The sequence below is a fragment of the Nannobrachium achirus genome (assembly GCF_963921795.1).
Source record: "Nannobrachium achirus genome assembly, chromosome: 7".
Taxonomy (NCBI): Eukaryota; Metazoa; Chordata; class Actinopteri; order Myctophiformes; family Myctophidae; genus Nannobrachium; species Nannobrachium achirus.
Genome location: NC_137816.1, coordinates 49,617,534 through 49,761,712, shown reverse-complemented (window position 1 = coordinate 49,761,712; position 144,179 = coordinate 49,617,534). Strand labels below are relative to the sequence as shown.

The window sequence follows — 144,179 nt, the reverse complement described above, 5'->3', positions numbered from 1 at the left end:
GCATAAGAAAATGTACATGATATTACAGTTTACTGTTACAAGGTCAACTAAAAGGATAAAGACCACAAGAAAGCTTTTAGGCTTGTTTAAATTGGGGTCCCTTTGTATTCATTTCATTCATCATTAAATGACAGACAAATAAAACACAATACAATGAAAAAATATCATCATAGACAGTCTGAAAACAAAATTGTATTTACAGTAAAAAGGTCTGGAGGAAATAGGGGACATATCCAGTTAAAGTGTCCATTTGTGTCATTTGCTCTATTTTTTCTCTATCAGTGGTTGGTCCGGCGCTACCTCCTGGTTACAAAAGGGGAGAACCTTCCAGTGATTCAGAAGACAGCGAGCGGGAGGTGATCTTCAAGAGATCCAAGACAACACACAGAGAGAGAGAGTAGGTTCACTTTAGCAACACACACACACACACACACACACACACACACACACACACACACACACACACACACACACACACTATGGTTCCCTTAAACTCATACAATGCACAGAGAGTGTGTAGAACAGAAAAAGCTAAACAAATATTGAACTCTGTGATAGAACCAATTTCCCTCTACAGTATGGTTGTGAGATCTCGGGACCACTTGCCCACCAAGATTTAAAAATGGAATAAACACCAAATTGAGACCCTGCACTCGGAATTCTGCAAATCCATTCTCCAGATCCAGGGGAAAAACATTAAATAATGTATGCAAGGCAGAATTGGCGGACGATACCCACTCATAATAATAAAAAATGGGAGCATCTACATTTTATAACCACCTAAAAGAAACTGACACTGGAAAGAAGCAATCCAAAAGCAGAGCAAACTCTATTAGCCCTAAACAGAATACACATTGAGACTAAATGCACAGGTGACTGTATCATGTAATCAATTCCTACCAATCCCCAAACCTGTTGTTTTGGGGAGCGCTGGTTTCATTGGCTAACTTTGGCACTGACCCTGCGCACGCATCTATTTCTTATCAGTGTAACGTGGACCAGAAACCCGTCAATACCTGAGCACTAGATACAGTGAGCACACCCACTGCACACGAAATGAGTTGGAAACTGAGCTACACTTAAGTCCTTGCCCACTGTATCAAGACATCAGAGCCCAATGCCATACTGTGAGCTTGCATAGCTGCTATTTTTGAATTTTTTGAAAAATCTTGAAAGTGTGAGATATACTACTACTATTTAGAAGGCATTTGTAGTATCGGCCTCAGGTTATAATGGGTTAACATAAACATAGAGTAGGTTCATCAATGAGCAATACTCCTTACAATTCAGGCATTTAGCAGATTTTGAAACTGTAAAGTGTTTTAAAGCTGCAGGGCTTTACATTTATCAATGGAAGAGTGAGGAGACCAGGTCAAAATAAAGTTTTATTGATTTAAAAAGTTGTGGATTGCAGCTTTGATGGATGATGATCATTTTCATGTCACTGACAAAGTGAATGTTAACACTGGACCTGTCTGGAATAAAACAAAAATAAAAATGTATACCTATAAAAACCAAACATTGTTTGTCCAGCTTGGAAGAGACGGCAAAGCCAAAAGATGATGATGATGATGACAACAACGAAGACGACTTCTTTGGACCAGCTCTACCTCCGGGGTTCAAGAAGCAACAGAGTTCACCAGAGAGGTGAGCAAGAGAACTCAAGATAAGTGTAGACAAGAGTTTATACTTATTACCCATTATTTTTATTACATTTTATGATTAACAAATGTTCTATTGTTTATCTCAGGCCACCAGTACTGGGTCCAGCCTTGCCTCCAGGCTTTCGCAGAGCAGCAGATAATGATGATGGTGATGATGATGATGATGATGATGATGATAGCTTCCCAGGGCCCGCACTACCCCCAGGCTACAAAGCTGAGACCTCTAGCAGTGAAGGCGAGGATGAGGAAGTAATCGGACCCATGCCTGCCAAAGAAGTGGTTCAGGATTCTGTGGCTCTGGACATTGAGCGCAGGGCACAAAAGATGAAGGAGAAGCTGACAGGAGATGTGAGTGTTGAGATTTAACCACTTAAAGACACTGCGAAATGTGTTTTTTCTCACACTTTTAGAGCATACTTCCTGTCAAACGAAAGCGTGTGGGTGATGACATAGACTCTGATAAATAAATGTGAATATTGATTTAATTCACCTGTGTGATTCCCATAGCTGCACGTTCCTCAAAAGACACCTGTTTTTAATTACAGAACAACTGCTTTTTAAATTATCATGAAATTGTCCTACATCATACTAGGAATTCGCTTTTTTTGCACTGCAAATTCAGTACCACTTAAAACCTCTTTACTTCATAAAACTGACCTATAAAGAGCACAATCGGAATGCTCTTGTTTCACTCTATACAAATCGATTCGCCCCAAAAAAGCAGATCTACAAGCTCACAACACATTGCAACGCTTTGTGAGCTTGTAGATCCGTTATTTTTGGCAAACGTTCCCCACAGAAAAGGGATGCTGGGCGTTCAAGGGGTTAACAAAAGAGCCATTTAATTTTTTAAGTATATTTTGATTATTGTGATAATCGTTAATCGCTATTATTTTTTCGACAATAATCGTGACATGTCATTTTCATATTGTCCCATCCCTACTTTTCTCCAGTTTGCACAGTACACCATTAGGGATGGGACGATAAGCAATATTATTGTTTATCGTGATAGAAAACACTCACGATGCCAAGCTGCATATCCAGTACCATTTAAACCCTCTATTGGTAAAAGGTACTTATAATATACCTACTTGATACAGTCTTTTTCTCACTCTCTATCAAATGTCTTAGCCAAAAAATAGCCGATCTACAAGCTCACAACGCGTTGTGTGAGCTTGTAGATCTGCTATTTTTTGGCAAATCATGTTCTGCCCTAGGATAATGAATTTTGATTATCGCGATAATATCGTAAATCGTGATTTCTTTTGTCACAATAATCGTGATATGAAATGTTCATATCGTCCCATCCCTATAGACCACGCATCCCTCCTCTTTATCCAGAGCCAACTGGAAGCTTTTTCAGCAGCTTCCCAGATATTCTTGATGGCTCTTCCCTTGTGCAGTCCACAAATCCCTAAGAGTCTCAGGACCCGATGTAGAGGCCCCTGTAGCCCACTTCAACAGGCTCGCAACGAGCCTTTAGACCATTCCTCTGACATTCAGCTACCAGATCTGCACAGTGCATACTTGGCCCTTTTCCTTTCTTGAGTCTCCTCCATTCGGTCTTCCCAGTCTTTACCATGTCTAGCCGGAGTGTGCGATATGCGATGATGTCCAGGAATCGCAACTGTCTCCCTAGGTCATCTAGGAGCTGTCAGTCCCTTGTTGCGAGCTGGACCGCCTCCGGCCTATTTTTGGGGCTTCTGATAATCATCAACAACAATGATCTGAAGTGCACACGTACAGGAACAGTACAATGTCTAAAAAAAACACACACATGGGGGCACCTGATGGCCTAATGGTCCAGGCGCATACCACATAGGCATTGCCATTTCGGCATCAATGCCTGTCGGCGTCGCCGGTTCGATTCCCGATCCGGACGACCTTTGCCGCATGTCACTCCCTGTCTCTCCCCCATTTCCTGTCAGTCTACTGTACTATCCAATAAAGGCATGAAAAAAGCCCAAAAAACGAATCTTTAAAAAGAATATATATACAGTAAATATATATATATATATATATATATATATATATATATATATAGGGCTGGGATGCGATTAAAAATTTTAATCTAATTAATTACAGGCTCTGTGATTAATTATCGCAATTAATCACATTTTAATCGCACATCGATATTTGACCTGAGAAGCATTTTTTTTTCAAGTAAACACATTTTGTTGTACGAGTGAATCAACGAGTGAGTTTTTTAAATCTAAATTCCGCATCCACTGGGCCAAAAAAAGCGCTCTGATCGGCTACTTCTCCCTTTGCATTTGTTGTCTCTTCTTGGTTGGTGCATCGCTATGATCGGTTTGCCCGAAACTGAAGGTTCTGTGGTGCAAAAACTATGTGCGATTAAAATGCGTTAATTTTTTTAATCGCGTTAATTTTCTGTAATTAATTAATCGCAATTAATCAGTTAAAGTCCCAGCCCTAATATATATATATACAGTATATATATATATATATATATATATATATATATATATATATATATATATAATGCCAATCTTTTACAGGGTGGTACAATTATCTACCCATTTCCCCTTTTTCCCTAAGGAAAGGAATACTGTTAAAGTTTGTTTTGCGTGTGTGTGTGTGTGTGTGTGTGTGTGTGTGTGTGTGTGTGTGTGTGTGTGTGTGTGTGTGTGTGTGTGTGTGTGTGTGTGTGTGTGTGTGTGTGTGTGTGTGTGTGTGTGTGTGTGTGTGTGTGTGTAAAAGGATGGTCCTGAGGTCATCGCTAGAGAAACATGGATGACAGAGCTCCCCCCCGTACTGCAACATATTGGCTTGGGTGCCCGCACTTTCAAGAAGAAGTCGGGTCCAAAGGACAAAGACCGTTCAATGTGGACAGATACTCCTGCAGACAGGGAGCGCAAGATTAGGGTAAGCACTGCAGCTCATCAGTTTCATTAAAATAGATTTATCTTTATATAACATGAGTTTAACATTGCCTGACTATCGTGATTATTCTTAACAGGAGCGCCTTGAGGGAAAGAAGGAAGCTGAGAAAGACGACACCCCACAATTGTCCCAAAAGGAGATCCAACTGGCTGCTAAAGTGTCCAAATATAATGTAAGTTGCACTACTGATGTCAATTTGAATACAACTGAAGCTGCTGAGCAAGATTTTTTTTTTTTTTTGTTAATTCATTTTAGTTCATGATTAATTTGTCACTATACAAACGCATCTGCATCTGAACGAAGTGGATGTGCGAATATTTCCTTTGCAAAGTTGCACTGCGGTAGGCTACTCTAAAATACAAAGTTTCGATTGGAATGTTTGTTACTCCTTATTTTTTCCTCTTTATCTGTACATTATGAATTAAGAAGTTGCCAGGCATGAGCATTGTTTCCCATTGTTTCTTCATGGCAGGAGACCAAGCGTGGTGAATCCTTGATAAGTTTGCACACAAAGAAGATGAAGAAGAAAGCGGCAGAGACGCCCAGCGCTCCAGTAGAGCGGCGGGCATTTGATCGGGAAAGTGACCTGCAGGTTAACCGCTTTGATGAGGCCCAGAAGCAGCGACTTCTAAAGAAGTCTCAGGAACTGAACACACGGTTCTCCCACAGTCAGGACAAGATGTTCCTTTAAAGTAAATGAGTTGTGGGCTGCAGACTGCTCACAGTAAAATCCTCAGTGTTCATTTAATTCTGGGACTGTAGAAATTGACCTGAAAGGGACATTCTTACACTTGTAGAGTTAAACATTTTACTGTGGTAGGTTTTTGCAGACTTCCAACGTGTGTCATTTATATTCAGGTTTAAACTTAAAAGAAAATTAAGTATGTTTCGATTAGGGATGGGACGATACGCGATATTATCGTTTATCATGATAAAACACACTCACGATAATCGTATCTTGGAGATTTAATTTATCGTGATATCGTCCTCCTCATTTGCTGAGCTGCATATCCGGTACCACTTAAACCCTCTTGAATTGTTAAAAGGTACTTATAATTTACGTACTTCTTTTTTTTTTTCACTCTCTATCAACTGTCTTTGCCAAAAAATAGCAGATCTACAAGCTCACAGCGCATCGCGACACGTTGTGAGCTTGTAGATCTGCTATTTTTTTGGCAAATGATCCACCCAAGGATATAATGGATTTTGATTATCGCGATAATATCGTAAATCGTGATTTATTTTGTCACAATAATCGTGATATGACATTTTCATAACGTCCCATCCCTAGTTTCGATGGACTTTTTTTTGATAGACAAAGAAATATTGCCTGACAAATTGGACTACATAAGCTCTGGCTCATTACACACGTAAAACCATGGTAAACAGTAGCTCCTTTCGGAACCCCTCACTCCACTGGTACGCAGCTCCGAGATGGGGTTCCTACTGGTAGCATGCCGGAATCCTGCGGCTGGATCGCCGATCCGCCGTTAGGGAACACTTCTTACCTTTGGTGAACACTCTATCCAAAAAGTGACCGGTCTCTATTCATCTATAATCGTTTTACTTCTTTAAGGTGGAAGAAACTCGAAGCACTGGCGTGAAATAAAGTTTTTATATCGCTCAAAAGATCAGCCGGTTCTGTGTTTTTAGACATTCCGGAAGTTGTGGCCGCATAGGGAAACATTACTGCCTCCCCTGGTCACGTGGTATATACACAAGTTACACAACGGGGAAAACACAGAACCGGCTGACCTTCTAATAATATAAAAACTTTATTTCACCCCAGTGCTTCGAGTTTCTTCCACCTTAAAGAAGTAAAACGATTATAGATGAATAGAGACCGGTCACTTTTTGGATAGAGTGTTCACCAAAGGTAAGAAGTGTTCCCTAACGGCGGATCGGCGATCCAGCCGCAGGATTCCGGCATGCTACCAGTAGGAACCCCATCTCAGAGCTGCGTAGCAGTGGAGTGAGGGGTTCCGAAAGGAGCTAGGTAAACAGCTCGACATGCACTATCCCTTCTGCAAACAGTCAGGACACATTTCTTTTCTAAAGAAAACTGCTATTGTATCTCTTACATTGTCTAATGAGGTGGAGGAAACTGTTTGTCTTTTGAATTTAAAATGTGCATTAATGAAATTTCTAGTCTAAAGATAACCTGTCAATGTTTGTTCAAAGTTCAGTACAAACATATAGTATCAAACTGAGATGAGTAGTAATTAATGATTTCAAGGAAAGTTACCTCAGACTGCCATCCGAGCCCACCCTTAAGACACACTTGTACATGTTGCTTTTTTATCCAGTTCTATGATTTCCATAAAGCTCTTTGAATATTTGTGGTTTTTATTGTTTTGTTGTAAGCCTTGACAAGAATGTATTCTATTTTCTTATATATTTCTTACATTCTCATGGGATTTCATATTTAGAAAATGATTTTGGTTTCCCTTAGACAATGTTAGTGTATTATTATGTACCGTATTTCACAGTATTTTGAAAGATTCGACTGAAATGCCATCTAACCAACATTTTATATTAATGCCTTTAAGGTGCACCGGCCATTATGGTTCAGCATAATAAAATATAAGCGTGTATGTGTAGGAATTTGAAAGAAATCAATGGAGGCCATGCTTGGATAAGGGTAGGGTGAAGGCCAGACTGGTGGTCCTTAATCAGCTTGAACTCAAACGCAACAGGAAACTTGGATAAGGATAGATCGAATGATGGCTAAACTGGTGCTCCTAGTCCCCTAAATGAGATTAACTCAAACGCAACAGGAGACATTTTCTACAAACTATCAGCACACTGTATATCTGAAGTACGCCTTCACTACGGCGTTTGGCACAGTGGTCACTCGGGAGAGTGTTTTCAGCAGGTGATTCAGTCCGAGTGTATCAAAGGGTGCGTTCGGAAATGCGCACCGGGTGTGGTTGGGGTTAGGTTTAGGCATAGTTTTACTGAGGTTAGGGTTAGGTTTAGGCATAGTTTTACTGAGGTTAGGATTAGGGTTAGGTTTAGGCACTCACTACACTGAGCACACACCCGGTGCGCATTTCCAAACGCACACCCTTTGATACACTCGGACTGAATCACCTGCAGAAAACACTCTCCCGTGGTCACTCCCTCCAGAATGGGCGCCTCCGTGGTTTGATGTGGAAGGATTTTGTTCCGCTCTCCCTCTGATTGCCTGTGCCTTGGCCTCCTTGCCCCCAAGTGTTCCATCATCCAGGGTTGTCATATGTCTTAAGGCCAGGGGGTCTGGAAAAAGTCAGCTAATATTTTTAACTTTGATCCCTTTTTAAATAGGACCTCTATGGTTTAACCTTGTGTACGCGTTGGTAAATCTTCCTTCTACTGGAAGGAATGGGTGGGAAAAGGGTGTAGCAGTGCTTGGTGACCTCTACAGAGACCAGGATCTTAAATATTTGAATTACTTACAGGCTGAATTTATAAACAACACTGGCATTATGTACAAAGAATTGCTCTCCTCAAAATATGGAGACCCCTTCTTTTATTATTATTTCATTTGCAGGTTATGGTAAGGGTCACGAGGCATCGCTCTACTACTAAGTGCTGCTGCAGAAATACAGCACCACCAGTGCCCTGAAAACTGTATGAGAAAAAGACATTGGAATTACATTCACAGAACAAGAATGGGTCATCTTACTACACTGTTTAAAGCGCATGTCACGATATATTCGTCTAGGGCAGGGTTCCCCAATTGGTTTTCCCCAAGGGCCAAATTATGTCTAGGGTACCAAGCCGAGGGCCACAACATTGAGAAGGAGAGCTCCCATGAAAACTGTAAATCTTAATTGTGTTCATCTGTGCACCCACCTGACCGGTGGCTCAGGAAGTAGTAGAGTAAAGTTTCCCCCCAGATAAGTGAGGTGTCCTTGAGCAAAGACACTGAACCTCTAAACTGCCTCCAGTCTGTTGGTGGTCATTATTCATGTAATCCTGGACTGGTAGGCTATTAATTGGGGTATTGAAACTTTAAGATCTACTTGATACAATTTGTGGGAGCTATTCAGTTTGTCATTTATTTGCTATATTATTTGATTCCTATGTTATTTTGTTTTGTTTAATTCAGTTTACGTATTATTTTAGTTAATTTTTGAGTTACAGCTAAATACTCTTATTTTGAAGTTCATGGGCAATATGCAGACAATTTTACATCTTTTGTACTGTGATCCAGAGCTGAAATAAAACACCACAAAATGCACTTTCTGGCTTGGACATTGGACTCATTCCCTGTGTAAGATGTACCTGGTGCCTCATAGTGTGGGGATTTAAGGGGAGCAAATGCTAATTTCGTGCAAATTTGTCTTAAAGCGCAACATTTTGCACAGATGTAGCCCAGGGCTTGCTCCAATGATTTAGCTAGGGCGCCCGAGCCGACGACCTTCGGGGTCGCCACAGCGGCCAAATCAAGTTGGGCTCCCATTGACATTCTATACAGGAGGAAAATACCCAGAAAAACTTTTTTTTCTGGGTATTTAAGTAGGATCTGAGGGGTCTAACTTGGGGTTTGTCATGATGCTGAATCCATTCACGCGTTTCTGGTCCACGTTACACTGATAAGAACTAGATGCGTGCGCAGGTCGGTTCCAAAATTAGCCAATGAAACCAGCGCTCCCCAAAACAACAGGTTTGGGGATAGGACGGAATTGATTACATGATACAGTCACCTGTGCATTTAGTCTCAATGTTTGTAAACAAGAAACCCGTCTATTGCAGGCATTTCTTTTGCACAAAAAACATTCCTTGGGCTAGAAATGGCCTCAGAAAACAAGGCCTTAGGGTTTTTTTTTCTCGTGCTAATCAGTCTAAAAGTGCAACGTTTTGCACAGATGTAGCTCAGGGCATGCTCTAATGATTTAGCTAGGGCGCCCAAGTCGGCGACCTTCGGGGTCACCACAGCTCCAGAAAAAACCCACAAAACTCTGAAAAGTGATGATTCATCACTTTTCATCACTAAACCATCGTTTTCTGGGGCCATTTGTAGCCCACGGAATGTTTTTTGTGCAAAACAAATGCCTGCAATGGATTCAGCATCATGACAGACCCCTCACATCCTACTTAAATACCCAGAAAAAAAAAAGTTTTTCTGGGTATTTTCCTCCTGTATAGAAAGTCAATGGGAGCCCAACTTGATTTGGCCGCTGTGGCGACCCCGAAGGTCGTCGGCTCCGGCGCCCTAGCTAAATCATTAGAGCAAGCCCTGGGCTACATCTGTGCAAAATTTTGCGCTTTAAGACAAATTTGCACGAAATTAGCATTTGCTCCCCTTAAATCTCCACACTATCAGTGGCCTTTTGAAATGGTCTGTTAACTCTGTTTGGAGGACAAATAGCCACTACACATTGGAATGCTCTTTGTCTCTCTGTGTCTCTCTCTCTCTCTCTCTCTCTCTGTGTGTGTGTGTGTGTGTGTGTGTGTGTGTGTGTGTGTGTGTGTGTGTGTGTGTGTGTGTGTTTCATGACAGCACAAATCACTGGTACAAGGTCAACTAAAAGGAGATCCTAGTAAGCATTACGGCTTACACAGTAACCACTTTATGTATCTCATAATATTGAAAGACAGACAGATAGAACAGAGTACTTTACATAACATCAATTACAAAAGCAGAACATAAAAAGAATAAAAATAACAGACGGGGCTTAGGCCTACTCATTTACAAGTCACGAGTAGCAGCAGCCATCTGAACATTATGGATGTCTCATGTCTGCAACATAATTCATGGAAGTAGTGCATTGCAAGATAGAGGGCGCCAGATCCCTTTTAGTCACACCCTACCACTACTTCCTGTTCATCCACAGAGCATTGATTCTAGTTGTTTTCTCCATTAGATTTCTTTTCACCTTTTTCAACTTTTATTACTTGGGATGGTAAAAAGATGAGGCAGACAAATAAAATGTATTTTGACGAGTAATAAAAGTTGAAAAAAGTGAAAATAAAGCACTTTAATCTAATGGAGAAAACAAATAGAATCAATGCTCTGTGGATGAACAGGAAGTAGTGGTAGGGTGTGACTAAAAGGGATCTGGCGCCCTCTATCTTGCAATGCACTACTTTGTGAAAAAGTGTGGCATAGAACATCAGTTCTATCTATGCCATTGCCAGTCAGACTATGCAATGCCACCCCAGTTGCTACCAGTTGCCACCCGGTTTCATTTAGGGATCAGCATGGATGGGATCAGCGCAGGAGTTCACTTACTCCAGAAGGTGGCAGTAATGCAACACAAAGTGCAATTTACAACCATGTGTACGCTGTATAACCCCAAAGAAGAAGAAACACCGTTCAAGAGATGGGATTTATGGCTCTATGAAGTGAGCTGGATCTCTGGGATCCGTTCCTTTCAAAGAGCCGTTCAAAAGACTCGTTTAAGATTAGAATTACAAATCAATTCAACCCTATCCATCTGTTTCCGCAAGACTTTACTGTAGCATTATCTGCGGGACACTTTTTGATTGATTGATTGAAGACTTTATTAGAAGTTTGCATAGGAAAAGGTACAGTTTCATGACGGTACAGTTCACTGGTACAAGGTCTACTAAAAGGAGATCCATGAAAAGACTAAGCTTATTTCCACTGGAAACCATTCCGGTTAACAGCAGACAAGGGACGCTCACATGTGTCGCATTGCTACGCATTGTGAGCTTGTAGATCTACTATTTTCAAAAGATTTTTTTAAATTGTATTCATTGGAAAACCTGTGAAACGCGACATTCTGCACAATGAATACTTTCCACTCTTTTGGTACTTTAAGTACATTTTTGATACCAATACTTTTGTACTTTTACTGAAGTAGCCTACATTTTAATTCCGAACTTCAACTTAATTGTGGCAGAGTATTTCTACATTGCAGCATTGATGCTTTTTTACTTACGTAAAGAATACGAATTTGAGTACTTCCCAGTCCCACCACATGTTCATTAGAAAGGAACGGCTCCCTACTGCGAACCGGATCCCATCGTTCATTTTAAAGAGCCGATCAAAATACTCGATTCGTTCGCGAACGTCCCAGAGCACATTCAGCTAGACGCTGCTGTGCTCTGTGCTGTTGTAGCCTCTGTGTCCTGTAGAATCTCATTTATCCTTTATTATTAACTTTAAAACATGTCTGAGAGAGAGAAAGGAGACGTCGATTTAACTGGTGCTAAACAGAACACTGGTGTATGGCTCGTAAAGGTAGAGGGGGGATTCTTTCTGATAATTTTACAGGATAAAGTTTCTTCTGCTAAATGTTAATAATCGTTAGCATAACGTTAGCCGTTAGCGGCACTTTATGAACAATCAGTGTGAGTTGTTTCCGTTATTTTTCGTGTTTATCCTAACTAGACATAACGTTCATTGTTAGCCTTATGTCCATTCCAGACTATTATACATGATGTATTCTCGAGTTTGAGTTGATCCAAGGCTAGTTCATTGTGTTAAAGTACTAACTACTACGCAGTTCAGAGACCACTTGTAATGAAGACAACTGGCATAGGCATGGCTGGTGTTTTTAAAGTGATCAGCACAAAACCTTAACAGCTGCTGTCCATCATCTGATTGCATTGGTAACATATCTGTATTCTGATGTCTGTTGTGCAGGTGCCCAAATATTTGGCTCAACAATGGGCAAAGGCGCCTGGGAGAGGCGAGGTGGGGAAAATAAGAATTGGCAAGTAAGTGAACTGAAGCAGCTAGAGCTATGATAGTTACATGAACATACATGACTGACTGATGTATGTACTACTGCTGTCTTGAAAATTGGTGTTATGTTATTATTAGTTTGCAATGTTAGTTTGCAAAGGTATTTCTTATTACACCTTAAATAAAAAGCCTTGGATTTTGAATTGAATTATGCTGTTTCTTTCAGGAACCAGGGGAAAGCAGAGGTATGTGATTGTCAATTTTGTTTTAATGTGGATACACCAATTCTCTAATCGTTTTTTCTTTTTTTGCCAGGCTTCAACCTGTCTGTCTGTGTGTTCACAGCAAATTGTGTTTGAGCACTGTACCAATTGGCACCAAACCTATTGTTGTGTATGATGCTCGTCTACAGGTGTCTTTCACTTTGAATGAAGAGCTGACAGTGATCGACTGCTCCGGAGGCAGCACTGTGTCTGCACCTCGTGAGCATCCGTTCACCATGCAGACAGTGGGAGGTCAGACATTGGCTGTCTTCACTGAGACCTCCTCAGGTGAGCCTGTTGACCTAATAGTAAGCTGCCTGTTGCAGAAACCGTTCAGTAGTTGGGATGCAAGAATAAAACACCTGTGTTACTGCCTTTTGTTTCAAGGTGGTAGCAATAGAAAACGAAACTCAAGACGTGATATTGATATTGGAAGATAATAGACGAGAAAGAGTGTCACCCTCTACTGCGTCCGTTATATACAGTACTAGTAAGATGCCTGAGGGCGACAAGCGGCGAGGTAGCGCCATGTCTTGGCCGTCTGTCCAGTGATGTATATCGGACCAGTTACCCATATATGGAGATCCATGTACTGTATATGGATATATGCTGTGAGACCCCAAACATGCTTACTCAGTTATTCCTTATGTGAAAATCCTATGACGTCTATCACATCTGACATCATACTGTACAATCCCTTTTATGCCCATACATGGAGATCCAGCCACACAGATATGGGCTGTCTTCCTCCATATATGGGCATTCCCATATGAAGTCCTGTTGGATATGGGCTTAATATTGATGATCAGGGATCTCCATATATGGGCATAGAAGGGATTCTGTTAGAGTGGTTCCCATGACATCACAACATACACCAGCCACACCACTGTGATGTCACCTTGTATGCCCATATATGGAGATCCCTGCTCTGAGTATCTGACATCACTGTGATGTCACAGTGATGTGCTAGGGGAACCACAGTATCAGGTGTTTTCCCTGCTCTGAACCTGTGATGTCACATTGATGTGTCAGGGGAACCACAGTGTCAGGCGTTAGCGGACAAGTTGTGCCGGTTACCAAAAAAACGGCTACCAAAAGCTGTGTTGTCTTGGTAACCATTCTTTGTCCAAACAGCCTAATACAATACATTTATTACTGTTTTTATAGATACAGTTTAATCTATGATACGCATTCATTTAGTGACAAAACCTTTGACCAGGACTATGTTTGACATGAGATGTCCTGGTACACAGCATTTATGGACACCTGCAATCTCGGAAATTTGTATTATCTGTGGCCATGGTATAACATTAATTAAAGCTACAATCCGTAGGTTGTATGTCTTCTTCAAATTACCTTATTGACATTGTCAGCCACTACTTGTCCATTTCTCAGTGGTAGGGAGACGACCTCCAATGACTGCTGATGTGTTATGTTTTATGAACCTACTCTACAATACAGAGAAGTTAAAATAAAGTTTGATTCATTAAAATTAGTCCCGGATTGTAGCTTTAGTGGTTAACTGTGTTTTCTATTCATAAAACAGCTAAGGGGTAAGTTCTATTTGTGCCAAAGTGGAAGAACTCATTCCACTCTGCTTCTTCATGTGCATCTGGCTCTAATACACACCTTTTCCAATGTTCTGCTTGTCTGTATAGCCTAATCTTTCTTAGCTTTTCCCCTTTGTGTGTCATTGTCTACTATAAATTTGAATCATAAGTAATATACTGTATGTAATGGATAAGTAAACATTGAAGGGAAAAGAGAAGAGAATTTTATGTTGTTTCCCCTGTCCTGCTCCTCCATGTATGAAACGCTTGTTTACGTTCCTTTTTCAGTTGCCTTATTATGTATAAATTACTGCTCAGATGTGAATGTATACCTGATTTCTATTTAATCTTAGTGCTACTAGCCTACTTTTTTTCTCTCTCTCTCTCTCTCTCTCTCTCTCCCTCTCTCTCTTTTGAGGTTTTCAGTTCATTGCCAATATATGATCACAGACCATTTTGCAAGCTGCCTTTTGAAAAGTTGGGATCTTTTGTGTGTGATTTGGACCTTGTTAACATATACCTGTCAATCAACACAAATCTGTCTCAATCTTTGTAGAGTTTCTTTAATGTGTGTGCATGGAGGTCTTTGATTGAATGTGCCGCAAGCACTCTTGTCCTTGGATTATAATGAATTCTATTATTATTATTTTTTACGATGGACGCTACTTGAGCTTGTGCTGTTCCTGTTTGTATTGTGTGCCTAGTTGCACACTTGAGTGTCGTGTGCGCTGGTGTGTATGCGTTTAAATGTTGGTGGAGTGTCTTTGTGCTCGCTTGTGTGTGAGCGCATGCTTGCTTGCTCATGTGCACGATCGTGCTCATAAGTTTGTGGATAGTATACACGGAGAAGCAGCTCTGTGTATCATCAATCGTCTCATCTGCGATTGACGGGTGACTAAACCCTTGGGTGAGGTTCTTATTGTTCGCCCCCCCTTCCTTCCGTCTTCCATCTCTCTGCTGTCATTTCACCATCCCTCCCTCCCTTCCTGTAGGCCAATCAGAAGAGAGCTCAGGTTCGGGGGCAGGTCCAGGTGAGTTCCTCCGTCTCAATCCCCAGAGGGTCTCAGAGGCTGCAGCGATGGGAAACATGCAGGATGTGGGTTTTGTTTTCTTTTTTGGAATGTGGTTCCTTTTGGCATCAAATATTGGTTTTGAATGGTTTGTCCCTTGGGATTAGAATTATCCACTCTGGTCCACTTATGGAGCAACGTGTCTGTAGAGGATTAGTGTCAGACGATTGGAGATCTCCGCCTACTGATAAGTCTAGGGACTTTTAAATGCCAAGGTAGTAACGGGAACACCGGCCCGGTGCGAAGAGCTGTTAACAAAGCTATGCCTACTGATTTGGAAACAAATCATGTCGCTGCACCAATATGAATATGAATGTCTCTAGATGTCTCTAGAGAAGTGTTAGAGACTGACTTGTGAGTCTAGAGCAGAGGTTAGAAAGGCTGTGGTCAAAAAAGGGTCAAGGCATTTCAGAGTAAAGCTTGCTGATGTTAGCTTGGATGCCATTTGTTGGTAAGAGGCTGTTGTGGTGCAGTGTTGGTTAAAGGAATGTTCACATGTAGATCTGATTTCAATTGATTGAAATTCAAGAAATAAAGAACAGGTGCACCCCAGCATTGATTGAATTGGACTGGATTCATATGCTGTAAACAGCAGAAATGAACTCTGCTTTCAAGTGGAAGGTTTGTGAAAGTATCTTGAGTTGTTACCATAGGTTCTACTCACAACTTCACACAGAGACACACACACACACCCTTTCCTGTTAATAAGATATGGATTGAAAATGAATGGGAACAACACGCACACATTTGCAGTGTGGATTAAAGTTTTGATTAAATCTCATCTGTTGTAGATAAAATAGCTTTGGAGGGAGTGGTGGTGCAGAGAGCAGAATGCAGACCAGCTGTCAGTGAAAGCTACATGAAGTTGAAGAGGTAAGTATGCTATGGAAGCGCACACACAACCGATAAATCTCACATTATTCGTCATTCACAAAACTCTGTCTACTACTATACTGTTCCTAAAACTGACGTTGGATTATTTTTTTCTCTCTCTCCTTTTTGTTTTCCTTCACAGTTTTGTTTATTCAGGATTCAGGGCATACATTAAATAATGGCGTACTTACATTTTATGTGAAACACCCACATAGGAAAAAGCGATGCACAGTCATATAAATGCCATACTATCATTGTACTACAGGGTAAGAAGAACAACATACAAAAACATGCAGGATTAGTATGCAAGACAAGTAGGCTATCAAAAATATAAAAGAAATTGCGTAATCCTACTCCAGCAAGGAGTGGACAATTATAGATTTCATACCCTGAAGTTATTCAGACAAAACAAAGACACACAGGCAGATAGAAAAAATAAATGAATACTAATTATGATACACACAAAGCAAAACATGGCTTGATCACCCCACAAAGCAATACATTGAACATAACCCACACCCACACATAGTTCCTCATAGACATACTAGAACCTGACGTCGGATTCATGAAACGTTTGCACAGCCATGATTAGTGTGTAGGTGTATAAAACAAGAGTAGGAGCAGGAGCAGTGTCCAAAAATTGTTTATTTAAAAGGATGTATACCCTATCAGCTTCCATGTGCACACATTGTAATAGGTCTCTAATGTCACTGGCACAGATTCATTTTGTGAACGGAAGTGATTGTGATTGTCATTTGACAGGATACAAATTGAAGAGTCCACCAAGCCTGTCAGGTTGTCTCAGCAGTTGGACAAAGCTGTCACCAACAACTACAAACCTGTAGCTAACCATGCTTACAATGTAAGAAAAATGGCTCCTATGCCTTGTACATCCAAACTGTCTTGTTTCACAAGTTACTTACTACACTGACATACTTGGTATATATGTGAGAAATACATTTCTTACCTTAACTGTTATGATTTATTTGCTAAAGCGTGAATATGACAAGAAGAAGAAGGAGGAGGGCAAGCGGGCCAGGGCTGACAAGCAGCAAGTGTTGGACATGTTGTTCTCTGCCTTTGAAAAGCACCAATACTACAACATCAAAGACCTGGTGGACATCACCAAGCAGCCTGTGGTAAGGATAATGACATCAGCTCTTAATGTCATTGGCTCTGAAAACCTTAGGTTCAAAGTTATGTTTTGACACGCAGCAGGTAGCAACATGGCAGACATTGAAATGAAATGTTCAGATCTCTGCCCAAATTCAGTGAATGTGCTAAAACTAATCAGATGGAAACAATTTGGAAATTAAAACGTTACAGCTTCGCAAAACCAAGGCAAAGACTTTAGGCTGGTCCGTCATATGGGACAGTATCAGAATTCATATTTAAAGCAGTGGACATTGTTCCAAGACCATTTATTACATTTAGATTCCCCCAGATGTATCAGTAAGCAGAGTTTGTCTGGCTACGTGAAACTATTTTTCAAGTTACCTTAAAGTTACCTTAAAGGGATATTTCACTCCAAAGAAATTGAGTTATAAGTTACAATGGGTTTGTATAGGAAGGGGCCATGTATGATATAATGAATATCAAATATCTAAATTCTGAATCAAGCAACTTAAAAACTAAGCCTGAGTAGACGACAAAATTACCCAAAAAATATTACGTGAAATATCCCTTTAATGCATGAAGCGCTCCTAAACGCTCATTGTGTAGCCTAAAATGGATTGGACAAAACAAGCAACATTAGTTGACCCTCCTCCTCACTAGCTGATATTTCTTCTTCCAGAATTACTTGAAGGAAATCCTGCATGACATAGGCATCTACAATGTGAAGGGAACTCACAAAAACACATGGGAACTCAGGCCAGAGTACAGACATTACCAAGGCGATGAGAAGATGGATGAATAGCTTTGTCTTCAACACCTTTAGGGATAGAATTTCCTTCAATATGTTTTAATGTACAATTTGTTCATATTTTGGAGTCTTTTTCTTCCATGTTTTATGAGGGTCTGTATATTGTGTTTGCTTGAACCTTTAGGGATGGCAATTCCATCAAGATGTTTTAACACAAGATTTGTTTATTTCCTGTTAATACATTTTTATGAGGTTCTGTATGACGTTCTGTATGTTATGTTGCTGCACTCTTGACTCAGCTGATGAACAGGATGTGAAATGTATTTTCATTAGTATCAGTGGTCTCTGCATAAGGCATCCTTGCAGCAACCTTCTTATTGTGTTATACTTAGAATTTAATTGTTTTCAATAAATAAATGTTGAATAAAATTGTTTACATACTGAATGAAGACACTAGTTTGCTTTGTTACTAAAGCAGTTTAGAGAATTATGGAAATGATTCGATTGCCTATACCTAGTTACAGTAGTTTGAATTAAATGAAATGGATTGTTCTGCTTGAGTTTGACCGATAAATGCATTTCTTTTCTTTTTTTGAAGCGGTGAAAACCGCTTCCTATGAGTGGCTTTGTGTGTATCACGCCCATATATGGTCATTTTAGTCCAGAATGAACAGGCTTTTTCAAAAACAGAATGTCCGTTTAATTACCATATATGGTGATCTCAGTCCAGAATGAACAGGGTTTTTCAAAAGCACAATGTATGTCACCTCATGTCCATATATGGTCACTCCAGGCCAGAATGAACAGGTTTTTCCTGTCCTGTACGTGCAAAATATCAGTCCAGAATGAATAGGCTTTTTCAAAAAGCAAAATGTGTGTCCCATGTCCATATATGGTCATTTCAGTTCAGAATGAATAGGCTTTATCTGTCCTGTACGTCCAGAATATGTGTGCGGTGTCCCTCCCGGTCAGATGAATGGATACTTTGAGGATTGGTCAAGCTTCACATGATAATTTGGCCTTCAGGTTTTATCTGTCTTGTACATGCAATAGGTCTCACCTATTGCAGCAATGACAAATAGCCGCATAAGAGCAAAAGCAAAGGCAAAATAAGAATATACAGATGCTAACAGAATGGTAAAAAGGAGCATTAAGGCAGACAAGAGTAAATACATTGAAAATCTAGCAGAAGTTGAAAAATTTAGTAGGCCACAAAGATAACAGAAACTGAAATAATTATAGAGGGATGCAGTTGACAAACAAGAGACAAGCAGGACTTTTTATATATTTTTTTAAAACCTATTATTATACTGGCTGTCATACCGGCTCTCCAGACAATTCTATACTAAGATTCACCGCTTCACTTCGAACCGAGGTTTGATTTTTTATTAGACAGTTGCTTTGTTTCCCCTGCCAAATAAACCCCCTTGAATTAAATTATTAAATGTAGATTAGAACATACTATAGGGCACTGTAGACTACTGTGTCAAAAACATCTCTAAACATAGTGAATCCCTAATGAGCTTTCACACTAAAATGAAACAAGCAGAAGAGATGCCTGCATGCACAGCCATTACAATTATATACTTATTATTAAGGCTACTTATAGATACAGATGTATACATTTGCTGGATCCTTATGTTACCAGGAAATCCTGGTGACACAAGGTAACAAAATATTACCTAAAGTCTTCAGCCCAAGGAAATGCATTCATTTGACGGATTAAGTGGAATAATATATATTTGTTTTAAGTGCATCTGAGTTCCCTGAAATTGCTTTATAGATGGAATATTATTAGCACCTTAATTGATCGAAATGTTTTCTTCTGCTTGTTTCCAAAATCTGTGAAAAAGTAAAACAAAATGAACATACTTGAGCCAAATTCCATACGTAAAGAAATGGAAGGTGTTTTGCAAGAGATCACATAGGAATGAATATAATAAACACAATTATAGACATCACACAGCCCAATGTTAGTCCAAACTGGCCCACAAAATCATTTGGGGGGATGGTATAAAGCAGGGGTGGGCAACTTTGATGATGGCGAGGGCCACTATATTTCCACCTTCACTCCAGAGGGCCACATTGCATATTGCTATGTCCTACTTTGTCATTCTAGTATCTCATACAAAAGAAGCAAAAAATAGCAGATCTACAAGCTCTTTTGAGCTTGTAGATCGGCTATTTTGTGCTTCTTTGAATTGGAATCCTGAATAATTTTGTTGTTATTTTTTAATTGGAATCCTGAATAATTTTGTTATTTTTTAATTGGAATCCTGAAATGTACCATTTTGATTTATGTTAACTTTATGAACCTAAATACAAATACATTCGACATAAAAAAAAAATACATTTTAATACTACTATACTAGACAATAAGCTACTAATATAGACTGACGGAATTAAAGCAGGTCATGTTTGGAATTATAACAGCTGAAATCAATAATATATCAGTATTCCGATATGAACCTGTGGGCCGCATGTGGCCCCCGGGCCGCCAGTTGCCCATGTATGGTATAAAGAGTGAAGAAAAAAATAATTATAGTTAAAATGTTCATGTCCAATTATCTAGGCCTATTTGTGTGTGGTAGCCCTACTCTCCCCTGCCATGCCTGCCATGCTTTTTTTCTTTTACATTTTTATCCCACAATTTTGTAACCCACTTTTCACCCGGTGTCAATTATCTAATGTATGTAATTCTGGGCTCTACACTCCCTCTGCCAACATGGGTAGAGCAACGGACTGACCTCATGCTCCCTTCTATGCATCAGGAGTCAAAGTCGCTTCTTTTCACCTGATGGGGGAGTTTCCCCAGTTGGACGTAGCGCGTGGAAGGAACACGTTATTCCAACCAGTTACTTTCGGTTACACCCCGCCATTCCGAAACACCGCCATTCCGAACATTGACTTCTAACCCTAACCCTAACCCTAACCCTTACCCTAACCCTTACCCTAACCCTAACCCTACCCCTAACCCTACCCCTAACCCTAACCCAAACCCTAACCCTAACCCTGTTTCGGAATGGAGGTGTTTCGGAATGGCGGTCTGACACCGTTCCTTTCCCCTCCATCAGGCGCCCCGGCTGGCCAAGGGGAGGCAGTATAGATACCAGGATTAATGCATGTTATTTGTGAGGTTACCTACCCTCACAAATAACTACACAGAAAGGCCCTTTTGCCAAATCCCACCTAGGGTATGGGCACTGATGACGTGGAGGAGAGAACACGCCCCCAGGGCCCACGGCAGGAATCGAACCCAGGACCTTCTAGCTGTGAGGCGACAGCACTACCGACTGCACCCCTGTGCCCCCGCCATGCTGATGACGCCTGTTGAGTGTACATTGAAACAATGAAGACGGGAGGTAACCAGCCGCTACTGTGTAACTTTCAACTTTCTAAAGGGATGTAACATTTGGCATTGTCTAGCCTCGGTACCCAGGCTTTTATTTAGGCATTGTCAAAGGTTCTGAAAAGTAAAACTATATTCAAAATATGTGAAAGATATTCAGGGATTTACTGTGTTTCAGCAAGTTCTCCAGAGGTTTGACAGGCTGGAAAGACGTGGTCAAAATCTTTATGTGCAGAGTGCAGAGGAAATTGATAGTCATGTTATAGTGTGCAGCCTGGGCACCGGAGGAAACTTGGTCACTGTACATTTCTGCAAGTCACAATACGTAGAATGTAGACGTTTTCTAAATATAGTAGGCCTACAGTACATGAGAACATATTAAATGCAATTTGAATGGTGCTGAGTCAGCAGCAGCAGGCTTCGTACCACTCAGCGCAGGCAAGTCGCTCGGCTATCTCTCTTAGGCACACCTCTTGTGGCTTCAGTCTGCTGCTGATGGAGCGCCTACCATGAAACATCGAGATGTTATAGATCTGTTTTGCAGAAAGCAACAAGGGCAATGTTTCTCTGTTGATTGGGTTGGTATAATGTTAATATTAAATGTTCATCTGCAATTTGGTAACGATACTGTAACTCCATAAAAATACACCCAACACGCACCTTTTTATTCTCAAAGAAATCTAGAAATCGGAATATGTTTGTCGGCCAACGGTCTTGGGATTTAGGAATCTCTCCTGAGTTTGTTCAGTCGCTCCTCCAGGTCAGCGTCAGCGTCTGCCAGAGCAGGTTGGGGTTCAGCCTTCTTATCTCCTTCCTCCGAAAGGCTTCCTCCGGTGGCCGGTATGCTGGATAACTGATCCGTCAGACTGAGACCCAGTTCATCCAACACCTGGGACACGATGGCTTCACTGTTTTCTTCGTCTTCCGAATCACCCATAGCACCATCCATTGCCTCGTTCATCAGGTCCTCCTTCATGTCCATGATTTCACTCTGCCGTTCAAACTCCATCATAATCTTTTGAATCTGAGGCATGTTGAGCTGTCTGTTCATGCTGGTCATAGCTTTGGTGATGCCTTTCATTGCCTGTGTCATGCTGTTGTTGGACTTTAGAGTCTGAATCTTGAGACTGACCGCTTGGATATTTGCTCTCAAAATGTATAATTTCTTGATGTAGCGCCTTGTGCGAACCAGGTCCATGGCCATGATCTTGACTACATCCATTTGTCCCTGTTTAGACGTTTTCTTAATATCAACAATGATTTTCTTCTCCTGCTGCTCAAGTCTTTGTCGTTCTCTGTCCAGATCTCTCATGGCTTGATTGAGTGCACGCTGGTTCTGTTTAAGTATCTTCTCTGGGGTCTTTCTCTTCCCAAAAAGGTACTCCATCTTGTAAGTGAGTCTGTCAGGAGGTGATGGCAGTAAAACAGGTATCTATCTTCTAAGATCACTCCTTATTGATTTAAACTGCACTAAAATCACCATCTAAAATGTCAAAGCAAAAGGATTGGAAAAATATCTAATGGCGGCTACTAGATATATTACGCTTAGAAATGACATTGTGACGTCAATACATGATGACGTCAATACATAATGACGTGAAACTTAGGACCGGGCCTGAGTCAAGACCCGCTGGGATGGTGGCCAAGTAGGAATGAAACCGAGATGCCCCTTGGCAGTTGACTGAGAAGCAGAATCAATGGGATCTGTGTTGATACTACGTCTAAAGGTAGTTGCAGTCTCTGGTAGATGAACTGCACTAAGTGAGAGGTTTCTTTGCCTTATGTCGTTGGCTACGGTGCTGGTGTCATCACGATGATGTCACTATGTCATATACCGTATATGGAGCCCTGATGTCGGTCATGCCCAAGGATGTCAGGCTTGAAATCATGTTTGTGACCTTAAGCCATTATAGGTACCTATTGGATAACCAGAAGGGGGTCTCTGATGCCAGTTATCTCCATATATAGACCGGATGGGCGACCAGATATAACTCATTGGCTAAGCGATCACCCTCCTTGCAAGTGCAAATCTGGACAGTTCTTGCCCAAAGAATGACATCCACGCACCTAAGAGTGGCAAGCCTGAGTAGCAATTGCCTGGATACTGCAGTTACAGAATGGGTCCATTAATACGCTGTGACAGGGTGGGAGTGTGCATGCCATCGGGTTTTAGCTAAAACCGGACACACATGCTCCTGTGATAATAACTTATATTCCCGTCTTCTTGAGTGACTAAACGTATGCCAGAAAATATTCTTGATATTTTACATATTTCAATAGGAAATTCAAGCTCTGCTAATCAGTTAAGCCGATGGGGCTGGTTATCCAATCAGGTACCTATACTGGCTTCAGGGTACAAACATGATTTCAAGCGTGTCTGTCTGTCTGTCCCTACTGTCAACTGCTGTTTAGGATCACTGGGATCTTCTTTTTACCAGCTTGCAAAGCTGGTCTACAGTTAATCAGCCAATGACATCATCCAGTATGCCCTGATTTTTTACCAAATATGATAAAAAAGCATGAGAACAAACAAGTATGAATGTATACATATACAGTATTTATTAGTGTAGTCCTGGGGAAACTTTATTTCCACCACTAGATAAACGTTTTTGTGAATCAGATGCCATTGGAAATTGTTGGAAATCAGATGCAATTGGAAATTGAAGGAAAAACATTTGAGGAGTGGTGCTAGCTTGAGTATTGGTTGAGCTTCACATGACAGTTAACTTTCTGCAGAATATAGTCACAGCAACCATACTTGCAATTTCCAATTGCATCTTTCTAGTTATATCTTATCGTATTACTTGCGCAAGCAGAGCATGCAAGTACTGTAATCGGCTGGGTATGTATGTATGTCGGCGTCTCCTCTTGTTGAAGACCGTAGCCCAATCAGGGACCATCATGAACAGCCAATGAGGGACAATGAGCATTCCTGGTGATGCCACTGGTAATGTCAGCAGAGTTCGATATATAAGAGCATTCCTGGTAATGTCTTCATTAACAGCCAGCAGAGTAGGCCATGTATGGCCTACTTGTGCACAAGGCGTCGGCAGAGTGCAGTTCTAGTTGGGGCGAGCACACATATGTTATCTTCATTATTTATCTATCAGTCAAGTTCTCCTCGACAGTACAAAGGCAAGGCCCTTAGCCAATGAGGTGCAGCCAAAGGGTAGATCTTTGTGCCCATACATGGTGTTACATGCGAACCCACACTGTTTCCTTTGAACAGTATTTCTAGTTTATATTATTATTAATAAAATATATAAGTGGTAAGACGGAATTCAGTTCCCAGTGGATTCCACAAGGCCACTAAACTACCCAACAAGGCTAGTCCACAGCTCATAAAAGGACTGTGTCATTTCTTGTTAATGTTAATGTTCAATTCTGAGATAGCGATCTCAACCCCATATTGCTTTTTTTATTTTTGTGCTCAAGCGAGAGGACAACACAATCACAGAAGTTATCGTTGTCAGGATGTTCCAAGATCGAACCCTGGGGGACCCCAAAGTGTAAGGGGGTGAGGGAAGAAACAATCTCTCCAATGCTGACCGAAAACTGTCACAGATGGGATTCAAACCATTGGAGGGCAACACCAGAGAATATGCCTGTACCAACATAAGGTTGTTAGGAACAAGGCAAAGGTTTACAAGCCCAAAGCATGATTGTCTTGAAAATGGGAAAGGTAATTGGATTTCAAGGAAATGTGCTTCTTTTGTTGCCTGTTCCATTTTAAGTCATATAGTTCAAAGTGTGTCATCTTGCTATGATGTGGTCATCTGCTGCCAGCGGTGACCTCAGGAAGCTCCAGGTTGTCCAAAACAGGACAGCACTGTTGGTCCTGGGTTGCTCACTGGGATCTAATGTGAGCCGTATGCATGTCTTTTTCTCCTGGCTTACAGTATAGAGAATATGTTGTCTTGCAATACACGTACTGTTCAAGTCAGTCATGAGCAGTTCAACTCCTGTTTTTATACATAAACAAATTGTTTGTAGTAATACATATGATCATAACACTTAAGGTTCAGTACTGGGGAGCTTGTATTACCTCCTCCAACAAATGTTTTAATGAGATATCTTATTTATAGTATTACGCTATGGCCAAAACGCATCTGTTTTGTCCTGTGACTGCTTCTGCAGCATATAAAATAAAAATATATAATAATAAAAAAAACTGAACAGACGTTCAACTTATGTGGTTCATCTTTTGAAGATCTTTTATTTATAGGTCATTATATCTTTGGAATAACCTCGGCAGCATCTACAGTAAATTACTACAATTATTACGCTAAAGTATTTTCTTGTCTCCTCCCCCCCTTTCCTCCTCTTTCTTTCTCTCACATGTAATATTATTTGTTAGTTTCAATGTAATTAATCACTTTTCATATTTATGATCATTTTTCATTATTATTATTATTACTAATATTTTTTCCTTTATGTTTATAATGTATTGAGTTCTAGCATTTAATAACTTTACATTTGCAACTACCGTATATTTGTATGTTTTTTATGTGGACACCAGGAAGACTAACTGGTTTCTATGGCACCAGCTAATGGGGCTCCTTAATACAATAAAAAATCAAATAAGTACTATTTTTATAATGCATTATAGACATGGGATGCATAGGAAGTTTTCAACAGGGAAACACCTTTTGGGATTTTCTCCACACACACCCATTGTAACTTCAGACTCCATTTTAACCATGATAGATTCATTAAAAACACCAATTATTTTTTCTGGTGACTTATATTACCCTCCTAATACGTGAGCAAGCTGTGTTTTTTCGATAACCTTTTTTATTTATTTGTAATAATTATTTGGGAAAATGAAAAAAATTAAATACAAAAACATAATTATAAAAAATAAATGAAAAAAGTTATCGAAAAAACACGGCCTGCTCACGTATTAGGAGGGTAATATGAGTCACCAGAAAAAATAATGGGTGTTTTTAATGAATCTATCATGGTTAAAATGAAGTTTGAAGTTACATTGGGTGTGTGTGGGGAGAGGCCCTGGTAACATTTACATCAAATATCTAAATATTGAATCAAGCAAATTAAAAACTGTTCAGGGTGTTCATAAAAGCCTGATTAGACGATAACATTACCAAAAGTTTTTTTGAAAGTGAAATATCCCTTTAAAGACCTTTAAAACCGTTACATGCTTTGGCCATAGTAACCAGCCAGTGATGGCTGATAACACTAGCCTAGAAAAGATGTTACATTACTATGTAAGACAGTGCCATGAAAACAAAAGGCAAGAAAACACAATCCGCTTGCAACAAGATCAAACTTGTCATTATTATGCATGTACACCATGATATACTACTTGTACTAACTGCATATATATCCTACTTCCCCTAAAGTCTATTAAAATATAACTATTTTAATTAAAAGGAAAACAGTCCTTGCCTGTGATCTAAAAAAAAGTGTAAAGGTTGGTGTCGACAAAGGACAATCCACTTTTCTTTTGTAAATCCTCAATACTGGCACATCCTCAATTGAGTGCTTATGACCCCCTTTCTTCTTTCTGACAGCTTTGCATTTAATTTAGCCTCCCATATTTTTGTGGTAAATATTCTTTATTTACAATGTGCCTTAATAACTCTACTAATTGGACATTAAAAAGGGTAACGTTTGTCAGGAGGAATAGTATGGATTAGGGAGACAATTACCTTTTGTTTAACTTGGTATGTATACAACTGATTGACTGAATATAATTGAACAGGTTAAGTGCCTGTAAACTGACTAAGCTTGTTCTGTAAACATCATCACTGCTTTTAGAGTTTCTATTAAACTCTGTAAAGGCCTAACAGATGACAGATTTAAAAAAAAAAGTTTCACAGACACTAAATGTTGATGGTGCTTTTTAATTTCTTCTTTCCTTAATTTTAGACAACACAACTGTGAATTTGACACATGGTCCATACAAATTCACCTCTGGGAATATTGTCCACAGGGCACACACTGATGTAAAAACAAAGCAAACTTCAGTGAAAATCTTCTTCTAGAGACTTGAAAGCCAGGTCAAGGGTCTGTCCAGTAGACAAAGAATGTCTTGACTTGTTCCTGCAAGGAGATGGAACATGGTTCAGATCACTCTACACAGGGATGGGCAACCCAGCATGCAATTCATCAAATTACATTCTATTAACTAAATAATTATAGTAATAATAGTGCATTTTGTACACATTTCTAGCATGTGCTATATGTACAACTTCACCAACATGGGAATGATTGTCTCTGTTCATTTTGTAGTTTATAACCTTGTATTTAAGTCACTTCGACTCTTTAACAATGATCTTCCTGCCCCGCATAAGTGCTGTATGAATCCAGTCCACCAGAGATGTGGGGAGATGTTTTAACGGTGACGGATCACCCAGAATAAAAAGACCAAGCCTAAAAGGAATATCCTGGCCTGTTATTTGCCTTATATTCTCATGAATAGCACACCATTGTCTTTACTCTAGTCTGGGGCATCCCCACAATACTAGAGATGGGACGTTCACGAACTAATCGAGTCTTTCGAATGGCTCTTTGAAATGAACGATGGGATCCGGTTCGCAGTAGCTGGGAGCCGTTCCTTTCTAACGAACAGTGGTGTAAAAAGTACTCAAATTCTTTACTTAAGTAAAAGTATCAATACTGCAATGTTGAAATACTCTGCCACTAGTAGCAGTTTGGAATTCAAAATGTAAAGTAGGCTACACAAGTATTGGTATCAAAATGTACTTAAAGTACCAATAGGCCTAGTAGAAAGTAGCCTACTCATTATACAGAATCCCATTTCACAAGTTTTCCAATGAATAAAATGTAGAAAAATCATTAGAAAATAGAAGATCTACAAGCTCACAATGCGTCGCAATGCATTATATGCCTGTATTCCTCAAATTAATCTGACCTGCCATGCTATGCGAGCGACAGTCAGAAAGTATAAGGAATGTTCAATTTAGTATCATTATGCAAACCTAAAGGTAAGGTAGTCGGCTTCAGGTTTATCAGTGGATACAGATTAACAATTGTATGAATGTATCTGTAGGCTACAGATACTGATAATGTTACCTGTAAATGCAGTGAATTATGTCCATGAACATCTCTCTGCCACACATGTTGTAAACGCCTCCTGGTTTCTCCTACATCTCAACCTTGAGCCTGAAAACAGGGTGATCCCACACTGTTCAAAAGACAGCCCATATGTCAGGAAACAGTAACAGTTAATGTGTAAACACAAAAACACATTCCACTTCAACCAACAACGAAGGATTTTTATTTCATTTTTTTAAAATAATAATATTGTCCCTTATTCAATCCGAAAACCCAAGGTAAGTTGGTCAGCAGAAAGCGCAGGGACATTAATTTTGCATCTCAAATAATAAAATCTGGGTTTCCCACAAAAGAGGGTCCAGACTGTCAAGGATGCGGCATGTTTGTATATCTTAAGGACTACATTCAGTCAACTTATATCTGAGGAGTTAACTTACAAACTTGTACCATGTTTCTGTCCTTACTCATTCATGTAGACCAGATATACCTCTCCATGTTGGAGAGGTTTCTGCAGTACTTAAGTTGTATCATCAGGTTTCCCATCTGGGCTGATGCTGATTCATCATCCATCTGTCTGAAAGCCTGGAACAAAAGAAGGAAATGTGATGTCTGCAGAAGTTGGCTATACACAACTACACTATGATTATGATTTTGACCGGTAGACATTTTAAAGCGTTCTTTAAAGTTTCATCACTTTGTCCCCCAGTTCATCCTCAGCCGGAATTTGATCAAATACAATTCAAACAAATAATTTTGTATTTGAATTGAAAAATACAAACGGGACTAAACATGCACTCCATAAAGATCATAACATTTCACAGATTTTATGTTTTCATATGGTGCAGTGTAGCCATAAACATGCAAAAACAACAGTGAAAATCATTTGCTTTTGTTTCTGTTTTTATTTTTATTTTTCTTGGTCACATTCAGTCCTGTCTGTTTAAATTAATGTTACATGAAAGTAAAAACTAATCGTGATATGTTTAATAATGCTATAACTAATCATTGTTTCTTTGTAGCCATGTCTCACCAATATTTTTTTTAAAGAAGAAAAAATAAAATAATATTGAATACAACAGAAAATCATTATGTATGGGAATTGCCAATAAACTAATAAAGATGAAAATCTAAAGACAAGATTCTTTATTAGCCTAACAATTCAGGTAGTGAAAACAGGCCACAGGTCATCCTCAGCGGAATTTGATAGAAATTTGACAATTCGTCAAATAATTTCATATTTGGATTTTAAAAAATACTATGGGAGTCTTGGGACTAAACATTAACATGCCATAAAGATTTTAATATTTCACGGATTTTATGTTTTTATAAGGTAGTGTGTAGCTAAGCTAGCCACATAACATGCAAAAACAGCAGTGAAAATCCTATGTCTGGAAATTGAATAAACTAAACCTCGCGTTCCCAGGCTTTCCATTCTATTTTTAACCATTGCCATCCTTCTTATTATAAACTCTATGATCTGCACACATATCGTTTCGGTATCCGCTCAGTCTCTCTAGACCGGATACGCAAACTGCAAAAGCAAATTTGCTAGCAACCATATGCATAAATCCTGTGATGTAGGCTACATTTATTTAGTCTACTCTAGATCGAAGAAGAACCGTCAGTCAGATCATAACCGCAGGGCCCCCGTACTTACAGGTGATTGTGTTCACGAAACTGGCCATGGTTTTGGATCTTTCCCTGCACAGATTGCTCCTCGTCCCCAGGCAGGCAGCGTAGGAAAAGGACGTGAACATGGCGCCCTCTCAATATAAAGCCCCCCGATTCTTCGTCGTATAACAGTGCCGTGCGCCGAAAATAGCAGATCTACCAGCTCACAGTGCGTCTGCCAAAAGTGCCAAGTGTTGTGACCAGTTGGTATTTAGATCTACTAGTTACAGTTAGTTGTTAGACCGGCTGAGCCTGTTTTCGGCGAGCGACACCGTCATACATAAATTAGGCATAACGCGCCTGTCTTTCAGGGAGCTCACAACAGTTAAGAAGAAGATAAGATAATAATAAGAAGATAAGATAAAGATATGACAAGATAAGTAGCCTACTTTATTGATCCCGTTGGAGAAATTCAGCCACCAAGAGACAGTTGGCGCAGAAGTTAAAAAACAGATTAGCCTACTGTAAAGGCAAGGGGAAGATAGGCTACTGTAGTTTTTTTGGTGTCAGGCATAATCGCCTATAACATTTTCGCCAGGTCTTTTCGCGGGGCACTTTTGCCGTGGAGGAGAGTCTTTTCACCTAGGCCTACCTGTCTGAGCCATTTCGCCCATACCCTCAATTCTGCTGTCAGACTGTCCATGTTTTCATATTATCTCTTTGTCTTTTAAATATTATAGTGACTGTGACAGTGGTGTTACATGTCAAACCTATACACGGCTATCCTATGCACTCCATAGTAATCACATAAATACAGAGCTATTGGAATCAGGTGCGCCCAAATAATTAATTAATCCATGTCCCGATACTATACATTCTTTGGTGCAGTATTGAACAGTATTGTAAAATGAACAGTGTTGTAGGTCTATTATTGTTTTAACATTAGGCTATACAAAATATATATGTAGGCTATTAGCCTATATAGGTCTATATAAGATATGCTACACCTAAATAGCCTATAGAATCAACCTTGCCTGTCAACAGGCATAAAAAAACTATTTTGCATTTTTTTAGGAATAAAATGTGATGTAAATAATAAATGTCAAGTAAACTGTTAGATTCACTTGACACCACTGTCACAGTCACTATAATATTTAAATGACAAACAGATAATTTGCAAACATGGACAGTCTGACAGCAGAATTGAGGGTAGGCGAAATGCAGTGTTGTAGTGCTAAATTTGGAAGTGTGGGCACGCACCGACGCACGCGCGTGCACGCACATTCATGCACGCGCGCCAATGCGCGTGCACGGCACGCGCGCCAATGTGCACGCGCATCGCGTGACGTTTTAAAACGGTTCTGTAATGTGATGCGCTGCCGCCAGGCACGTGCGCACATACAGCAAAGGGGGCTGGAGCCCTTAACTTTATCAACAGAATTGTCCACCAAAAGGCCCTTCAGCCCATGCCTCTCTAACATTCTGTGCACTCCCTGTCTGTCGCCTAACAAAACGGCCGCAGCGAGATGCTCGCATGTAGAGCAATAACTTTCAATCGAATGACTTTAAACTTAAAATAGTACAGTGTCCAAATCAAAAGTGACCATAGCAGTCAATGCTAGTTAGTGCAACAAGTTGATATAGACCAGTGGTTCTCATTCTCAACCAATAATTTGATGACCAGATCATCAGCTAAACCATGCAAAATAGCTGCACAACTGATATTTCCAATTCATTAATCCATTCTCAAATATTCTATTACCATCTGCTGTGTCAATCATGCTCATTTCAGCACGGCAGGCGAGCCTATTTCAACCAATTGCTGGGTCAGAACGACCTGTAATATAATATCAATATTTCCTAAAGACTTTTCACAAGAGATATTTCACAATTCACATGGTTAATGCACGGCGGCATAACAGAACCGTTTTAGGCTTAATATAATAGTTAATATAGGCATTATGTCTTACCTAACCAGCCCTCCAATAAGAATAAGACATGTTTATTTACTCACGTGTAGCACCACGTTGCCGTTGTACAGACAGTGCTGGTAAAATACTTGGGTAGATAATCCATTAAGGTAACAAAAATTCACAACAAACAAACAAACTGCTGCAGGCTATGAACCGCTTAACGTTTGAAGAAGTAAACACAGACACATAGTTGGTTGGTTGGTTGGTCAGTGAGTCTTATCCCATAGCCCGAAGGGGCAGTCAGCTTGCTGGTTGGTTGGTTGTTGCCTTGTTGGTTGTCATGGCAATATTACAACCAATCGGTGGACGATCTGCTCTGTACTTGCCTGGCTTCTGCACTCTGTCTGCGGTACTGTAGGTACTTGATGACAGACCAGCAGCCAGCCTGCCGGCACGCGCATCACTTGTGCACGCGCGTCAATGCGCGTGCACGCGACGTGAGAGAAGTGTGGGCACGCCGTGCCCACGCGTGCCCCCCCCACTACAACACTGGCGAAATGGCTCAGACAGGTAGGTGAAAAGACTCTCCTCCAAGGCGAAAATGCCAGGCGAAAGGACCAAATGCGTGTAGGCGAATATGTTATAGGCGAAAGTGCTGGTGACCGTTTTTTTAACAGCTGCAGCCTGCAGCATGATGGACATGGACAGCTGATGTCTCTCGCTCTCCATGCTGTTAGGAACAGTCTGGAACACTGACAGTTTTAACCCCCGTTCATTAGAAAAGAGAATGTGTCAAAACTCAAAATTGCGACTTTCTTGCAAAAAAGAACAAAACTAAAATGGGCCAACAGCGACAGACGCGGCACTTCTTGACTTCAATCAATCCCACGACAGATTCTAAATTCAGATTCTATTATGGCGCCATCTGGTGGTTAGGTTTCAATCTCATTGAGAAAAGAAAATATTAGATTTATCTGTGGTGGGAACTTCGTGGTGATTGAAAAACAATTCTGTAACGTTCTAAATAATAACTATATATTTGTTTACTGGTAGCCAGGCCTAGTTAGCCGAAGACTGCTGAAGACGACACTGTTAGTGTTATCATTAGGCTAAATTCACGGCACTATGTCTAATAAACCCATTAGACATAGTGCTAATGCTCTTTGAAAGTGCCCACTGCCCATATTTTATAGGCTAAACCATCCATGTGGTTCCCAAACTGTTTTAGTTTCCGACCCAGTGTTTGGGAACCCAACTGGTATGCAGTAGGCTATGTGCGCGCGCGCATCCATGTGCGTGCTTTAGCCGACGCGCGGACCCGGCCTGCTTCTGTCAAACCAAACAGGATTGTGACGAGCAGCTCAAAGATCATCTTTACAGTTACAGAGGAGGCTGCAAGATTTACAAACTTTTTTTTGACATAAATCGATACTTCCCTTGGATGCGTGACAATGTTGCCGACAAAGAGCACTTGAAAGTAGGTATCTGGCTTCATTTCAGTCGGACCGACTCTTGTTTCTGTCATAATTCTGGTCATTTTGTGTAGCTTATAATAATTAATTAGACTATTTCTTTGTTGTAAGTGAGATTGAAATAGAAACTAGTTGAGCATCATGGTCTTGGCCTATATGTGCAGTCATACAGTAGCAATAACATAAAATGTACTAATTTGAAGTCATTTTCTCTTTCCATTGCAACTAAAGCAATTTGGGTCATCTTTCACAGGAGGGAAAAGTGAAAAACTAAAGAAAACAACATTATGTTCAGATTTGGTCGTAAAAAGGGTAGAGGAAAGGACGAAGGAAAAAACGGTAAACATAATTCAGGTAAGACCATTCAAGACCATGCATTTGAAACCCAACTATAAGTATAACATCTGTCATCTCTCCCTGAGACAGTCCCCTGTAATCCACTTAGTGTTTCATCATATTTTCACATGTTTTCATGTCACTGATTTCAAAAACCTAACCTATGCAGTTGTTGCATTGGTTAGGCTAGGCCTATTGATTAATTGATTGAATATAGGTACTTTTATTAGAAGTTTGCATAGGAAAACGTAAGGACAGTACAGTTCACTGATACAAGTCAACTAAAAGGATAAAGACCACAATAAGAAAGCTTAAATTGGGGTCCCTTTTTTCTCAATTCATACACTGTTAGATAGACATACAGTATAGGCCTTCTGTTTGTTAGTACACACATTTTGATTGCAGGTTGTTCGGACAGATGCTAAATAGTTTTTCTTTGCACCATAGCTTGGCCATGCATTTGTTTGTAGGTTCATGGCATTTGCCATTTACTCTGATCTTGCACTTGTCAAGTGGATGAGAGCATAAGCCACTGCCAAAACTGATAATTATAAGAGGCCTAATAATAGCCTATACTAGTAGTTATAATAAGTATAATAATAACAACAATATTTTGGAAGACAATTTACAAATCCTTTTGTCGTATCACTCGTATGTCGTATTATGCGATGACTTGTATTATTTGAAGACACATTTCATATTCTCTTCTCTGGGGTGATTTAAGTGGAACCAATTCAATTAGCCTAATTCATCAGTTTGTTCCTGTCCTTCACACAGTGTGTCAGCCCTTCATTTAAGTGTGTCAGGAGAAGTTAGAGTAGGTTAGGCAAACATGTGACCTACAAAGAGCATATACTGAAGCATGCTGAATTAAAAACCAAAAATGAAGGCTCAGAGATGCTAGCACATGAAATGTAATCAACACATTTCACATGTAGCCTACATGCTTTATGTTATGCAAATTATTAATTGACCCATCATCCCACCCCTCCTCATTTGTAATCTTTGTTTGCCACCACCACAAATTGTGTTTTGAAGGATGGGGAATGTATTATGACTTACAGTACATACAGTACATATACTGATCTGTATGGAATGATGATATGCAATTTGTAATCTCTTGTGCTCATCTGCAGAAAAGAAGAGAAGAGAAGAGAATTTAAGGGGTAATTCAGACCGCTGTGTATTTTCTACAACATAGAAACGTTTAATGTCATTGTGAATCCTTGATCTGAAGGCTTTAAGGGCCACATCAAAAATTTTACAACCCAAGTTCCAATTTAATGAAGTTGAGAACATAATAGAAATGATGTTGGAGTGTGTTTTGTGTTTTTACATGTTGTTTTTGAGCGGTGGTCTCGCCGCTCCTATACGTGGCCGTGTGTGTATCCGTCTATGTATGTGGGTCCGTATGTAGCCTAAGTACCCCTGGTGACCAGAGAGGTGCTGTTGAGTCTAGTCTGCCCTGAGCATCAACTGCAATACCAGTGGTGGCCTGAGTGACATGGATGGATGGATGGCTCTCTCTCTCACACGCAAGCAAGCTTGTTAAGACAGTCAGGGAAGAGAGATAGTGTGTTAAAGTTTAACATTTGTGTTAATAGTTTGATTTATAAGTCATTTGCCTTGTGCCTTCAAATATTAGTGCTGTTAGATTGTGTTTACTTAAATACCAGAACGCTTGCACCAAAACACGGTCACCTTGGGCATCTATCCAGCGGAATGGTAGAACGGTCTCTGCCTGGTATTCCTAAACGTAACCTCGGTAAACTATGTCTAAATGGTTAAACCTAACCTAACCTTAACCTCAGTAAAACGGTGCCAAAACCTAACCCTAGTCTTAATCTTAACCTCAGTAAAACTATGACCAACAACTTATTTCTAACTTTATCCTCAGTGAAACAAATACAAGAGAATACAAGAACAGCCCCACCGAGCGGTCGGCGTGAGGCCGGCGGAAAACAAACGAGGGCGAGCGTGTTTTGGGGCGAGCATTCCGGTTATTACCGTTTACTCATCTTCTGAGAGTGTCATGGTGCCCTTCACTGTGGAGGGGCTGGTAGACAAGGTAATTGACACCTAGAGCATTCTTAACAAGGTGGTTGACATTAGCTGGAGGGGCCGGTCTGGTTAGAACTACAGGGCTGTAGTCCATTGTAGTCCCGGAAGAACTGATATGTACACCTCTGTGATGTCACACGGGGAAGGAATACATGATCAAACACATGTGCATATCTCCTTGTATGGGCCTCTCTGTCCTTGATGTTAGCTATCTCCATACGTGGAGTTCCATGCTCATTCGGACACTCATACGACACTCATACATAGGGACCTACGCACAAAGCCAGACATAGGACTAGGAGCGGTTAGCACCGCTCAAAAATTAAATTAAATAAAAACACAGAAAAAAAACCTAATACAAAACACAGTCATACATCATGTTTATTATGTCCTCAACTTCATTAAAACAGGATTTGGGGGAAGTTCCCCTCAGTCGATATACTGTGTAGCAGGACATAGCGTCCAGTACTAGGGTGAACATGCTGCTCATTAATATTTTATAATTTGCTGCTCTTGTTGGCAAAAGCAGTGAGAACAGGAGAGAAATGTGTCAGGCTCATTAAAATTGGAAGTTTAAAGTACATGACCATGTATGGATATGGACCTTTGAATAATAGAGAGATATTACAGTACAAACTTTGAGACATTGTGCTTGTTGCTCCAGGCACAGTCAGTGTGCTAATTTTCCAAAATGATCAGTCATCTGAGGACTTATTTAAGTATGCTAAACATGGATTTGATTGCTAATGTAATCAGTGACAACTAAGGCTTTTATAATTATAATCATAGAGTGTGTTGTCCTCCTTATGACGATTTCACCCCACATTATCTCTCAAGGCAGATTTACTATTTGCATAAAGTTTAATCAAATGAATTCCCTCGTGGCATTAGCAACTTTCCATGCTCTTATTCAGTCATATTGTTGCTGCCGGGTGGAAACCTTGTACCGGTATGTCCAAAACTGTTCCTTTTTTTATTATTCTAAAAACGAGTTAAAGTAATGAAAATAGCCGATCTACAAGCACACAACGCCTTGCGATGCGAGCTGTTGTGTGCTTGTAGATCAGCTATTTTCACTACTTTTGTGTGACACTTTTGTATGATGAAGTAGGGCTTTAATTTACGAAAAAACATACACATTTTTAACTTGGAGATACGAGGTTTCTGCCGAACAGTGACGATATCTACTGCAATTATTGTTTTCGTGGCAGGCTTCTGATTGGCTGAAACGGGGGTAGGGTAGCACACAGTGTTAATTGTTGAGTGTTAATTCAACTCTGAGTGAACAAATGGTCCTGTGGTCCATTAGGTTCCATGTTGTATACACACTCAGCCTTAAAGAGGTGGTGCCATGATTCCCCCCCCCCCCCCCCCCCCCCCCCCCCTATAAAACATGATTATCAGGTATTATGATTATACTAGGAGGAAGATTTTTTTCCAAAAAAGTATACAGAAAGAGTTAGAATTGGGTTTTTATGTGGCCACACCCCCAGTCCATTAAGTATGCATGGATGGCAATCATGGCATGGTGGGTGGTGACCCAGCTGATATAGCCACACCCCACAGTGTAGGGGAGGAGTTGATACTGTGACATACTTAGTATCTGTGTTTTTTAACTGACACTTTTCACCACAAGGTGGCAGCCTCCAAGAGAAAACAAACAAATACTAAGAGAATACATCATTTCTAAAAAAAAACACATAAGGGGGTCTAATGAAGTACTTTCAACCTCCTAGACACATGAAAAACAGAAAAAGTACAAAACTATGGCACCACCTCTTTAAATTAACTTAAAAGTGTACCTACCATTCTCCCCCCCTCTCTCTCTCTCTCTCTCTCTCTCTCTCTCTCTCTCTCTCTCTCTCTCTCTCTCTCTCTCTCTCTCTCTCTCTCTCTCTCTCTCTCTCTCTCTCGCGTTCATTCCCACTCTTCTCTCCCGTCCATGTACTGTAGGTCCTCATGGTGCCTTGCAGAGTGCCAGTGGCAGGATTGTCACACACCTCCAGGATGTAGGCAGTGGCAGGACTGGCAAAAGGACGAGGTTGACCAAGGGTGTGTCCATATCCTTGCCTTCCTCCCCTCAGCTTCTTCACCAGTCTTACATTTTACCCTCACACTCCTGCGCCAAGTCCCCAGGTAATTTGATTTTCCCTCTCAAAGACAGTTACTTGCGCCAGCAGAGCGCACAAGTATTGCGTTCGGCTGCCTAGGTAGGTAGGTAGGTAGCTGTGTGTGTTTAAGCCCGTAGCCCTATCAGGGACCAGCATTTCTGGCAACATCATTAACAGCCAATGAGGAACCAGCATTCCTGGTGATGCCAGTGGTGATGTCACTGGCACTGCCAGTGTTGATGCCAGTGGTGAGCGCACCTCATGGCGCCATACATGGCCTACTTGTGCACAATGCGCAAGTTGGCACCTCGACAGAGTGCAGTTCTAGTTGATACTGTATACAATAAGACAGTGGTTCTCAAAGTGGATTTCAGGGATTCTCTATAGGTTCCTTTATGGGGGTCTAAATTCACCCATACAAGTCCGTAACTCTGACAGTATACAAATGGACCCGTTAGGGTTCCATTTTTATACTGTCAGAGTTAAGGAGAGACCTTGCAATTTGCAAGTTTGAGAACCACTGCAATAAGATAAAGCATCATCTTATAAGATGCATTTATTTTATATTCATCTATATTAGTAAGATGGTGCATTTTCAGGGACGGATCGCACAGATTGTGTGCACATCTAGCACCTGTGTTTAGGCCAGGTGCAAGTCATCAAGGCAAGAATAAAATAGAAGGTTTAAACATCTGCACACTGGTTTAAAGCTCCCAAACAATTGCATTAATGCCATGTTTCAACCCTATAGGTCATCCTCAGGCAAATACTATGGGGCCATCAATACAACTACTGTACACACACCCCAAGGCCCAAGTACATATGGCAGATTCTTAGATTAAATTATTAATAAAGTCAATCATTAGAAAAACTGTTTGTGAACACTAGGGGGCAATATGCAGCAATGAGTAAAACCAGCCATTCAAACCAGCTCAATGATTCAAACTAGTATGTATTCCAAAGCTTGCATGACAACTGCAAGTAACATGCCCGATTTCAGTAGTGCCATATTTATTGAAATCTCACACCTCTGAACTGATCTTTTATTTATTTGTTATGAATATGATGGATAAAAATCATCAAACTGCCACTTAGAGTGTAGACGCACGCGAATGCCATCTATATTTTGAATTACGCATGCAGCTTTCACAGTGCGAATGAGGTGTGGTCCAGTTAAAGTCGGCACGTTTCAGTATTCTGAGCATGTAATTCTCCCGAATGACCTGAATGGCAACAGGGATGATGCCCTATATGTCCTTAAATGCCTCACAAACACAATCCATAGATTAAATATAAAACACATCACGCACTGCAGGCGCATCCCTGTTCCTCCCCTCAGACGGACACATTAACTTTACTCAAGGCAATAGAAATAAAACACACACAGTGGATTGAACTGTGTGGGCTTCTGCATGTGTGCATCAAATTCAGGGCACACGCTTTACTCCTGGGACACACAATTCAAATTCTGCACCGCAGATCTCATCTGAGGAAGGCTTAATCTCTCTCTCTCTCTCTCTCTCTCGCACTCTCTCTCTCTCTCTCTCTCTCTCTCTCTCTCTCTCTTTCTCTCTCTCTTTCATATTCCTCCCTATCTCCACCCTCAATCCCTCCCTCCCTCCTACCACCACCTCTCTGGCTCTCCCCTCTCTCCCTCTTCTTTTGCGCTGACTAAAGGACTGATAAGGAAGCTGGAGCATGTGGACAGCTCTTCTTACCCCAGAGAAGCTCTTGTCTTTGCCTCGTGTCGTGGCAAGGCAGCCCACAGAGGTGAGAGAAGGACCGCGAGAGAGGATGATTGCTTATCTTCATAGATCTGTTTTACAGGGACTTATCAGAGGCTGAATAAGCATGAATGTTTGAGATAAGAAGAGGGGGGGATATGAAAGGCAAGAGGAAGCTAGAGAGAGAGAGAGAGAGAGAGAGAGAGAGAGAGAGAGAGAGAGAGAGAGAGAGAGAGTGTCTGTGTGTGTGTGGGGGGGGGATTGGATTTAGTTTCCCATATTGAAATATAATCGTCATAGAAAGATCATCAGGCATGTATTTAATCCTCACTGTGTTTTCCATGTTCATTGTGTGTGTGTGTGTGTGTGTGTGTGTGTGTGTGTGTGTGTGTGTGCGTGCGTGCGTGCGTGCGTGCGTGCGTGCGTGCGTGCGTGCGTGCGTGCGTGCGTGCGTGCGTGTGTGTGACAGTGTGTAAGTTTTTAATGGTTTTAGTTATATTAGTGATGATGGTTTAAATGCCCTGTCCCGTGCAGCATTTTATGTACTGTGTGTTGACACCAGAGGGCTGCCCTGAGGCTGTACAGTTTGTATGAAGCATCTTTCATTCTAGTTGCCAGGCACCTCTCAGCTTCCTGTTTCCAATGGCAACTACTAGGCTGGTTTGATGGATAGCGCTGGACATTCAGTTTATCATCTGTCTCCATATTACTCCAGATTGGGTCTTACGGCTCTGCTGACTGAATGCCAAAGTTTTCTCCCCCCCCCCCCCCCCCCCCCCCCTTTCTGGTTTACATCCACCCATTTACCAAAAAATGACATCAAAATCAGTTTATTGTCACATCACAGGTCTAGGTGTAAGACAAATTTTTGTTATTTCTATAAGACAGTTAGTGGTTCTTAAAGCAGGGCCTGGGGACCCCCAGGGGTCCTTGAGGGAGTTCCAGGGGGGTTACCAGTTAAATGATGGATATAGTTATAGGAACCAAATGGACCCTTATGGGTCTGTAACTCAGAGAGCGTACAAATGGAACCAAATGGAAATGGGCCCTATTTGGTTCCATTGTACACTCTCAGAGTTGATTTTACAATATAGAAAGAGATAGAAATGCCATTGAATGGGGATCCATAGCCTAATGAATATCAAACTGGGGGTGCTAGAGCTGTACAAATCTTCTCTTATGGGGGTCCCTGGTGTATCTTCTCAAATGGGGGTCCGCAGGCTAATAGGTGTCAATTTGGGGGCCCTTGGCATGACACAGTTTGTGAAGCACTGCTATAAGAGAAAGGGAAGAAGAAGAAGAAGAAGAGGGGGGCTAGGGGAAGAGAGGGAGAAAGATCAATGTACAAAATACAAAATATCAGAATATTTACACATACAGTAGTACAGTATATCTATTTACACATACGGTATGTACCTGAGGTAAGACATACTGTAAGACATTGTCGTTGTCGGGTGGAAACCTTGTAGGTCCAAAACTGTTTGTTTTGTGTTTATCATTTTTAAAATGATTTAAACTGGTGAAAACAGCCGATCTACAAGCACTGTGCTTGTAGATCGGCTGTTTTCACTACTTTTGTGCAATGGCCTTGTATGATGAAGCAGTGCTTTACTTTGCGAAAAAATGTACAAATTTGAAACTCGGAGATACGAGGTTTCTGCCCGACAGTGACGACATAGAAGTGTGTGAGCACACTGTAGCAGCAGATATACTGTGTGTCATGTGAAGTGAATCACAACACTTGACAAAGGTTATTATTTATAGATGAAATGGGGACTGCAATTACGGTTTTGTCTTTCAAAGAATGACCTTGATTTATACCAAGCTCCAGCCATTTCAACGTTGAAAGGAAAGGAGGGGACGATACCATTTGTTCCAAAAGTAGTGATAAAAAACAACTAGACAGAGGGAGATGGAGATTTGAAAGAGAGACTGAGGAACAACACAAGAGGTCTAAAAACCCAGAGAGAGACCTAGCCGAGGCGTGAGCTGTTCTCGCTCACACTCCACGTTGGCGTGCACATTGCTCAGCTGAATACAGCATATAGGAATGAGACACAAGAATCATTGGATTGTTACTGTGTAGGAATGGGACAACAGAGCGAGTGCCATCAATTCATGTCGCTTCAGGAAGGTGGGTGTGGACCATGGAAGAGTCGGGAGGTTAGAGGTCGCGGCATCAGGGAGCTTTAAACAGTGATAGATGAATGCACCGCATGCTCTATGTCAGGCCGGTCTCACTGGGCAACTGCACAGCTGAGGTGGAAGCGAGACAGTCAAATGGCCGGTTCATTGACATTCACAGTCACGTCTCTCAACCGAGCGTGCCGGGCAGGTTGCATGCACATTGCACACACACAAACAAACTGAAAAAGCCTCTGCCTTTGCATTCCTAATCAGGGCAGCTGGGGCTATGCTGACCTGTTGGATATATACATTACATACCATGTATGTACATTACATTACATACAGCACATTGAAGCAATAAGCCACAAGAGGCATGTGGTTACCTGGTATTTTATAACGGCTGAGAGGCATGGTGAGACACAAGGCAAAGCCGGGTGTCTCCAACCCTCTGAGGCTCAACCGTTATAAAATATAGGTAACCATGCCTCGCGTAGCTTATTGCTTTTCTAAAACGGTTACAATATGGCAACATGAAAAATCATAGACATGTACCAATTAAAACTGTTCTATTTCACTAATAATTCACTACAAGAAAGTAGTTCCCAGCTTTTTTGCCAAAAACACAGGTGCAGATAATTGGTTTTAGAATACATAGTATACCTGGCAGAGGGGGGGATGTACAGGCTGTGATTCAGGATGGGGGAGACTGGGGAGGGGGGGTGTTTAGGGGTAGGTGGGGGTATTAGAAGTTGAGTTGGATCATTTAATCTGACCTACCATGTTTCCATCTCCCCATTTATCCACCCATCTTGTGTTCCAGACCTCCACGTGGAGCCCAATCAGGGCTCCTCCATTTGTACCCAGGAACTGATGACCAGACTGTGCTTCTTACTGGGAGAAGAAGCCCCTGGCACAACACGCTCTCTAATGGAGGACCAGAGGGAAAAGAAGGTGAAGTCAACCTCTTTTGCTGCACTGATTTTGTATCCACATTGCCTTGAAGATGTTGCCTCTTTTGTTTTGTTTTTCAAGCATCTCATTATCAGCCTGATGATTGATTTGAAACGTACTATGCCTTTGGGTGAAGCAGGATGTACTATAGAAGCTGTATCTGTTTATTATGCGGTTAATCAAAAGCCTGCAGCACAATCTTGACAGTCGGCCACATTGATTCTTATACTAGCTGTACCTACTACTGCATGGCTCCGATCCTACAGTCGATGTCTTTTTAACCCTGCACCGCTGGGTGACAGACAGCTATTGTATGCTTACATCTCTTCATGTCCGTGTCTTTGCATTGCTCAGCCTTGGCCCACTTTCACAGCCTCATTCTACCACCTGAGCTCCAGATTCAGTCAGTTACACGGAGATAGCAGCGAGCCTCATATGAGGAATGTGGGTTGTCCTGGCTAAGATAAATGACGGTGTGGTATAAAGGGAATAACGCTGAGCTACTTTGCCTTCCCTGCCTCGTCTCCTTTCCTTACAGCCTCAGGATAGCAGCAATGGTGGCGTGGTCAGGATGAGCTGACCAGAATACAGTACATAAATGGCACAATCAGAGCACAAATTGCTTTTTAAATATTCACATTTTATTGGGGTACTATTATGATTAACTTTCTAAGGTTATTTAGAAAAGATTCTTTCATTCTTTTATTCTTTTAACTATCTTGTCAAGATAAATCTATGTAGGGACATTCAAAACTTGAGTGCAGAGATAATATGCTTGCCTAAGGCAATGAGCCCTGTTATCTCTTGGGGGTGAAGAGACACTGAGACAGACGTATCAAAGGCACAGACATAGCGAAGTTACCCTCTGTTCTTCTCACCTTTGTGTGCTTTGTGTGAATTGTCTCCTTCCTTTTTGAGCGGTGCTCCTGGAAGGAGCTAAGCTCCAACATCTGGCTTTGTCCGTTTGTCAAAAGTTTGTTGTACGCCCATGGTCACATTGGCCAAGCTTTGCGGGATGCGAAATGAACTACATCTGGCCTACATCTTTGTCCAAAGTTTGTTGTACGCCCAGGCCAGGGTCACATTGGCCAAGCTTCGCTGGACGCTTAATGAAATGAACTCATAAATAGCTCACTTTTTCCTTTTTTCTTTTTTTCATGTGCAGTGTGATGCCCCAGCCCAGGGGGGGAGTCCCAGCTCCACTCTGACCTGCAGTACTACATCTCCCTTATCAGAGAGCCCAGATTCAACGCTGAGCACTGGTACTGGTGAGCCACCAGTGCACCAACCTCTGCCCTTGCCCCCTTCTGGTTCCAGCATAAGCCCCTGTACTACCCTCTCCGCCCCTGTGCCCAGCCCGGTCCCCTGCTCCAGCCCTGGACTCGCATCTGGAAGCAGCCCTGGGCCAGTTCCAAGTCCCTCTTCCACTCTGGAGAGCAAGGATAGTGGGATTATAGGTGAGAGTTGTGATGTCTGTTAGAGATTATTGGGTCAGCTACCGTTTGGGTCAGCTAATAGGAAAAGTAAAAAGGGGCGTGTCATTTTTCTAAATATTGTGGTTTCCGGTTGTATATATTCTAGTGGGCTCTCTACTTGTCTGATGCTCTTATTTGCTTACTGTTAAACCCAGGTTATGGTTGAGAGTTGTGGGGTTAGATGTAGGTTCTTGTCAGGTCTGTCCTACCCCATAGCTAGCTCTTAAATGTTTTGTGCCTGTACAACTTCAGCCTCAAGGCTTCTGCCTTCCTCCTGTCAGAACTGGGACACTGCTGTCTTTGTTGCTTATGGGTCTGATTCCCCTAAAATAGGGCATATTCGCTCCCTAAATGGTGTTTGTATTTATAGTTAAATACAAAAGGGTGAAGGGCACATGCAGTGCAATGCAACCCTTTGGTTGTGATACTGTAAATGCAGTTGCATGCCTGATTAAAATCTAAAATGCAGTGGAGGATTCCTTCCTTGTTGATTGAACTGCATGCCCTTCAGAATGTCATTTCCAATGCCCTTTACAGATAAAGCCTATTTATGGCGCATTTATAAAGGAAAGGGAGCAGGTGCCAGGAGAGGGGATATTACTTTTGCTGCTACACACAGCAGATGGCTGCTCAGATGGCTCAGATGAGCGTATCTGGGAAGCTCTTAGTGTCTTGGACCATATATAATGGGCGAGCGGATGGTAAAAACAAAAATACTCTTTTTGTATTTTTCCTTTCTCCACCACACTCTCTGCCTGTGAATCAGCAACCGTCACGAGTTCTTCTGAGAACGAGGAGCGCAGCTGTTCCAGTGGGGATCTGGCGAAAGATGATGGAAAAGTAAACAGCACTGGAGTTGGTGGGAGTGCAAATGAGGATCCCCCTCCCAGACCTTGCAGGGACAATGCACCTGTCCCGGTAGACGTCCCACTCCCAACAGACGAGGCCTTTCCTAATCCAGACATCATGCAACCCAGGACTCCACCCCCGCCGAAGAGGCCCCTCCCACAACGGCACACGCACAGCACCTCATCCCTTGTGATGCCCCGTCCTAACTCTGTAGCAGGTGCAGTAGGTTCACCTTTTGTCTGGGCACCGTGCATTTATGAGATCATTTGCTTTACTGTGTTGTAATGGAGCTAATGGATATCACTATTATCTAATCATTTGGGCAACATAGTATTCTTAAAGGAGTAGTTCACCCCCAAAAGAAATATTTTTTTTTGTATTTGTATTTGTTCCTAAGACAAAAAATTGATTATAGTCAATTTACTCCCATTGATTCCGGATGGGGACCCAAATGCATTTGGGGCTCCATCCGGAATCAATGGGGGTACATTTATTCTAATCCAATTTTCATCTTAGGAATGCGACAGAAAACAAAAAATATTATTGAACTCAAGTCTCCATGGTGTGAGACTGTGAGTAATCAATTGACAAAAGGTCAATCATATCGAAGCATGTTGTTGTTGAAGAAAATGGTGCAGCAAAGTACTTAATTAACTTGCAGTCACAGCTTCCTTCACACACATGCTAGTGGTGATTGACAGTCATTATTATACTTTTCACAGGAGTAAAAAACATGCTTGTTATCGGCAGAGCTGTGTCAGGAGATCAAAGAGAGAGAGCTCTGTGTTAACAGCTCATTAGTATACCTGGCAGGCTTTTAAATAGACTATTTACATTAATGCCACTTCTATGCTAACAAATCCGTTGCAAAGTTAATAAACATAGATTAATCAATTAATTGATAGAAAAACATAATAAATAGATAAATACAAATATCAGGTTAGGTACAAAATACATAGATAGATACAAATAAAATAAAAAAGATATTATTATTCTTAACCCATTTGTAGCCGATCCCGAGAATACTCGTGAAAAATACTCGAGTACTCGGAGTGCCGATCCCGAGTATACTCGCGTAAAATACTGTATATAGAGTAACGCTGGCGTTCTTACCCTATGGTCCGTTGGAAAGTCCTGGCACGATTGGACTCGCAGATTCATCATCATCGCGGATCCACGTGCACAAAATAGTAATCCATGGAGGCCGACGGTCAATCTCATCTTTAATGTCCATTTTCTCCAAAAAACACTTTTGAAGCCAAGGATGGCATTAGATTCTCGCTACAATAACGTAATAACAAAGGCAACGATCGGCCATTACAGCAACGGCATGGGATGACGATCGCTTCCGTTGAATGACATCATGACGTCAAACCGGAAATGTTTACGCAATCGACTTCTGGCCTTCAAAATAAGAGAATGGCCGCGGACGGAGCCTGCGAGAGGCACGCTGGACATTTTAACCCGTTCATGTCTGGAGCACTAAATGGGTTAATTAATGGCTGGGCTGGACCTTTACAATCTATCTTATCACCTGTCATGGTCTCCACCAGGCCGAAGGCGTGACCGAGACTATGTTTTCGCCCCTATCCGTCCGTCCGTCCGTCTGTGCATGTGTCCGTCTGTTTACAGCTAATCTCCAGCACCGTTGGCCCAAGAAACTGTACACACACATACTCCCTGGAGGCCAGAGCAGAACCTCTGTCCCAAATGTTTCACATGGGCCTGTTATAGCGGCACCAGGTGGACATTATTTGACTATTTGATTTTGTCCAAGCATCTCACAAATCTGTACATATTATCAATCATGTTATCATCCTTATTTTTCATAGTTTGCAGGTGTGGTCCGTTTTGGACAAAATCCCTCAAATCATATGAATCCAGTGTTGCAGTGAAAACTTTGCACACACTTTCCCACTAGGCCAAGGAAGAAATGCCATCCAACATTTTTCAAATTTGCCTCATAAAGGCGCTATAACAGGCCAATTCACGCTTTTACCTATAACTGGACTGATTGGCGTGAAACTTTGCATGCACACTCCTTAGAGGCAAAGGGAAAACCTCTTTCCCACATTTTTCACATCTGCCTTTTCTAGCGTCACCAGGAGGCAGATTCTTTCTAAAGAATACTTTTTGATATTACTCACAGATTTTGTCCAAACATCACACAAATTGATGCGGATCTGTCCAATTTTTCATATTTTATCCTGATTGGCTAAGATTGGCATCTGAAGTTTGCAGGAGTGGCAAATTGCCGTGGAACCTTGCATGCACATTCCCGACTAGGCAGAGGAAAAACCTCTGCCCCCCATTTTTCACGTTGGCCTATTATTGTGCCACCAGGAGGCCGATTTTTGCTAAATACATAGCTATTACTCTTACTGATTGTGTTCAAACATCACACAAATCGGTACACAGTATCTCTGTAGTCATGTCATCAAGACGGATCTGTCCGATCTTTCATATTTCCTGATTGGCCAACTTTGACTTCTACTACCTGGCTTGGCAGAGGAGGAGCACATTTATCTTGTTGTAGATCAAAAAGAGGTGGTTTCCCACCCCTGCTTTACACAGTGTGTTGAAGTGAGTGACACAATGTTGATGGCTGATTGATTAACTGATTCAATGAACTGAGGTGGCAGTACTCAGTAAAAATGTCAGTGTTCATTTAATCCTTGTAAATCCAAATGGACCCCTGTAAGGGCCCCATAAGGGTCCATTTGGATCCATTAGTACGCTCTGTGTATGGGAACATTTTCTACGTTCCACATTTTGTTTCCAATGCAGAGGAGGCATAATTTGGGGCATCTTAAGTGAAGCCGAGGGGAACATCACTGCACCGTGTTCTAGTGTTCTACTTATCACTGAGGTCGGATGCACACAGTGAACACTAACAGTCTACCGCTTTCTACCTGGTGTCCTCATTTTGGGCATGTCATTATAATCGGAAATAGATTTTTTTAATTATTTATTTTATCGAGAAAATAGCAGATCTTAAGCTCACAAAGCATTGTGATGCGATGTGTTATGATCTTGCATATATTATTGACTATTTTCGCCATGTGATACCGTCATACAAATAAGTATGAAACTAAAATAAAAATCACACACCTAACAAAAGTTTAATTAACTATTCCACATAAATGGACCTCTCTAAACATTAATAAACATAACTTTTATTTACAAATGTCGACCCTCACACCAAAATGACGTTCAGTAGGCACCGGAAATGTACATGATTTATTTATTTATTTTACAGTGAAGTAGGCGGTAACCAATCCGTTCGCCCTCCCGGCCGTTCGCCCTAATTTCTTTCCACCGACCTCAGGCTGACCGCTAGGTGGGGGCGTTTTTTGTATTCTTCTATTTGTTACTGAGGATAAGATAAGAAACTAGAAATACTGTTCCTTCGAAACAGTGTGGGCTCGCTTCCAACCCAACAAATAGGATACTTTAAGGTACTGTAAGGTACAGTACCTTACAGTATTGTACTGTACCTTACTATACTGTACTGCACCTTACTGTACTGCACCTTACTGTACTGTACTGTACTGTACTGTACTGTACTGTACTGTAACTTAATGTACTTTACTGTACTCTACTGTACTGTTCCTTACTGTACTTTACTGTACTCTACTGTAACTTACTGTACTTTACTGTGCTCTACTGTACCTTACTGTACTGTACTTTACTGTACTCTACTGTACCTTACTGTACTGTACTGTACCTTACTGTACTATACTATACTGTACTCTACTGTACCGTACTGTACCTTACTGTACTGTACTCTACTGTACCTTACTATACTGTACTTTACTGTACTGTACTCTACTGTACTTTACTGTACTCTACTGTACTTTACTGTACTCCACTGTACCTTACTGTACTTTATTGTACTTTACTGTACTTTATTGTACTTTACTGTACCTTACTGTACTTTACTGTACTCTACTGAACCTTACTGTACTTTTACTGTACTCTACTGAACCTTACTGTACATATTCTATGTGTTCTAGAGGTGTATATTGAGTGCATATACTGTAGGTTAACAATCCCAGATCACATCTGTCCTCCACTATGTCTATAACCAAGGCGTTCTTCTTTGTGGCCACTCCAGACTGAGGAGTGGAGCATGACTTTTATTGTGTTTGTGGATCTGATTTGAAAATGCATTGGTTGTGATATCTCCCTGAAAACCAACAACAACCACTAATACGGCTGATTGTCCCTGAGGGTTCTAGGATATATACTGTAAATCCCATTGCCCGGGATCCTAAAACCTTATTCTTTTTAAGTAAAATTTCTAAAACACTACAAAACATGTCTCAAAGACAAATACAAGCAAACGTCTCCACAGTAATGTACACGTGCGTGCGTACATTGTAGATCAACTTCATACTGTAGCAGTATTAAGTGGTCCATATATGTTTTTTATTAATAATAAAATCTGCAAAGTAACAAGTAACTGAGGCTGTCAAATGCTGTATTTATAGTAGAGTATATGTAACAAAAATGGAAAGTAGAGTAAAAGTACCTCAAAATTGTACTGTAGGTACAAGTACTTGTATATACTTGAGTAAATGTACTTGGTTACTTTGCAGCACCAAAGAACAGCCAATGACAGACGGGCCTTTAATCACAGCTGTCTCAATCAGTAGAGTGGAGAGGGACATTTATAGATATTTGTAGTTTTAACTCAGAATATATACATCACAAAGCTTAGATATTTGGATCAAATCAGAGAGCAGACCTGTGTGAACGCAATGATATAGATAGCATATCTGAAGTGTGAACACTGCAGCCACAGCGCCTTAACATAAACATGGGTCTATTATCCTTCTCTCCACTCTGTCCCCACTCACTAAACCCATTGTAAATGCATTGGGTGCTTAAAGTTAAACATTTTTATTTTTTTATATTTATACTACAAAACATTTCAAAACCAAAAATACAAGCACACGTGTCCTCAGTAAGCTGAACACATAAAAATTTGAATGGTGTTGAAAGGTGTAAGCGTTTAAGAGATGAATCGCGCCAAAGTTTTGAGGAGATACTGACTGACTGACTGACTATAAATAATGAAGATAACATACGTGTGCTCGCCTTCCAGGCGAGCCCACAATAAGTTTAGGGTTAAACAGTTTAGAGTTACCAGCCAGGCGAGCCCGCCACTGCAGAATAGGACCTAAACTCTGTATAAAATAGCTAATATGACATGAAGAGTGATGTTAAGTAACTATAGTACATTTACTCAAGTACTGTATAAGTACAATTTTTCTTTTTTTTTTAACTTTACTTTACTTGAGTATTTCCAATTTCCAATACTTTTACTTCTACTATTCCACTACGATTATTTGAAATCTTAGGTTTTAACCATTTTGCCGAGGTTACGTTTAGGAATACCAGGCAGTGAGGCAGAGACCATGTACCGTTCCGCACGGAACGTAACAGACTGGTATTCAAGGACAATGGCCTACTCTGGAACCATGCAAGTCAGGAACCCGGTTGGGTTATGCTCTACCCATTGTACCCGACTCTCTGTTTCTGGTGACGTTTATCCTTGAGCGCAGGACCCTGCAGCACTCCTTTTTCAGCATTCCTTCCTCATAGAGAAACGCTATGAGCTGCAAAGGATGTTGCGAAAAACAGACTGCTAAAATGAATGTCACGTGACTTTAAGTGGTACCCCCTCCTGCTGTGTAGCCTTTTCCTTTCTCTTCAAAACCAAAGAGGAGCTCCCCAAGGAGTTCTTCAACAGCAATGGCTGACAGTCATCACCGTCGCTAGGACAGCTGCTGCTTTCATCTGGATGTAACGGGGAAGCTTCTAACAGCCTTGTTTGGCTGTTAGAATGGACTTCTTTTTAATGAGATGATGAGATGGCCTACCGTATGCTACTGGGCCTATAGCATGTACTGTATATCGTCACTGTCGGGCAGAAACCAAGTTTCTAATTTGTACGTTTTTTGGTAAAGTAAAGCCCTGCTTCATCAAACAAGACTTTCGCACAAAACTAGTGAAAATAGCCGTTCTACAAGCACACATCGCCTCGCGGCGCGAGGCGTTGTGTGCGTGTAGATCGTCTATTTTCACTAGTTTAAATCATTTTTAAACGGTTTTGGACATAGAGCACAAGGTTTCCACCCGACAACAAAGCTGTACTGTATCACAATATACACATTTGCAGCACATTTACAGCCTTCAGCCACTACAATATATTACATATTACCAGCTTTTAATGCCTAGCACGCACAATGACACTCCCATGTTGTGCGGCAACGGGAGAGATCTGAATATTGTGTGATTAATCTTAAACTTAGCATTGCACGGAAGGATTCTTAGGGACGGCGCTTGCTCATTTCTCCGAGCTGCAGCCACGCTGTAATTGCTGCTTTAGAGCTTTTAGTCCAGCAACAGCTCAGAGAGTAATGCAGCTGCCTCGCATGCCCTCAGATTACCCGAGACTGAATCAGGGGTGTCACAAGGGGGGGGGGGGGGGGGAAGTTGGACTGAGTTACTAGGGCCCAAGGTGGAGGGGCCCTAGTAACTTTAGCTATTGAAAAATAGCAGATCTACAAGCTCACAGCACGGCACACCGAGAGCCGCGCTGTGAGCTTGTAGATCTGCTATTTTTTAAAAGTCGTGAAAATGTGTGCAAATCTTTGAATATGTGTATTTTTTAAGTGAACATTTGTAACTCAAATTTTGCTTCTGGGGGGTCCCTGGAACTAAATATTTTGAGATGGGGGTCCGTGGCCAAATACATATCATTTTGGGGGTCCTTCACATGAAAAAGTTTGAGCATCACTGACATGGAAACATTGGTTTCTTGCACACATTTTCACAATTTAAAAAAAATAGCAGATCTACAAGCTCGCAGCGCAGCACTCGCTGCGAGCTTGTATATCTGCTATTTTTCAATAGTTAACATTCATGGGGGGCCCCACAGTGAATCCTTGTACCCAGGGCCCAGAATTTGGTGTGACGCACCTGGACTGAATTAAGCAGTGTAGTACACCATGACCCTGGTGTGACGTCATCATACTGGCCAGGGATGCTGCGCTTCCTCATCTGTTTCCTGTTTTGAGGGATTGTCTGCCAATATCATTTGAGAGAGATGACATGCAACGGGAGTCTGTCTTATTTTATCCCACTCTGTGAGGATTAGAGGCTACAGTAATGCCATATTGTACAGGCAACGTTGAGGGTTGATTATGTTATATGGTGCACAGTATGATATGCTTATGCAGCATACATACTGTATTGCAGGGGTGGGCAACTTTGATGATGGCGAGGGCCACTATTTCCACCTTCACTCCAGAGGGCCACATTGCATATTGCTATGTCCTACTTTGTCATTCTAGTATCTCATACAAAAGAAGCAAAAAATAGCAGATCTACAAGTTCAAAACGCATCGCGCTGCGATGCGTTTTGAGCTTGTAGATCGGCTATTTTGTGCTTCTTTTGAATTGGAATCCTGAATAATTTTGTTGTTATTTTTTAATTGGAATCCTGAAATGTACCATTTTGATTTAATTTCAAACACATTTAATTACGGTATATACTCATGTTAACTTTATGAACCTAAATACATTCAACATAAAAAAATACATTTTAATACTACTATACTAGACAATAAGCTACTAATATAGACTGACGGAATTAAAGCAGGTCATGTTTGGAATTATAACAGCTGAAATCAATAATATATCAGTATTCCGATATGAACCTGTGGGCCGCATTACGTGAAGGTGGGGGCCGCATGTGGCCCCCGGGCCGCCAGTTGCCCATGTATGCTGTATTGGATGACAGCTAGTGAACAATGAACGCTTCTGTCAGTCTTCCTACTCACATTCCTGCTTGTTAGTTATAAGTTGTGCACAGTAGAATCCTCAGTGTTAATTCCACTCTGAATGTATACACGATTTTTCAGAGTTACAAACGGAATAATTAGGGGGCACGGTGGCGCAGTGGTTAGCGCTTCGCCTCACAGCTAGAAGGTCCTGGGTTCGATTCCCGCTGGGGGGCGCTGTGGGCACTGGGGGCGTGTTCCTCCCTCCGCGTCATCAGCGCCCACACCCTAGGTGGGGTTGGCGATAGGGCCTTTCTGTGTGGAGTTTGCATGTTCTCCCCGTGTCTCCTAGGGTTGATACCCTCACAAAAACATGCAGTAATCCTGGTCTCAATAAATGCCTCCCCCTGGCCAGCCGGGGCGCCTGATGGAAGAGAAAGGAACTGGTTGGAATAATGTGTTCCTTCCACGTGCTACGTCCAAACCAGGGAAATCTCCACTGTCAGGTGAAAAGAAGCAACTTGGGCTCCTCATGCATAAAAGGAAGGAGGTCAGTCCGTTGTCTCCCCAGGCACGGCAGAAGGAGAGCAGAGCCCAGGATTACATAGGCAATTGGCACTGGGTGAAAAATGGGTTACAAAATCGTGGGATAAAAAGCATTAAAAAAAATGGATAGGGGGTAGAATGGCCGTCTTAGAACACGGAGGGTTCGCGAAGGGTTCCCAGTTCGATCCAGGGCTCCCCCAGAGTTAGTGTCGAAGAGCCCTTGAGCAAGACTCTGAACCCCTAGTTGCTCCCGATGAGCAGGTTGGTGCCTTGCATGGTTTCATCTGCCATCGGTGTATGAATGGGGGAATGTAATGGACAATCTCTGTAAAAGCGCCTTGAATAAAGGCGCTATATAAATGCACCGTTTACAATTAAAACATGATATATATTATTATTATTATATCATCTGGATGTACTGTAGTTAACTGCTCCTCAGCCTGGCTTGGATTCATACGCCTCTTGGTAAGAAAGAGAGAGACAACAAGCTTTGATGGACTTCAACAGAAGTCCCTGACCTTTTTTTATCAGAGATGAATGAATTGTTAGCTAATGTCACAGGGTCTCCCATCTGTGTTTAATTAAAAACTAAATCAATCTGATTCATCATGCCCGCTGAAGAATTTACATGAGTGCTAAGCAAAATAACGGGATAAGGACAGGTTTGCATGTTCCATTGTAAACATAAATAATCGAGAGAAAGAGAGAGAGAGAGTGTGTGTGTGCGTGTGTGGGTGTGTGTGTGCGTGCGTGCGTGCGTGCGTGTGTGTGTTTGTTTGTATGTGTGTGTGTAGGCTATGTGTGTGTGTGTGTGTGTGTGTTTGTGTGTGTGTGTGTGTGTGTGTGTGTGTGTGTGTGTGTGTGTGTGTGTGTGTGTGTGTGCTTGCTTGTGTGGGTGTGTAGAGTATATGCTAGCTAGGACATGGATGTATTAGGTCTCACACCTCAGTGGACTGAAATCTATAAGCATATTTCTTGTTCTTGGGAACGGCTTCATCCATTTTCACTTTTCAGCAGCAAACTGAGCATAGCAGCTTGAGTGTGCACAGTGACAAGTGATACACACCAGCTTAGACGGGGTTGTTTGCGCTTGCGCATGCTCACCTCTGCCTCTGGGTTGGGTTGCCAGTTATCACGACACATACTGTAGTCGTGTATCCAACACAGAAACAGAGAACCGTCCATTTATATCGCTGTGAAATCAGGTGATTAACGGGATAAATTACCCATCAGGAGCACAGCAGGAGAAAGGCTTAGAAATAGGGAGACTCCCATGAGAATTAGGAGTGTTGGCAGGCATGGCAATATGATGAATCTAGCTCTCCACCACAGGCAAACTTTTGAACAAGATGGACTTGCATTGAACGCTTGGCACCATTATTGGTTTACTGCTCTGCTTTTTTGTGAAGCAACTGTTTTAGCAGAGTGTTCTACTACGGTAGGACGAGAGCCCCAGATTCTTAACTCAAGTGGGAAAACATGCACACCTTATATTGAGGACATTAAATCAGGCATTCTTATTTTGATTGGGTGTTATTCTGATTATTATTATTATTTGCCCCGATCCATGCCAAACTTTGCACACACACTCCTTGGCTAATGGCTGCCAAACCACAACCTCCACCCCTCATTTCTCACATGCCCCTCTTCAAGCACCACCATGAGGCCGATTCTTGCTAAACACATTTTTGGACACGGCTCCTACAGATTTTGCCCTAAAATCACGCAAAGCGGTACACAGTATCTCTAAAGTCATGTCATCAACACGGATCTATCCCATTTCCTATATTCCCTCCTCATTGGCTACGATTGCCTTCTAAAGTTTGTGTATGCGACCTGACGGTCGCTTATCTCCCGATTAGGGAGTCTTACTGGTTATAAATACAAATCTCCTTGGATGAGAGGCTTCATAATTGAGAAATCACCAAATTGGCCATTCTTATATACTGTATGTCTTTACCTTGTTACAAGTTAAAGAGGAGTAAGCTTTGCCAAGCCATGAGGCCCATAGGGCAGGAGCCTATCTCCTGTTTGTGTAGCGTCAGGCTGGCAGAGGCTACATGATGTTCAAGTACACCCCCTGGACATGTCACTAGTTCTGTACTGTATGTCGCGCATAGTCACAGGGACTATATGCGACATCCAACCCTTGATGCTCATTGCTCAGTGCCAAGCAGGGAGCCACTGGGTCCCATTTTTCAGAGTCTTTGGTATGAGCATTTGAGGTATGACCTGGCCGGGGATCAAACCCGACCTCCCAGTTTCAGGGCACACTCTAACCACAATTTATTTTGTTTTGCTAGAGCCAGCTCCAAAACAGAAAGTTGTTATTCGAAAAGCAGGGCTAAATACTGGCAGATTTGAGCAGTACACAAAATAACCCTCACATACCGGCAAAGCGGGCAAACCACAGAAATTGATTCTCTTTCAGACCCTTTCTTTTCATTTTTCAGGCAGATTCTTTCTTTATCTAGACAAAAACAACTTATGTTGTTGATGCATGCCTGGTATGCTCCTTTCAGGCATTTTCTATTGACTATACAGAGTATATCAATGAATAAAAATACAGAGTATATCTTATAAGATATACAGTATTTTATAATGTGGATGAAAAAAGCCATATAAGCATTCATTTATTCCATTATGACATTTCCTTAATAAAGCTTAACTACTATCTGGTGTGTCCAACAATATAAAAAATATGTTTTAAAATGTGTAATTCTATTGTCATTAATAAAACTCCAAGCTACTTTGAAAAATAAATTGCCTACCCACTACAACTGTGCTGTAGAGTGAAAAAACATGTTATCGACTCCTTCAGACATCTTATGCAGTTAAAAAAGAATCTTAGGTTGGGAGGTTGGCCCAATACATGGTTTAATAGTCAACACTTTTAAAATATATTTTCCCAGCAAAATGTATATAAAATATAATATGCTCTCTCTCTCTTTCTTTTTCTATATCTCTCTGACTTCTAACCTTCCTCCACTCCAGCAACCAGCTCCACCAGACTGGAGGACCTGACCCATTTGGAACACCATAGGGGCTTTGATCAGAGGGTCTCTATACGCAAGCACAACACAGCAGGACGCACGTCTGATGACTCTAAAGGTACTGATAGGGCAGTACATTTATGTAACGCTGAGGAAGGCCGAAGGGCCGAAACGCGTCTGTACACTGTCCATTGAGGTAAATAAAATCATGTAAAAAGGATATTCCTTGAGTGCTGGCGACTACTTCTTTCTCATTTATGTAACTATACATCAGTTTGACTAATTACACAGTACATAGTCCAACCCTGTCAATAGTTGCGTTTCCATAAAGCCGTTTTTTGCGCATTAAGGCTTTTGCGCATAAATCTTTTTAGGGAAACACTTCAAAATTCGAATAAACTTTCATTATTCGCAAAAACATTTATGCACTTGGAGGAGGTCGATTTTGAGGCTTTATCGAAAAAACGTAATGTGCATCGCGGAAAGGGCTGGTGGGGGTCGGCCGCCTCTTGGTTGTACCAAGTTACCAACACGTTCAAAGTTGTTCTCAAAACAAAAGTAAAACCATTCGTCATTATTATTCTCCGTTCCGCGACGGTGTCACGTGCACAGAACGGCCGAGAACAGCAGACCTCCAAGCTCACATCGCATCCGCAACGAGCTGTGATGAGCTTGTACTGTATATCAGCTGTTATCGTGCTCAATGCTGTTGCGGGGTTGTGGAGTGGAGCGTCTTCTCTCGCGTCTCACTTGACTGGAAAATTAGCACCTGTCCGACTGCTTATTTCATGAACTATCTTTCAAGAATCACATTTTATCAGTGAATGGAAACAGGCAAAATGTGCATTTTCTTTTTTCGACGTAATGATAATTTGCTTCCTAATTCGAATAAGCTTTATGGAAACGCTGTGATAGTCAGTGGTGGAAAGTTACTAAGTAGATTTACTTAAGTACCGTAGGCCTATATTAAGTACAAAGGTACAATTATTTGTACTTTACTTTAGTATTTCCAATTTCCGATACTTTTACTTCTACTCCACTACATCTCAGAGGCAACTATTGTACTTTAACTCCACTACAATTATTTGAAAGGTTTATTTACTAGTTAATTTGTAGATTTGGCTTATTATTACAAAACCCACATCAACTTTGGCTTCACGACGCATTGTGAGCTTGTAGATCTGCTATTTTCAAAGTATTTGCACACATTTGCATTTTTTTTTAAAGATATGCTTTTATGCCTTTATTGATAGGACAGTAGACTGACATGAAATGGGGAGAGAGATGGGGAGTGACACGCAGCAAAGGTAGTCTCTATCAGGAATCGAACCAGCTACACGCTGTGGGGCTACACTGAGTCTATGTGGTATGCTCCTGGACCAGTAGGCCAGCGGGCACCTCACACATTTGAATACTTAAAGTGTTAGTTCACCTATTTTTGACATAAAGCTGTGTGAAATACTAATAATTAAAACAGTGGTTAAAATGTATTAATTGATTACCAGAGTCCCGTGGTCAGAGTTCTGGTCAGTTTCTAATGAATATTAAGTAGTTCCAATGGGGTGGGGGCCATTTGGCGTGGCCCAATCATTGAAAATAGATTAATCCACAAAACTAGCGTCATTTGTATTGTTGGCCTATTTCTAACATATAGAGCGAGGTTTCGTTCTGATCAGCTGACTGCAAAGCACCTTGTTTTGGGGAAATACGTTGCAGCGGCGTAGTGATACTGGACACAAAAAATAGTACCATGTGACAGAGGGGTCAAAGTTGAACGAAAGTTGGTCTATTTGGTGGAAATAGGTCAACAATACAAATGACGCTAGTTTTGTGGATTCGTCTATTTTTAATGATTGGGCCATGAGCCCCTGCCAAATCACCGGAACTACTTTATATTCATCTAAAACTGACCAGAACTCTGACCACGGGACTCTGGTAATGAATTAATACATTTGTAACCACTATTTTAATGGCAAGTATTTCACACATGTAGCTTTATGTCAAAAATAGGTGAACTAACACTTTAAAATGACACATTCTGCAGTGCATAATGAGTACATTTTGAATTCTGGACTTTTACTTGTAACAGAGTATTTCTACATCGCAGTATTGATACTTTTACTTGAGTATAAAATGTGAGTACTTTTTCCACCACTGGTCATAGTTGCTTGTGACATTCCTGTGTGTCAAAACTGCAACGTAGAACCTGTGGGGAGAGTGTTTTTTGCAGGTCTTAAGTCCAAGTGTATCAAAAAAGCAACTGGCTAAGTAAGCACCGTTGGTGTCTGACCAGTTTAACATTCACCAGGTTAGCATTCACCAGCGTCGGTAGGTTAGCATTTCACCAGGTTAGCATTCACCAGCGTTAATTTGACTGAGGTTAGGTTTAGGGTTAAGGTTAGGTTTAGGTGTATCTCTGTCCCCCCGACTTTCGTCACCTCCGCGCAGCCAATCACAAGCTTCCTCTGCCTTAACCCGGTTGCTTTTTTGATACACTCGGACTGAAAGACCTGCAAAAAAAACTCCAAATACATGCAAGCAAATATCGCGCGACGCGCCACCTCCGAAATGTTTCCTCGTCGTCATCTCAAAACCCCACTGAACCCACTGCTCTCACTCCCTTCAGCGAGACTGACGCCGTTCAGGCAAGGCGACATCATGCTGAAGCCGCTGCTGTTCGAAGTACCCGGCCTGGCCGTGGAGACGGCCTTCGTGGGCCGTGATTGGCTGTTCACCCGCCTGGAAGAGGTGCTGAGGAAGAGCAGCAGCTGTGACGGCCGCGGCGCCGTCATCGTGGGCAACGCGGGCTCCGGCAAGACGGCCGTGGTCTGGCGGCTGGTGGCGCTCAGCTGCCACGGCGGGCGCACGTTACAGGCGGGAGCCGCACCGCACAGCCCCAGCTCCTCTCCAAAATGTAGGATTCATACATATCCCTTTCTTTTTTATCAGTGTGTTTCATGCTGTCCTTCTTCCGTTGGTATCCTGTTTTTAAATAATTTTCTATGGGGAAAATTCGTTTTTTAAAATTAAATAGAAAAACAAGTTTTATATTAATAATTGGAATATATATTTTTTATGTTCAAATATACACTTATTCCTCATATTCGAGGAATATTCGAAATTCGAATATTCGTTTACCGGCCCTACTAGTGCCTAAGGGCTCGAACACACTGCCATTTTGAGCCGATTATGCTGTCGCCGACCAATTTTGGCGCTCACCGACAAAACTCTGCGATCTGCCGCAAGATCGGGCTTTGCTCGCCGGGGTTTTACTCGCTGTGTGTGAAAAGCACTGCGAGAAGATCCGTGCGCGATTCCAACCGTCACCGACAGCTTCCTGAGCATTTCTAGATAGGCCTATATGTAGCAGCTTTGATATACAACACCCCAGAGTGTGCGCTCTCTCTCTCTCTCTCTCTTTGTCAAATGGAGACGCACTCACGCACAGAGCGGAGTGGAGAGAGAATGAAAGGGAGAGAGAACTTAACATGAGGAGAGCTGGAGACTGGAGAGCCTGGAGAGGGCATTATTACGCAGCGGACTGTCCAGCGTATAGATCACTATTAGTAATATTGCTGTTTCATGACTTTCATCATAATAATATAGATGCTGTTTCATAGCAATATAAAACCGACGCATCTCACAATATGTTGATAAAACCATGCAGCAGCATATGGCTGGTGTTATTATGAAAACATTGAACAGGTGCGGAGTGCGCTGTGTGTGTGTGTGTGTGTGTGTGTGTGTGTGTGTGTGTGTGTGTGTGTGTGTGTGTGTGTGTGTGTGTGTGTGTTTGTGTGCGCGCGCACACGCACGCACGCACGCACAGCGAGAGAGGAAAATCATTGGCGCCCACTCTCGTGCACAATTAGAATAAAAACAAATGTAATATTGGCTATGTATCGGGATGCATCCTGGTGAAATATCTGGCAGTGTGTGACCCAGGCCTAGAATTTTGTCGTTTTAGGGGCAATTAAGGCCAATTGGCCTTTGGTGTTGTCAGTTTTTTTAGGGCACAAAGGCCAAATGCTAGGGCAGGAAGGCCATCAAATAAAATAAATACAAAGGTTTAGACCATTGAAAGAATTCATTGAATTTAGGGGTTAAGGATGCAGTGAAAGAAGCCTCAGCCCTGCACAAATCAAACTACTGCATTGGTCAGGGGTCATCAACCCCTGGTCTTGTGATGGACATTCCTCAAAATATATTTTTTGCCACGGACATACAAAAGGAGTGGTCAATAATATTACCACGAATAAAATACTAAATGTATACTAGTCAAGTAGACATGATGGAGAGCATATGCTGTGTTTTTAAAGAGGGAGAGTGGTTAGTCCTCATCCCAGTTAGTAGGAAAGCTGAACGGGAAGATGTAGATGGAGCAATTTATAACCCATTTTCAAAAATTGCTTTAAAAGTCAAGTGTATAATTTCCATGGCCAATTGGCCATCTCTGAACATGTGTCTACTTTCTTACCTTTTTCACTTTCTATTTTTTCCTAAATGATGGCTTTAAACTTTTCAAAGAACTAAAGACAATTAGAGAAGAATTGTCATATTGACGTCATCTACCGGTCATTATTCATTTACGTAAAAAACCTGGGCTCTTTTTAGAGTGTTAGGCATTTGAGAAACGTAGCTCTTAAACTCTTAAGTTAAAATTAGATCATTCATTGGCTTGGAAGATATTTTTTGGTATGGTTCTCTGCAATGGCATTTCTGGGTGTACTGGCACCACTGGCCAGTGGTTCTCAAATGTTTTTCAAAATAGTAAAACAAAGGCAAAGAAGTTTATAGCAATAAGGGGTAAGGCATGGATGAAGATATAGCTTTGAATTTCAACAAAAGACATTGTTGTCTACATGACAAGAAAGAGACACCGGTGTCTACATATTGACAAGAAAGAGACAGAGGAGAAAGTGGTAGGCCTACAATCAGTTGGGGCATTAAGGCCACTGTGGCCTCAGGGCATACCATTTTTTTGAGGGGCACAAGGCCAAACTGAGGGGCAACGACGGCCATGGCCTTCATGGCCTCCCTGAAATTCCTGCCCTGGTGTGACCCCTTGTCGGTGATCTGTCGGTGATCAATCTTGTCGGCGAAAACCACAACGAGACGATTTCAAGAAAGTCACTCGTGCAGTGTGAAATACTCTAATGATCTGATGACTCGCCGACCACGCAAAATTGTACAGTGTGTTCGAGCCCTAAGCCATTAAACTGCATGTTTAAGTGTGTGGTATACTTAAATTGAAATCGTTCATTCCTACAAGACTTCTCAATAATGAACATGTGGGTTAAAGGTATTTTTTTTTACCCATTGTTCTTTCTGGTCCTCTATTGCCGTCCCTCTGCTGATTGTAATTGCAGAGAATGACTGAAATTGATGTTCCACTTTATCCTTTCTGTACAAGCTTGCGTGTTGCATAGCGACAGGGCCTGTGGATCTGTGAGCTTGTAGATCTATAGATCTATCTTTGAACTTTTAGAATTGTTTTTAATTTTGTTTGAATTTTTCTTTTTTTTTTTTTCTTTTTTTTTTTTTCTTTTTTTTTCCTATAATGACATACCCAAAATAGGGAAGCCAAGTTGAAAGTGGTTTAACGGCCATGGAGGTTTTGTATAAATGTTTGAGCAACGATATTCAGCAACCTATACCTACACTTGTCTGCTGGAGATTTAAGACATTCTTTCAGCCTACCTTTTTATCTGGAGAGTCATTGCATATGCAGCTACACTTGAATCATGGTGCGAAGCGTTGACTGTATGCGTGATATTACATTTATGTGGTTGCTACAAAGTGTTACTTAACTACCTTCTCAGCCTTGTTAATAAATTACATAATGGCATTATTACAACTATACTACCATCCCTGTAGTGACCGCCATTTAACTATTTATTGCGACCGTCAGGTCACAGTTACTATCAAAACCTCCACCGGCTGTCTTGTCAGTCTGTCTGTCTGTCTGTCTGTCTGTCTGTCTGTCTGTCTGTCTGTCTGTCTGTCTGTCCGCCACGTCACACTATTCCCCTACTCATATCTCCGCCACCGTTCATGCCAAACTTTGCACACACACTCCTTGGCTGCCAAACCACAACCCCCTCATTTCTCACATGGCCCTCTTCTAGTGCCACCATGAGGCTGATTCTTGCAAGACACATTTTTGGACACTGCTCCTACAGATTTTGCCCTAAAATCACACAAACCGGTACACAGTATCTCTACAGTCATGTCATCAACATGCATCGGTCCCATCTAGCGCCATCATCTGGACGATTTTTGAAAAACATTTTTTTGGACACTGCTCCTATAGATTTTGGCCTAAAATCACGCAAAGCGGTACACAGTATCTCTAGTCTAAAGTCATCTCATCAACATGGATCTGTCCCATTTCCCATATTCCCTCCTGATTGGCTACCATTGCCTTCCAACGTTTGTGTATGCGACCTGACGGTCGCTTATCTCCCGATTTAGGGAGTCTTACTGGTTTGAACAGTTTCCCTTGGAAAAGGTACTAATTAAATCCAGTGCTCTTAAAGGGGGTTTGCATCCATGTGACATTCCCGGGTTTGCCCTGGGGACTTCATTTGCCTAGTATAATTGGCGTTTTTTTGCATACGGTTGCTGTTGTTGATGCCGATCAGGTGGGGATAGGCAGGCGAAACCGCCATCCGCCCAGCAGCCCCCAGAGTCTGGTCCTCGCTCCAAAGACTCCCAACCCAACCAGAGCGCTGTTCCAGGGACCACTGAGACCACTGCTCACAAGAAGGAGGCTGTCAAACGCTTGGCTTCCAAGGTACAATGCACACACGCACGCACACGCACGCACACACACACACACACACACACACACACACACACACACACACACACACACACACACACACACACACACACACACACACACACTAATACACACTATACTAACTGTACTGTACTTTAAATTGGCCTGTTCCCTGCTGGAAATGCTGTTTAACCAACCTACAGAAATCCTCTGGTTTCAGCTGCTTGTGATGGCTGTTTTTTGATATCCCCAGGTTTTATATTTGCATCTGTATCTGTTACCAAAGGTATGACCTACTATATAAACAATATAGTATAGGTATCAATTACTACCTAGTATTTGTTTTGCACAGCATTTAAAACATAGCTGAGGTGAGATTATATACAGTATTACATACATGCTGTGTACATATGAGTGGAAAAAGCAGCAAACTTGCTCTGAAGAAGGCTTCACGCCGAAACGCGTCAGCGTTCAGAATAAAATGGAACTTTATATCTGAGCCCGTCTTGTATGTTCATTCTGGTGTGCTGCTTTTTCCACTCATGTGGATCCTTGAATTCAGTTGTACCTAGAGCTAAGCACCCACTGCCCAAATCAGTGGCAGCAATCAGAGGAAGCGCACCTGTTCTCGTCTCCTGATGCTGTGTACATAATCATTGTGTTCATTTATCTTGATTCCAGTATTCCCACATCATGGTACAGTTCTGTCCTGTTGAAGATTTCTGTTTATGTGCATCACACACATAATATGACACAGAAGGCTTCTAAATGTACTAACTTGGCCTCAATAACAGTTTCCATGGGAACCGGTCAGACTGCTTGTGACATATATGTTCACCCAAACATGAAACCATCAATAACACATCATGTTATGATAAGGAGGGGACATACATACAGCTGAGTGGTTAGTTATCTCCTGTTGTCCCAGGAACGATTCCCGAAAAGGCCAGCTATGTGTCGATGTGTCCCTGAGCAAGACCCTTATTAACCCCTAATTGTCCCCAGAGAATAACTGAGTAAGCATGTTTGGGCTCTCACAGCATATCTCCATGGATCTCCAAATATGGGTACCAGGGGTCTCCATTTATGGGTAACTGATATACATCACTGGCCAGATGGCCAAGACATGGCGCGACCTCGTCACTTGTCGCTCTGTGGCGTCTTACTAGTTATTATGATTATTATTTTATGTGGACATAGCATTTCATTGTGTGATTTGACGTAGTCTGGAACCACACAAGCCACGTTTGTAGGACAGTGTTCCTGTTGTTCTATGATGCAACCAGGTATGCACCCAGACCACACATATTTCCAATTAAATAGTTATTGGAGCCGTTCTCAAGATTGCAAGCAATGTATCCATGCAATTTGTTCAGCTTATGCTGCGGCTGCTGTTGCACTGAAGGAGGATAATCTTTATGGGTGGTAGACTGAAATAAAGGTACGCTGGGGAGCAGGACAGCAGGTACTTAGCTAGTTCCCAAACATTTTAGCCTGTGACCCAAAAGAGAAATTAGATATTTGCCCGGGACCTAAAAGAGAACTTAGACATTGGCCCGGACCCAAACTAGTGAAAACAGCAGATCTACAAGCTCACAACGCGCGGCTATTTTCACTACTACTTAAAGGGGGCCTGTCACCTAAAGGGTTACTGTCACTTTAAGAATCATCTTAAAAAACAAGTTAATATTTTTATGATGTCATTGTGGGGATGCGCAATTATAAGCCAATCAAATTAATTGTCTGTATAGCCTGACTGTATGACTACTTACTGTACTGGTCAGCTGCTGTTGGGGGGCGAGGAGCAGATTACACTGTGACATGAGCTTCAGACTGTTTCAGACCATTTTCAGAGAAGCTCATGTCACAGTGTAATCTGCCCCTCAACCCCTTTAGGTGACAGTACCCCTTTAATTATTATTCCATTTTATTTATAGAATTTCTTAGATGTGTTTTCTTTTTTTCTTCTAAAAATAAAAAAAGATTTGGGGGGAGGGGACATTTTTGGAAATATATATTTTATTTTTCGTAGGAAAAGAAAATGGGGTTTTTACTCGAGTCGTGACCGATAAAAATTGGTCCGTGACCCACCCACTGTGTATGGTTGGATAACAAAATGATGCTTGCTTTCACAGATTTTCTTTCTGTTGTCTGCCACTCAGGGTCTCTCTCTCTCTCTCTCTCTCTCTCTCTCTCTCTCTCTCTCTCTCTCTCTCTCTCTCTCTCAATAGGTGGTGGCCTACCATTTCTGTCAGGCCGACAACACCTACACCTGCTTGGTGCCAGAGTTTGTTCATAGTGTCGCCGCCCTACTGGCCAGAGCTCCACAGCTCACTCCCTACAGGGATCTTCTGATACAAGAGCCTCATCTTCAGAACACGCTCAGCCTGCGTTCCTGTGTCCAAGACCCCATCGCTGCCTTTCGCAAGGGAGTCCTAGAACCTCTTGCTAGCCTGCGCAAGGGTAACTCTCTCTCTCCCTCTCTCTCTCTCTCTCTCTCTCTCTCTCTCTCTCTCTCTCTCTCTCTATGTGTGTCTCTCTCTCTCCCTCTATCATTTGGAATTATGGTGTGTAGGACAAAAATGCATATATTAAAAAGAAAAGGAAGTTGACAGGTCCTTTTCTTTGATTTTATTATCAGAGATCCCCTTTTTGAATACTTAGAAGTTTAAATTGATGACGACTCAGCCACCACACACTGATTAGTCATTATAACTAAGTAATGTTATCTGTGGGTTAGGCTTAGTCACATCAGCAACATCATAATAGTGACTTGTCATGTGGTCACGTTGCTTCACAAAAGTAATGTATTTCCAGCTGGAAAAAGGGAGAAAAAATCTGCATCAAATGGCGAAGGTTTTCACACTCCTGGTTGCCCCTTTTGGTTGAAGGGAAATCACGATTGGCTCTGCATATTGTTTAGAGGCCCTTCAATATGTGATACAGACGGGCTATTATAGCGTCACTTTGAAGCCCATTTGAAAAATATTACACAACTAGATTCCCTTAACTCCCTTATAATAACTTCTTTGGCCTTCTGGCATTGTGCATGAGAAATTTGACGCTTGGTGTATCACAGACACACAGGGGTGGCAGAGATAACTAAGAATTGCATCAGTGCTAAGTCAAGAGGGCACTATCTGCTCTCCACCCTGCTCTAATGATCCTGTGTGACGTAGCTCATTAGCCGCTACTTTCCAGTTAAGGTCAATGACTCGAAACACTACGGACAGTGAAACAGATGCTAAGTAATTTACACTTGAAAATGACGAGTGTTATTTCTTGCCTCTGTGTTGGTGAAACATCAACACTCACAGGATTTCAAGGTCGCTAAATACTCGAGAGGCTCTGAATGTTTCAGGCAAGTCAGCCAGCTCACTTTATCAATATGCAATCTAGATCAATGTGTTATTATGGCCAGGGCCTCCACACTCTGGGCACAGGAGTGTCTACTCCATCTCAATCAAAGCCTAATTTATACTACGCTTGCTGACAAGATCGGACTTTGCGATGCAACTTATTCTTAGCTTGAAGTTCAGTTCTTATCTGCAAGCAACAACATTGTGTGATGACATGTCCCATGTTATTTTTTATATTTTTGGGGCTTTTCTGTCTTCATTCATTTTGATAGTACAGACTAGAGTGAGTGACAGTTAACAGGGAGTGACACACAGCAAAGGGCATTGGGCTTGGGAATCGAACCTTCGGCTCGCTGTCAGGTTGTGTCAGAGCATGCCCTAACCGCTAGGCCATTGGCACCCATGTCCCATGTTCTTTCCTCCTTGTTGCTAATAAACAATACTAGCATCCAGGCACTTGAGGGTCAATATCAGAGACGGGCTGGTGCTTTCCTCAACGTGACTAATTTCTTTTTTTATACCTGCCTTTATTTATAGTTTTTTCTGCCTTTATTTATAGTTTCATAATAATAATAATAATAATAAAACTTTATTTGTATAGCACCTTTCATGACATGAAATGCAGCTCAAAGTGCTTTACAGAGCATAAAATGAAGCACACGTGCTTAACAGAGAAAAAGTAAAATAGAAATAAAAAATACATAAAAAAGAGATAAGTAAAATGATTACAATAAAGCAAGAAAAAATAAAAGCATAGAACATTGAAGAACAATTTCAGAGCCGTGCGGACGTCAATAGCAGCATAGGGATTAAAAAATTTAGCTAAAAGCAAGAGTAAAGAAATAGGTCTTGAGCTGTGCTTTAAAGCTATCCACCGAGGCTGCCTGTCTTAGGTGTAGTGGTAGTTTATTCCAAGCTGTCGGTCCATAGAAGCAGAAAGCTGCCTCACCATATTTTTTATATGTCATTGTTGGCACCTCAAGTAGGTCTGCACTAGAGGACCTGAGTGGGCGGGTTGGAACATATCTATGCAGGCAGTTATAGAGGTACGAAGGTGCCAGACCATTTAGAGCTTTATAAACAAGTAAAAGAATTTTAAAATCAATCCTAAAAACAACCGGGAGCCAGTGTAGCGACGCTAAAACTGGAGTAATATGTTCTCTTATCTTAGTTTTTGTTAAAACTCTGGCTGCTGCATTTTGAACAAGTTGTAATCTGTCAGTTGTTTTCTTTGGCAGACCAGAGAGAAGTGCGTTGCAGTAATCAAGCCGAGAGAAAACAAAAGCGTGGATCAGCGTTTTTGCATCGTTCAGCGACAGATAGGCTCTAATTCGCGCAATATTTCTAAGGTGAAAGAAGGCAATCTTCGTGACATGATTAATGTGTGTATTAAAATTTAATTCAGCATCAATGATCACCCCCAGGTTCTTAACAGAGGTGTTATTTTCTTTAGCCAGGTTACCAAGTCTATTTATTATTGATTCTCTCTGGGCAGTAGAACCTATTATGAGAACTTCTGTCTTGTCCTCATTTAGCTTGAGAAAGTTCTCACTCATCCAGCATTTTATGCTGGACACGCACGTCAGCAATGGGTCTAGAGCACAGGGGTCGTCCGTAGCCACCGAAAGGTACAACTGGGTGTCATCAGCATAGAAATGGAAATTCACACCGTGAGCGGAAATAAGTTCTCCCAGCGGCAGTATATAGAGGGAGAATAATAAAGGACCAAGAATCGAGCCCTGTGGAATACCAGAGCAGATGTTGTGTTTGTTTGACTCGAAGTTTGACTCGAAGTCAGTCATAGTAGAGATGGACAGGAAAGCGGGGGGAGAGATGGGGAGAGACATGCAGCAAAGACAGGCTGTCAGGCTAGTTATAGCATAGGTACCTCTAGGCCAGGTCTGGGCCTCAACGTGACTAATCTGTCGGAAAATACAAAACAAAAAACAAACAAACGTGCATTTAACCTATCATGTCAAGATGCTCTGTATCGGTTTTATTTTATTTTTGAACCTGCCACCATGTCTCTCTCCTTCTGCACAGAGAGAAAGCTGCCTGAAGAGGACTACATCATGTTGGTTGATAGTCTGAACGAGGCAGAGTTTCACAAACCAGATTATGGAGACACCATTGCTGCCTTTATCACCAAGATCATTTCCAAGTTCCCCTCCTGGCTCAAACTGGTGGTCACGGTCAGGACAGGCTTACTGGTGAGACCATCTACATCACAGCAGCATTACAATCCATTCCACATCAGTACATCAGTCATACTTTGTATCAAAATGAATGAAAGAGAATCTCATTTAACTTACCTGTGTTCCTTTGCTTATCTGCCTATGTACAGTAAGTACGTAGCCCTGCCTGAAGCCCAGAAGCATAATCTCCCTTGTTTAGAGAGAGCCAAAGGGCGGTCTCCTTTGGTTTCACATGCAGGAGACCCAGGTTCAAACCCAGGTTGTTACATTAGGCTTGTCCAGGATGGGGTTTTCCTGTTGGGGGAAATCAAAGGGTGTGAATGTCTTTTTAGATATTAATATATCTAAAAAAGGCATATCTTGAACCTTGATATACAGGAAGATGGCATCACCTGCAACGCCTAGCAGGTGATGCCATCTTCCTGTACAATTACTACAGGAGGCACAGGAATATTCAATACATTCAAAGTAGCACATAGTTACTTGCGCCAGCAGAGTGCGCATTCTGCGCAAGTACTGCGTTCGGTGGCATATCTGTCGCATATCTCATTGTGTTTACGCCTGTAGCCAATCAGGGACCAGCATTCTTGGTGACGTCATCGTCAACAAGTGCGACCTGATATAAATAACAAGGCATACTCTGCTGGCGCACAAGTAGGCCATACATGGCCACAAGAGCAGAGTGCAGTCTAGTTTAAATAATGTGTTTACATCAATAGCTAATGAGCTGATAAATTAGTCACCATTCCAGATTCTATGGTTAAAGTTACAGTATGTATTTCTTTTTCTTTTTTTACCAGCAAAAGGAGTCCTGGCGGATGCCATTTCAGATAGGAAGATGTACTAAAACAAATCTCAAAGCCCTTAAACTTTCAAAGCAATGGGTCATGATAACATCCCTTCTCTGCATAACCTATTTAACTAACCTGTCCATTGAACAAGGACATTATCCCCATTAATTAAAACTGGTGGGAGTAATTACCTCTACATAAAAAGGGAAGCAAATCAGACCCTGGCAACTATCAAAATACTGTATGTCCATTTAGTGTTCTGTTCGGTCGAAGGTAATAGAGAGGGTCATCTAGTGTGGGTAATGGCTAGTACAGTAGTTACACCTAGCCTGAGTTGGACTTTGAACTATAGGTGTAATTGCAAACCTGTTGACACACAGAATAAATTAGTCATCCCCACACACACTATTGAGAGAGCCTCTGTCATGACAGCATATACATGTACATCATCTGCTCTGTTTTGTCACTTGCCACTATATACAATGATTTTGTGTTTAAACCTGTGTCCTCGAGTGTCGGAAGAACTCAAGCCACAGAGGTGGCTGGTAGCACCGACTTACTGCAGACCTGTTATATGAATAGTTATTTATCGTTACACAATCTCCTGTTTGAATTTCAAACTGGTTTAAGAAACTCACATTCCACAGATACCTGTCTGCTCTAACACTTAGACAAGATATTAGTGGGGAGGAGGCTTCACATCTGCTTCATCGCTTAATCATTTTCAGAGCTTCCGTGCTCCTGTCACAGGAGCATTTGAAAATTGTAGGAAGCAGGCAAGTGTACATATAGATATCAAAGGGGACTTGAGCCCCTGCCCTTTTATCCGCCTGTAAAAAGTGCCCTCTCCAGACCATGAATGCAGTTTTTACTATGGTGAAAGAAATGCAAATGCCCTCTTTGCATGCCATAACTGAAGGCAGCATTCAAGAGAATTAATTGCCTTGTCCAAACTCTCCTGAACTTGAATGCAGCATCTTATGTTGAAAGAATTGCCCTCTCTGAGTAGAAATACATGCCGCTACGCCACATCTCCAGTATTCACTTGATTATGCTTAGTTTAGTACCGAAAATAGCCGACCTCCAAGCTCACAGCGCGTTGCAGCGCGACACGTTGTGAGCTTGGAGGTCTGCTATTTTCGATATTTTCACCAAAAGGCCCTTTTAGACATTTCAGCCCCTGCCTGTCTAACATTCTCTGTACGTTCCTGGTAGGAAGCAACAGTCTGGCTTGTGAGACTAACTCTAACATGTCCTTTCCTTTTGTAATATGTAAATGACATGAAGTCAGCATATGATTGTAACCTTTTCCTTTCTGCTGATGATTCAGGTCTCGTATAGTCTTTCCTCCTAGAACCACAGCCATGCCCATGTCACTCTGACTCGGATACAACCATAAACAAACCTGACACGCCCATAGCCGGAACTATAAAGGCAGAACCACAGCCACGTCACTCTAGGTCAGGGGTTCTCAAACCTTTTTAGGCTGTGACCCCCAAAATAAACATATTTGAAATGGGGACCCCCACCCTGACAAGCACTTGGAATTGTAGGTATTACATTTAATGTGACTCAGTTCCACAGATAAATATTGTGAAAATAGCAGATCTACATGCTCACAACGCTTCGCAAAATGCGAGGCGTTGTGAGCCAATGTGAAGTGAGCGGTGGTCGTGCTTGCATAACGCATTGCTATGGCAATACGCTGAGGAAAAAAATAGATAAATTAGGGATGGAAAAATGACTTGGAGCCTCAAAATAATTACTTGTTCGGCAGATAATTGTCTCTCCATCTCAGCAAAGACTAATGATGTCACCTGGGTTCATACTTCATAGTTGTAGGTGACTCTGAAGTTATAGCCAAGGAAGCTATCACTTACTTAGGAGGCATATTAGACAAAAGCTATCTGGAGAGAGTATGGTGCTGAAAGTTATATTGAAGGTGAACCAAAAATAATGTTTCTAGGTGTAATGTACACTCTAATGGAAGTGCCCTTGAAATATTGTCTGGGGGTCTTGTTCAATGTAATTTTGACTATGCCTGCCCTGCACATGCTGCTAGAATTCCCATGATTCTCAAAAATACATTACAGGCCTCAAAATAAACTGGTTAGATTGATCCGTAAACTTAATCTCAGACCATATCTTCTGCCCACGTTATAGCCTCAAGTGGCTCGAAGTGGAGCACAGAGGATCCAAGATTAAACTGTGTTTGTTTACTTTACTGGGTAGTAAATATTTTATTACCCAGAATACTTAGAGAACACTTTCGCAAGGTTAGTGATACCCACAGGTACTCCACAAGAGGTAGGTTTACTGATGTTGTACCTAACTGTTTTAAGATGCCTTGGGGGATTTTTTGTAATACTCTGCAGCAATTCTGTGAAGTGTACCACGAGCAAACCTTAAATCCATAAGTTCTATTTAAAAAATAACTCCTCCCTAAAAAGTTGGCTGTAGAGCAGTTGGACTTCATTTTAACCGTAACTTACAGTAGTGGAGTGGCAGCAGGTTACCTATTTTAAATGTTGGTTTCTGTTGTTAGTTACATTTATATAATGTATTGGATCTTATTCAATGTATTTTCATTGTTTGCCCCCTGCATCCAGCGTCTTACTGGTCTTATGTTCAGTGTCTCTGCAACACCAATACAAATTCCTTGTCTGATCCACATTCTTGGCAATCATGCAATGGTTGTATATGGTGTTCTGGTACAGCTGTATGGATCTTAGCGACGTAGGTCTAGCTCAGGGATGTCAAACTCAAATGCACAGGGGGCCAAAATTTAAAAAATGGTACAAGTCGAGGGCCAGACTGGTTCAATGTTTATTTAAACGCGGGCTTGCGGTCACAGGCCCTCGATACACGTCAATGCACTGTGTGTGCACGCAATGCACGTGTGTGTAACAGAGTGACTCACTGCCTCAGCCTGATGGCATCAAAAGTCTAATATCTCCCCCAGTCCATAGGGATATCCCTTTGGTCTGATGGGTAAGATGTTGGACTTTCATGCGGGAGACCTTGGTTCGAATCCAAGGCATTGCATGTGCAATACCAGTGGCCAGTGGGCCAGTTTTAATAGTATTTAAATATCATCCCGCGGGCCGAAGATAATTCAATCACGGGCCTGATTTGGCCCCCGGGCCTTGAGTTTGACATATGTGCTAGCTGGTCTGATGCAGGGCAGGCTGCCCTGGCTGGCACGCACTTCCTCAATCTGGTTGCTAATCCCACTGAGCCGTATCCACATCTGCCCCACACCATTGCCAGGTCTCCAAATGCCAATTAACACTGCGGGTTTTACTGTGGACCACATTGCACATCAGTTGAGTTCCATTTCAATGAATGTCCATTGTCAGCATATATTGTGAATGTAATACGATTACATAAATTAAAATGATAAATTACAACTAAAACTAAACAAGATGAATTTTCTTTTTTAACCATGAACAACCCCACCCTGCTGTGTTCTCATCACCCTAATTAGTCCCCCCATCATGTTCTCATGATTTGCTAATCTACGCTGCCAACTTTCCCATAACAGCTCAGATAAGTTGTGGACAGTTTGAAACGGTTAGAGGGTTAATTACAGTTAATTACAATAACCCCTCCAAAAGGAAAAAAGCAAAAGCTCTAGCTCTTTTGCTTGGGATGACAAGCAAAAGCGCTAACAATGATGTAGGGTTTTATGATTCATCATAGCTGAGTTTGGCTTGTGCTGTGTGAAGGCAGATGGTTAGTGAGGAGATGCGATGTGAATCTGAGCGAAGCCTGTAAGCAATATGGAATGGATCTTTAGTCACTGTCACATTCTACATTTCTCTGCTCCATTGCTCTGTGCTCATTTTGGGTTATTGCAGAATAAATCAGTGGTTCTCAACCTTTTCAGGCCGCAACCCCAAAAATAATCATATTTTAACTGGGGACCCCCCCCACCCTGACAAGCACTAAAAGTTGAGGCATTACATTTTGTATAACACAGTTCTATTGTGAAATAGCAGGTCTACATGCTCACAACGCCTCGCGTTGCGAGGCGTTGTGAGCATGCATAGATCGTCTATTTTCACAATTTCTGCATCTAATATTTGACAATTTGACCAATGTTTAATTTGTCATTTTAGAGGTATTAAAAAGTCCTTAAATTGTCACTTTAGAAATGTGCAGATACCCTCTATACACTTAAACTTTATGTTGGTCTGTTTACTGTTGAGTGAAAAAACTATGTTGCACATTAAATTAATCATGGTAAATGGTAAATGGTAAATGGTGCATTTATATAGCGCTTTTAATCCAAAGCGCTTTACATAGATTGTGCATTACATTCACCCATTCACACACACATTCATACACCGGTGGCGGAGGAAGCCATGCAAGGCACCAACCTACTCACCGGAGGCAATTAGGGGTTCAGAGTCTTGCCCAAGGACCCTTCGACATTAACTCAGGGGGAGCCCGGATTCGAACTGGGAACCCTTCGGGATTTATACCCTTCGTGCTCTAATACCAGTTTCTCTACCCCTGAGCTATGCCGCCCCATATCATCTGGGGACTTAATAATTTGGGGACCACCCCATGGTCCCGACCCACAGGTTGAGAACCACTGGAATAAAGGATAGCCATTAGATTGGCTCCTTGTGTGTTCTAAGCGAATATGCCCTTGTAAATATCTGTCATTTCTTTTCTTTTCTTGATAGAGGCTGAACATGACTGATGATGCCGAATGTGAATGTGTGTGTATTCTACAGGAAATCACCACTCTCCTTCCCTTCTCCGGCATATCCCTGGACATCCTGCCCGACAACAGTGACCTGGGCTCTGACCTCAGTGACTACATCCACCACCGGGTCGGCGGCAGCCCACAGATCGCCACCAACGTCACCACGCCCACAGGCTCCGCCCCTGACCTGCTGCTCATCAGTAAGTTCAGCAGCCACCTGACAACGCGCAGTAACGGCTCCATTCTGTACCTTCAGCTGACCCTGGACCTGTTTCACGGCGGCTACCTGGAACTGAAAGGAGGAAACTACATGGTGGTGCCGGTCTCGCTGGCAGAGGTTAGGCCTGTCCGTGAGATATATCAAGTGCACAGCAAAACACTATGCTAGGCTATATGCACAGCAGTATGGGGTGTAACGATACATTTTAACAGCGATACGATACGCATCACGATACATGGTTGACGATACGATACATGCACGATATTGTTTCATTCATGGCGATACGATAGGATTCGATTCGATTCAATGATTTAAAATCGATATAGTAACTATTTAGCAAATAAATGAAATCTGAGTAAAACGTGTAAAAAATATATTATTATGGAAGTAAACGCTGTGATTATCTAGCAAATACATGGACATTATATTTAAACACATAATATGGACAAATCCACCTTGACATGAACACAGAGATTACACACATGTATCGATAGACCAAGAGTAGCTATATGTAATTAGACCCCTCTTTTTCATTTTCCTTCTTAAAATTGCCAAATACAAGGCACAACTACATTCACGAATTCCATACAATCAATTATTTGCATTGCAAAACGATTCGATATCGAGTACCGCATTTTAAAACGATGCGATACGATACAAAGCCAAAGCGGTACCATATTTTGCTTTTGCAAACGATATAGTAGATCAATACAAATTCAAATTGATTTTTCGATTCAGTTACACCCCAATTACACCCCTACACAGCAGCCTTTTTGGGTCTCTTCTCACTTTCCTTCACAGTTGTTACCAATATTATAATGCTAATGAAGGTCCTGTTCCATTCTGGTCAAACAGATTCAGGGTGCTGATTCTGTGCATGGTGGCTCACTGGAAACACTCTGCTACACCAGTGGGTCTCAAAGTGTGATCCAGGGACCCTCATGGTTCCTTGGGGGTTCCAAATGACCCCTTAAAAGGTTTGTATTAACTCTGAGAGTGAGCAAATGGAACCAAATGGACACGAACCAAATGGACCCATGAGTGTCCATTTGGTTCCATTTGTACACTCTCAGAGTTATGGGGGTCCTTGAAATAAAAGGTTTGAGAACCACTGTGCTACATGACATGGAACAGAGCCTTCATTATAGTATCATTGGTAACACCTTTGAAGGAACTGAGAAGAGAATCAACTTCTCTCCAATATGGCTGCCGTGCACATAGCCTATCGGACCCTTGCGGGTCAATTCTCACACATTCAGAGTTAAATTAATAATCAGGATTGTACTGCTTATGTACAGTACAGTATGTAGACTAGAATTAAAAAGCCATTTAACACCAACTAAAAACATACAAAAAGATACATGTTTCTTTCTATATGGCCTACTTGACTCAGTAATGGGGGGTAAGTCAGACACGGTGTGTTTACTGTACGTCTACTTCAGGTCTACCTGCTGTTGTTCCGCGTCAGCGTCCCCGACGGCGAGGCCTTTGAGCGGGTGCAGCCCGTGCTGAACGTGATGCTGGCCTCCCTGCACCCGCTGACCGACGAGCAGCTGTTCAGGGCCCTGAACGCGGGGAGCGTGAAGGGGACGATGGAATGGAAAGACTTCCAGGAGAGACTGGACGTCCTGGCTGATTTCATGGTGAGGCTCTTTGGTTTAATACGGCCGACAGTATTCGGGATAGGGTATAGGGCTGTCACGATTATGACTTTTTTTTTTTGAGCGGCTCCTATACGTGGCTGTGCATGTGTCTGTAGCCTTTTCCCTCAGCGTTTTGCCATAGTAAAATGTGTGTATGTAGCATCATGTTTGTCTAGTGATGTCATATGTCGTATGTCTGTAGCCTTTTTCCTCAGCGTTTTGCCATAGCAAAACGTGTGTGTAGCTTACCCTGTACATCCTAGACTCAAATCCTAGTCTGAAGACGTTATGCAAGCACGACCACCGCTCACTTCACATTGGGTGTGATTTTTAATAGTTGTTTTGGGGCTTTTATGCCTTTATCAGGCAGTAGACTGACAGGGAGAGATGGGGAGTGACACGCAGCAAAGGTCGTCCGGATCGGGAATCGAACCGGCGACGCCGTCTGTCATCAATGCCTATGTGGCAAACTGGCAAAGCCTTATGTGGTATGCGCCTGGACCAGTAGGCCAGCGGGCGCCCCCCGATTATGACATTTTCATGACGATTAATTGTGACTCAAATAATTACGATTAACGATTTAATTGTGTTTTTGTCGTTGACAATTACATCTCTGTTTGGCATGTAGGCTTTGTGGTTGTTGCACATATATGCAAAGAAATGAGGGACATATTTCACAACTTTATACTTAAAAAACAACGTTGATAGTGGAAATAGCCGATCTGCAAGCTGACAACGAGTCACATTGCGACGCGTTGTGAGCTTGTAGATCTGCTATTTCCACTATTTTTTTAAATGTTTGAACATTTTTCAACATGGAAACGATTATGACAATTATGACTAAATAATTGCGATTATGTAAAATAATTAGCGAGGCCTACATTTAGGTTGGTGTGGCACCGCTGACAAATGACGCATTATTTTATTATTATTTCTGTCACATTGTGAATGTCATTGAACGGTGCAGGTGAAGCGCAGGGACGGCACGCGCATGCTGTGTCACCCGTCGTTCCGAGAGTGGCTGGTGTGGAGGGCGGAGGGAGAGAGCACCGACTTCCTCTGCGATCCTCGGTGAGTGGACGATATATAAATCAAAGGTCCAACGCGTCATCGTGAGAGACGGGACGATTTCTTTGAACGACGGCACCGTATGTTCCCTAATTGTTCTAGAGTCCTTTGTAATACAATTATTTTCATCATCAAGGACATGACAGTTTGATATGCCTCGGTTACTGAGGGGTGTGTGCGCGTGTGCGTGTGCGTCCGTGCATGTGTGTGTGTGCAGGGACGTGCAGTGAATGTTAGAGAGGCAGGGTCTGAAATTTCGAAAAGGGCCTTTTGGTGAAAACAACGAAAATAGCAGACCTCCAAGCTCGCAACGCGTTGCGCTGCGACGCATTGTGAGCTTGGAGGACAGCTATTTTTGTAGCTTGATACCACACTGAATTAAGCATGAATGTACCCTTGAATGGTGTGTGGTTATTGGATATTTGTGCAGGATTTGCTGACTGTACATTATTTACAGCATCTTGTAATATTTGTGTCCTTGTACTGTATCTCTTATGTGGACATAAATAAATGATTGAAGTGTGTGTGTGTGTGTGTGTGTGTGTGTGTGTGTGTGTGTGTGTGTGTGTGTGTGTGTGTGTGTGTGTGTGTGTGTGTGTGTGTGTGTGTGTGTGTGTGTGTGTGTGTGTGTGTGTGTGTGTGTGTGTGTGTTTCTAGGAGCGGCCATGCTCTCCTGGCCTTCATGTTCTCCAGACAGGAGGGAAAGTTGAACCGCCAGCAGACCATGGAACTGGGGCACCACATCCTCAAGGCTCACATATTCAAGGTATTAGAGCACTCTGATACTGTACTAGCCTCGCAGGCCATCCCGAGCTACGTCATCACCAATGTGCTTCCTTTCTCGGTCTGGTGTCCCTCCCATCGAGCCTCTTTATTAGAACTTGGGTTTCTAATTGCCAATCAAAAGGCTGCATTTCGAGCGAACCCGCCTCACACCGCTGATTGGTCGAGTGGCTGCTACATCTCTCGCACCGCTCTTGATTGGTCGAGTGGCTGCTACAGCTCTCGCATTTTGTAAACAAACATGGCGGACCCCATGTCCGACGCAAGTTCACAAATCGCAAATAAAAGCTGCATTAAGCGAAGTTTTATCTGAAATCAACGGCATCTCATAACTTAAAAACGAACAATAGTTTGCACCTTTGGAATTTCTGTCTGGAAAAGACGTATTTGATGTTCTCCCGACAAAGTTTTGATGCGCTGATGACTACGGACTGGACCTGTCAGTCAAAGAGAGTAACTACGTCATCGCGTAATGCGTTGTCTATGGAGAACTCCCAGACTCTCCCCTGGGAGAGTCAATTATTGTCAATGGCCGGGTTTCCCAACCAAATATTTCAATATCGATACGATATACGATATTACTGTACAAATTTAAATCAGTTTCACTCTTATTTTGAATTTATCTGACCGAAAGTAAAACGCTTACTTTCCTATAGGAGGCTAGGAAGCTCTTATATTGAAGCGTCTACTCTTGTTTGACTTGACATGAACATGCTAAGTCAAAATCATGGCAAATCACAAATCAGTTCAATATCACCCATATATTTAAATATATGGGCGAAATTGAAATCAGTGATCGCAAACGGCAACAATATATTGCGTTGCCTTTTGTGATACTGATATTGCGCATGGTCATACCGAGATAACGATACGATAACAATATATTGTGCAGCTCTAGAAGTGGGCTCAGAAGGTTTTTAAGAATTCCGACTCTCAACAAAAGACACTGTCTAAAAAACACATATTGAGAGGAAAGAGGCAGAGGAGAAGACGGTGAAACTAGCTGGGGCAATACAGGCCACTGCTGTGGCCTCAAGGCTTCTTTTTTTTTTTAAGGACACAAAACTGAAGGGGCAGAAAATGGTTGGCAGAAAATGTCAAGTACACCGTGAGTCATAGGCAATGGACTAAACATGACAGACCCCCATTATACCGACCTGTTGCACATAGAACACACTGTGAAGTTGTTTACAGTAGCTACTATGGGAAAATAATGCCATTGGTGTATACAATACACCAAACTTTATGCACATGTTTTTTCATTCTCTTTGCTCTTTTGCCTTTTGCACTCTCTTTCTTTCCTAAGTCATTATTACTTGTTATTACTTATTTTTTTATCTTTAGATGTGTGTTTTTTTCTGTTGTTCTTCTTTATTTTATATACAGATATACCACTGCATTGTCTGTAAGGAAGCCGAACAAAAATATGTTTTACTCTTACGTACCTATACAAAAGATGTAACAATAAAGTACAACCTTGAACCTTGAACCTTGAACCATACACACACAGACACACTCTCTGTCTCTCTGTGTCTCTCTCTCTCTCTCTCTCTCTCTCTCTCTCTCTCTCTCTCTCTCTCTCTCTCTCTCTCTCTCTCTCTCTCTCTCTCTCTCTCTCTCTCTGTCTGTCTGTCTCTCTCTCTCACAGGGACTGAGTAAAAGGACAGGTGTGTCCTCCAGTGTTCTCCAGGCCTTGTGGGTGAACTGCAGCACAGACAGCCTGTCTGCTGCCCTGGCCTCCCTCAGGAACCTCTACACACCCAACATCAAGGTATACACTACATACATGCATGCTGTAACCCACTTGTTCCCAAATATGTATTTTTCTTTGAATAAAATAAATAAAGAAATAATTGTGTATACATTTTAAAACAAACAAATAAACAAATCTTAGAAATTCCATAAATGAGTAATAACAAACAAGAAGTAGTGAAAATATCTGATCTGGGGCACCCGCTGGCCTGGTGGTCAAGGCGCATACCACATACTAGGCTGTGATGCCTGCTGGCGTCGCCGGTTCGATTCCCGATCCGGACGACCTTTGCCACATGTCATTCCCCATCTCTCTCCCCATTTCCTGTCAGTCTACTATCCTATCAATAAAGGCATAAAAAGCCCAAAAACAAATCTTAAAAAAAAAAAAATATCTGATCTAAAAGCTCACAACGCGCCACAAAGCGACTCGTTGTGCACTTGTAGACCTGCTGTTTTCACTGGTTTGGGTCCCGGGCGAACCCATAGTCTCTCTAGGCCGGGAGCTAGGGAACCACTGCTGTAACACACACACACACACACACACACACACACACAGGTTTGCAATTACTACTTTGTGGGGACATTACACATAGTCTACTATATTTGTGGGGACATTCCATTCATTTTTAACCCTAACCCTAACCCTAACCCTAACCCTTAACCTAACCCCTAAACACCTTGTGGGACACTAACATTTGTCCCCACAAGGTTTTTTTTCACACAATACACACACAATACACACAGAGTAGTACATGCATAGTACATTTGATCCATGTCATGGACCTTGCAGGTGAGTCGTCTGCTGATGCTAGGCGGGGCCAGCGTGACCTGGGTCACAGAGGTGGTGGGCCGCGCCCCCATCCTGGGGGTCCACGCCCACCTGGGACACGTGGAGATGGTGGCTCTGCTGCTGGAGATGGGGGCGCCCGTGGACGGGACCACCGACAGCGGGATGACGCCTCTGTGTCTGGCCGCTGCCGCCGGACACCCCACGTTGGTCAGCCTGCTCTGCAAGAGAGGGGCCAAGGTCAGTGTGATGAGAGAGAGAGAGAGAGAGAGAGAGAGAGAGAGAGAGAGAGAGAGAGAGAGAGAGATAAGGCCAGTGTGATGCAAATTTTGATTTAGTCTTAGTCTTAGTCTTTTGAATAACACACCACTTAGTCTTAGTCCTGTCTTAGTCTTCTGAAATTGTTTTTGTCTAGTCTTAGTCGACTAAATATCAAAACATTTTAGGCTATTTTCAAAGGATTGTTATACATTCTATTCATTGGAAAACTTGTGAATAAGGAAATTCTGCATAATGAGTACTTATACTTTTGGTACTTTAAAGGAATAGTTCACCCCCAAAATGACTTTTTTCTATTGATTACTCACGCCATGGAGCCTTAAGTTCAATAATATTTTTTTGTATTTGTCGAATTCCTAAGACACAAATTTGATTATAGTGAATTTACCCCCATTGATTCCGGATGGGGACCCAAATGCATTCGGGTCCCCATCCGGAATCAATGGGGGCGGGGTACATTTATTGTAATACATTTTTTGTCTTAGGATGCAACAAAAAACTAAAAAATACTATTCAGCTCAAGTCTTCATGGTGTGAGTAATCAATTAAAAGAAGGTCATTTTGGGGGTGAACTACTCCTTTAAGTACATTTTGGTACAAATACTTTTGTACTTTTACTCAAGTAAATTTTGAATTCCGAACTTCTACTTGTAGCAGAGTATTTCTACATTGCATTATTGATACTTTTACATTTAAGTAAAGAATTTGAGTACTTTGTCCACCTCTGACCTTAATACTCGGGGGGAAACCCTGAATTATTTCAAGGGGCTCACAGCTGGACTGGGGCCGTGACATATGCCAACGATACGCAGGTTAAAATACTCTGCGCCGATGAAGCTTGCAGATGCCAGGAACACACTCCTTGACCTACTTTTGCTTTCTTGAATGCGTGCCTTCCTTCAGCCAGTTCACAGTACTTCAAAGGTGCGCTGCACTGCACTGTTCTATTTGTTTTCAGTAAAAACGACCCTGAAAGAGCTGTGATTTACAAGCAACATCATTACCCACAACGCAAATGGGCAGCAGTGTGTTCATAAGCAATATCATTCCATATCATTCCCATAAGGGATGGGTGCATTTGGTTGTTAAACAACTGCAAGGCCATTAGTAATGATTGAATAGTAAACCTTTATTATATATTTATGCTACCCTTTTTCTTTTTTATTATTATTATTGAAAGTGCTTGTACTCGTACTTGGTATCGGTGAGTACCCAACATTAAATTATTCTGTCAGAAAGTGATATTTATTTTTGTTAAAATAAATGTTAAATATTCTCTGTATTCTGATAACAATCATTGCTACAGTTCAGTAACAGGGGTGTTCCTGTTTCTCCAGCTGTTTAGTAAACGGAAAATACATTTTCAGGTTGGGATACCAATTTCATCCAATCAGCGGAGAGAAATCATACAGAATACAGGACAAACAAGTGAAATTGGAAGTGATTAAACAAATAAATTATCACACAAAACTTGAACTTGAACTCTACACAATAATAGTACTACTAACTAATAGTACTAGGGAGCCTGGATGGGAGGCTGGATTTCTAGCCTCACGCCTGTGGGGTTCCCAACCTCCAAGTATGACATCAGTGCAAAATGGCCACCATCTGAGTATGATCAGTTGAGTACCTGAGACGAATAACAGTCTAAGTCCATATTTATTTATTTTTTAATATAGATATTTTTTGATTTACCAGACTGTAAACCACAAACTAGTATTTTTTAATCTGTTAAATTGTTAATGCACTCCCCCCTCATTTTGTTCAATTGTCTGTTTTAATGTCATCTGCTCCCTTTGTCTGCTGAATATTTCTTGTACAGACTTATACTGTTGTTCCACAAACGGTTGGAGATATACTGTTTTTCCACTTTCCATAAGTATTATGTCTTATAATTCCTAATATATATGGGTCAAGTAAAAAAAATCTAATTCAACAAAATGAGGGGGGAGTGCATTAAGAATTTAACAGATTAAAAAAGTTTGTGGTTTACAGTCTGGTAAATCAAAAAAATATCTATATTCAAAATGTTTAAATGTAGACTGTTTTTCGTCTCAGGTACTCAATTGTTACACCACATGTAATTCAATAAAACAGAGCACTAATGGACTTGTAGCTACAGACACGAGTACTATAATAATAATAATACATTTTATTTACAATGCACTTTACATTTAAAATAAAGTACTATCAAATCTGTGTGTGCCTCTGTGTGCCAGGTGGACCATGTTGATAAGAACGGTCAGTGTGCCCTGGTCCACGCTGGACTGAGGGGCCATGCGGAAGTCATCAACCCTTTGCTGGGCCAGGACTGGGGACCCCAGAATCCAAGTGACTCCCCACAACAAGAGTCCAACAGTGAAACACCACCAATCACAAAGAGGCAGGCCGTACAGCAGGCAATCACGGCTGCCTCTAGCGTGGGACACACACAGGTACCGTATCTGATTAAACAGAGGTTCCTCGTTGATGTGACATTTCCATGCATTGTAGACGTTGACAGCCAAGGTGTGTTTCAAGCTACTTACAGCTGCCATGGTGTGTGGATGTGTTCCTCCTAGTGAGGACTGAGCCCGTTGCATAGCAGCCTCCCATATCGTTGTTGTCGGGTGGAAACCTTGTATATCCAAAACCGTTCGTTTTGTATTTATCATTTTAAAAATGAACTAAACTAGTGAAAACAGCCGATCTACAAGCACACAACGCCTCGCGGTGCGAGGCGTTGTGTGCTTGTAGATCGGCTGTTTTCACTACTTTTGTGCGACGGCCTTGTATGAAGAAGCAGGGCTTTACTTTTCAAAAAACGTACAAATTTGAAACTTGGAGATACGAGGTTTCTGCCCGACAGTGACGATATTGTGTTTCCCTGCAGGTGGTGAAGAGCTTGCTAGAGCTGAATGATGAACAGCTGGCTGTGCAGATGGATTCTCATGACTCTCTCTGGGGGGAAACAGGTGCGTATCCCATATCGGTCAGACAAATTTAGCTTTCTCACCTCATCCTACCCTTGTATGTGGCTGAACACTCATGTTCAAGGGCATCATGGCTTACATTTCAGCCATACAGTACTCCTGACTAAATGACTTATCTTCAATGAATGAATGTTATTACAACAGGAATTACATCAGTATTAGTATTAGTATTAGTATTAGTACCAGTAAGACTCCCTAATCGGGAGATAAGTGACCGTCAGGTCGCATAAACAAACTTTAGAGGGCAATGGTAGCCAATCAGGAGGGAATATGGGAAATGGGACAGATCCATGTTGATGACATGACTTTAGAGATACTGTGTACCGCTTTTCGTGATTTTAGGGCAACATCTGTAGGAGCAGTGTCCAAAAATGTGTTTTGCAAGAATCGGCCTCATGGTGGCGCTAGAAGAGGGGCATGTGAGAAATGAGGGGAGGAGTGTGTGTGCAAAGTTTGGCATGGATAGGGGCAATGGTGGCGGAAATATGAGTAGGGGAAAAGTGTGACGTGATGGACAGACTGACAGACTGACTGACAGACAGCTGGTGGAGGTTTTGGTATTATTATTATTACATCAGTCTGAGGGGGAATTTCACAAAAGAATTGCGTTGCCACTAAATGTGGAAAAATAATACAAATGTTTTATTCTCAAAGCACCTGCAAAGGGTGAAATGCACCCATAACTGCACTGCCAAGCAAATGGTGTCCCTGTGCTCGGGTGCTATTTGCACATATTTAAATGAGGCAATATGAATACATTTTGTGCAAAATCAGCCATTTTCTATTCAAATGAGCCTCATTGCAAAAACATCCCAATCCACAAACACCATTGCTAACCAGTCCAGGAATGTGCCTATAATATGTGACCATCGTGTGTATGTTGTGAGCCTGATGTGCGTTTTTTGTCTGCTCACATTAGGCCATCTTGTAAAATTAGGCTAATCTGACCACCTTGAATACTTTTACTATCAATATTCAAGTACTGTCGTCACTGTCTGGCCAAAACCTCTTAACTCCATTTTTGAGGTTTTAGATTTTTTTGGCATAAATCAGGGCTATTGAACACCCTTTACATCTGAGTGTTGGTTAAAATAATATTGAACCAATGGAAAGTAGTAAAAAGTGCTTGGGACAAAACCTCCTAACTCCACATTTCTGCCAAACCAGCTAACTCCACCCGATTGGCCAACTCTTTTTTTCATAAATATGTGCTATTGAATTGAACACCCTTTACGTCTATGTGTTGGTTAAAATAATATTGAACCAATGAAAAGTATAGTAAAAAGCCCTTCGGTCAAAACCTCCTAACTCCACTTGAGCTAATTTTCCCAAAAAAATTACATTTTGGAGTTAGGAGGTTTCGGCCCGACAGCAGAGATATACAATAACATACAGACGGGTTAGTTTAAAGGCATAATAGATCCTTTTTTGTTTTTGCCGCATTCCTAAGCCAATAATGTGATGTTTATGTCCCAAAAAACGTTTTTCAAAAGGTTTGAGGCTAAATTACCACTCCTGAATAGAGAGCCTCTCATTTTTGAATGGCTCTCAGAGCATTTTCAGCTGCAGTACCACCTTTGGCCTGAACTGCCCCCCCCCCGTTTTCTTCAAAAACGTCCGTTTATGACATCACAAACGGCAGCAAATCTGGACAGCCTGTTTTGAGAACCCGTGGGATGCTTTTAACCTCCACCTTCCCAAAACCAGAGAAAGACACAACGGTCTGAAATGGGACTTTGTGAGAATAGAAGGTGCTAGTGGGACCCCAAAAAAAGGTTTTAAAATAGGAAAAGTGAATTTTCATGGTGTATCACCTTTAACTCATTTAGTGCCTATATCCCGAACAACTTCGGCTTTTCTTCGGCAAAATCTTTTTTTTTTTTTTTTTACTCACCCTGAGCTGCTCGTCCAGCGCTTTCCAACGAGCCATTTTAGATGGTCCAACGATTTATTCCATTGAAAATGGTTTAAAATAAAGTTTAGACCCCCCCCCCCCCCCAATGTTCACTGAATGCTCACTGTCGGCGGTGCGACGTATTCCAGTGTGCCTATCCCGAACTAGTCCGGCTTTTTTTCATAAAATAATCCGAGGCCGCACCAAGCCTGGCTCTAAATTTAAAATCTAGGCCGCCGACCGAAAGCCCTTTCCACCGGCCCGTAATCGGGAAACGCTGCCGCATCGCGCCGCCGAATCCAATACAAAGTCACATCTTTAGAGAGCATTTTCTCTGAACTGTGTTCTAATCTTAGCTTGAACGTTTTATTTACGGCTTAAATCGCCGAATATCTATCTTCTAAATGAGCTATCAGCCTATAGCTATCTGTAGCCATTTCATCCGGGTCCTTCTCATCACAAGCACAAACATGTACACGCGCGTCACTGCCACGTGGGTCCCTGTCTGTTGCAGCGCTCGCTTATGGAGTGACTTTGGCGCCCCCAAGTGGCACTAAAAGGGTTAAGTACCATGCATAGTCAGAGATTGGCGAAAATACATCAAAAAGTATTTTGATACAAAATACAAATACTGTATCAAAGAATGTATCAACATACAAAATAGAAATACTGGTCTGAGAAATGTATTTGAGATACAAATACGTATTTTGTATTTTGAAAATGCATGAGAATACATTTAATAAAAATCGATGCAAAGATTAGTAAATTCATAGATTGATTGCCAAATATTAATTTAATTGCCCGTCAGAATGTCTGAGAACTGACTCTGACTCTACCACTTTCTCCTCAGTCTCTTTCTTGTCAATAGCCAATTTAAGCTTTGTACGGCTACGGCAGATGACAACGGCAGCCGGAAATGATCAGAGCTCGATAGATAAACCTGCCGCCGTTGCGACCGTCTCTACTACGGCAGGAGCTACAGTAACTTTCCACGTAGCGTCTACAACGCCTGCTGTGTAGACGCGTCGCCATGGGAACCAAAGAGTTCAGCTAAAGGGGTGGGACCCCTTCGCCGGCGGCTGTTTGCTTAATGATTTGGAAGTAGAAACGGGCTCCTTAAATTCCCCAATATGTACACACCAGTGTCTCTTTCTTCTCTTGTAGACAACAGTGTCTTTTGTTGAGATTCTCAGCTATACATGCCTTACCCCTTATCGATGTGAACTTCTTTGCCTTTGTTTTACTATTTTTAAAAACATTTTAAAATACTTGAAATAGCCGATGTACATCGGCATGTTGTGAGCTATTTGAAATATTCAAAAATATTTTTGAAATTAGTTAAAAATGGCAAAAAGGTTTAGGGATAAGCCATGGCAGGGGTGAGATGCCATATGCTTGCGTGGGCTCGGCGAGCCCACACTTATTTTGCTGCACGCAAGCGCGCCTCATATGCACACACTAATTAATATAAACAGTGTGCTTGCATGACGTCATGAATTTAGAGGACCCACACTTCTAAAATCCATATCACGCCACTGAGCCATGGATGAAAATAGAGCCCTCTGAACTTTTACGTCCCCATCTTTAAACCAATGTAATGCCAGGGGTCATCAATGTGTCCGTTTGTCCATGTCCCCTTCAAATCTTCTATTTCAAAAATAAAAATACTACAGTATACAGTGGCTTGCAAGTCACTTGTCATGATATTGGATTATGCACAGATTCCACACTGTTCATATTCACAATAGGCATTCTCATCACAATGCCTGCTGTCCATTGTTGTATGCTGAAGTATAAAATAGATTTAAAGTTGTTAAACATGTTTTTATGATATAAAGCAATTTTGCTTATTAATACCCGCTCAAGGACCCCTGGACTTTGAGAACCACTGGCCACTGGTGCCAGTTCACCCAGAAACGCCATTGCAGAAAACCATACCAAAAAATGTCTTCCAAGCCAATGAATGATCTGAACAGTTTAAGAGCTGCGTTTCTCAAATGCCCTTTGACATTAACACTCTAATAAAGAGCCCAGGTTTTTTAAGTAAATGAATAATGTGGATGATGTCAATATGACATCTCTTCTCTAATTGCCTTTAGTGCTTTGAAAAGTTCAAAGCCATCACTTTGGAAAAATTAGAAAGTGAAAGTAGTAAAAGGTTCAGAGATGACCATGGAAATAATAACAATAATACATTGACTTTTAAAGCAATTTTTGAAAATGGATTATAAATTGCTCCATCTACACCTCTCTCAGCTTTCCTACTTAAAAAAAAGAAGAAAGAAAGTTCAAAGGGATGACTAACCACTCTCCCTCTTTAAAAACACAGCATGTGTTCTCCATCATGTCTACTTATTCATGGTAATATTACTGACCACTCCTTTTGTATGTCCGTGGCAAAAATATATTTTGAGGAAAATGTCCATCACAAGCCCAGGGGTTGATGACCCATGACCAATGCAGTAAGTTTGATTTGTGCAGGGCTGAGATTTCACTGCAGATAGTCTGCATTTCAAAATCATCCTAACCCTTAAAATGGTACACCATATCTGTAATCATAATCATTTGATCAAGATGTAGCGCTCGATGTTTTGGATTACATTCCGGTTGACTATGATTGGCATCTCACTCCTGCCATGGCTTATCCCTAAACCTTTTTGCCATTTTTAACTCATTTCAAAAATATTTTTGAATATTTCAAATAGGTCACAACATGCCGATGTACATCGGCTATTTGAAGTATTTTAAAATGTTTTTAAAAATAGTAAAACAAAGGCAAAGAAGTTCACATCGATAAGGGGTAAGGCATGTATAGCTGATAATCTCTACAAAAGACACCGTTGTCTACAAGACAAGAAAGAGACACTGGTGTGTACATATTGGGGAATTTAAGGAGCCCGTTTCTACTTCCAAATCATTAAGCAAACAGCCGCCGGCGAAGGGGTCCCACCCCTTTAGCTGAACTTTTTGGTTCCCATGGCGACGCGTCTACACAGCAGGCGTTGTAGACGCTACGTGGCTATGATTCATTTTTCAGGCCTTGTTAGGCAACCCGGCCTGGAAGAGAGTAGAGACCTCTGACCTCTGATAAAATGTTGTATTTATTTATTCCACCTGTGTAAATGTTTTAATTGTGTTAATTTCAGAATAAATTACATTAAAAAAAGTATTTTGTATTTTAAAATACAGAAAATACTAGACCAGAAAGTATTTTGATACAAATTACATCATTTTTTCCCATCCCAGCCAAATACAAATTACAAAATACAAAAAAGTATTTCAAATACGTACTGTATTTCAAATACATGTATTTCAAATACTGCCCATCTCTGTGCATAGTAGTACATAAGGACCGCAGGAATACACAAGAAACGGAGGGGGAGAGTGATTTAATCCGGTTGCTCCGTAGGTCCGTACGTAATTGTCTTTCTCCGTAACCTTACGGACAACACCCAACCTGACGGATTAAAACCGATAAAAACGTACGTACACATGAACTACCCGTGGCGAACTTTTGTCAACCGTGGGGGCAGTAGTGAGGGAGAAATGTTTCGTCTTTTTTCTGGTCTCCATTTCGTATGTGGAAGTGACCTCATGCATTGCCGTGGGCATTAAAAAAAAAGAAAGAAAGAAACAAAGTAACCAACACGCTGAACAGTGAACAGGCCAGGTCGCAGACCCGCTGCCAGCCTAATCAGCGCTCTCTGCCAGCTCTCTCGAATGCGCCTGCTCTCTCCACTCCCGCGCACGCGATTCTTGCGGGTTTTGGGTGTTTTTAGTCGGTTTTGGTCGGTTTGGGTGGCTCATTAACTGTCGGCGGCACCCCCCTTGAGATTGCGCACTAGGCGGTCGCTTATACCGCTATAGTAACAGCACTGCGTGTCCACGCTCATCCATTCTCCAATCCTTTTTATATAATATACCCAGACAGCACAGTGACTAGCGCCGATGGGAGATTGTTTTCTGCAGGTCGTTCAATCCGAGTGTATCCAAGGGTGCCTATAAACATCTCTGTCAACAATGTAGCCGCTATGTATTTGCTCATTGGGAAGATGCATTTGGGTGCCATAGTGGATACAGTATGTACATAGGCTTTATTGAACCATATGTAACACAGAGACCATACGGAACTATGCATATTGACGCAATTACCGTACGTTCTCTCTCACCCCCAAACGTACACGAAATCAACCATACGTAACTATAAATGGCCCTTTAGGAATGCGTCAAAAACATATCCATGAATTGAAGTCTCCATGGGGTGAGCAATCGATAGAAAAAAAAGTCATTTTGGGGGTCAACTATACTTTTAAGTTACTTTCCTCTGAGACACTGTAGGCAGGTACATCAGGCAGACGTAAAAATACAACATAAACCGAAATGACTGTATGTTGCAGCCATGCAACAATAAAGGCCTTTTAATTATCTCAAATGAATGGTGTGCCTTGGATAATTTTTTTGTTTGCCTACAATGTCTCTACATAGATGTGTTTGTCAGAACGTATGTCATTTAAAGGTGATACACCATGAAATTTCACTTTTCCTATTTTAAAACCTTTTTTTGGGGTCCCACTAGCACCTTCTATCCTCACAAAGTCCCATTTCTGACCGTTGTGTCTTTCTCTGGTTTTGGGAAGGCGGAGGTTAAAAGCATCCCACGGGTTCTCAAAACAGGCTGTCCAAATTTGCTGACGTCAGCGACGGCTGTTTTTGAAGATTTTTTATTTGGGGGGGGGGGGGGGGGGGGGGGGGTTGGCGCAGTTCAGGCCAAAGGTGGAACTGCAGCTGAAAATGCTCTGAGAGCCATTCAAAAATGAGAGAGGCTCTCTATTCAGGAGTGGTATAATTTAGCCTCAAACCTTTTGAAAAACGTTTTTGGGACATGACATAAATACTTTTTAAATGCATGGTGTATCACCTTTAACAACCCTCTCCAGAGAGTACCTGATCTCAGTTGGCTATAGAGCATCGCAGTTGAAGCCCCACCCCGTCTTCACTCTGGGGTCGGAAGCGTTTTCCTCATTCATTTCTTCCATAGACATTTCATAAAGTATTTATTTAAACGTTTTTAAGCCTCGGACAAAGCCACCTCGGCTGGTGAGGAATCATGACAATATATATATTTTTTTAATGCAACGATTAATTAGAAAGCTGAAAAAGGGCAGGGTACAAGACTGTGTACATCATTATTGTAAAAATTGCGGAAACTACACTCCCAGAATGCATTGCGAATGACACTTGTTTCCTGAAATATATCCCTTAAATCACGCTCAGTTAAATTATCCAGGCCAGCATATGGCCTGAGATGTAGTGATTTTCATCTCTGTGGACGCTCTTATCGTCATCTTTAACATAGTGCATCATATTTGTAAAAGAAAGACACTCGCTCACGGATTTCTGCTGAAGTGCAATAATCCGCCGGGAAGACAGGGGGCTGTAAGCTACTTCCGCGGTAACCGCAAGATACATTAAAGAAGAAGAAGCTAGACCAATCACAGACGTCGATTTCACCGGATGTACATTTTTAGCAGTATAGAGTATCGCAGTTGAAGCCCCACCCCGTCTTCACTCTGGTGTCAGAAGCGTTTTCCCCATTCATTTCTTCCATAGACATTTCATAAAGTATTTATTTAAACTAATGGTGTCCAAAATAACGCGTTATTAACGAGTTAACGCACTAGCCTATTAACAGCGTTAAAATTATTTTTTTTTTTGCCTTTTTTTTGTAACCTTTGAGGCTTCCGTAGCGCTCCCTATGTGCTCTGCATCTGTCATTTGTCAACATTAGCTTGGTGAGCCCAGACCCAGAGCAGAGCTCAGCTCAGCTCAAAGTCAGGAACGGAGCTCAAGCTCACTGTAGTGTGTGAGACCATGAGTGTGTGTGTTTGTCTGGAAGCTGGGTTGAATGAATGATGAAAAACACAGTGGAATTACTCATCTACAGGTGCCTTTAGGATGCAACCTTCCCCTGCAGTTAGCAAGTTCGCTAACAGTTAGCCTCCAGATAGCCAGGACTACTGTCTGTAGTAGGCTACTGTATGTTAGCGGCAGCCCCCAGCTGAACACTGTAGGAACGAAATGGTGTGTGTGTGTGTGTGTGTGTGTGTGTGTGTGTGTGTGTGTGTGTGTGTGTGTGTGTGTGTGTGTGTGTGTGTTAGTTATTTAGTCAGCATTTGAGCCACAGACCACCATTTGATTAGATTTATTCTCCCAGACCCCCAAAATAAGAGTGAAAGATCTATAAGGGTCCATTTGGTTTACCAACTCTCCATCATTTAGCTGCAGTGGTGGAAAAAGTACTCACATATTTTACTTGAGTAAAACCAATACTACAATGTATCGATACTCTGTTTCAATTATAAAAGCCCAGAATTCAAAATGTAAAAGTATGAAAGTGTTGAAAAGTAACTAGTAACTAAAGTTTTCAAATAAATGTAGTGAAGTAAAAGTGCAATATTTCGATCTGAGATGTAGTGGAGTAGAAGTAAAAGTATTGGAAAATTGGAAATACTCAAGTAAAGTACAAATACCTAAAAATTGTACTTAAGTAAATGTACCTAGTTACTTTACACCACTGTTTAGCTGGAACCCCCTCAAGGACCACTGGTTGAAAACCACCACTGCCTTAAATTATGTAGTGCTGAGGGGTTATAATTTATAATATAATGGAATAAATAACATTGAGTTTATAATGTATTGGATACATAATAAAAGTATAGTATAATTATTTTAAAAAAATACATTTATTTGGATGCATCCTGCACCAAATACACAACATATTATGCAAGTTTGAGCCAATAAAAATATATATTTTTATTATGCGATTAATCGCGCGATTAACTACAGAAATCATGCGATTAATCGCGATTAAAAATTTTAATCGTTGGACAGCACTAATTTAAACGTTTTTAAGCCTCGGACAAAGCCACCTCGGCTGGAGAGGAATCATGACAATATTCTTTTTTTTTTAATGCAACATTTAATTAGAAAGCTGAAAAAATGGCAGGGTACAAGACTGTGTACATCATTATTTTTAAAATTGCAGAAACTACACTCCCAGAATGCATTGCGAATGACACTTGTTTCCTGAAATATAGCCCTTAAATCACGCTCAGTTTAGTTATCCAGGCCAGCATATGGCCTGAGATGTAGTGATTTTCATCTCTGTGGACGCTCTTATCGTCATCTTTAACATAGTGCATCATATTTGTAAAAGAAAGACACTTGCTCACGGATTTCTGCTGAAGTGCAATAATCCGCCGGGAAGACATAGGGGGCTGTAAGCTACTTCCGCGGTAACCGCAAGATACATTAAAGAAGAAGAAGCTAGACCAATCACAGACGTCGATTTCACCGGATGTACATTTTTAGCAGTATAGAGCATCGCAGTTGAAGCCCCACCCCGTCTTCACTCTGGTGTCGGAAGCGTTTTCCCCATTCATTTCTTCCATAGACATTTCATAAAGTATTTATTTAAACGTTTTTAAGCCTCGGACAAAGCCACCTCGGCTGGAGAGGAATCATGACAATATTCTTTTTTTTTTTAATGCAACATTTAATTAGAAAGCTGAAAAAATGGCAGGGTACAAGACTGTGTACATCATTTTTTTTTTTTTTTAATTGCAGAAACTACACTCCCAGAATGCATTGCGAATGACACTTGTTTCCTGAAATATAGCCCTTAAATCACGCTCAGTTTAGTTATCCAGGCCAGCATATGGCCTGACATGTAGTGATTTTCATCTCTGTGGACGCCCTTATCGTCATCTTTAACAGTGCATCATATTTGTAAAAGAAAGACACTTGCTCACGGAGTTCTGCTCCGTGAGCAAGTGCAATAATCTGCCGGGCAGACAGGGAGCAGTAGCTACTTCCGCGGTAACCGCAAGATATGTGAAAGAAGAAGAAGCTAGACCAATCACAGACGTCGATTTCACCGGATGTACATGTTTAGCAGTATGGGAAATGCAGTTCTTCTCCGTGCGATCTTGATTAAAACGTGTTTTTACAAAAACTAGAGTGATTGCATACATACTCGGGGGTTCTACAGGAACATATAGAACCATTTTACAACCACCAGCCTAGTGGTAAGTGTACATTGAATTGCTACGACTTTGTGGCTGATAATGAAAAACCCTATAGTAAAAATGAACGGCCAGCTTGCTTCCGACACCTCACTGCGATGCTCTATGGGTAATGCAGTTCTTCTCCGTGCGATCTTGATTAAAACGTGTTTTTACTAAAACTAGAGTGATTGCATAGATACTCGGGGGTTCTACAGGAGCATATAGAACCATTTTACAACCACCAGCCTAGTGGTAAGTGTACATTGAATTGCTACGACTTTGTGGCTGATAATGAAAAACCCTATGGTGAAAATGAATGGGCTGTTTACTTCCGACACCTCACTGCGATGCTCTATAATTACGGACCCACGCATTGCTGCTGTATCTCTTAAATGTCTACTATATTACAATTTACAATTTAGGCATTTAGCAGACGCTTTTAATCCAAAGCGACTTACAATAAGCAGGTAATACATCAATAAGAAGATAATATGTCAGTACATCAACATCAATACAAGGGGAGTGTTACAGTAGTGCTATAGGTTTAGGTGGAGTCTGAAGAGGTGAGTCTTCAGTCTACGGCGGAACTTAGAGAGTGAGTCTGTAGTTCTAAGTTCTATATGCAGTAGGTTGCAAATAGATTCCCACCCTATCGTTTCGGACATCTGATGGATTGTGCAGTCCAAGTAGGGAATGAGACTTTACCCCAGGATGTTAAATTATATTCTGGATTTAACAGGGAGCCAGTGCAGAAAAGCTAATATGATCTTTTCCTAGTTCTGGTCAGTACATGTGCAGCCGCGTTCTGGATCAGCTGGAAAGCCTTTAGATACTTGTTGGGACAGCCTGATATAATAAGGAATCACAATAATCCAGCCTGGAGGCAACACATTTGTGGACTTGTTTTTCTGTATCTTTTTGAGACAATATGTGCCAGGTTTTTGCTTTGCTTCATGTGGGAGTTCAAGGACATATCCTGGTGGGCAGGGGTGTCGCACCAAATTCTGGGCCCTGGGTACAAGGATTCACTGCGGGCCCCCCTTGAATGTTCTTCATAGGGGGAGGGGGTTTAACCCATTTAGACTGGGAACGCATTATTACGCATTATTTTGAAAGTTGTCGAGAACTTATACAAGAGAAGATATACAAGCTCACTCCCTTGTGACGACCTGCTGGTGGGAGTTTCTTGCCTTTCCTGTCTCTCTCCCTCTGTCAACATAACTATCAGGAATAGCCATGCCAAAAGAAATGCTGAAAAAAAGGACATAAATCATGATCAAAGGGCAGGGTAATAACTTCCAGAGTAGAAAGAACAGATAATAGATAATGTGTTTATTGATTTATTGATTGAATACTTTATTGGTCAGAAATGTAAATAGCGTGTGGTGCAGTACAGTAAGATATGGCTAAAACACAAAAAAGTCATAGGGACTTGTTTCCATTGTGGTCCTATGTATTCAATTAACATACAGTAGCATAAATTAATACCATACAGTAATACATGTCATCAGCGTGATTAGCACAATATTTTTTGTGAATTGGGCCTTGAGATGGGACAGATAGCGGGTGCGATTGATGTGCAATTCATGGTGCTATCAGGATCCGTAATCCATTCATTGTGAATTTGCTACTGAGAGTGTATTATAGCTCCGAGTTATGATCATTATTTTGAGCAGAGATGGAAAATCATCGGTGCATTATGTGCAGAGAAAACAGCTATTATTGGATTGTCCTACCTTTGCCTCAGTGATAAGTTATAGGCCAGCTCTCCGATACTGTTAGACCCGTCTTGTAAAAGCATATTAGAAAAAATAGCACCATTAGAGACAGTATAACATGATTACACATTTCCTACCAGCGTTGCAATGAGATCAAGACAAAGCAAACTGGAAAGATCTTCTTAAAGGAGTAGTTCACCCCCAATATGACCAGTGGTGTAAAGTGACTAAGTACATTTACTTAAGAACTGTACTCATTTCAAGTACACCTTTGAAGTATTTGTACTTTACTTGAGTATTTCCAATTTCCAATACTTTTACTTCTACTCCATTACATCTCAGATCCAAATATTGTACTTTTACTCCACTACAATTATTTGAAAACTTGAGTTACTAGTTACTTTTCAGATATGAATTAGAATATTATAAAACATACATTAATCCACTTTAGCCCTATTTTATATCTAGGCTATATAGCAGATCTACAAGCTCACAGATCTGCTATTTTCAAACATTTTGTACTTTTACTTTTGGTACTTACCGGTAAGTACATTTTGATGCCAACACTTTCATACTTTTACTCAAGTACATTTTGAATTCCGGACTTTTACTTGTAACGGAGTACCACTCTACCAGAATGGGTTTGCCGCTCTGATATCACGCTCTGGCTTCACTGTGATGTCACACTAACAGAATCCCTTTTATGCCCATATATGGAGTTCCCTGATGTCATCAATATTAATGATGCCCTGTTAGAGAGAACCCTGTGATGCCAAGGGGAACAAATCCCTTTTATGCCCATTTATGGAGATATGGAGATCCCTGTGATGCCAGGGGAACAAAGCCCTTTTATGCCCATATATGGAGATATGGAGATCCCTGTGATGCCAGGGGAACAAAGCCCTTTTATGCCCATATATGGAGATATGGAGATCCCTTTGATGCCAGGGGAACAAAGCCCTTTTATGCACATATACTGTATGGAGATCCCTGATGTCCACATCCCTGATGTCCACATCACTGTGGTGCGACCTCAGCGTCTTACGAGTAGGCCTATATCTTCGATACGTTTCAGAACAGTGATTTCATTATTTTACTTCCGGTTCCAGTGATTAGAGTCCATGTTTATTCAATGAATTATGTCCAATATTTGAAAGTATGAGGCAGTTGAAAATTGGTGGCATCAATTGTCTCTTACCCTTCGAACAGCACACAAATGCCTATTAAATATACAGTATAATGTCCTCTTTAAGGTGTACTACATGTAATAGGGTTGTGTGAAAAAATTAAGGTAACTATGACTATAGTTGCTTAATTAACACTGTTAGCACTTTGTGTATTTATTGGTTTCAACCACTGGAGGCATTTTAATTCACAGTGCAATTCCCTAGTGCCATAAACTTCGAGATGACTAACACCAGGACATTTATGACAATTCACAAGGTGTTTAAAGATGCTGAAAATGATCAGTCTTTAAGTGGCTTGGTGGTGTGACTCCTTTTATTGTTTGTCATGCTGCCTTCAAGTGGCAGTGCTATATTCCTTGTTTACTGATGCGTATACTATCAGCCAGATGCGTGCAGTACCATGAATCACAGTCTTGTTTATGTAATGATTTCTGAAGAGTGCTAAGAGGTAAGAGGACAACATGACCTGCTTTCATCTCCTGTTTTTCAAGTGTAGCAGAGGTAGCTCAGAGCTTTTGCCTGATGACCGAAAGCCTAATATCTACCCCAATTGAGAGCATTCATTTAGATTGTATCAAAGGTCATGTCCCACCTAGACACAGGATCTGACACATCTTGACCTGATGGTCAAGATTTGATTTATAGAGTTCAAGGGAAAGCACGCACATCCCAAACAAAGTAGTACCAGGTGCTGGACAAAAATACGTACATAGGAAGAAGAGGAAGTCCGCACACAAGATTTGATTTATCCCCTGAGCAAGCAGGTATAGGCTCTATATAACTCAATGGTAAAAATGTAAACCGGATTCAAATCCGGAGTAGAAGAGGATAGTTCCAGTACAGCTTTAACTATTTATTTTATGAATATTTCTGTTTGGGGGAAAACTAGGTGAGTGCTCAATTTGTTTCCCTGAATGTCCTGCGTATGTCAGGGGGGATGGGGAGTGCACATTTTGTTTCCCTGATGTTTTCCCGTATGTCAGGGGGGATGGGGAGCGCACATTTTGTTTTACTGAACGTCCTGCATGTCGGGGACGGGGAAGTGCTTGTTTTGCTTTACATGTGCAATTTGGAAACAGGCAATAACCTATTCTGTCCAACAACTCGGTCTCGGCTTGTCGACCTGAAGATAGATGGTATTGGCAGGAGCAGCCTGTCAAAAAGAAATGGTTTGCAGGTGCGGGCAGGAGAAGAACACACACATTGCAAGAGTGGGTGCCAGGTAGTAATCTAACAGGTGGGAGCAAAACAAGTATACAGATCTATATGCTACTGTATACAGATCTACAAGCTCATAACCCATATTATATAGGGCTTAAATGGTTAAAAGGGAGCGTGTTAAAGATGTGTTTCTCTCACTGGAAATTGTGAAATCACTCACCAGCTTAAACCAGGCCACGGTCTACAATGCCTTGACACACATGCTGCAGCGAATTAGGTTGGGTGATCTCCCCCCCGACACCACTTTTCTCTCTGTTTCTCACCACGCCATCTATTCAGCCTAAAGGTGCTCTCAACACTCTCTCTCACTCTCTCAGCGCTGAGCGCAGCAGCAGGCAGAGGCCGAGTGGAGACGTGTGCTTTTCTCCTGGAGCGCGGGGCGGCGCTGGACCTACCCAACCGCAGAGGGATGATCCCGCTGCTGAGCGCCATCAAACATGGACATGCACAGGTAAAGGCACCAGTGGTGTGTAACGTAACTGAGTACTGTACTGAAGTACCATTTGAGGTACTATTTCCAATACTAGTTACTTTGTAGATTTTGATTGTTATTACAAAACATACATTACTCACTTCAGCCCTATATGCATTTCAGCCATTTGAAAATAGCCGATCTACAAGCTCACAATGTATATTTTTATACATTTGAAAACTTGAAATGGGACATTCTGCATAATGAGTACTTTTACTTTGGTACTTTAAGTACATTTTGATGGCAATACTTTTGTACTTGTAAGGTGCCCTCCCACCAAAATACCTAGAGTGGAATCCGCCAATGCATTTCAATGAGAAGGGAGCGTTTTTTGCAGAAATCCTCTGCTGGCATGAAACCGCTTCACTCTTATTGAAATGCATTGGCGGAATGGGGATTCCACTCTCATGGGTACTTTGGTGTGAGGGCACCCTTACTCAAGGACATTTTGAATTCCAGACTTTTGCTTGTAACAGTGTAACAGAGCATTTCTATACTGCAGTATTGATACTTTTACTTAAGGGCACGCTGAGCGATCCTCACTCTATCTTTCTCTCTTTTTGCTGGAGTGTTAATGTCTGGCATTGATTGTTTCTCTGTGACTCAGGTAGCAGAGTTGCTGCTAAAGCACGGTGCAGATCTAAACGTGAGTGACAAGCAGGGGCGCAGCGCCCTGATGCTGGCTGCTGTGGAGGGCCATCTGAGCACCGCTGAGCTGCTGTTGTCAAAGGGTGAGAGGTCACTGCAGTCAGTGCAGAGAGACACTGTCCCCACTGTACTGTTCATAGATTCCATATAGTTTCATCTTTTGACAGCACAATCATCAGTGTATTTTGGATTAATTTCAATTTGTGTTTTCAGATATTTAATCACTTGAACCGTCAATACTTAATAAACTTGACCTTTTGCTCTGTACTTAGTCTGCTCTTTTTCCCCTCTGCTCTACACCAAATCTCTTTGCCGAAAATAGCCGATCTACAAGCTCACAACGCCTCGCAGTGCGAGGCGTTGTGCGCTTGTAGATCTGCTATTTTTGGCTAAAGTTCTCAGAATATGGAGGTTAGGGTTCAAGTGGTTAATATAAGAAAGGAGAAAAAAAGTTTCTATCACACAAAGATTTGAAGGTCCCCCTGTAGTAACTCTGAGGACCCCCTGTTGAAGACCCCTGTATTACAGTATGTTTTAATGTGTAATGTGTGTGCTGTCTGTGGTCCCAGGTGCCTCTCTGTCCTCAGTAGACCAGGAGGGACTGACAGTGCTGGGCTGGGCGTGTCTGAAAGGCCAGAAGAATGTGGTGCACCTTTTGGTAGAGCGAGGGGCAGATCTAGACCAACCAGACAAACACGGGAGGACTCCTCTTGATCTGGCTGCCCTCAACGGAGATGCAGATACAGTATGTTCCACGCTGTTTGTATTAGCACTTATCATGTTAGTGGGTTGATAGCAGATGGATGAATAAGGCATGGATGGATGGATGGATGGATGGATGGATGGATGCAAGCACTGATAGGCCTAGGCCAGACGAATCTGGATATTTCATATATCCCAGATTTTCAGATATCCACATAGAAAAAATCACACCCGTGTGAAGTGGAGCTGTGTGTGTGTGTGTGTGTGTGTGTGTGTGTGTGTGTGTGTGTGTGTGTGTGTGTGTGTGTGTGTGTGTGTGTGTGTGTGTGTGTGTGTGTGTGGATCATGTGTACCGATTTTTGTGACATTTGAAGAAAATATGTAGGAAAAGGAGCAAAAAGTGTGTTTTGGAGAAAATTCAAGATGGCGGAAAATCTATCATGGCGCAAATGGGCGTGGCCTATATGGGGAGATGCGTCATGACCCAAGGAATCCAGGGAAAAAATATTTTTAATTTTCCGACCTACGGTTCAAGAGTTACAGGCCAAAACGTAAAGTGGGGTGTTATAGCGCCACCATGAGGCCAAATGACACAATTATTTTTTATTTAATCCTTGAAATCATTATGAACCTCCTCTCCAAGTCTTGAAACTGTAGCCCCTGTGGTTTGCGAGAGACAAATAATTGAATGTGAGTTTTTGCGATTCCCATTCTAAGTCAATGGGGAAAATTAATTCACTAATAAATTAATATCAATTAAACTATAGAACCTTTCTCTTAGAAAAGTAATAGCCCACGATTCCCGAGTAAGCCGGTCGATTTGACATATGGCGCGAGTGTTTGGTGGCAAAACTGTGGGACTAGTGGCGTGCCGAAGTTTAGGAAGTTCAGGCTACATACACACAGACAGACAGACACACAGACAGACAGACAGACACACACACACACACACAGACCCACACAGCCACGTATAGGGAGCCTGTGTTTCACACAGCTCCAAATATCTAGGTCCACATGACAAAGATATCTAGGTCTAAAATAATCTGAGTCCCCAGACCTCCACTAGGGGGACAAGCACACACATAGTAAAGTCTTCAGAGATATCCGTATTCCATGCCTACACAGATCCAGTAAAACGGATATGTTTCAATGTCTTCACTTATTTATCCGGTTTAAAAAATATCCTGTTTCGCGGCCGAAATATCCAGCTTCGTATGGCCGGCAACATAGATGGATGGATGCATGGATGGATGAATGGATATGAATGGATAGGGCACCTCCATACAATCCAAAGCTTGATCCCCACCCGTTCACTCAGATCAGCTAACACAGGGATGCTGACAGAACCCTCGCTAAAAACCCCAGGACAACAACCCACTCATCCTAGACTCTTCGCCCTCCTGGCCCAGTGGCCCCCAAACTGTGGATGGAATGCACTTAGAACAGCAGACTCACTCCCTAGCTTCCCCGCCGTGGTCTGAAGACTCACCCCTTCAGACTCCACCTCGGCCCATAGCACTTACCATAGCACTTGCCTACCCTCAATGATTGACCATACATGTCATTTAGATAGCTTTTTTTATATATTATTTGGTTTTTATTTTTTTTACTGAATAGTTGTGTGGTCTACTTACGTTTTCTTTTGTAGATTACTATTTCTATGCATTCGATGTATTCGTATTAATTTATTACCTTGAATTGATGTTGATGTTTTGATGAATTGCCTTATAGTGTAAGTCGCTCTGTATTAAGAGTGTCTGCCAAATGCCTAAATTTTAAATTGTATGGATTGATAGATTGATGCATAGATGGACGCATGGACACACAGGCAAACATTTCTCCTCCCATCTATCCAGTGTAGGTTTGAAGCTTTCTAACCTGTGGTGTTGTGCTGTGCCTGGTCCAGGTGCAGTACCTGGTGGAACACGGGGCCATGCTGGAGTGCAGCAGTGGTACCAGAACACCCGACCAGACCACTGGCTGCCAGAACCCCGCCCTGGTGGCCTCACTGCTGAAGAAAGGAGCCAAGATGGGTAGATACTGTACACTATGCTCAGGGGTGTCGCACCAAATTCTGGGCCCTGGGTACAAGGATTCACTGCGGGCCCCCCATGAATGTCCTTCATAGGGGAGGGGGTTTAACCCATTTAGATTGGGGACGCATTATTACGCACTATTTTGTGCTGCTATTGAAAAATAGCAGATAAACAAGCTCTGCAAGCTTGTAGATCTGCTATTTTGGAAAAAATCTTGAAAGTTTTTGCAAGTCTTTGAATATTTCAAATCCTTCTCAGGTTTTTTGAGAAACCTAGTTCCCATAAGCAAAATGTGAGTTACAAACGTTCGCTTAAAAAATACATATATTCAAAGATTTGCACACAATTTCACGACCTTTCAAAAATAGCAGATCTACAAGCTCGCAGCGCGGCACTCTGTGCCGCGCTGTGAGCTTGTATATCTGCTATTTTTCAATAGCTAAAGTATAAAATAATTAAGGCCCCTCCACCTTGGGCCCTAGTAACTCAGTCCCCCCTCCCCCCTTGTGACGCCCCTGACTATGCTTCTCAACATGTCTGTATCTGTGTGTAACTCACTTAACATAAACCTACTTTACCAGGTACTGTAAAGTAAGTTAGTGGTTTTCCCTGCAAGCACAACGTTTAGGCAGTGATGTTTTATGTTGTACTCTTTTACACCTGCCACCAATACACTTAAAGGCAGGGCGAGTGATATTCCTTTGTTAAAATAAGTGTTAAATAACTATATATTCTGATTCCAAGTACTCATTGCTATATAGGGTGTTTGTTCAGGGGTCTCCCTGTCTCTCCAGCTCTTTAATAAACAGAAATATGCATTTTCAGGTCGGGATACACAATTTACCAATCAGGAGAGAGGACTCATACAGGATAAACAAGTGAAATTGGAAGTGATGACACAAAGAAATGAGCAGACAAAATTGGAACTGGAAGTTCTGGAACAATATTAATTTTAAGCTGATAAATGTGTACTCTCTCCTGATTGGTTGAAAATGTGCAACCCACCTGAAAATGTATTTTCTGTTTGTTAAAGAACTTTAACAAAAATATAGCCCTGAAACATGACGGCCGTATGACACGAACCTCATGCGTCCACCTCAACCTGGTTTGGAGCGGGGTAGCCAATTTGCCATGGCAGGCTAAACAAACGTTCAGATTTCCAAAAATAAAGTGCTTCCTCAAGGTTCATGTGTGTCAGCATACGAGCCGCTCAAGCAGACTTACGTGACGCTCCCGTATTGTTTAATAAAAAGCATTTTAATCCGATCGTGTATTTCCTGGTGTTCCCCATGTGCATCAAGTCCTCGGACAATCAGGTAAAACTAAGCATGTTACAACCGATAGATGGGGTTTGATGCGCATGGGCGACCGTCATGTTTCAGGGCTACCAAAAATATCATATCTTACCTTTACTAAATAAGAAAGACAATATTCATCCATCTATACTTTCTGTATATTTTGCTCTCTTTCTTGCTGGGCTTGTGCTCTCGCACGTTCCTCGAAGGCTACAGAACAGCGCTGCATGATCGATCAGGTACATCATTTATGAGAGAGAGAGAAATGGATGGATGGATAGACCGAATTTAGGGAAAAGTGAAAGTGAAGAGAACCTACAGTAACAATTCATCCGCACCCCATCAACGCAATGAATGGGAATTTGTCATGTCTTTTCAGACCATTGAATGGTGCGACCTACTGAGCTACCAGTAGGTCGTTGTCACACCATTGATTGGGAGATAATAGATAAAGTATAGTTATTGACTATGAGACACCTCCGAGCGAGCGAGCGGCAGTGAGCAAGTCGCCATGTGAAGGGTTGCGAAGGTCACATGAGCCGACTCAGCGCCGTTAGAAGTTGTAAACCAGGGGGCCAGAATAGTAAATCTTAATTTCCCCGAATTTTGTCAACCCACTGAATGATGACAAAAAACGACTTCCATCAACGCACTGAATGGTGACAATGGTGACACTGAATGGTGACAGCTACAACTGGTAGCTCAGTATCTTGCCTACTGCACCATTCAATGGTCTGAAAAGACGTGAAAAATTCCCATTCAGTGTGTTGATATCATTGGAGGCCGCTGTCATCCGTCTCTCTCAGGTCATGCTACATGGTCTATGGCCTCCTCCAAACCAGATGTCCTGCTCATCCTGCTACAGAAGCTGATGGAAGAGGGGAACATGCTGTACAAGGTAGGTCACCACCAGAGGCTGAAACGGATGTTTCAGTTTGAACAACACCTCCCTTTATTTTAGTTTTGAAGTTTTGATCAAATAATGAATATGTGATCCTCCCCCTCTACATCCTCTGCCGCCGTGTGTTCCACAGAAGGGCCGTATGAAGGAGGCAGGGCAGCGGTACCAGTTCGCCTTGAGGAAGTTCCCCCGCGAGGGCCTGGGAGAAGAGCTGAAAGGTCTGAAGGAACTGCGTGTCTCCCTCTATCTCAACATTTCCCGCTGCCGCAGGAAAACCAATGTAAGGATTGCGACTCGTGTGCTGGTCTTGTGTAATGTCGAGCATTAGCGGGGGGACTGGAAGGGGCAGGTGGGGGTGTCAATCAACCTATAAAATGTATTGACATATTCCATCTGTACATAAATCTACTAATGAACATCAACATGGCTCCCCCTTGAGAAATGGATTTTCATGTTTGCCGAATAAACACATAGTATGTGTATGACCTAAGGGCCGGATGTGTGGCTCACTAATGGGATAATAAACTGTTGTGTGTGATTACATTACGGCTGGATGCGTATGGCCCAGAGCCAGGTTTAGATCCCCCGCTGGTCTCTGGCAGGCTGTGTAAAAAACGCTACTCTGAGGGTCATTGTTTCCAATGAATAATGGAGCGGATGATGTGATTTGATAAGGTCACTCAAAGAGTAGAGTCCAGTGTGTGTATTTCTCTCCATCTCTCTCTTTCTCGCCCTGCCTTTCACTGTCCCCCGCCTCCTCTCTGCTGTCCTGTGTCCTTCAGGGGTTTGTTTACGGTTGATGTGCAGCAGGGCTGACGAAAGCCACGCATTCTGCGAAGGTATAGGCGATAAGGCCAGGAGAGAGAGAGAGAACACACGATACCCCTGTCATTAAACATTCAGCAGCAATGTTCACAAACTCCTGTTCAAGGCTGCAAGTTTTGACCTCGCACTCAAGGACAGAATCACAATGCCATCTCCTAATTAAGTATTCCTGAGAGCGATGGTGAGAGCAGTGGAAACAAGCAGGCTTCGTTCTTCTCGTTTTTTCTGTTGCTAGGCACAGAAAATCTAATTGTGCAACCTATTTGATGTTGTACTGTAAGCTTCAGTTCACAGATTCATGCATATGTGTGTAGACTGAGGCAAATTGCTGAAATAGCTGATCTACAAGTTCACAATTCCACTCAGCACAGCACACAGCACAGCAGTAGCAGTAGGTCCCTTTTGTGATGTCACAAAAGGGACCTAAAATCAGACAGCCCGTTCTGAGACCTGCTTACATAGATTCGCCCATAAATGAGAAAGACACAATGGTCAGAAATAGGACTTTGTGAGGATAGAAGCTGCTGCTGGGACACCAAAAAAATACATACAATTAGGAAATTCAAATTCATGGTGTAGTCCCTTTAAGATAACAAATATATATATATTTTTCTCTCAAATTACAGGACTTTGGCATAGCTGAGGAGTTTGCAACAAAGGCTCTAGAGCTCAAACCCAAGTCTTATGAGGCATATTATGCCAGAGCCCGTGCCAAGAGGAGTAGCAGGTAAGGCTGAATTGATTCAACTCTATCATAGTGTGCTGAAAGCCATATTTTTTAAAGGGGGTTGCCGAGGTGCTCATGGGGGGGTGGGGTGGGGGGAGTTTAATATATTCAATCAATTCCGCTTTTTCATCATATCTTCCTAGACTTTTTTTCATAAACTGCAGTCAAATGAGGCGTGGCTTCTGAATTGTGTGTAATGTGCACGTTTCTTTATTGGGATGATGATGGAAGACTGGATAGATTTGTAAGTGTTGAATGTGGTTTGTACAAGTGGAAGCATGTCTGGAAAGGCTACTATAAGCCTAATTTTACTCTGTTGTCGTACAACGGTGCGTCGGTGACGGTATCATGTGAAATGATATTGACATGATACTGACCATGATACTACCATAATACTAACATGATACTGACCATGATACTGACCATGATACTAACATGATACGGACCATGATACTGACCATGATACTAACATGATACTAACATGATACTGACCATGATACTAACATGATACTGACCATGATACTAACATGATACTGACCATGATACTACCATAATACTAACATGATACTGACATGATACTGACCATGATACTGACCATGATACTAACATGATACTAACATGATACTGACCATAATACTAACATGATACTGACCATGATACTGGCATGATACTGACCATGATACTGACCATGATAATACCATGATACTGACCATGATACGGACATGATACTGAACATGATACGACATGATACTGACCATGATACTGACATGATACTGACCATGATACGACATGATACTGACCAAGTGACCATGATACTGACCATGATAATGTCCTCTGCAGGCAATTTGTTTCAGCCCTGGCAGACCTCCACGAGGCAGCACGACTTAGCCCATCAAACAGAGAGATCCAACGCCTTCTGGCACGTGTACAGGAGGAATGCCAACTACAACAGCGCAAGACTTCTGGCAAGAGCCAGGATTCACACTCCCACCACCATCAGCCCACCGACGGCGAGGCAGACCTTTACTCTCAGGGCAGCCCAGAAAGACAAAGTCCTGTTGATCAGTTTGACAATGAGAAGGAAGAACGGGAAGGAGAAGAATGCATTCTACAATGCGGGAGAAGCGCAGAATATTGGCCTCTGAATCCATATGCATCTAACAGGACTCTACCTGGAGATTTGGCTTTGGGTTTAGCAGATGAAGGACGGCCCTTACCTCCAGTGGAGCCCATAGCAAATCCACAGTTTGTGGACGTTCCTCCGACAAACAGGCCGACCCAGAACCAGGGCAGCAGGACCCAGCATCACTGCCACTCCCTGCATACAGGGGGCAGGATAGGCGGCAGGCCTCTCTCCCTCTGTGGCCCTTCTAGCCCTCTGCCAGGCAGACACATCTCCACCTCGCTGAAGCCCACCACTGCACTGGGCATCGACATCAGCCCCATACCAGTACCCAAAAAGGGCCACTCTGGACACAGCCCTACCGATCACTACCACCCCATCTCCCCCAGCAGCGCCTCTCCCCCTGGCCACGTCCAGCCCTATCAGGGCCGATCCGCCAGCTTCTCCAGGGGCTCCGACAGACTCTCTGCCCACTCTGCAGTCCTGGAGAGCCTGCCTCTTTCTCTAGGGTCTGGTGCAGATGTTAAGCGGGAGGGCGGGGGAGGCTCGGTGGGCACAGCGGGCTCAAGGGGGTCCACCTCCAGCCAGGCCTCCAGTGGGACTTTGTCCGACGGCGGGATCCAACAAGTCTCAGACGCCCTACGCCACGCCAGGAGTGGCGGCAGCTTCAAAGCCAAACCCGAGATAAAGCCCCGGCCCTTCATGGGGGTGACGGACAAGGCTGTCCGAGTCCAGGCTCAAACCTCCGGGCAAGGCAGGCAGGGACATTCCCCTGGTGGCGGCGGAGGGATGGACAATTTAAATATGTCTGTCATGGAATTCCAAGTGAACAATGAGTTCAAGCGGTCCTCGTACCACGAGGCCAACAGTCAACAGCATGACATTGAGTTTGGAGAACGTATCCAACAACGAGAGGCCAGGGCCATGTCGTCGACCCACCACCGCTTTCCTGGCGCGAGGAACAGGCCGTCCAGCCTTACGAGAGACAACCCAGCCCTTCACATGGCTCCCATTAAACCCAAGCGTTCCTTCATAGAGTCCAATGTCTGAATTAGGGATGGGACGATAATCATTATTATCATTTATCGTGATAAAAAAAAAATCACGATTATTTAAATTTTGCGTGAAATTATCCTCCGTTATGCCCTGGGATCAATTCACCTTTCATTTGCCAAGCTGCATATTCTGAACTATTTAAACCCTCTATAATTGGTAAAACGGACATGAAAATTTACCTTTTTTTCACTCTCTACCTAATCTCTTTGCCAAAAGATAGCCGATCTACAAACTCAACGCGACGCGTCTCGAGCTTGTAGATCTGCTATTTTTTGGCAAATGTTCCGCCCCAGGATAATGGATGTTGGAGATATTTTGATTATCGCAATATCGTAAATTTTTGGGTCACAATAATTGTGACATGATATTTTCATCATCGTCCCATTCCTAGTCTGAATATAGCTTTATTAATGCACAGATACAGGGTGTTCTTCTATTGAATTTGTGTGCCACCAACTGCTCTAAGGGAGATGTGAACATGACTCCTTATGTAGTTATGCTGTTACACTGCATTGACAAACAAAGAGTAGCGGCGTAGATTAAATTCAGCCTGCTGTGCTTTTGCTTGCATAATGTCTGCAACTGTTCTAGTAAGATATCTTGCATATTCAAGAAAACCTGGATTACTTTTAACAGGAGATTTAAAAAGAAAAAGTAGTATAGTAATTTAATCTTTAATTTATTCTAGAAAATACAAAACTCAACGATTTAAAGAGTTGCGCACAAATCCACAATGCTTTAGTTACATGATATGAGCATTTATATTGTCAAGTGACTATTCTCAATTATATTTATACAGTATATACAGACTATATATATTTCTCTGTTAAGTGTTAATCTTGTCAGTGTTACAGCCTTAAAAGGAATGAAATTGTACACTGGAGATTTTTCTTGGTACATTTGATAACAAGGCGCTGCAGAGACATTGCTGGATCTCTGTTGTAAACTATTTATAGAATTAATTACTCCAATCTACATGGTATTGTATTTATTTTTGCATAGCAGAGAACATGTTGATATGAAATATTTATTGGACTTAAAGTGAACGTTTACAAATGGAACAGTTAAGCTTAAACATGGTAGGATCCATGTTCTTATAGTACATGTAAATATTTGTCTTATGTAATATTCAGAGTCATAATATAAATTACAGACAATGTAACCACATTGCCATGTGGTATAATAAAACATTTATGAAGACTAATTCCTCTTCCTCTCTTCTCTCTAGACATTAACACAAAGTGTACAGTATATAGCTGCATCCAGGCCTGGAATCTTGTCATTTTAGGGGCAAGTCTTCAATCAATCAATCAATCAAAGGCCACTTGGTTTTTGGTGTTGTCCGTTTTTTGAGGGCACAAAGGCCAAATGCCAGGGCAGGAAGGCCATTAAATAAAACAAGATTTTAGTCCATTGAAAGAATTTGTTGAATGGGATAACCTAATCTGCAGTAAAATAGTTAATTGATAGGGGCACGGTGGCACAGTCAGTAGTGCTGTCGCCTCACAGCTAGAAGGTCCTGGGTTCGATTCCCGCCGGGGGACACTGTGGGTGCTGGGGGCGTGTTCCCTCCTCCGCGTCATCAGTGCCCACACCCTAGGTGGGGTTGGCAAAAGGGCCTTTCTGTGTGGAGTTTGCATGTTCTCCCCGTGTCTCCTAGGGTAGATACCCTCACAAAAACATGCAGTAATCCTGGTCTCTATAAAGCCTCCCCCTGGCCAGCCGGGGCGCCTGATGGAGGGGAATGGAACTGGTTGGAATAGCGTGTTCCTTCCACGCGCTACGTCCAACCGGGGAAGCTCCCTATGTCAGGTGATAAGAAGCGGCCTGCTCACTCCTCATGCATTGAAGGAAGCATGAGCTCAGTTCGGGGCCCTCCCCAGGTTGGCAGAGGGAGAGTAGAGCCCAGGATCACAGCTTAGGCAATTGGCACCGGGTGAAAAAATGGGTTACAAAAATCGTGGGATAAAATTAAAAAAAAAAAAAAAAAAAAAGTTAATTGATGGTATTTACAATCTATTCCATGCTGAGCCCTGCACCAATAAAAGTCACTGGATTGGTTTAAAGATGGGGACTTGGGGGAGTTAAGATTTCAGAATCTCAACAAAAAACTCTGGTGTCTACATGACAAGACAGAGACACCCGGTGTCCTACTGTCTACATATTGACAATAAAGATACAGAGGAGAAAGTGGTATAGTCAGCTGGGGCATTAAGGCCACTGTGGCTTCAGGTCATGCCATTGGTTTGAAGGGCACAAGGCCAAACTGAGGGGCAACAGCAGCCATGGCCTTCATGAAATTCCTGCCCTGGCTGCATCTATTCATTTACTGCACAAAGGATGGATGCATGGGTCAAGTTAATCAAAAGAACTAATGGTTATTCAAACAGTCACCATGAACTAATGAGGAGACATACTGTAACAGCACTGCTTGACACATATAATAATGATATGCTGCAAAAGACTGGCATGGTTCTAAAATATCACTCACAACACAGCATTAATCTCAACAAATGCAACTCCAGCAGGACAAAAGTGCAGACAGTGACAATATAGAGTTACTGTACTCTCCAGGGAACTTTCACACAATGCTACTACAGTACATCTACTGTACTTGGTGTGGTTCAATGAGTGCAGAGTCTGCAGACCTCCCACCTAGGCAGAGAAATGGAGATAACAGAATCAATAGGTTTCTTCCTCAGCACAGTATATTTAAAGTAAACTCATCCTTTACTTTTACAGTTTACAGTTTACAGTTTAGGCATTTAGCAGACGCTTTTAATCCAAAGCGACTTACAATAAGCAGATACAAAACATCACAAGATAATATGTCAGTACATCAACAGCAATATAACAAGTGCAAATGGATATCTATCTAGAAAAAAAACACAATAAAATCAAAGTTCTAAAAAAAAACTAAAAACAAATGCTAACTATCTTCATGTATGGTCATTGATTTTCTGTAGTGCTAAGGGTTTAGGTGGAGTCTGAAGAGGTGAGTCTTCAGTCCACGGCGAAAGCTAGCGAGTGAGTCCGTTGTTCTAAGTGCGACAGGGAGTTTATTCCACAACTTGGGGGCCAGGAGGGCAAACTGTCTCGGACGAGTGGATTTTTGCCCTGGAGTTCTTTTAAAGATACGTTGACCTCAACCAGACAAACAAACAAACAGATGAAGAGACGGTGGTGAAAACATGGGTAAGGAGCCATCTTACAGTGAGTGAACTGAATCAAAGTATACTGCAGATCACTGGTTCTCAGTTGCAGTACCCCCTTATACTGATTTCAGAAGCCTAGCACTCCCTTCCCCCGACTACAGCCTTTTTCTTACAAAATGTACATAAAAATCCCAGTTCCAATGCCAATATGTTCAAAATAAAATGGCGTAATGGCAAATAAACATTGCTTTCTATTCGATAATAGTTGTACTAGTCAAGGTATTGATGTAATTTGGTTTAACAATTTACAGATGAGAAGATTCACACAAAGACTGTCAATGTGTTGTCATTAGCCATAACAGTAAAACACATGCTGTAGATATCCATTACACCTGCACCTTTAAAACCCACACTAAGCCAAAGTAAAACTGCTAAGGTTCCCCTTTAAGCATTGGTTTCATTGTATTTATTTATTTATTTATTGTACAGATAATCACCCTGTAGACAATATGCCTTCCGGTTGGTTCCAGATTTCTAGCGGAAGTGCTGCGTTTAACGGACGTTACGTCATGCGGTGCGGGTCTGTTTACATTCCCTAGCGAAAAAACTAAAATAGATTGTAGCTCTTAACTCGCTCTTCATAGGAGCAACATTGCTTGAATCAATGTTTTTGTTTGTATATTGTTTATTGCGAGCGCAACCGACGGAGCAGGAGACGTAGACCAGATTTTTTCGTGCAGGGAATACGTTTGCACGAACACCGCAGTGTGAAAAAAATACAGCTTCCGGGAAAATTCAGCCCCACCTCCTAGAACAGTTTCTACCTTCTATTGTCACCAGGCTTTTCTCTTCGCAGATGAGTAAGCCTGGCTACGCGAGGCTAACAGATAATTGGATAGATAGTATTTGGAATTCTAATGGCTGGTCCTCCAGCGTCCAATGGCCATCTTCAGGGTGTGGTTTGGGGTGAGCAGGGTGGTCAGGAGAGGGAGGTTGGTCATGGGGCTGGAGCGGTTCTTGGTGTGGATCCAGCTCTCGATGGCTTCTCTCTCATAGGAATAACCATCTGTTTAGAGAACGTACACAGCATGTTCAAAGCAAAATGCACAGACCAACAAGTTTATAATCAACACGTATTTCAGACAATAGTGCTAGCTAGTCTTTATTATTATTATTTTTTTTTTAAATCAATCGCCTCCTCCCGTGCCCTCCAAATCTTTTTTTTAATTATTATTATTGATTATTTGGATCAACTTTTACACCCCCACGACATGCAAGAAAACTGTGGTCCTGTCTCACCGGCAGCTATGACTGGTTCTCTCATGAACTCTCTGGTGATGGGACACAGGAACTCATCAGGGATGCCTGAACACACCGATGCACCTTTCAACTCCTCCACCTTCCTCAGCACCTTGCTGCGTAGCCCCGATGACTCTACACACACGCACGCACGTGCACACACGTGCGCAAAGCAATCAGGGAACATGACAATGTTGAAATACATGTCATTGTTGTACAAAATACATTTTAGGCAATTAGCAGACACTTATTCAGAGAGACTAAGGGCCAATGCATACTCCACTTTCCACTTCTAGAGACGAATTAATTTCGGTTCGGCTCTGTCTAAACTACAATATGACGTCATTCAGAGGTTCGGGAGGGCGGGTGACTGAACCAAACGGAAATAAAAGTGGAGTATGCATCGGCCCTTAGAAAGTGCAATATTGTAATAAATGGCATTTACCAATGTCAGTTGAAGTAATCACTGTTTACTCAGAATAATTGTTAAACCAATATTATTTTAAGGTCTACTGCCGTTTTTAATCACAGAACCTGACTGCTGTAGAAACATGGCAATGGCAGTGTTTGCCACAGACACACAAATGCGTGCCGAGTTTCTTCTAGGCATGAAGTAAAAGCCAGTTTCAGTCTGAGGCAGACGAAACAAAACTTTAGTTTACTTCAAAGACATCGGCTACAAAACTGACAACTTCAGAAACAGCAGTGGGATGGCATGCTGTCACAAGTTCACAACAACCCCTACAATGCAACATCACTACTCTGATTGAACACTGGAATGAACAACAACCCCCACAATGCAACATCACTACTCTGATTGAACACAGGAATGAACAACAACCCCCACAATGCAACATCACTACTCTGATGAACACAAGGTAAATAGGAGGTAAAGACATCCACGCCCCTTTCGCTATCTCGCAATTCCAACCGGCAGATTCGTCGCACCATGGGTGCCAAACTGCAGCCGAAGTTTGGTGGAAGACTGTGGAGCAGCCTCCCCAGCAGCTCAGCACACTGAACTAAACATAATCAAGTCAATACTGGAGATGTGGCGTACGGCATGGATTTTTACACAGATAGGGCAATTCTATCAACCTAATATGCTGCATTTAAGGTCAGGAGAGTTTGGACAAGGCAATTTTCTCAAACGCTGCCTTCAGGTATGGCATGGAAAGAGGGGCATTTGCATTTCTTTCACCATAGTAAAAACTGCATTCATGGTCTGGAGAGGGCACTTTTTACAGACGGATAAAAGGGCAGGGGCTCAAGCCCCCTTTGATGTCTATGTGTGTTGTGTGTACGTGCCTGTGACAGTGTGATGAAAATGACAGCACGGCACGACAACACAACTGCTGGCAACTACTAGCCAGCTGTCTTCAACAAAATGTTTTAGGCAAGAATCTTACATCTGAGAAGATAATAAAGTTTCCCCTAAAGTTTAAACCTATTTCAGTCTGACAGAATTATCAACAAATGCCCGATAATACCATTTGCAAAGCCATATTATGTGTTACGGAAAATACCATTTTGGTACTGGGTTACATAACAGATACAGTAGTTTGCACTCTTAAAGCAGATTAAAGTCAGTAATGCTGAAACTTGAAAGCTTAATGCCATTATAGTAAAGCCTAATATTATGTAATCTTACAGACTAAAGGGCCATCAACACCAAGCACTATAACTATACTATATGATTCACCTTCATTATACTTGTGGTACTGTGGACTGTGGATAATATTTAAAACAATATCTTTAGAGTTAGAGTTATAGTGCTTGGTGTGACTGTGGACAGCCCATTAAAACAGCATTCCTTCACTTCAACCGTTCCTTCATTTTCTCAGCCATAACCTTCAGTCAACTAAAGTAAGATCCCCACCCTAGTACAAATCATATATTTTGCACAAACCATAACTCTGTTCCTGAGCCAGGATTAGTGTGCCTAAAGTATAACAATGTGTTCACATGACTAATACTGCATTACAGGCAATGGAATAGAAAATAATAGAATAGAGTAGACTTTATTCGCCATTTGCACAAGTGCATAGGAATCCTACGATATATCCTACCAATGTGGATTTACTCACACGTTCCTCCACGGTCTTCAGACTTCGACCCATAGGGAGCGAGTATGAGAAATCAGAAAATGACCGGGCCAATCGGTGACTCAACTGTACAGTGAAACGCAGTTGGCCTGGTCTTTTTCTGATACCTTGGAGGAAGTGGAACGTGTGAGTGAATCCACGTTATCAGTCTGACTAATGCCAGGCTAACTCTTTAAAAAAGGTAAATAGAATAAATACGTACTTCATAGTCTAACTAAAAACTAGAACTGCACTCTGTCGAGGTGTCAACTTGCGCCTCACGCTCAAGCAGGCCACAAATGGCTGACTTGTGCGCAAGCAGACCACGCCACGAGGTGTGCGCTGCTGCCCTCATGTGCCTAATATCTTCGCCCGTTAATGAAGATATTACCACGAGCTCTCTTATATATCAAACTCTGCTGACATCATCACCAGTCACCTACATACAGTACATATTACCAAACCGAAAACAGTATTTGCACGCTCTGCTTGCGCAAGTAATAATAGTGCAATTCATCTGTCATGATTCAGTTGATCCGTTATGATTCCTCACCTATGTGCAGCTCTGAGGCCAACGTGTCTTTGCTCAGACAGAGCAGTTCCGTTCCGTCTATGTTGTTTCTTTGGAATGTGTCCACCAGTTCCTTCAGGCCCTCCTCTACTAACCAGGCTGAAACGTCCTCCTCTGACCAGTCACTGACCAACAGCTTGGACCGCCCTGATGGAGTTCTCCCTGTCGCCAAGAGACACACGGGAAACCACACATCTGTCAGCAAAAATCTCTCTGTATTTCTTTGTCTGTGACAGTGTTGTGCAAAAGTAGTGAGAATAGCTTATCACACCGCATCACATCATGACAGTGATGCTTGTAGATTGGCTATTTTCGTTCTTTTTGAAGAATTCTCAACATTTCTGGACATTTTCACCTAATGACATGACCAAATCGGGAGACCAGATTGAGTGGTTAAGTCAGTATGTGGGTGTGATAACTTTTTAAAGAGCTTGTGACAACATAATAACTACATTGGAACAGTTTATTTTTCTCTCCATTTCCTGAAAGGTAACGGTTTAGCACATACAAGGTTTCCATCCCTACAACAACATTTTATTCATGTCTAAATCAAAAAAGAAGAAAGACAAACTGCCTTCATGCAAGGGGAATTTTGGAATCTTGCCAATTGGGTTAACATTTACTGACGCTGATATATGACTTTCTAACATGGGTTTCATCAAGTGGGACGTAAGGTCAACACACTACAGACGGAAATAACCGTTAAATCGTGGACAAAATTATGTCTTTATATCTGACAAAAAAATTAAGTGTGTATTTCTCCTGCTATTGGTACATATAGTGCAGTATGATAAAGAATGTAGACGCTTCCTACCTTCACTTGAGATAAACGTTCCTTCCTCTGTAAAAAGAGAAATAGGCAGATTTGAAAATGACAGATAAAGAAGATGAAGAAAATGTATTGTCCATTAAATTTAACATAAAATGGAAATTTGTCTTTGGCACACAGCCAGTCAGTATACAACAGTAAAAACACCATTACATAGAATACACAAATTCATTAAAACACTATGAAATGCATTCCCATAACGCTGCAGCAGTGATCAATGGCTGTAGGGATTATACCCTTCGGGCTCTAATACCAGTTTCTCTCCGAATTTACACTGCCCCTGAAATCTAGCCTGAATCAGATCTGAGTCACATCAAAAGTGGAATCCGATTTTTTTAAATAGTCTAAATCCAGACAGGTCACATGCAGGTCACATGAAATCCGATTTTGAAAAAAACACATCCAGAGGCGGATCTGAGGACATCTGTCTCAGTCTGAAAGCAGTAACCACATCCACTCCATTGAACTATACGCAAGTCACATGCAACTCACATCGAACTGTCCAAACGTCACTTGCTGTGCGACCCGCGCACGGAGCTCCAATATATGACGTCATTACAGAGCGGGAGTATTTACTATTTGATTACAGCGCACTGAGCAAATGAGAAAAACAAGAGAGAAGAGAGAAAACAGGTGAACTAAATAGATAAAACCAGAGAGAAGAGCGAAACAGAAGAATAAAGAAAAGAAGAGAGAAAAACAATATTGTAACGTGTGTTTACTATGGTCTATTATGTCGCATTTCCTGAACGTAATCAACTAGTGTCAACGTAGTGACATAACGTCATGACGCCGACGTCGTTACCACGGTAACCAAAGCAGATATGTCCCCGCAGGGTAGCTTTGGGCTGACGCTGTTAAAATCAGTCAGAACGCACAGATCAGATCTGGTCACTTGCAAATGCAGTGTGAAAAGTCGGGCCAAAAGATCAGATTTGAGAACCAAATCGGATTTTTGACTGCAGTGTAAATCCGGCCTAAGGAACCTGCTCATTCTTTGGGTTTTCAAACCCTGCTCCCTTGTGGCCCCCCGGGGTTCCTCTGCATGCATTACATCCTCTCAGTGAAACTCATGGATATCTGCTTAGAAGAAGCGTCTGGTGTTTATGGGAGGAGACATGTGGTTGTCTACACATCCTCCCAAGACCAAACAGAAGACTACAAACATGAGAGGAACTGAAACAACTAAAACTGGTGACAAAATGAAAACAAATAAAACAAACAAACTAAACAGGAGAGACGCCCATTATTTCCTGTATTAACGACATCAGATGCAGATAAAAGAGAAAACTCACCACCAGGTAATACCTTGCCCTTCCCTTCTTTCCCACAGACAAGATGAAGAAGGCAGACAAAAAGAAAAACACATTATAAAACTACACACCAAATATAGCTGGTACAGGAGTTCAACTTTATGAAGGCCGAGCTACCGTATGTGTGTGTGTGTGTGTGTGTGTGTGTGTGTGTGTGTGTGTGTGTGTGTGTGTGTGTGTGTGTGTGTGTGTATGTATGCGCGTGTGCGTGCGTGTGTCCTCACCACAGCCATTGCAGCCATCCTCCAGCCTCCAGATGTTGACGGTCTTGTCCATGGATCCAGTAGCGATCAGCGCCGACGTAGGAGAGAAGGCGCATGCCGTCACGTACCTGCGGCGACACCAGGAACCGTTGTCACTTCAACAGCAATGATTTCTAATACAGATGATTACATTTGCACATCAATGCTGTTGATAAGACACGTCTACTATCGGTCATGCTTTCATTTATGAAAATCTTTTCAAAATATAATAAGATAAGAGAGATTTTGTGTTGTCATCATAACAATGGATCTTATTTACCTTTCGTGTTCGTTCAATGTGTGAAGCACGACAGCATTGTCCTGAAAACGTAATGTTGAAGTCCAGTGAGAACTAAAGGCAAGCCTGTTTATTTATATTATAGTTTACAGACCACACAAATAACTTACTCATTTACTTGTAAACCATTTCCAGGTCAGAAAATAGAGAAGAAATTAAGGTACTTACAGCGTCATAGATTTTCACAGTTTTATCCACAGAGCTGAAAATAAAGAAATTAAAGGTTTGATTTGAAAACAAATGTCTCCACGGTTCCAATCTGTTCCAGCTACATGTACAGTACAGTACAGTATTTTACTGAAAAATAATGTTTGCCAGGTTAACTCTGTGGGTAAAAATGGATTCTCAGTTAAATTGAAACCCAGGATCTTGCACAAACACTTGACTTACAGTACACTTGAAATGAAAGGTGAACCCAAAATAATGGGTGAGGTCTCCCCCTTGTGGTTGACTGCAGTACTGAATATTCACATTTCAGTAAGGAGCATAATTTTTGGAGGATGTCTTTGGAAGGTCACTTGAAAAACAAGATTATCCCGGAGGCCTTTCTGCACGGTGGAGACTGAAAAGACCCAAGATGAATGCCACCCATTTTAAAATGTCTTACCCTGACACAAGCAGCCGTCCATCTGAGGAGAAGGCACAGGAAAGGACAGGAGCTGTCTGGCTGGTTATAGTATGTAGGAGCTTCATCTTACAGCCTGGAAGGAAAACCTTTATGTTACTGTTGTGGTACATGAATAGTTGACATAATTAATGATGATGATGAGAAACAGAGATGAGAAGGATGATTAAAAAGACTTTTCATAATGAGCGAGAAAGATGATGAGAGAAAGAAGATAATTTGAGAGAGGGGGGGGGGGGTAATGGTAATAGATGAGAAATAGGATGTGATGGGAGACAGAGATAATAATGATAGAGAGAGGATGACATAGAGACCTCTCCCTGTACCAGAGTCAGTTTTATTTATGGCCCAGATCTTCAGTTGGCTGTCCTGTCCACAGGATGCTAGATGAAACTGCACCACTTCACCACCTGAAATGTAATAACATGTTCAATAAAAAAATACCGTATTTCTTCCATAATAATTACTAGTTATTCTCAATCTTTTAGGGGCAATAATCAGTACTAGTTAAAAGAACAAGGTGATGGGCACATCCTTTCCAAGTGCTGGTGCTGGGCTCAGGTCGACATAAGATTAAAAAGGAATAGAACCTGATGAAGGCCAGCTGATGGTCGAAACGTCGTCAAACTTTATGTTTTAACTTAATAAACACTGTGGAACATCAGCTGTTGTGTGGACTTCTATTCCTTTTTCATCAATAATCAGTACCGACATAAGACTGATATTAAAAGAATCCATATCAATATGGGTTTGACTCCCAATAGCTCCATTAGTGTGGTTAGTCCTCTGGTGTTGTGGATTCAAGTCCTAAAATCCACATTTATGTGTGTGGGTTCAAGTTCCATAACTGTTGGTTAGAGTCCCATTTACTGCCAGTAGGTTTCAGTCCCCCTGGTTGTGTGGGTTTCAGTCCCATCTCTTCATTTCTCTTAATGCCTTTACATGTTTTATGCATTATTTAAAAGGACTTGAAATTGTCATCCTAATCCTTGCAATGTCATCGCTATCATTATAAAGTCATGTTGCTTCTCACCACTGAAGATTTTGGGAGCAAATGTACAGCAGGTGACTCCCAGGTCATGGGCATTCTTCTCTGCATGAAGCTGGTTCATTCCGAGGTCCCACAGACGGAGGTCCCCGTATGTGGACCCAGTCATGAACAGCTGTCCACAGGGACTGAAGGAACAGGCTGCCATCGTAGTGTCAGCCACTGCCGCAGTCCTTCAGACACACAACAAACCAACAATACAGTTCATGGGATGTTAACCACTTTCAACCTGCATCCCTATGTATTTTGGGAATGTCATATAGGCAAATATTTAAAGAAGAAGTAGAGAAAAAAAATCTACATTTTCAGAACTTTGAAGCATGTTTTACTGACTAGCCCAGGGTTTTTTAGCCCAAGGACCCCTTAGCTGAGAGGGAGATGAAGCAGGGACCCCCACAACCTCTTCATAATGTAGATTCCATATCGTTTCATTGTTTGACAGCACAATCATCAGTGTATTTTGGAATCATGTGAATTTGTGTTTTCAGATATTTAACCACTTGAACCGTCAATACTTAAAAAACTCTTGTAGACGCTTGTAGATCTGCTATTTTGGGCTAAAGTATGGCTAAGAATATGGACGCTATAAGGGTTCAAGTGGTTCATATAAAAAAGGAGGAAAAAAGGTTTCTATCACACAAAGATTTGGAGGACCCCCTGTAGTAACTCTGAGGACCCCCCCTGGACTAGCCTATGGCAAAACTAAAGCTCAGTGGTTCTTACCGCCGAAGGAACCTTCTCTGGGTTCCTTCGGGGGGTTCCAAATGGACCCTTGCAGGTTTGTAACTCTGAGTCAGTTATGGGTCTGGTTTGAGAACCACTGCTGTAGCTCATGGCGTTAAATGGTTTGAATGCAATTCCAGCCTTATTCCTTCACCTGAGCAGCCTTCTAGATGTGAAATCCCATAAAGCCAAGGAGCCGTCCGATGCACCAGAGACCAGGTGCTTGGAGTCAGGCGAGAAGGCACAGATCCTCACGGGACTTCGTCCAGGGTGCTCTAGGACATGTTCTATCTCTCCAGTAGCCGTCGACCAGATGACCATGGTTGCGTCCGTCGAACAGGAGGCAAGATACTGACCACAAGCGCTGAAGCAACAGCAATGAACGCCATAGCCATGCCCCGATAGTGGTGAGTAGGGCAATTCTGAAAAGTCATCCGTCTTATACACTCTGAGGGTTTTGTCTCCAGAACAGGTGGCCAACAGCGTTGCAGAGAAAGTACACCAGTTGACATCACCACGGTGGTCTTTCAAAGTGCAAATCAGAGACACCATTTGGAACAGTAGATCCTGTAGATCAAATGAGATCAAAATCAAAATGAAAATAATTTTCTTTATTTGCCCCAACAGCTACGTGGCTCATTCAGTAAGATTATCTTCGTAAGGCTGCCATTAACGCTATAGGCGTGGTTTACTGGTGTCACTGAAAAATTGACAATTTTTTCCCCATAGAGATTTACACAAAAATTTATATCAATTATTTTAGGACTAGAATCAAGCCATCCATGATGCTGGTGAATCATGACCATAAAACCTTTGATTATGTAACTGAAAACCGCTAAAGAAAGGGTAGAATCACAGAATCAGAAAAGATAATTTGTTGGCATAGCAAAATGAACAATACATGTCTATAACATTATCAGCTGAGGTAACTAACTGAATTGAATTTCAACAGAATCAGAATTGCTGTGATATTACAAACATTTTATGTATGAAGTGTATGTAATAATATTACATACATTTCATACATGAAATAGAATATAGAATGGTTGTGGACAGAACCATTCTATTAACTGCAGCTGTAACAGTCAGAGTTGTCAAGAGGTTATTTACTTTCGATAAATGAAACTATTCTCGTATATAAATATATAGGACTGTGTGTCAAGTAGACATTGTTGGCTAAGAAACTGTGAAATATGACAGCGTAATAACCGGTAAATATAACGTAATAATAATAATAACCTTGTTAATGCTGTTATCTTGTTGCGTCTTCTGTTTACTTCCGTGGTGTCAGCCAGCTCGATCAGCTGACCATGATGACGTCACGTAGAGTAGAGCACCAGTTGAGTTTATTTCCTCTGTGAGGTGTTGTGTGAGGTGGTCAGGTGTTTTTGTAAAAATAGAAAATAAATTAAAAAGGTTATCGAAAAAACACGGCCTGCTCACATAATAGGAGGGTATTATGAGTCACCAGGAAAAATAATGGGTGTTTTTAATGAATCTATCATAGTTAAAATGGAGTTTGTGTATGGGCAGGCGACCACATCTCCATTCAGACACATTGCCATTCAGAAGATTGACTTCCATTATTCTAAATGGAGGTGTCACCTAAACCTAACCTTAACCCTAACCTCAGTGGGGGTATTTCTGAATGGGGATATTTCTAAGTGGGGGTGTTTCTGAATGGAGCCCCCAGGTCCATTAGCATATTGAATCAAGCAAATTAAAATCTGCCCAGGGTGTTCATAAAAGCCATTAGACGATAAAATGACTGCATTTTTTAGTGAAATATCCCTTTAAGTAAAGAAATATTGGTACTTTTTCCACCACTGGAAAAAAAATAATATAATAACGATCTTTGTACAGGAGTGTGCGTGGTTTAGGACGAAGAAGAAAGGACAGAAGAAGTGTGGAAACACATAAAAGATCAAGTTATGCAGCAGCATTGCAATGTCACTTTGTGTTACATTATTACATTATGTTGTTTCCGTTTTCTTTCCAACTAGCCTACATGTTTGTTTCCACAAAGTAGATGGATAGACATATCTGCCAGCAGCTGCAAAAATAACCTGTTTCAATTTAAGGTTGTTGTGTACTACTTTCTGCTTTATTCTTTATTGCAGAAAGTGATCATGTGAAGAAAAGGACTCTGGTGGACATGCATGGACACGGTGAAGGCATGTATGTCCACCTTATGTCCACCAGAGGGCGCTAAATCACCATAACGAACGGACTGGAACACACAACCAGACAATCCAAAGGAAGGATGATCATGTGCCACATGCTGGGGCTTTATAAGCCGTGACATCATTTTGTAGTCAGAACTCCAAGCAGATTTATTGTCAATATCTGTCCCTCGCTATTTCAACAGATCCGAGACAAACATAACGACTAAAGTATAATTCTACCACTTTCCTTTAACAACAAAGAGAAGAAAAATTAGTAAATAGTAAAAATTGTAAAAAGATTCACGGGCGCTGGGACCTTTTGGCCCCAAAGGTTCTCCTCTGCCTACAAAATGATGTCAGACTTAACAGCCCCTTGTAGCCTAGTAAAAAATAAAAAAGGACTATATTCAGCACTATTATAGTACACATCCATGCACAGTATGGAAGATATTTAAACAAATCTGTTAATAGGATCGATATGGTTGGTTTACAGACAGAAAAAAACAACAAAGTCATTTAGGTTGAAAAACATCCTTTTAATAGGTCCGTGCCACACACTAGTGAAAAATAAAGCTCCTACAAAAGAATGATACTTTTATTCCACAATATCTTAAATAAAGTAACTTCAAGTACTTTTGACTTGGGTACAAAACAACTCTAGCTGCCTCCATTAGGCCACAACACACAGCAAGGTTCAACACAGTGGTTACAAATGGCCTTAGGTCCTCTGTACTGTGGCAGATATGAGGAAATGCATCAGGGAAGCATAACTTGAATGCTTGTTCCTTTTTTTTTCTGGCATGGGGTTATTTACTTTCGATAAATGAAACTATTCTCGTATATAAATCTATAGGACTGTGTGTCAAGTAGACATTGTTGGCTAAGAAACTGTGAAATATGACAGCGTAATAACCGGTAAATATAACGTAATAATAATAATAACCTTGTTAATGCTGTTATCTTGTTGCGTCTTCTGTTTACTTCCGTGGTGTCAGCCAGCTCGATCAGCTGACCATGATGACGTCACGTAGAGTAGAGCACCAGTTGAGTTTATTTCCTCTGTGAGGTGTTGTGTGAGGTGGTCAGGTGTTTTTGTAAAAATAGAAAATAAATTAAAAAGGTTATCGAAAAAACACGGCCTGCTCACATAATAGGAGGGTATTATGAGTCACCAGGAAAAATAATGGGTGTTTTTAATGAATCTATCATAGTTAAAATGGAGTTTGTGTATGGGCAGGCGACCACATCTCCATTCAGACACATTGCCATTCAGAAGATTGACTTCCATTATTCTAAATGGAGGTGTCACCTAAACCTAACCTTAACCCTAACCTCAGTGGGGGTATTTCTGAATGGGGATATTTCTAAGTGGGGGTGTTTCTGAATGGAGCCCCCAGGTCCATTAGCATATTGAATCAAGCAAATTAAAATCTGCCCAGGGTGTTCATAAAAGCCATTAGACGATAAAATGACTGCATTTTTTAGTGAAATATCCCTTTAAGTAAAGAAATATTGGTACTTTTTCCACCACTGGAAAAAAAATAATATAATAACGATCTTTGTACAGGAGTGTGCGTGGTTTAGGACGAAGAAGAAAGGACAGAAGAAGTGTGGAAACACATAAAAGATCAAGTTATGCAGCAGCATTGCAATGTCACTTTGTGTTACATTATTACATTATGTTGTTTCCGTTTTCTTTCCAACTAGCCTACATGTTTGTTTCCACAAAGTAGATGGATAGACATATCTGCCAGCAGCTGCAAAAATAACCTGTTTCAATTTAAGGTTGTTGTGTACTACTTTCTGCTTTATTCTTTATTGCAGAAAGTGATCATGTGAAGAAAAGGACTCTGGTGGACATGCATGGACACGGTGAAGGCATGTATGTCCACCTTATGTCCACCAGAGGGCGCTAAATCACCATAACGAACGGACTGGAACACACAACCAGACAATCCAAAGGAAGGATGATCATGTGCCACATGCTGGGGCTTTATAAGCCGTGACATCATTTTGTAGTCAGAACTCCAAGCAGATTTATTGTCAATATCTGTCCCTCGCTATTTCAACAGATCCGAGACAAACATAACGACTAAAGTATAATTCTACCACTTTCCTTTAACAACAAAGAGAAGAAAAATTAGTAAATAGTAAAAATTGTAAAAAGATTCACGGGCGCTGGGACCTTTTGGCCCCAAAGGTTCTCCTCTGCCTACAAAATGATGTCAGACTTAACAGCCCCTTGTAGCCTAGTAAAAAATAAAAAAGGACTATATTCAGCACTATTATAGTACACATCCATGCACAGTATGGAAGATATTTAAACAAATCTGTTAATAGGATCGATATGGTTGGTTTACAGACAGAAAAAAACAACAAAGTCATTTAGGTTGAAAAACATCCTTTTAATAGGTCCGTGCCACACACTAGTGAAAAATAAAGCTCCTACAAAAGAATGATACTTTTATTCCACAATATCTTAAATAAAGTAACTTCAAGTACTTTTGACTTGGGTACAAAACAACTCTAGCTGCCTCCATTAGGCCACAACACACAGCAAGGTTCAACACAGTGGTTACAAATGGCCTTAGGTCCTCTGTACTGTGGCAGATATGAGGAAATGCATCAGGGAAGCATAACTTGAATGCTTGTTCCTTTTTTTTTTCTGGCATGGGAAGGAATGATTACTGTGTCACTGTCCGACTTTGGAGGCCTTGTTGGATTGAAATCATATACAAAAAAATAAAAATAATAACATCATAAAAATGAAAACTAAATAAAACGATAACATCCCCTACATGCCCCTGTTGGAAGGGTAGGCACTACCAAGATTAAGGATACCACAGTGTTTGCAGAGGATATGTATATGCTGTACAAACAATATTTATGATAATGTTTCCATCACGTTCCACTAAAATAGAATGCTACAATCATTCTAAGGCATAAACAATATCTTAATATTCTTAAACAATTTTTACACATCGTTCCAAACAAGACATAATATTGACATTAATAAACAGTATATACACAAGAATCACCATTGTCTAACTGTCCAGCTGCTATTCCTGTCAATAAACGCAGTTTTACAGTTTGAACATAATGAATACAGTCCTCTGATGCTCCAAAGCACTGAACAGTGTAAACAGTTGAGTTTTTTTTTTTTGTGTGTGATTTATTTTTATTACTCTTTTTTTTCTTGGCTTTGTTTCATATTTGGGAGAAAATCCTAACACAAAGACATTCCTTTTTCAATTCAAAGCAGTTGAGCTGATTCTTCCTTTTCATAGAAAATGAAGTGGACCTTTGATTCATAAATAATTATTACAAAATTAAATACATTCACTATAATACGATTAAATAAAAAAAGGATATTTACAAGTAGTGGAAAGTATTCTAACGCAGTTTCATCAGTGACAGTTGAGGATTCATTCAGTGCAGTGTTCTGAGACAGGGAATGGTATTGCACTATGACACCCCATTTCTCTGGGACTCTTTGGGGCTTGTATCCCTGTTGTAAAAACCAGCGCACCATGTACGGTGACTTTCTTCTAATCTAGATGGCGTCCTTCTCTATGTGTCCGAGGCTTGCGACCTTCAGCCACAATGCAAAGCCACATTCTTCAAAGTACCTGGTGCTCCGTTGTGTGAAAAGTAGAATGGGTTTGTATGGGGAGAATCCGAACGGATCTAGTTTGTTTGCTTCAGAAGCTCCGTCCAGCGCTTCTCAAAGAACTTCCTCATATTATGACCGGCTCTACCAATATCTGAATTGTCTTCATTGAATTTTTCACAGTTATCAAAGACCAGGTTGACGTCGATGATGAAGGTCTCCAGGTTTTGATACCTGAAAGGAGAGAAAATGTATTGTGACGGTGAGAAACGTAGCAACGTCGTAAACTGTAATGTGTGCTTATTAAAACAATGTGCAGAATGTAATCTGCAATAATGTATAGCCCCTGTAGGCATTCATGACAACGTGGAACAAGAACCAAGACAACTTGAACTCACTGGCTGCTAACCAGCTTCTCGCGTATGGTGGAGAAGTCCATGGGTTTCTTGATGACCTTCTTGTACCCGGGGACAGACTTCAGATTGACAGGTGTGAGGAAAGGCCATGCATCCTGGTGCCGCTCCAACTCAGCCAGGAGAACCCTTTGGAGCACAAGGACACACACACACACACACACACACGCACGCACGCACGCACGCGCGCGCGCGCGCACACACACACACACACACACACACACACACACACACACACACACACACACACACACACACACACACACACACAACTTGATGTGTGAATTTTGTTTGTGGAAAGGTCTGTTGTACTATTGGATTTCTCTTGTACAATTCAGATGCAGGTAATGTAGAAATGTAGTCAAGGAAGGAAAGATGGAAGGAAGGAAGGAAGGAAGGAAGAAAGGAAGGAAGGAAGGAAGGAAGGAAGGAAGGAAGGAAAGAAAGAAAGAAAGAAAGAAAGAAAGAAAGAAAGAAAGAAAGAAAGAAAGAAAAACAAGTACAGTACAGTAGGTGTGTGATAGGTGAACACACTGTGTGAATGAGGACCATGTGCAGGTGAAGGGTTCATACCTGCACAGGCCCAGGTCCCTGTTGTTGTCTCTAGCCGTCTTGGCGCGTTTAACGCACACAGGGCTCCCCTGATTGGCTGGCGCTGCGGGAGCGGGAGAACTCTCTTCGGGCTTCCTCTTCTTGTTGGCATCTTTCTGGGCCTTCTTGGGCGTACTGCTGGCGCTGGGCGAGTCCTCCTCTGCCACCTCCACCACGTTACCGCCCTGCTGCTTCCCGTTCTTCTTCACCTCCACAGCTTTCTTGCCTCCTCCTCCTCCCCCACTAGGTGTCGCTGGTTTGCTCGGAGTTTTTTTGTTCTTGGGAGATGGACCGCTTGCCTATAGAGAGTAGCAGGGACGTGCAGAGAATGTTAGAGAGGCAGGGGCTGAAAGTACTAAAAAGGGCCTTTTGGTGAAAATATCGAAAATAGCAGACCTCCAAGCTCACAACGCGTTGCACTGTGACGCGCTGTGAGCTTGGAGGTCGGCTATTTTCGGGTGCTTGATACCACACTGAACTAAGCATTTAATATCAAGTGAATTCTGGAGATGTGGCGTACGGCATGGATTTCTACACAGAGAGGGAAATTCTTCCAACATAAGATGCTGCATTCAAGTTTAGGAGAGTTTGGACAAGGCGATTCTCTTGAATGTCGCCTTCAGGTATGGCATTGAAAGTGGGCATTTGCATTTCTTTCACCACAGTAAAACCTGCATTCATGGTCTGGAGAGGGCACTTTTTACAGACAGATAAAAGGGCAGGGGCTCAAGCCCCCTTTGAAGTCTATGTGTGCACGTACCTGGACAGTAAACAATGCTGAATGTAAAATGGACATTTCCCCATTGCATATAAACACATAACAGATGGTGTGTTTCAAATGGAATATGTGTGAAATGATATCTGCACGTGCAACTGAATGAGTCCAAATTGTGATGCATTGTGTGATGGTTAACTGTCTTGGTACCTTGGATATGCAGGCTGGGCAGTACCAGTCTCCCTCGGGGATGCTGGTGATCTTGGGTTTGTGACAATAGGTATGGCAGCCTTTGTCACAGCCGTCACACAGCAGGAGCAGGTCCTCGTTGTCTCCCTTTCTGCACAACTGACAGTACTACAGAACAGAGCACAGTTCAACTGCCAGTACTACAGAACAGAGCACAGTTCAACTGCCAGTACTACAGAACAGAGCACAGTTCTCAGTAATGTGGTCATTATGCCAATTCCAGATTTCCTGTGTATCTTAGCCTCTTTCCCCAGCTAACCCCTACACTCAGCACAGACAACCACGTGTCTCCTCTTTTCACCTGACAGTAGCTGTGTTTTCCATAAATGGTCAAGCAAAGTTTAAGCAAACTTCTGAAATGTTGCAAATGTTCTGAAATGTTTCCATCCACTACTGTTATGCTTAAATATTAGGAATTGGTTCATCAAGATAAGCAGTAGGTGGCACTAATTCTCCAGTAATGTGAGACATACTGTATTTTTTTTTAAATTATTAGACAAGAATCAAAATATTAATATTAATTGACGACTTGTTATTTTGAACAGCCTATCCTGCCACAGTGAAGTCTGCTGGTTGAGCAGCGGGTGGAATTTCTTTCAACTATGTCAAATATGTGTGGAAACTATTCTGAAGAATTAGTTAATATAGCATCAAAAAGACGGCTTATAGATCTGCTATTTTAGAAATTGTGATTTTCTTTTTTAAACACAAATCTTCAGTTCTGGGGTCCCTGGCACAAACTATTGTCTAATAAGGGTCTGCAGCCAAATACCTATCAATATCAGGTTCCTTGACATGAAAATGCTTGAGAAACACTGACACACAACAATGACTGCATTAAGAACTGAAAAATACCTAAAAAAAAAAGGTCTTCTAAATCCTAATGGTTTTCTGAAAAACGTATGTTTCTTTATCTGAGGTGCTCAAAGATTTTTATGTCAAGGACCCCTAGAATTATATGTATTTGACCCCAGACCCCCATCTCAAAATATTATGTATCAGGGACCCCCAGAAGCAAATATTTGAGTTACAGATGTTCGCTTTAAAAAATATATATTCAAAGATTTACTAAACATTTCACGATTTATCTAGATCTGCTATTTTTGAATAGCCTGACACAGATGCGTTCCCCGTCTTAATGGCTTAAGAGAGGGGAGAGAAAAATCCATGATGGTTGTCATTATTTTCTATAGTCTCTGCTCACCACTTTCATGATGGACCTCTCCCAGGCGATGGACTTCTGCAGCTGCTGGATGCACATGGCCAGCTGGGCGGCACTGCGCACTTCACTCAGGGCTTTCCTCCACACCTTCATGCCATGGGTGACCTCCTCCTCCCCCCTGTGAGAGAACACACAGCCTGGGGTCAGAGAGGGAGAGGCTGGGGTACACACATGGAACACAGGGAGCACCCACCAGCGCCTGCGCGCACTCTCACTCTCACTCACACACACACACACACACACACACACACACACACACACACACACACACACACACACACACACACACACACCAGTGGTGTAAAGTAATTAAGTGCATTTACTTAAGTACTATACTGTATGAGTTATTTGTACTTTACTTGAGTATTTCCAATTTTCAATACTTTTACTTTAATTGTACTACTCCTCTACATCTCAGAGGCAAATATTGTACTTTTATAATATCATAATTCATACATCTATCAGTAAAGTAACTAGTAACTAACGTTTCCAAATAATTGTAGTGGAGTAAAACATACATGAACCACTTTAGCACCATTTCATATGTAGGATATTTGAAAATAGCCGATATACAAGCTCACAACGTGGATGCGACGTGTTGTGAGCTTGTGGATCTGCTATTTTCAAATATTCTGGACATTTACTTTTGGTGCTTTAAGTATATTTTGATGACAATACTTCATACTTTTACTCAAGAAAACTCCAGACTTTCACTTGTAACAGAGAACTTCTACATTGTGGTATTGATACTTTTATTTAAGTACAAAATGTGAGTACTTTTTCCACCACTGACACATGCACGCGCGCGCACACACACGCGCACACGCACACGCACACACACACACACACACACACAAACTAGCCGCCAGCAAGACAGCAGACCACAGAGTGCTCCAGCTGTGAGGAGACAGGCATGACGATTTTTGAGTGGGGTCGGAGTGCCAGGCATTAGGGGAGGACGGGTACACACTGAAACCGCCACGCACGTAAAAGGGACACCCATGCAGAAAGTGTGAGAGTGGAACCAGGGCGAGAAGTCATGAATATGTGCCCTTAATCAAGTTCACAGATGCAACAACAACCATGCAGACGGCTGCAGGAGGAACAAAACAAAGAGAATGTTACTGAACTCCACACCAAACAGTGTGTGCGCGCGTGTGTGTGTGTGTGTGTGTGTGTGTGTGTGTGTGTGTGCGTGCGTGCGTGAATGCGTGCGTGAGTGCGTGCGTGCGTGCGTGCGTGCGTGTGTGTGTAGAGTGGGGTCGTTAGAAAAATAAAATAATACACAAACCGATATGATGCGAGAAGAAAGACAAAAAAAGGTTGTGAAGGTAGCCTTCAAGAATTATTATTTTTTAAATAGTAAGGGGAAAAAAACAAAGCACACAGAGAGAGAGAAAGAGAGAGATGTTTTTGTTTGTTTGTTTGTTTGTTGGTTGTACAGTAGTAGTTTTCAGTGCAGGGGGGTGAGGTGGGGTGGGGGGGTGGACATTGGTTGGAGAGATGACCTACCCTTCCCTGTCAGCACTAGTGGACTGGGCGGGGGCGGGGACAGTGACCGTACCCACATTATCCAGCCTGATCTGTATGGTGGTACCTAAGGGACTCCTCAGGTACCTGCGCTCGACGTTGCGCTCCAGATCGGCCAGGCGCGTCACGGCTATGTCCAGAGGATTGTCCAGGTGACGCGTCACCCCGCCGCCCTTCTCTGCCCGCTCCTCCGGGTCCTTGTCCCCTCCTCCTCCTCCTCCCGCCGCCGGCGCCGGCTTGGCGAGCGGCTTGTGCTCGTAGTACACCAGGTCCTCCCGCTCCGACTGGGGGTCCAGGTACGTCCAGCCCTGTGCACGGGGCACAAAGGGGGTGCACGGATTAGAGCAAAAATAAAATATCACGACTGAAAAGCAGTGGTGTAAAGTAACCAAGTACATTTACTTAAGTACTGTACTTAAGTACAATTTGGAGGTATCTGTACTTTACTTGAGTATTTCTAATTTCCAACACTTTACTTCGACTCCACTACATCTCAGATCCAAATATTGTACTTTTACTCCACTATATTTATTTGAAAACTTTAGTTACTTGTAGATCTGCTATTTTCAAAACATTGCTCTTTTTGACTGTACGGAACAGTACTTTCTTTTTTTCTTTTTCATACTTCACTGTAACTTTGGTTATCCTTAAACTGCTGTGCTGCCTCTGGGCGACTGATTTTCCCCCTTGGGATAATAAAGGTATCTATCTATCTATCTTGAAATGAAAAAAAGGCTGAAAAAGGTTGGTCTACCTTGACTTGCAGGCTGGCCGAGGTGACCTTCCTCTCCAGCTCCTCCACCTGCTGCAGCACGGCGATGTCCATCTCCATGGCCTGCTCCTCCACACACCAGCCCCGCACCGACTCCACGCTCACCTGGCTCTCCTCCAGCTCACACAGCTCGATCATGGCCACTGGACGCACCGTACCACATACAGAGTCAAACACACTCTCTCATACATCACATACTGTACATAATAATATGACATACTGTAAACGTAATCTTAATTTGTATAATTCGTCACTGTCTGGCCAAAACTCAATTTTCGAGGTTTTAGATTTTTTTGTCATAAATCAAGGCTACTGAACACCCTTTACATCTGAGTGTTGGTTAAAATAATATAGAACCAATGGAAAGTAGTAAAAAGTGCTTGGGACAAAACCTCCTAACTCCACACTTTCTGCCAAACCAGCTAACTCCGCCGATTGGCCCTCTCTTTTTTTAATAAATATGTGCTCGCGTGCAACGCGAGGCGTTGTGTGCTTGTAGATCGGCTATTTTCACTACTTTTGTGCGACACTTTTGTATGATGAAGTAGGGCTTTAATTTACGAAAAAACATAAAAAATTGAAACTTGGAGATACAAGGTTTCTGCCCGACAGTAACCATTATGGTAGCTTTATAAATGGAACAAGCAATATAATAGATTTCTTTTTTTTTTAAGAAAACGCCTATAATAACATGCCCAAAATAGGAATAGCTATTATTCGATTATTTCGTTAAATGATCAATATTTTATAATGGATATAATTGCATAGTTGGATTAACTGTTGCACCACTGCTCACCGTCTTTGTGCTTGGTGCAGACCTGGGGGATGATCTCCATGTATTTCTGCATCTGTCTCTGCAGGCCTTTCTCTCTGATGCCGCGGCTGTGGAGGCAGCTGACCAGAGCCCTCAGCTCCTCAACGTCAGACACACGCCACCAACCTGTCAGCAGATCTGTGTGTACAATACACACACACACACACACACACACACACACACACACACACACACACACACACACACACACACACACACACAAAGACAGAGAGATAAGAGTGAGAACGCAGGCATGCATGCATGCAAAGAGAGAAAGATTCAAGCACTTCTAGACTGCTAGTAAACTGGACCAGGGTTGGCTATGTACTTGGACTGCTTTTCTTTGTCTATACCAAATCTCTTTTCCTAAAATAGGCGACGTTGCGACACGTTGTGAGCTTGCAGATCTGCTATTTTGAGGGTAATGTGCCCGCCAGAATATGGATGCGTGGGGATCAAGTGGTTAAGTTACTTGCAAACAAATAAGCTGTGTATACTGTATAGCTAAACCTACTAGCTAAAGGTGTTTTTGTTATTTTTTGTTTTGTTTTTATGACGTCCTCTAAACTCTCCATATCCAAAATCGGGGTTCCCATACATTTGAATGAATTTTGAATGAAAGTATTTTACCCTGAAATCAACTCTTAAACATGTGCATATTTTCATCCATGCATTACCCCTTGCCTTTTTTACTATTTTGAAAAACATTTTGAGATAGTCCATCTAGCCAATCTATATTGACACGTTGTGAGCGTGTAAATCGTCTATTAAAGTATTTTAAAATGTTTTTCAAAATAGTAAGAAAAGGCAAATAAGTTTAGGGATGAGGGGTAATGCATGAACAAAAATAATAGAGCCTGTGAGCTATTAATGCATGTAGACGGACTCCAGCAAAGGTGTCACATGACAAAAATAACATATCCACAAGTTAACAACGTATCACGGTGCAATGTGTTGTCTTGTAGATCTATTATTTTTGTCACACTACATGCTGTATACATTAGGCCATAACGTATTTCACATAACGCCAAAAATGTTTGGGGACATGTTTTATTATGAACAAATCAATATCAATATCAATATTAAATCCAAACCTTATCCAGGCCTGGAAAACATACGTATATTGAATTTCAAAATATTTCCAGGAATTTGATGACCGTGGGAACCCTGCAAAATGTATACTACATTACCTTATATCAATACTATTTTAAAAAGTAAATTGTATCGTTGCATAATATAGGTTGTCAAAATTAAAATAATAAACATATTATAATATATATATTTCTTGTTTTTTTATCTGGTTTACAGCATCCCTCAGGTTAGTGCCAAAACACATAATCACAGTGTAAGTCAGTCCTCACACTCATACATATATGGATTATCTGTCACTCACCCTCAGGGATGGGCCGAGGTGTAGGGTGGTCCAAGGATTTGGGTATGTCCAGGGCAGGAGAGTGCATCTTCTCCATGCGTGGCACCGGTGATTCACTTTTGCTGGAGACACTGGCAGCTGTGTTGGCGCTGCCCTCCATGGAGTGGCTTGGCATGGGACTGGGACTGCTGCAGAACGGCAGGCTGGGACTCAGCATGCCACTGGACCAACCAACAAAGGGAACCCCCAGTAAGGAGCCTCCAGCTTTAACCTGGAGAGACAGCAGGGAAGCACAATGGGAGGCAGTGAGTAGTAGACAGAGGTGAAAGAAAGAAAGAAAGACTTCTGATTCCAGTACTGATGGCTCGCATACAAGCTCACATACAATAGTAGTTAAACCCAGGGGTGTCACAAGGGGGAGTGGGACTGAGTTACTAGGGCCCAAGGTGGAGGGGCCTTAATTATTTTATACTTTAGCTATTGAAAAATAGCAGATATACCAGCTCACAGCGCGGCACCGAGTGCTGCACTGTGAGCTTGTAGATCTGCTATTTTTGAAAAGTCGTGAAAATGTTGGGGGTCCTTTACATGAAGAGGTTTGAGTGCCACTGACACAGAAACATAGGTTTTTCAAAAAACCTTAGAAGGATTTGAAATATTCCAAGACTTTTCACGATTTAAAAAAAATAGCAGATCTACAAGCTTGCAGTGCAGCACTGTGAGCTTGTAGATCTGCACAAAATAAAAAATAAAAAAGCACAAAATAATCCAGTGAATCCTTGCACCCAGGGCCCAGAATTTGGTGCGACACCCCTGGTGAAACCGTACCCTATGGCTACACAATTATGGCTGTCATGATAATCCAGATTATTTTTGCTCGATATTGTAATCAAGACTTGAATGTGAAACATAAAATCAAGATTTCCACGTTTAATTGCGTAGCCCTTCTTCTGCAGACAAACATGTCTTCATTGAGCTGTGAAGACCAGCTATAGCAGTGTTTCTCAAACTTTGAAATTTGAAGGTCTCCCCTTAACTCTGACAGTGTACAAATGGAACCAAATGGACCCGTCAGGGTCCATTTGGTTCCATTTGTACACTGTCAAAGTTACAGACTTGTAAGGGTCAATTTAGATCCCCATAAAGGAACCTAGAGACTAGAGAGTCCCTGAAATCCACTTTGAGAACCACTGAGCTACATTATAGCTCACTCACCTGCAGGGCTGAGAGAGGGTAGTTGAGGAGGCCGGCTGGGTGGTGCGGGCTGGCCGAGGCCGAAGCGGCGGAGGGGGTGAGGGGCAGGGCCGGGGACGGAGGCGGGGACCGCTGCCTGGCCGGGGTGGAGGAGGAGACGGGAGAGGTGAGGGGGGCTCCCAGAGGAGGGGTGATGATGGAGGACAGGTCACAGGGGTTGCGAGGGAGCAGACTGAACCAGTGGCCGCTCCTCTCCGTCAGGACCCTGAGCAGCTGGTCGTTGGCCTGGAAGGCGAGGTGCGGGGAAAGGGACGAGGCCGGGGGAGTGTTCCCTGGGCTCTCCTGCAGGGCGGGCGCCGGGCACAGGAGAGATGAAAAGGTAGCGGAGGCCAAGTGCGGGGTGTTTACAGTGTCACCGGCGGCCACCATGGACGGGGGTGTGGCTCGCGCCGGTTGAGAGGTATTGTGGATAGGCGAGCACGGCAGTACCGTGGTCATCGGGACAGTCGTGGAGACAACAGGGCTGATGTTTTGCCTCGGACGGGCGCCATCTTTCCATGCCATCTTTGGGGTTTCATTGCCAGCCTCCTTGGCGGCGCCCCGCATGGCGTAAAAGTTGGAGAGGGTGGCGGAGTGCTTCTTCTCCTTGTGATCGCTCTCCTCTTCTTTTTGCGGCTTGGACGCGTGCATGCGCGCACTATGGGCGTCATGTTCGCACATGAGCTTCTCCTTCTGCACCTCCAGTTCCTGGGGTTCCTCTTTGATCTTCACCTCCTCTGCTGCTCGCCTCCTCCTCTGTCGCTCCTCCTCTAGTTCCCCAGGAGCTGCGGGGAGGGGGGGGGGGACATGATGTCATTGGAGCTCATAACACTGTTGTAGCAGTAGATGTCACACATGCCTTTGGTAAGATAAAATGAAGCCACGTAGTTGGGACTCGTGCCAGACTTGTTCACGGCTTTTGTTTAATTATTATTTCAATTCAGACACTCAGCAACGTAATCAAGGGAGCCAGAGGAAATCAATACCCTTTCAGACATAACAAGGACACCTCAAACTCAAACCAGGACTAATCTACAATATTGATGGGGCTAAAATTACCTTCTCCACTCTCCATAGCCTCTATGAAGACCCCTCCACAGTGAGGCAGCACCCAATACCGGCGCCGGTAGCGATCTTGACCGTACATCATGGAGCGCAGGGAATGGGAGGATTCATACAGCTTCTTTCTGATCTGGTGATGTTGCTGCAATAGAAAGAGACCATACAATATCTTGTTTTACACACTATTTTAGTCAAGGAAGCCTCAGAAGTCATACTATCGCAGATTTACTCTACTGTATTATCCGTACAATCAATCACAATCGCTCCCTTTTGATTCTAATATCCATACAGTAGTTTACTGTATATGTCCTCTCTCAACAAAGTGAGGAAACCAAACATAAACTGCTCAAGAGTAGGCCAGGTACAGTATGTTCAGCTACAGCAGTGGTTCCCAAACGTTTTAGCTTGTGACCCAAAAGAGAAATTAGACGTTTGCCCGGGACAAACTAGTGAAAACAGCAGATCTACAAGCTCACAAACTACTTTTTAGACATCTTCTAATTTATGGAATTTCTTAGATTTAAATTGTATTTATTAATGAAATTACTTAGAAAAATGAAGGGACCCATATAGTTAAATGGTAAATAAAATGGTAAATGGTGCATTTATATAGCGCTTTTATCCAAAGCGCTGTACAGAGATTGTGCATTACATTCACCCATTCACGCACACATTCATACACCGGTGGCGGAGGAAACCATGTAAGGCACCAACCAGCTCACCGGAAGCAATGTGGAGTTCAGAGTCTTGCCCAAGGTCCCCTCGACATTAACTCAGGGGGAGCCCGGATTCGAACTGGGAACCCTTCGGGAACCCTTCGTGCTCTAATAGCGGTTTCTCTACCCCTGAGCTATGCCGCCCCATAGTTGTGTCCATGACCCACAAATGGGTCCCCGACCCAGTGTTTGGGAACCAGTGAGCTACAGTATATTGAGCTTCAGGCAGCAGTAGCACACTGTGTCCACTAGGTGTCCTGCCCGACAGCAGGGTCTGAACTTCTCAATGGAAGAGTGAGAAGTGAGTTATATTGTATCAACATAATCTACCACAGATTGGTTAAGATAACATTTCATTCACTATAAAAAGTCCCAGATTGAAGCTTGTAAACTTGATTACCTTATCTAGTAGACTAAGTAGTGCCACACAAAATCAATCTGACCAGTCAATCTACCATGCATGCAACCTAAGTATTTTGACATTTCATGAGTCATAGCGTTTATAAAATACTTTGACCGTATCATACCTTGGCTAGTTTCTCTATCTGCTTCTCCAGCTCCTCCACACTGGTGGCCTGATCCCCTTCATCCTGAGAGAGAGACACGTTCACATCTATGAGCCTATGGTCAGCTGGACCATACAAAGACACACGTTCACATCTATGAGCCTATGGTCAGCTGTACCATACAAAGCTGTGCTTCTCAACCTTCTTAATGTCAAGGACCCCCGAATTAATGTATTTGGCCGCGGAACACCCATCTGAAAAGATTTCTTTTGCCAAGGACCCCCATAAAAGATTTGTGTTGTTAAAGAATTTTCCAATAAAAATACAAATAATAGCAACCTCTGTCTGACAGAGGACCCCCAATTTTGATAATTTTATTAGGCTTGCTTGCCACTTGAACCCTAACATCCTTATTCTGATAACTTTAGCCAAAAATAGCAGATCTACAAGCTCACAACGCCGTTGTGAGCTTGTAGATCGGCTATTTTCAGTGTAGAGAGGTTTGGTGTGGAGGGGAAAAAAGAGCACACTAATTACAGTGAAAGGTCAAGTTTATTAGGTAATGACGGTTCAAGTGCTTAAATATCTGAAAACACAAATTGACATGAATCCAAAATACACTGATGATTGTGCTGTCAAACGATTAAACCATATGGAATCTATTAACAGGTTGTGGGGGGTCCCTGCTTCATCTCTCTCTCAACTAAGGGGTCCTTGGGCTGAAAACGTTGAAGACCTCTGCACTACAGTATATATATATCAACAGATTTTGCTGGGGACCCCCTGGAACCCTCTCAAGGACCCCTCTCATTTTGAGAACTACTGATCTACAATACATCATGCTTGTATAGGAACTCATACCTCGTCGCACGTCTCCACTTTTTTCCCCTTCTTGATCTCTTCCTCCTCGTCTTCATCGTCCTCGTCAGCCTCGTCGCTGTCGTCGTCCTCATCCTCGTCATCGTCGCTGTCCCCACCGGCCTTCCTCTTGTGTTTGAGGGCAGAGGACGGAGTGCCGCCCAGGGACTGGTTCTCCTCCATGCCCACACTGGCCTCCCTCCTCCCTGTCCGCTTGGCGTGGATGGTCCTCAGCCTGCGCACACACACACACACACACAGATATGTATAAATATAAGTATAACGATGTAAAATTCCAAACCCAATCATTCTAAGCATTTAACGTGTTCTTACTTCTTAAGTTTTCCCTCCATGATGATCTTGTCTTTCCTCATGTTTGCCATGTGGTCCAGGTTTTTGTCGATCTCACTGCAGAGATAAAGGCAGCCCTGTTAGTTCAAGATACTGTGAAGGGGGGCGCCCGCTGGCCCAGCGGTCCAGCCGCATACCACATACTCTAATGCATGTGTCGCGGGTTCGAGTCCCGTTCCCGACGGCCGGCCTTTGCTACGTGTCACTCCCCATTTCCTGTCAGTGTACTGTCCTGTCTATAAAGGCATATATATGCACTGTAGCCTAAACACACCCACGCATGCGTCCTCTCAAAGCTGGTCTTCCCAGACATTAACCAATTACAACACGGCGTCCCTATTTTCAACATAGGCAAACATTTTAGCAAAACATTGCAGATCTACAGGCTCACAGCACAAAGCAACTGCATGACCCTGTTGTTCAATAAAGAATAAAATATGGCTTAAGTGGATAATAAACAAGCTCAAATATAAGGGAAGGAAACAGAGCAGTCCATAGGGGCTGGAAAACACCTAAAGCCACAGTAAACAGTCTCAAGAGCCGACACTGCAGAGCAGGCATTAATAATTGAGTAAATGAACAGTCAAAACAGAACTACATCTAAACTACAAATGAACAGGTTTATGGAGCCATTTCAGGGCATTAATAAAACATACCATTATTAGCCAAGTAATAAAAGGTGGTAAAGCAGCATTATGACACCGGTTGAATTGGAACTCCTCATAGCACTGCAATGATGTTCTCCGTTGTATGAAGATTTGCAATGCAACATTTTAGTTTAACATTGTTGGTGAAGCTTGTTAAAAATTGGCAACTGCGTTCTTTTACCCCGTTTTTTTCAGGGGAACTTGTAATGATCTCTGTGGGAAAATTGGTTCTCTGCATTTGACCCATCCTAGCAGTGGGCAGTGGCACTCGGAGAGCAGTTATTAGGTGTTCAGTATCTTGCTCAAGCCAGGAAGGCAGGATGAGCCGCGTAGCCAATAGTACATGCATGTGATAAATTGTACATGGCTATAGCTTTAAACACCATGATATAATCATGATACTCCACGGTCTCTTGTGTATTACTGTTTAAATGTGGTGCACTTGGGGTAGATGAACAAACAGTATCAGCGCATGCCTCCATGTAAGCATGTATCACTTGATTTTTGATTGATGAAAGCTCCCGTGTCAGGATGCTACTTCAAGTACAACAACAGACGCGTTTACATTCAATAAATTGACATTAATGCATTAGGACACAGAGGTTATCTTACCTAATGACAGCCCTGCTGCAGGCCAGCTCGTTAGCTAGAAAGCCCAGAATAGAGGCTTTCTGGGCAGGAGTGTGGGCCTGAAAGGCCTTGGTCTTCAGGCTGAGGGCCAGAGGGGCAAGGTCTGTGTTGGCACAATGGGAGACCATGTACATCTGTAACACTTCCGACACGTTGTCCCTGTTGATGCCAACATTTGTCAGGTGGTCTCCTAGCATGGTCTTAGTCTGAAAGAGAAGGAGACGGTGAGTGAGGCAGGGAGGTGATGAAACCGGTTACGTTTCTCAAATTGTAGTCATTATTAGTTAGGGAAAGTTAGCGTAGAGTCTTTGACCAATCTGGGAACTAAATGCCGAGTCTTACCAATAGCTTTCTTAACAAATGTGTTCCTAAAGGTGTCTACTATCACCTCTGAACTTTGTCAAACCCAACTCTCTTGGGAAACTTTGTTGGAGCCAATCAAAGTTGGCATCTCATTGACTTTACTATAGAGGAAAATAATACAAAAAATACATCTACTTTAAGTAGCATGTGAGGGGTCAAACTAGGGGGTTTTCATGATTCTTAATCCAATGCAAGCATTTTTCTTTCGCACGAAAAACATTCCCTGTTCATGTTTTTAGCCCATTTTTAGCCCATGTTTTTCGTGCAAAACAAATTCTTGCATTGGCTCCCACAAGGTTTCCCAAGGGAGTTGGGTTTGACAAAGTTCAGAGGTGATAGTAGACACCTTTATGAACACATTTTGTGAAGAAAGCCATTGGTAAGACTCGGCTAACCTTCCCTAACTATAATGCCATTATGGTGTCGTATTTGTCATTACAGACATCAATCATTCAAACAGGAACGGCAGTTTTACCTTTTGACCTGGTGGCAGCCCAGGGTCACACACAGCCAGCGACAGCAGCCTTACTAGAAGGTCTTGGACTTGGCCCATGCTGTCGCCCACATTGAGCAGGCCTTCTTGCAGCATGCCCAGGGTGGGCACGTCCGTGTTGATGTCCAGGCCCAGCACCTTGCCAAAGCCCCGCAGGAACTGCATCAACATCAGGCAGTTTGACACGGCACGTCCCGGCAGGATCAACCCGGGGATGCGGGAGAACTCTGGCAGAGGCTGGACAGTGAGTGACGCAAGAGGTTAGTTAGAGTTACTTATACCAGGGGTTTTCAGGGCCAAGGACCCCTTAGCTCTGAGAGAGATGAAGCAGGGACCCCCCCTAAACATATCGTATAAAATTGTGTTGCAGATTAAAAATGTACATGGATTATTTCTTATACAGTTTAGACAGCACTATCGTCTGTGTAGGTTGGATTAATGTGTATTTTCATATATTTAACTGCTTGAACTGTCAATACCTACTATTACTATTCTCATCTTCTTTTCCCTCTACACCAAACCTCTGCTGCGAGGCGTTGTGAGCTTGTAGATCTGCTATTTTTTGGCTAATGTTCCACTTACAATAGGGATGCTAGGGTTCAAGTGATCAAACATGATCACACAAAGATTTTGCGGACGCCCTGTAGTAACTCTGAGGACCCCCCTAGGGGCCCCGGACCCCCTGTTGAAGACCCCTGACTTATACTATTATGAACACATGCACTGCAACATCCTGGTCCATATTTACACTCTCAGAGTTACATTAACATCCAGGATGTTGCAATGCGCTCCATGGACACCCAAAATAACAACAACAATAAGAAGTCCATAATTAATGCATTAAAGAGTAAGATACCAACCACTAACACCGTTGCATAATTCTCCTGTTGCTCAGTGGTTGTTTTATAATTTAGTGCGGGGGTCCGGGACCCCTAGGGGTCAGGGGGGGCCGCCAAATCCTTGTGTGATAGGATAATTTTTTTAAATTAACAACTTGATTCTGGACCTCACATCCCTATTCCAAGGAGAATTTAGCCCAAAATAGCCGATCTACAGAGGCGTTGAGAGCTTGTAGTTCGTCTATTTTCGGCAAATAGGTTTGGCGTAGAGGTAAAAAAGAGAAGACCAAGTACATAGTGAAAGGTCAAGTTTTCAAAATATCGATGATTTAAGCGGTTAAATGTCTGAAAATACACATTAACATGAATCCAACATAGACTGATGACAGTGCTGTCAAACAAGTCTATGAATCTATCTATGACCGATGAAAATCTGCATCACATATTTATACAATATGTTGAGGTGGTCCCTGCTTCATCTCTCTCTCAGCTAAGGGGTCCTTGGCCTGAAAAGGTTGAAGACCCCTGCCATAGTGCATTACTTAACCACAACCACTAGGGGGCGCAGACTTCCTAATAATAATAATCACAATCATCATAATAATCATAATAATGCAATAGTGAACACAAAATCAATCTAAATGAAATGATGATATTTGTGTGAGTAATTGTGTTAATTCAGCCCACATTATACATAATGTTTACTTACTGTACCAATGTAACCATCTAACCAAGTGTAGGCACATGGCCATATCTACTGTAATACATACTAATACTGTACATGTTCCTGTACAGCTGATGTGTGAGTAGACCTGATGGGTTTAGTGCTGCAGCAATCCATTGTTTTATCATTGATTATTCTATCAATAACCTTTTCGACTCAACACATTGTTGAGAAGCATGTTTTTTATAAAATAAATCAATGGTTCAAGGGTTCATATTTTAGATAGTCATTAGAGAAAAGAAAAAATGAGTGTTAAAATGTTTTCATTCACTTCTTTCTATCGTTTTAGGGATTCTAACGATTTTGATTTGCATGCATGCCCCAGGTTGGGGGCATGCATGCAAGTGGCTAAATATGTGTTTTTAGACACAATAAGCCCATTCCCAAGATGCACTGCAATCTTTCATGGGCAGATGTGACTTATGGGGCTTGAGTAAATGGTAACAAAGCAATTGCCGGCTTATTGTGTCTAAAAATACTTATTTAGCTACTTGTACGCATGCCCCCATCACTGAAATCAAAATACAAAAATCAGTAAAACAATAGAAAGCAGTAAATGAAAACATTTTAACACTCATATTTTCTTTTCTCTAATTACAATCTAAAATATGAATCCTTGTTGTAAAAAAAACAAAGTTGTCCTTTAACCACTTTTCAGTATTATTTTCAATAATAGTGAAAATAACCTGATAGATCGTCTATTTTCACTATTTTCTGGGGTTGATTTTGAATTGACCGTTTTATTACATCATTTAACTGTCCCAGCCCTAGATGGGCTGTTGGCTCAGCTCCAGTACCTTATGATCAGAGAGACACATGTCTTCATTTGGCTTCTTCAGTTCTCGTGCGAGCTCCATCTCTAGTCTGCGTTGCTCCAGCTTACGTTCCTTTGACAGCCGCTTTTCATCCCTCTTCTCCTGCCGCAAGCGCTCGCGCTCCTGCAGGCGTTCAGGGGTTCAGTAGGGCATTCACGAATAGTGATTTTTTTTGTATTCGAATTATTCAACCTCAAAGTATTCGAATGGTCGAATATTCTACAGGACTGGCCAAACTGTCAAATATTAAGTAAGCAAGAGGCGAACATTGTGAACATGAGCCATCTACTTGCTCACAACGCCTCGCGCAGAGGCGTGAGCATGTAGATCTGCTATTTTCACAATATTTATCTGCAGAACCGAGTCACATTAAATGTAATAGCCACAATTCCAAGTGCTTGTCAGTGTGGGGGTCCCCAGTTCAAATATGTTTATTTTGTGGGTCACGGCCTAAAAAGGTTTGAGAACCCCTGGTATAGAGCATTTACAAATTCATCCACCAAGGGCATTGACAACTCATTCTTATGACTTCCTATCTAGCCAAGCTTTATAAACTATATTTTTTTTTAAAGAGAAAACGATAAAAGAATAAAAATAAGCGAATATTCGACTTCGGTGAACAACTTCGAATAGTGTCTTTGATATTCGAATATTTGATTATTTGGTGAATGCCCTAATGTTCAGGTGTCCAAAGCAGTGCTTCTCAAAATGTTTCACCGAAAGGACCCCCAAAATTAATATGCATTTGCCCGCAGAAAAAATATTTTGTGCCAGGGACACATACAAGGTTTGTGTTGTTAAAGTGGTGAGAAAATATTCCAAATTATTTTTTAAATAGCTGAAGCGTGTTGTGGGCTTGTAGATCGGCTATTTTCAAATAGCCAATGTGTACACTGTAGGGTTCAAATATCTTTGACGTTATATTAACTCATTTTGCTAGGGACCCCCTGGAATTCCCTCAATGCCCCCCAATCAACCCACTTTAAGAACCACTGATCCAAAGCAAATGGTACATTAACATGCACAGTAAAATTGACCCTTTACAGACTAATTAGTTCATTTTAATTATTGCCAGCAAGCTTCACCTGTATGGGTCCGTACTTACACTCTCGTAGTTAATTCAACAGACAGCATTTTTGCAGTGTGTGTGTGATTACAGTCTATGTGTGTGCAGGTGTTTGTATTTACTAGTGCACTTCACAACATGTACCTCACACTGATGCATCTTACACACACTCCATATGGTATGGAAAAATAAGTCTTTCATTTGGTGTAAGATGACAGAATAAAGCATCCTTTGTTAGGCCTCAACCTTGGTGCGTCTCCCATTCGTTGTGGTCAAAGAGCCGGGTCATAGCAATGTGCGAAAACAGATGTTCACTCTGAGACTCCGAGCTGTATTAGAATTCAGTTTAATGCCACTTCGTGCATTCAAAAGGAAAGCGTTTAAACGCTGGATTCTTTTGACTCTGTACGTGTAAGTGAGTGCGGTGTGTGCAGGGGTGTAGCACCAAATCCTGGGCCCTGGGTACAAGGATTCACTTTGGGCCCCCCATGAATGTTCTCCATACCCATTTAGACTGAGAACGCATTATTGCGCATTATTTCGTGCTATTGAAAAATAGCAGATATACAAGCTCACAGCGCGGCACAGAGTGCCGTGCTGAAAAATTGTGAAAATGTGAGCAAGTCTTTGAATATTTCAAATCCTTCTAAGGTTTTTTCAAAAAACCTATGTTTCTACAGTATGTCAGTGGTGCTCAAACTTTTTCATGTGAAGGACCCCTAAAATGATATATATTTGGCCACAGACCCCCATCTCAAAACAATTAGTTCCAGGGAACCCCCCAGAAGCAAAATTTGAGTTACAAATGTTTGCTTAAAAAATATATATAT

At 41.9% G+C, this 144,179-nt stretch overlaps 6 protein-coding genes and 1 long non-coding RNA gene across 14 annotated transcripts in view; 3 read left to right on the top strand and 4 right to left on the bottom strand.

Moving 5' to 3' along the window:
- The window catches only part of gpalpp1 (GPALPP motifs containing 1), a 7,139-nt gene extending 290 nt beyond the window's left edge, over nucleotides 1-6,849 (top strand). Inside the window, exons 2-8 of the mRNA XM_080729303.1 lie at nucleotides 283-397; nucleotides 1,534-1,647; nucleotides 1,751-2,012; nucleotides 4,386-4,550; nucleotides 4,645-4,740; nucleotides 5,041-5,949; nucleotides 6,565-6,849. Of these exons, the coding sequence (XP_080585429.1) occupies nucleotides 283-397; nucleotides 1,534-1,647; nucleotides 1,751-2,012; nucleotides 4,386-4,550; nucleotides 4,645-4,740; nucleotides 5,041-5,259 (971 nt within the window). The 3' untranslated portion in view covers nucleotides 5,260-5,949; nucleotides 6,565-6,849. The remainder of the gene's footprint in view (nucleotides 1-282; nucleotides 398-1,533; nucleotides 1,648-1,750; nucleotides 2,013-4,385; nucleotides 4,551-4,644; nucleotides 4,741-5,040; nucleotides 5,950-6,564) is intronic.
- A 4,778-nt stretch (nucleotides 6,850-11,627) lies between these two features.
- LOC308287962 (general transcription factor IIF subunit 2-like) lies at nucleotides 11,628-18,269 on the top strand. Its single transcript, XM_080729304.1, has 9 exons — nucleotides 11,628-11,763; nucleotides 12,169-12,242; nucleotides 12,437-12,455; nucleotides 12,623-12,761; nucleotides 15,016-15,054; nucleotides 15,885-15,966; nucleotides 16,729-16,828; nucleotides 16,962-17,105; nucleotides 17,762-18,269. The coding sequence occupies exons 1-9, from the start codon at nucleotides 11,692-11,694 to the stop codon at nucleotides 17,882-17,884; spliced, it is 792 nt and encodes a 263-aa protein (XP_080585430.1). The 5' UTR covers nucleotides 11,628-11,691; the 3' UTR covers nucleotides 17,885-18,269.
- A 3,631-nt stretch (nucleotides 18,270-21,900) lies between these two features.
- On the bottom strand, nucleotides 21,901-22,566 carry LOC308288820 (charged multivesicular body protein 2a-like; the record flags this gene model as incomplete). Its single annotated transcript, XM_080730297.1, has 1 exon — nucleotides 21,901-22,566. The coding sequence occupies one exon, from the start codon at nucleotides 22,564-22,566 to the stop codon at nucleotides 21,901-21,903; it is 666 nt and encodes a 221-aa protein (XP_080586423.1).
- A 4,464-nt stretch (nucleotides 22,567-27,030) lies between these two features.
- Nucleotides 27,031-29,960, bottom strand: LOC308288337. The gene is made up of 4 exons (XR_013962190.1): nucleotides 29,878-29,960; nucleotides 28,658-28,802; nucleotides 28,239-28,328; nucleotides 27,031-27,245 (listed from the first exon to the last, which is right to left on the bottom strand). It is a non-coding gene; the product is annotated as an uncharacterized lncRNA (long non-coding RNA).
- Nucleotides 29,961-35,274: 5,314 nt separating this feature from the next.
- Nucleotides 35,275-107,400, top strand: LOC308288818 (protein TANC1-like; the record flags this gene model as incomplete). Its single annotated transcript, XM_080730295.1, has 28 exons — nucleotides 35,275-35,317; nucleotides 37,567-37,749; nucleotides 39,402-39,494; nucleotides 42,396-42,526; nucleotides 43,692-43,983; nucleotides 44,768-45,067; nucleotides 56,184-56,300; nucleotides 58,809-59,096; nucleotides 62,827-62,978; nucleotides 65,198-65,429; nucleotides 68,369-68,535; nucleotides 74,057-74,365; nucleotides 75,691-75,891; nucleotides 76,859-76,962; nucleotides 77,617-77,725; nucleotides 79,391-79,513; nucleotides 80,288-80,524; nucleotides 82,783-82,998; nucleotides 83,436-83,517; nucleotides 97,939-98,072; nucleotides 98,701-98,824; nucleotides 99,311-99,486; nucleotides 101,350-101,476; nucleotides 102,984-103,013; nucleotides 103,581-103,672; nucleotides 103,809-103,955; nucleotides 105,127-105,227; nucleotides 106,068-107,400. The coding sequence occupies 28 exons, from the start codon at nucleotides 35,275-35,277 to the stop codon at nucleotides 107,398-107,400; spliced, it is 5,643 nt and encodes a 1,880-aa protein (XP_080586421.1).
- Nucleotides 107,401-109,421: 2,021 nt separating this feature from the next.
- Nucleotides 109,422-120,927, bottom strand: wdsub1 (WD repeat, sterile alpha motif and U-box domain containing 1). Of its 4 annotated transcripts, none has more exons than XM_080729566.1 (13): nucleotides 120,833-120,927; nucleotides 119,748-120,160; nucleotides 118,856-119,043; nucleotides 118,137-118,232; nucleotides 117,805-117,898; nucleotides 117,366-117,399; nucleotides 117,180-117,220; nucleotides 116,882-116,988; nucleotides 116,640-116,666; nucleotides 115,330-115,356; nucleotides 114,498-114,677; nucleotides 111,861-111,995; nucleotides 109,422-111,627 (listed from the first exon to the last, which is right to left on the bottom strand). In XM_080729566.1, the coding sequence occupies exons 2-13, from the start codon at nucleotides 120,143-120,145 to the stop codon at nucleotides 111,476-111,478; spliced, it is 1,479 nt and encodes a 492-aa protein (XP_080585692.1). In that variant the 5' UTR covers nucleotides 120,146-120,160; nucleotides 120,833-120,927; the 3' UTR covers nucleotides 109,422-111,475. The 4 variants fall into 4 exon arrangements, with proteins under 4 accessions (XP_080585692.1, XP_080585693.1, XP_080585694.1 ...); XM_080729567.1 differs by having other exon boundaries at nucleotides 116,640-116,663; XM_080729568.1 differs by having other exon boundaries at nucleotides 118,149-118,232.
- Nucleotides 120,928-124,184: 3,257 nt separating this feature from the next.
- Nucleotides 124,185-144,179, bottom strand: part of baz2ba (bromodomain adjacent to zinc finger domain, 2Ba) — a 134,043-nt gene continuing 114,048 nt past the window's right edge. For 3 of the 5 annotated variants that reach the window (XM_080730562.1, XM_080730563.1, XM_080730564.1), the window contains 17 exons: nucleotides 142,266-142,406; nucleotides 139,888-140,142; nucleotides 139,032-139,255; nucleotides 137,755-137,829; nucleotides 137,425-137,656; nucleotides 136,585-136,647; nucleotides 135,339-135,483; nucleotides 134,262-135,064; nucleotides 133,068-133,317; nucleotides 131,657-131,812; nucleotides 130,843-131,003; nucleotides 130,071-130,396; nucleotides 128,541-128,676; nucleotides 127,298-127,444; nucleotides 126,355-126,671; nucleotides 125,767-125,910; nucleotides 124,185-125,602 (listed from right to left, as the gene is read on the bottom strand). In XM_080730562.1, the coding sequence (XP_080586688.1) occupies nucleotides 125,446-125,602; nucleotides 125,767-125,910; nucleotides 126,355-126,671; nucleotides 127,298-127,444; nucleotides 128,541-128,676; nucleotides 130,071-130,396; nucleotides 130,843-131,003; nucleotides 131,657-131,812; nucleotides 133,068-133,317; nucleotides 134,262-135,064; nucleotides 135,339-135,483; nucleotides 136,585-136,647; nucleotides 137,425-137,656; nucleotides 137,755-137,829; nucleotides 139,032-139,255; nucleotides 139,888-140,142; nucleotides 142,266-142,406 (3,732 nt within the window). In that variant the 3' untranslated portion in view covers nucleotides 124,185-125,445. The remainder of the gene's footprint in view (nucleotides 125,603-125,766; nucleotides 125,911-126,354; nucleotides 126,672-127,297; nucleotides 127,445-128,540; nucleotides 128,677-130,070; nucleotides 130,397-130,842; nucleotides 131,004-131,656; nucleotides 131,813-133,067; nucleotides 133,318-134,261; nucleotides 135,065-135,338; nucleotides 135,484-136,584; nucleotides 136,648-137,424; nucleotides 137,657-137,754; nucleotides 137,830-139,031; nucleotides 139,256-139,887; nucleotides 140,143-142,265; nucleotides 142,407-144,179) is intronic. The other 2 variants (XM_080730565.1, XM_080730566.1) reach the window with 1 other exon arrangement.

Excerpts from the sequence above, each read along its gene's own strand:
- wdsub1 (XM_080729566.1), bottom strand. The coding sequence starts at position 120,145 with ATGGTGTCTCTGATTTGCACTTTGAAAGACCACCGTGGTGATGTCAAC. Across the intron at positions 117,400-117,804 it reads GGACGGCTGCTTGTGTCAGG|CTCTGTGGATAAAACTGTGA; the intron begins GTAAGACATTTT and ends CTTTATTTTCAG. Across the intron at positions 117,221-117,365 it reads CTGTGAAAATCTATGACGCT|GACAATGCTGTCGTGCTTCA; the intron begins GTAAGTACCTTA and ends TTACGTTTTCAG.
- LOC308287962 (XM_080729304.1), top strand. The coding sequence starts at position 11,692 with ATGTCTGAGAGAGAGAAAGGAGACGTCGATTTAACTGGTGCTAAACAG. Across the intron at positions 15,967-16,728 it reads AGCTACATGAAGTTGAAGAG|GATACAAATTGAAGAGTCCA; the intron begins GTAAGTATGCTA and ends GTCATTTGACAG. Across the intron at positions 17,106-17,761 it reads ACATCACCAAGCAGCCTGTG|AATTACTTGAAGGAAATCCT; the intron begins GTAAGGATAATG and ends TTCTTCTTCCAG.